Source organism: Cimex lectularius, unplaced genomic scaffold, assembly GCF_000648675.2.
Source record: "Cimex lectularius strain Harlan isolate CLEC.00 unplaced genomic scaffold, Clec_2.1 scaffold4, whole genome shotgun sequence".
In the NCBI taxonomy this organism is placed as follows: Eukaryota; Metazoa; Arthropoda; class Insecta; order Hemiptera; family Cimicidae; genus Cimex; species Cimex lectularius.
In genome coordinates this window covers 1563221-1696235 of record NW_019392723.1, presented here as the reverse complement: position 1 = coordinate 1696235, position 133015 = coordinate 1563221, and the positions used below count along the sequence as shown (strand labels likewise).

Sequence of the window (133015 nt, the reverse complement as noted above, 5' to 3'; positions counted from 1 at the left end):
TCGAGCTTTTAAGAAATACGACGCTATAATTATTGATTTAACAAAATTAAAAATTACAATTGCTCTATAAACAAAACCATTGTTCTTTTACAGAATGTACTGGTGGTAGAATTGATCTAATTTTATATAAATATATTCTGTATAGTTTTAGGGCTGGCAAACTATATTGGGCATTGCCTGCCCTCTCTTTCATAGTTGTCACTGCTTGTCTTTCTCAGGTTTTAAACCTACCTACCTGTTTCTCCAGCAAAGTATGATGTTTTATGATGGAACGGTACGTCATACACAATTATGATATAGTACACACGTAGTACTATTCGTGTGGAAGGGTATTTATTCTCTCTCTTTTCTTTATCCGACTGCTAGCCTCCCTGTACCCCAAGGCGTCATCAATTGTGGATAAAATAACACAAATAACAAATACACGAAACATAATCAACAACAAATCACACTACCCAAGAGTCACTCGATGTTCCTCGGGGTAATTGGCGATATACCCCTCCATTCACGCTAATATATTACATTCACACACCAGACTAAGTTCACCCTACCCCAGAGTACTCGATAGTCCTCGGGGTATGCTCCTCCATTCACATAAATAAATACATTCTTTCCAATACAATAACGTTCACACCCTGTATATTATTGTATGTATAATTTATTAGTCCATTGTTCATTCAATTTATTAGTTAAATAAGTCAAATTTATATTCTTTGGTTACGAAACCATTTTTAAATCTACAAAATATTAGTTGGTACGATGTTATACCGCCTGGTATATTTTTATAAATCACGATTTGCAACTAATTTTGGCCCCGGTTGTATAAACAACTAACTAGTGATTAATGCAGACCATGAGAGGCCCACTAATTTGACTTGCTAATGCTGATCTAACCTTTATGTTGTCTCCGAAGTTAAATCAGGTCAAATTGGACAAATTTAATTTTTTTCATATCCATTTAAAAATAAAAAACAGAAAATATACCACTTTGATTTATTTAGTTTTCTCCAATTATTGAATATAAATATTGGGTTGTCCGGAAAATAATGCAGGATTTTGGTATTAAACAAAAAAAAAGAAACTAGTTACTTTAAAGCAATGTTCTTTAATCAAAATAATTTCCCNAATGAGTAATCCTGTAAACGTAAACAGAATATTTTATATAGATTTTTTTTAATGAAAACTTAAAATCCTGCATTATTTTCCGGACAACCCGATACTTAATATTTTTTAAGTTTACCATTACCCACAACAAAAAACCAGAAGACGTTCGAATTTTTCAACTTCCTTCAGAAATTTCCTTATTAGAAAATCGCCATAAAAGATCTATTTTGTGTGCTTGTTGGAACAAATATATTTATTAGCGAGAACGTATGGGCCAGATTACTCTATCCCGATGTCGAGTACTTTCGGGCAGTGTGGATAATGGCTAGAGTGAATGTAATTTATTAGCGTGAATGGAAGGGTATTCTCTAGCAAAATATATTTTTGTTTATAGATGAATCGTAATTTCTAATTTTGTTAAATCAGTAATTATAGCGACATTTTCCAAAAAGACTACGAGTTGTACATTTTTGAGCCAATTTTGTTCTATTTTATGTTATTTGTTTACTTTATTTCCCTTGTTGCACATCACATTTGCTTGTTGCATTTTGTATCTTGTGGTTTCGAACAAAAATGTTAACGGCGAAAAAATTATTCTTGTGGAAAGTAGAAGTCTAATAGAAACTGCATTGAGTGTTAAATTTTTGATTAACACAAAAAGAAAAAACGCACTGACGTTCCTTTTTACAACAAAATATTACAGACGTTTAATAATTTCCAATGTTTCTTAAGTTTAGTCCACCCTTAGAATTGGTTAATGGAGTTTCATTTGGCTTTCCTCATAATCGCCGCCAAACTGGATTGTTATACAAAATCCGCTTTTCATCCCTCGTCACTAATCTTCTAAGAAATGGATCGTTATATTGGCGCTTGGAAAGCAAATCACAAACAGAAAAGCCGGTTCTTTCATTTCTGTCGTGCACCTGAATTTCGTAAGTTAAAAAAAAAATTGTATTGACCATAACAAATTACTAGCAACGCTACCTGGTACTTTTTTAAAGTAAAACACTTTGCGTCACGTCACGAAAGAAATATATGTCTTGAAGATTTTCCGTGAGCAAAACTACTAAAAGCAAACTGAAAAAGTAATTCCTGTCATTATAGGAGACCTTAACGTCCAACTATTCGTTGGGAATCACCCTCAGAATCTCTTTACAATACTTTTTTCATATTATTATCAATTAAAATTTCCTGTGCTTTATTTGATAAAGTTGAAAGTTAATTGAAAGTTATTTGATAAAAGCCTTGGAGGGGAGCTTCAAGGGTGGTACGAAGGATTCGGGATTGAAGAGTTTTTATTTGGTTTGGTTAGAACACATGGCTGCAGTACAGTCTAAGATGTGCCATGTAAAGTGCTGGTGTGTCTGTCAAGTAGCCATTTAATAATTTTTCTACTTGAAGTTTAGTTATGCTCGTTTAGGTCAGCTGCGTGGTTTCCAAGTCGTTTGTCAAGGTAATATCAATATAGCGGAGGGTAAGGGTTGTATATTGAGATTTATCGCCGTTAACCATGATCATCCACTGACGGGAGTTTGAGTATTTGGAGATGGGATTGAAGAGAGCGGGTTGCAAGTAGATAACACCAGGAGAAACGATTGCTGTATCTTCAACAAATGTATATAAAGTTTTAGTAGCAGGGGTGTATGATGGCCTTGAGAAGGAGCGGTGTTATGGATGGAGACGATGGTCGAAGTCCATGGAGTGATGTCGATGAGCCGGATGTCGAAGCAGCAGGAGTCGGTAGACTGGGTAGCAAGCGAAGGGACCGTGAAGGAGTGGGAGAGATGATGCTGTGAGTACCCTTATTTCTGTATATAGTGCTGATAGCTTGCTCTATTAACGAGAGTTGAGACCTCGTCGACGGTAATAAGCAGGCTGAGCACCTGCTTATATACAGAACTGTTGCAAGCTCATTGGCTGCAGCGTGGAAGGCGAGACCATGTTGAAGCAGTGGTGACATCTAATGGATAACTTGCTAACCACAGGTGGTTACCACATAGTTGTTTTGGGATGAAGTAGCATTGGAACATTAGCTAGAGTGGGTAAATGGAAGAGGTACTGAGGGTTACTCGAAAAAAGTGTCAGAGGCATAGGATTAGAATGAGGAAATATGAACAAAGAAGGGTGCCTTTGATCGTTAGTAATAATCCTTCTGACTAGACCCTATCAAAGGTTTAGGATCTAGAAAACGTGTGAGCATCCGAAAACGTCACTAATTCTTTGCTGCGACCATTTTGGACATACAAAGTGGTAAGGGATCCATCAGGTCATCCGATATTCAGCGTACTTATTTGACATATGTATTTGTACAGGCTACACATGAAATATTATTGAAAGGGAAAGGTTGAATGAGGAGATGTTTGGTGTACTGAGGAACATGATGCCTTGGAGTGGGATAGAAATGGCCGAAAGGTCCCAGCAAGGAGTTGAGGTTTTTCTTTTACCAGTTAATGTGCAAGAGACGTCAATGCATTTGGAAGCAGGCTTTTATTTAATTATTTTAAATTATTTTAATTATTTTGTTGGTTGCTGCTATAATGTTGTCAGTTGTTAGAGATTCGCTCTTTAGAGATAACGTGTTTCAAATTCTACCCAATTATTTTTTTATAAAAGTTAGTTTTAGTTACTAGCACACGAGTAAACCTGCTACCAACTAGCTATTCTTGGTATCATTAGTGACATTTTCAGTGGTGACTTGCTGAATTCTTTATTAAATGTAAGTTAATAATATTTATTTTTAATAAAATGCATTAATAAATAATTTGAATGAACGTGGTATATAAATGACTATATTTTTCGTTTCAACTTACAATTTTTCCATAATTAATAAACACGCCACGTTGCGTCACACTAGTAGAAATCCCTTGTAAAAATTTCAGTGATGTGGAGACAATCTTCAAATTTAATTAAATTTTCAGCGTATCACCAACTCTAGGAACTTTATGTTAAATTGTTAAAAAGTACTCAACTCCACATCTAGACTTAATGGGGGTTAACAGTTTATTATTGAATAATTCATTGACTGGTGGGGGGAGGGGAGGAGGAATACATCTTTAATCCGGCCGAATGTATCGCGATTACACCGTAGGAATTTCAACATAAAAGGCGTTTTACTCAGATCGCATCAGATTACAAACATCATCTGATAGATTTCTTTTGATTTCCTCCCGTTCTTCGGCTTTAGCCGAATGAATGGAAATCCTTTCGATCGATGGCTTCTTATACATTTTCTAACTATATATCTTTCTATATTTTCGGTCTCTCAGAGATCCGTTTTTTTGCTCCTATTAACCTTAATAATTAGGCTGTAAAGTGAACGAATCGCTCAAATGTTAAACGTTTTTATTTGGAATCTCTCTCTCTCGTTTTTTCTTTCTATCACTCCATCTCTCACTTTCTCTTTATTTCTCAATTCTTTCTCTTCTATCCCTCTCTCTTTCTCTGTCTTTCTTTCTTCCACTCTTTCGCTCTTCTTCTTTGTTTTTCTCTCTTCCTTTCTCATACTCTTTTCCTGGTTCACTCTTCTTTCTCGCTCTCTTTCTTTCACTCTTTCGCTCTTCTTCTTTCTTTTTCTGTCTCCCTTTCCCATTCTATCTTTCTTTTTCACTCTTCTCTCTCTCTCTCCCTCTCTTTCAAACTTCTATATTTTATTATATAAAGTTGATTTTCCCAAAACAAACATTTTAAATTTGACTGGCTCTCTCTCTATTTCTCTCTTTTCATTTTCTCTCTCTCTTACGCTCCTTTCTCTCTCTCTCTCTCTCTCTCTCTCTCTCTCTCTCTCTCTCTCTCTCAAATGTCCTTATTTTATTATATACAGTTGATTTCCCCGAAAAGGACAGTTTAAAATGTTTTTCAGTCCGGTCGAAAACTATAAGCGATTTCAAAATCTGGCTTATTTAAAGTGAAATCGAACGAAGAAAATTTATTTGATGGATATAATGAAAATTTATTTGGTTGATCCAATATTAAAATATTTCACGGACACGTGTCTTCATCGTTGATGAGTAGTTGGAAACCACTAGCTGCATATTTAGATATTTCTTTAAATTTCTATAAGTAAAATTTTGTTTCGAACATAGTTATAAAACAAAAGTTGAATATTACTTTGACGTAAAAAAGGTATAGAATGAACATTAAAAAATCCATTAGATTTCGTAGTCAATTAATTAATCTTTCTGTAAGGTATTGGTTGAGATAAAAAAATCAGTGTAACGAGCGGGATTCGAACCCACGACCTTCGGCTAAATACGCCGCTGCTCTATCACTTGAGCTATCGTGACTTCCATTAAAAAATATTGAGCTAGGTATCATAGATTTATACAATTAACATGACAAAATGATTAATATTGCTTTTCTCAACCATTTGGTGACATCTCGAAAAATTTCTTTCCGTATCATTATGCATGCGTGTATTGTATTAAGACAGTATCCCGTCGTTAAAACCAAATTTAATTTATGGTGTTTTGCCTTAAAGAGTATAGGAAGTACTGTTAGAGAAAGGATGTCTTTGTCCTTTTACCGAGGTCCATCAATTACGGTGTCCTTTGTGAACCTTTAGCACTTGACTGGGAAGAAGGCTTTGACTCACCCTCCTACAAACAGATTCCTTTCAATCTCAGACACACATCACCTTTGCTTTCTAAATAAACATTATGTACGTTGACCCCTCTTCATCCCTGGGCTAAATGGGAATTTACCAAATTTCAACCGAAAATTGGTTTTATTTTTTAATATTTAAATTTAGAACATCGCCTGTTAATTATTTTACAGTCAATTTTTTTTAAAATTTAAACTAGTGAATATATGAAAGATTTATCACATTATAAAAATTCTTGTACTTTCAGTACTAATAGTTTTATTATATATATTTTAAATTGCAAGACTACTCATTAATCAACTTTCCATTTATTTAAAACATTTTCCTCAATAATAGAAATAGACTCGCTTTCAGTATAATAAAAACATATAACATATTATTTTGATCTTTCTGTTTTATTTTAAAGGATTTTACAAGGGTAGGCTACGGACTTGTGATCGTCGATTTGAATGATTTTTTTTGGTGATACCAGGTCTAAAACTTTTAGATCCCATCTAATCCTATCTGCCAACATGTTCCAGGAGTCGAAAAAAATTAAGTTTTTACTTATTCAGAAATTTCTTTATTACTGGCACTCTCAACACGACACGCAAGAACGGCACAATTACACAGAAGACAAACACTTTGAGCCCTGAAGATGATCTCAATAAAGATCGAAACGTTGGCACGATAAAGAAAATGTTTTTCTGAAACCCACATCAGACCAGACCGCATCTCACGATTTCTGAATAATTATCGATTAACTAATCACCACAATTTATGTTTTTACGTTTTTCTACTTGGTTGTACATGTATTTCAAGGTTGTTATATACCAATTGATCCATTTTGAACAAAGCGTTCATGTGGCTGTTGGAAGTTTAGAGGATGTTTTAGTATGGGAAAATAGTTGATGAAAGATAATATAGAAAAGGGAATTGGGTAAAGGATGAAGTTGAAAGTTCGTCAAGATATATCAGAACAGATTTGCAACTTTATTATTTAAAATTATTATTATTATTGCAAAATTATTTTACCAATTTCATTGCTCGGAATTTCATGAGACGAATTTTATTTGTGAAAATAGGTGTCATTTCAATAAAAAAAAAAAAAAATAAATAAATAAACACAAATTCCATTTTCTGGTCCTAAAAATTAATTGTTAGAAGATGAGATGACGAACGTGTAGTTTGGTAATTTCCGATGATTTACGACTGTCTACCCTCCCTGTTTCGCCGTTGGCATTGCGGCTTCTCACATCCTCAGTGTTGCTGGATCTGTCGATTTTCCCAATATATGTTATAATTTATTTGACAAGCTTGTACATAAAACCGAAACGTCCCACAATTTTAGAGGTACTTTGTGCAGGTTAGACGTAGAAATGGCCATCTCCCTCCCCTCAATCTTACGTTGCTTTATGGGCAGTATGAAACGTTGATATCACTATTTACTGGAACATGGTATAAACATTACACAATTGTTAAAAAATTTCAAATTAAGAAAATAATCATTATTGTTTGTTTACATATTCCAATAACAACAACAACAACAACAAGCAATATTTCGAACTAACTGCTGCTTGTTCTTTATTATAATAATAATTATAATAATATAATTATTGTAATAACTATTATAATATATATGTATATTATATTACAATAAATATTATTTTAATAATTATAATAATTCCTTAAATTCACTAATTTCGTGGTCCGCTTGACCAATTAAACATTACAATTAATTAAGGTTTTTAGTTGAGATGAAAAAAAGTTAATGGCACGAGAGNTGATGTCCGAGTGGATCGAGGTCACGATAGCTCAGGTAGTAGAGCAGCGGCGTATCAAGCCGAAGGTCGTGGGTTCGAATCCCTCTCGTGCCATTAACTTTTTTTCATTTCAACTAAAAACCTTAATTAATTGTAATTATAATAATAATGAAAAGGGGCGTTGGTAGCCCCCTACAGGCATGCCATCACCAATACATAGGTCGATGCTCGCGATCAAACACTACACTTACAACATAAAATTCTCATCTGGAGGGGGATCTCCTGGCCTCTTTGGGTGTCCATGAACCGTCCTCCGGGTACCTAGTTCAGGCTGTCCAATCACCTCGTGTATAATGTTGCGGTGCCTAGTGCCAGCCTTCAAGACCATGGGGGTTACTCCCGTCACCGAAACATGTTTGACGCGGTACTACAACGTTAGAAGGAAATAAAGGGATTTTAACTCTACGTGCCCCTTTCTTCTTCACAACAGCAACAAGGAACACCTTGGAAACACATGCTCTATATCTCTAGCAGAGAGGGCAGATATGCATTGGTGTGACAGGGAAAGAGAAAGAAAAAATTGATGGCACTAAAGAAGCTTGCTGGACATGAGTTCGACCTTAGCCCTCACAAGTGGGTGAGCGGGTCGGCACCTGAGTTAACAGGAAATGTCGACAATGATCTCCTCATCTTTTAGAGGGAGACCAACTGCGCTGCTGGCAGATCTGTCCCCAAGACGCGGATCTACAAGTAGATCCCGGGTATGTTGGTGGTGCGATGTCTGCGGCCGTGCAAACGGAAAGAAGGGGAGGGCGTTCCGGGGCTTCAGAAGACATCTGACGGAGGGAAACCTTGTTAATTTTAAAGTAAAAAGGGCTAGGGAGAGACGAACCTTGCTCCAAACCATAAAGGATAGCATGGCGAAGTATGTGTCTGAAATGACTGGGAAGTATGGGACAAGTTCAGAGCTCTCTCTGGCAGATCAAAACCTCCGTCGGTGCCGATATTGACCACCTATCGTGGGAGTGTGACTGAAGCTTTGGAGGTGGCCGAAGAACTGACGCGGCACTTCGCCGCGGTGTCCAGTTCCGAAGCATATCCGATAGGACACGTTTTTGAAAAGTGAACAGCTCTGGCCGTGTTCTTGTACCTCGCAGAGGCGTATGATACAACGTTGAGACACGCGATACTCCGTGAATATCACAACGTCGGGCTAATAGGCACATTGCCACTATTTCTCCTGTGTTCCCTGGAGAACAAGTAGGTTCCAAGTCAGGCTGAAATCCGTGCTCTCCAGGGATCACATTCAGGGGAAGGGCATCTCTCAGAGATTGGCGATGAGTGTCGCTCTTTTCTTTGTGGTGGCACGAAGCGGCGAAAGCAGGCATGTCCTACCCTCCCGACCGGGCGATCAGGACCTCTGACTCTAAGCGAGTGGTAAAGAATATTATAAAAGAAAGATGGCGGCGCCTGTGGGCAAGTCGTCAGAGAGGCTATTGCCTGTCAAGAGCGCGACCTGTGGCCGTGCTGACCCCTCGAGAATCTGAGCCAGAAAAGAGGAATCGTCCTTACCCCATTGAGAATAGGTTATACGCCGTTGACCCGTCCTGGGCCAAAGCCCGCGCAAGTGCCTCTTAGGCAGAGCAAGGTTGCTCGATGTGTCTCACATAATAGAAGCTTGTCATGCCCTGGCTCCTTACAGAGAGCGTTAAGGTGTTCCGCCGGATTTAAGAATGGTTATCGGGCATGGTAGCGAGTTTCTGGGTCTCCTGTTCCGCTTTTTGGAGGATATGGTATTTTTGATTGGATATAGATGTTTTTATCTGTTTTGTTTGTGTGTGTATTTACTAGTGTGAGTGGCGAGGGGCGATGGTGAAATATAGCATTACTATCGCCCTTCCAGCATTGTGTTTGTTTGGGAGATAGTATAGGTGAACTTCCAGAGGTATAGACCCTAAGGTATTTCGGGATGAGAGTCCAATAATAAAAATACATAAGTAGCAATGTTGACTATAGCCTAGCTTTCAGGAGCAATTAATAATTATAATTAAAGATTAATACTTGCTTAATTATTAATTATTGCTAATTATTATTTTTATTTATCCATAAAATAATTAAAAAATTACACGTTTCCTAAGAAAAATTGAATGTATATATATTTGGCTCATTAATCGCCTAAGTTTGGCTGAGAAAGTGATAATCTTTAACGTCAAGGGACGCGGCATAGAAAATATCGCTGTAAGGACATGCCCTATTCATATTTCAAGAAGGAAGGCCGGTTAGGAAAGTCGGCTCACTTCCTTTCTTTGAATACTTCAAGTCAGTCGTTTGAAGTCTTGTTTACACCCGTGTCCGAGGTCTCCTTGCCCTAGATGGAAGTTTTCATTCGCTATTCTTAGGCGTAGATGAGATGGGCGGATCCCCCAAGGCGCCACCTACTTACTATTCCAAACGGGAGAGCTCAATGCATTCCTACTCTACTTCGGAATTAGGGGATGTATATATCTTCGACGGTTGTTCTTACTGTGCTATTAGAACACGCACACAATCTCTCTATATTTCTCTCTTGCTCTCATTTCCTCACCACCTGTCTTTCTCTCTGATAAGAAACTGGTTTCCACACACACAAAACATCTCGTTATTCTTTTTGTTTTTGACGTGATCTACTCAAATATTTTCTTCTTTCCTTTACTGACTCACTAATCACATTTCTGTCTTAAAATTTTGAAGTCCTCACTTTTAAATCTCATCCGGGAATTACCTTACGTTTCAAGATAGATTGCCATTAAAGGATCTGAATCGTTAGAAGAAATCATATATAGTAAAAACTATACAATTTTTAAAAGATTAAACCAACGCAAAATAGATATAAAAAATAAACTGGCACTCTCAACACGACACACAGTAATGACACATCAACATAGAAAACAAACTCTTTGAACCCTGAAGGTGATCTCAATAAAGATCGAAACGTTGGCACGATAAAGAAAAGGATCGCATCTCACGATCACCAAATAATCGTTAATAAAAAATAAAAGTGAAAAACTAGTTTGAGTTTATAAAAAACTGAACATAATATAAACTTTGATGATGTTAAAATCCTAGAAAAAGAAAAAAATGATAATAAGCTGATAGAGTTGGAAAATATTAAAATAAATATGATGGATGGTAATATAAATGTACAGCAAGACAAAAATAAAATTTGTAAACAATATAAAAATATGTTAATTTTGTACAAAAGTGGAAAAATGTACATGTAAATGTAAATAAATTTTTCATTAAGCATTTACCTTACCTTGAATGATTATGTACATATATGTAAATATATAAAACAACAAAACAGTTTTAGAAAGCAATAAATGTAAAAGTATGTAAATGAAAAAAGGAAAAATGCTGTAAAAAGAACATATATATTAAGTATATTAACAGTACACTAACGGTTAAAAGCAATATGTCATCGCTCAGTACAATAAGTATAACAATGAGAGACAATAGTATAAATAGATAAAAATGCTAAGGTTATGCGTTTCCAAAAAGAAAACGAGGTATCTCGTTTTTCTCATTATAGTAATTTAAAAGTTTTTATTAAAATTAATGTTATATAAATAATTTGTATAAAATATTCACATTGTTTTTTATTATGTAGACCGATGAGGGTAGGCTGATTCCCCCCGAAATCGATGTCAATAAAAAGAGAAATGAGTTTGATGGTTGAAATATAGAAAGTCAACAACCGTAAAAGAAGAGTAAAAAAAAAATTGGGCTCGTAAACCATGTGAGGTTGTCACACGACACTTACTTTTGTGTCCTACACGTGGAGAAAGTTGATTCGATTTGACTTGCTTGATTGAAGGGTTTCATTCCTTGGCCCTGTATAGAGAGCGTGTAGGAGTGACCGGTATGAGTAGTGTACTTAAGCATATGACATTTAGTCTTTGGATCCTCTGTTCCGATTGTTGGGGGAAATAGGGATCTTTTGTTGTATTTTTTCCGTTAAATTAACCCATTTTAACGTCAAATTAAACTTTTTTAACTTCAAATGAACCTTTTTCTAATTTCAAATTCACCCTCTTTAACTTCACATTGACCAATTTTAACTTCAAATTAACTTTTTTAATTTCATACGTAAGCAAGTAAAGTAAAACTGCAAATTTTGTTTTAAAATATGAAATAATTAAGCTTTTAGACGAACATAGGAAAATTAATTTCAATTAAAATTANATTAAATATTAATATAAAGAATTCTTCTTTTAATTTGAGTCTAAGAGGCCAATTATTTTATTTTTCCCCCTCACAAATGTACAGGAATTTTACTTTACATAAATATATAGCTTTTATCGTCAATTTAACCCTTTTTACCTTCAAATTAACCCTTCTAACTCTTTTCACCTCAACGGTTGACCAATGTCAGTTACGTATGTCTAAATGAAACAGAGACAACAGAGCATATCATCTGCAAACGCCCTGGATAAAAGGTTGTCTTACTTAGGAAAGACATTCTTAAACATTAACTTCAGAATTCTGTGCTTTACTAAAGAAAGGGAAATTTTCCAGGTAAAATACTATACGCAAAATTTTAATACAAAAGGGTATCTTTATGACTCCATAAACTTTTGTAAATTTGGTATGTCGCTTTGATGTTAACAACTCATGTGACGAACTAAACTTTGCATCTGCTTAGGTTAAAAAGGGCCAACTTCATTCCCGTTTCCTGCAATCAGCCTTTTAATTCCAGCCTAGGGCTAATGGTAGCAATTGAAGAAAAGTATCGGCCAATTGAAGGGGTCTTATTTTCCATGAGAATAACACCTCGTCCTCACGGTTAATTGGAGACAGGACAAACTTACAGTCGGGTCTTCCACTTCGCCCGATTAACCATAATCTTCGAGCAGTTTGATGTTTTCTAATAATGTGCGAATCCAGCAAGTTTTGGAAGGAAGGAGACTATTTTATATTTTACATACGTTCGGTTACATAAGTTCGGTCCCCAAAACCCCTACAGTTGACTCATAGAATCTCATAGAATAAGTTTTAAGATGTTGTTTGAATTAAGTGATTGTATTGTACAAGCAATAAAATGATGCGAGTTATAATTGAATCCGCGAGTTATTTACAAGTCGAGCATGTATCGTAATGTAATGCAGAATGGGGGTTCTATTCAATGGGATTTTCTTTGGGGCGGTAATTCAACTCGGTTTCATTGTTTACAACAAGCTTTCTTTTTGTGTATCGCTTGAAATTGATGTCCCCTTTTCTAATTATGCAGTGGCAATTCCCCGTGAATTTAGCTTTTATACGCTACCCCTAATCTCACACCTACAAATTATTAGGTACCACAGGAAATTTACAATACAAAAAAAAAGTTTGAACAATAATTGTTTTTAAAATGGCATTTGCAATTCTGTATGATAATTGAAATTTACTGTACAAAACGCAAAAAAGTCCTCTGCACAGTTGGTCATCAACTGGCCATAGATCGCCTCGCATCAGGACTTGTGATCGTACTCCGCAGTTTTTAAACGTATTTCACAGTTATTTCATACCGGTCGATTTTCTTTATTAAGTGTGGTGTTTAGTGACCGTTGGTTAATGATTATTTAAAGATCTTGAGATGCAGTCTGGTATACGTAGGTTTTAGAAAAACATTTTCTTTTTCGTGCCAACGTTTCGATCTTTATTGAGATCATCTTTTCAGGGCCTGGGATTTATAAATATTGTTTAAATTATACAAATACATGTAGGATGTGAAAAAATGAATTTATACAATGATAGAAATTTTAGACTCAATTAAAGTATTTTTACTCATTCAAAGTGTTTGTTTTCTGTGTAGATGTGTCATTATTATGTGTCGTGTTGGGAGTGCCAGTGAGATATTAATGTTTTTTGTTTATATACGTTGGATTTTGAAGGGGTGGAGAAGGAAGTCGGGATAGAAAAACATTTTTATTTGAGGAGTCGGCTTCTTTGAGGTGAAAGGAGCCGAAAATGGGAAAAAATGGGTAATGGTTCGGCCTGATTATCCTTTCAGTATTATATAGATGGGGATAATTAGGAAAAGTAAGCCAAATTGTTGATAAATAAGACTATGTAGGAATGTGTGTGTGTGTGTATGTGTGTGTGCTATTGATTTCTTTATTATCTTGGATAACAAAATAATATGTAGGACAGAACTATCTTTATGTTGACCTCGTAGGCTTGATAAACCTATCTACTATAAACTAGTTACACTCTTTGCTGCCCTCTATGGCTAGTTTTATTTTTATTTTTCACATAATTCAGATTGAAAGATGGTTGAGGTAGAGCCTAGAGCTATCTGGTGCTCATGGTTAAGCTCCTCTTCCGTACCATGTCCTTTAAGAGCTGTCTCTGTACCATAGGGACTTGAAGGTTCTTTAGAGCTGATTCGGTATCTGATAATAGTTTTACTCTTGAGTTGTTTGTTTTTTCACGTGCACACTATTCTTCAGCTTGAAAGATTGGTGTTCATAGTTATGCCATTTGATGGTCAGGACGTTACCATTTCCCATCTTTGAGCTGCCCGTATACCATAATGGTCTTTAGAGTTGCTTGATTGACTGATAAAATTAGTTGTACTCTTCATCAGAGGGCCCCTTTTTGCCCATACCATCGCTCATCATAGCCGTCTGTATATCATAAAGGCTTGAGAGATCCTTTAAAGCTGACTGGCTTGTCAAGTATTATTTGTACGCTTGAGATGTTTGTTCGCTGGTTTTTGTATTCTTTTTCAGTTAATTCGTTTTGAAAGATGATTGTGCTTGAGCCGAGGGCCATGTAGTGCTCATACGCTGGCCCCTTTATGCCCTTACCTGTACCATTGCTTATCGGGAGCTGTCTATACACCATAGAGGGTTGAAGATACTTCAGAGCAGCCTGACTTCAGTTGCACTTTTTAGATGTTTATTATTTCGTGTCCTCATGTTTCTATGGCCTATTCGGTTTAAAAGTTGGTTGTGTTAGAGCGAAGAGCCTTGTGGGAACTATCTTTTTGTCTATTTCCGTGCCATGTCCCATCTTTGCGCCATCTGTATATCATAAAACGTCAGGTTTTTCAATGTCTAGTATTTTTTCCTGATATGTCATATATTGTTTTGGCCATGTTAGTTATTTTCAGTTCAACAACTTCAGCAAAAATTTCTGGATGACCAGCAATAGATGAATGCTTTCTTGCCACTGTCGCATGAGCTCTCAGTTCTACCTCCATACTTTTGATAATACCATCATGGGTCGAATATCGTAAGGTCCGATCATGTCATATATGATTTTTTTTGGGGGGTCAAGTAAGGATTTCAACTTTATCTCCACTGAGAACTAGGTCTACTGTGGAACCCCTATGATTATGTCCTTTTCCAACAAAATTTTCTTCGTTGTGTATTCGCGCACTTCTCTTTGTATGAGAAATGTTTTATCGAAGGGTTGTGGTTCACATTGACATAGGATACGTGCCGATGTCTCCAGTTTCTCCTGATAGAGTCGTCTACCTTCTTTAGTGGTAATTTTAGTGGGCAGTAGACTCGTCAATTTTTGGGGGAGAGAGAGAGAGAGAGAGAGAGAGAGAGAGAGAGAAAGAGAGAGAGAGAGAGAGAGAGGAGAGAGAGAGAGAGACGTTCTCTCATATTCTTTTTTATCAATCCCTAAAAAAAGAGATGTACTGCTTGGAAGATTCTTAGGATCAGTACAATCCCAGTTTTAACATCGTAGTATAACACAGTATTTGGCATATTAATTTTATCTTTAGTGCCCTGTCGTGTCTTGAGGTGTTCATTCCACATTAACCTTTGGACTATTCTTAGGGTTGTAACTTCGGTTTTATTTATTGATTTAGCAGTATTACAACTGTAAGATTTGCTCCTTTTTCCAGGAGAACAGGATTGTTCCCTTGGGGTTAGACAGCTTTACTGGCTTTTTGCATTAGTTAGAACAAAATCTGGTCTGATCTCATAAGAGATCGTCCACAACCATTGACCTGATGATAGTCTACCTTAGTACATGCTCTATTTTATATTTTGTTAGAGCATGTTTTTTTAATCAATTTTATAGCCGATTGGAAGCCGCAGGTTCAATCAATTTGTACTATTCTGTCTCCATACCGATAAAGCTAAGTAGTGCAATTTCTTTATTACTTATTGATTGTTCTATTTTCAGCACAAAAGTATTTGGGGCCCTAGTAGATTTGACCTTCTTATGAGCATATTGTTCCATAAGGGTGATGTTCGTTTAGATTAATTTTCTAGAGAGAAATCAAGGTTATCTATACATCGTTCCGACACATGTATCCAAGAGGTTCCAACTATTAAACATTATGATTTCAACCTCAGCTTCCATTTGGTCATGTTCAATTTCCGATACGTCCAAGTTGACATATCCGTTTCTAAACGTTTAAATTGCATATTTTCATCACTGTGTGGTTTCTTTAATCGAGAAAGGCTTCAAATCATTTACAATCGCCGATAAAAATAATTAAATAATCGATTTCGTAGTTGGTAAATATCAAATCTGATTGAATCTAGTGTAAAATATTTCAGTAAATAATTCAAACAGTGGTTAGCTTTGATTGTGACAGTCGAAAGGCTGTTCGAAGTGGCGTGCTTGTAACATTTTTAGAAACCGCAATCAGATCACGATCGTTCCGATAAATCGTTCAATGTCAAGTCTAACTTTTAATTGTTTAGTAAACGAGTGTTTAGGAAGGAAATCGTTTTAATAAAATAACGGCTTATGTGATCCAAGATAACACTGTACTAGTTTTTAACCCTCTTTAATAAAAGAGTATTAAATAATACTCTCTTACATAATAAATAAAGTAGTGAAGATTAAGATTTTTCCCCTGGACCTAGACCGCCGCATAGAAAAATCTGTAACATTCTTTTCTCAATCCTGTCGTTCCATATCAATGAAGTGTACGTAATTTATTTTTACTGCCGCATCGGGTCGTAAATAGACAGATAAACTGAGGTATCCTGATCACGGTGCATTGTGTAATCCCGAATCAAATAATTCTGAGAGGATTACAATAGGATTTTCGTTCTCGTAGACTGTTTTAGAATATAAGTTTTTTTACATAGGTTTTACTAAAAACGCAATTTAAAATAAAATCCATCCATTCGGTTTTGGATCCCTCCACTCTGCTGACCAACAGGTCGGGTAGTTGACACAATCCTCTGCCCTAGAAAAAAAAAATGTTAATGCTCAGCAATTTGTTTAGATGTTACAGAGACATTTGACAGAATGTGGCACCCCGTTCTCATTTTCAAATTAAAATGTATTCTTCCTTACTCCTAATATCTCACCAGAAGTCCTTCCTCTCGGATCGCCGGTTCAAGGTGAGAATTGGCTCTGAATTTTCAGACATCAAGCCCACCAAGCCGGCGTTCCCAAAAGGAGTATCCTAAGATCAATTCTACACCGTCTACACCGCTGACATACCGATACACCCTAACACCCTCAAGAGGGTTAATGTATATAGGCTAGGTAGGAAATCTTTTTTCTAGTGAGTAAGATTAACTAGCAGCCGACTGTTCGAACATCCTGCTTAGCTGTGGTTCAGACGCTCGCAGTACTGGAAGAACTATCATCTTCTGACAAGCGATGTGCATGGATCATGAGAGACAGCCGCATCACTATTGGCATGGTGAGGAATGAAAACTGTCATTTGCCACTTATAGAAGTCGCCAGAAGAAAACTGTGTTTTTTATTTAAGGAATTGGGATGGACGATACATTTTGCTTGCGTTAAAGCACACACGGGTCTTGAGGGAAATGAGCGAGCTGATAAGCTTGCCGAGGAAGCCGCTTGCTCAACCTTCCTACCGATCAGGTTCAACAAAGTCCCATTGTCATTTCTTAAACGACACTTTAGACCCATGTACGATGCACATTGGAATGAAGAATAGCACAATTGTGACAAGGGCGTTACTACGAAACTTTTCTTTCCTACCACCTCCTTTGGAACACTACATCGAGTCATTTTCAAACTGACCTGCAAAATGACGCGTGAAATGATCATCAGCGGTCTCGATAGAATGAATGCTTATCTACATTTGTTTCAACGTAGAAGACAGCTCAACATGTCGATCCTCAAACAAACCACAAACTGTTGAACACATAAGCATGTGTTCAACGGTTTGGGGTTTGAGCAGAATTTTGCTCTGCACCCTGGTGGGTCAGGTATGGGTTTCCCTATTCAGGAAACCATACTTTAACCTTTGCGCACATATACGCTCAGCAACATAGAATTCCAAATCATACATATGTGAGTGATAGTGAGTGATCAGATATGGACTAATTTTAGCTAGCTTTGCAGTTTTGTGCGATGCCTTTTTGAACAAGAAAACACTGTTCTTACTCTACTTTCTACTTCAGCATGTATTGGGTTGTCCGGAAAATAATGCAGGATTTTAAGTTTTCATTAAAAAAAATCTATATAAAATATTCTGTTTACGTTTACAGGATTACTCATTTGTATGAATGTCAACACTTATTAATCCTCTTCCAAATGATATTGTTTGTTTACCTCTGTAGCATTCCGCTACTTGGAAATAATTCAGTCATCCTTATAATGTCAAAGCGAGAATTTCGTACGATTTTCTTTTACGAGTTTAAACTCGGCCGAAGCGGAGCCCAAACGGCTAGAAACATTAACCAAGTCTGGGGCGAGGGTTGTGTTAATGAGTGCACTGTGCAAAGGTGGTTTAAAAAATTTCGGGAGGGAGATTTCAGCCTTGAAGATGAAGAAGGTCGTGGAAGGCCTTCCTCTCTTAATGATGATGTTCTGCGATCAGTGGTGGAAGAAAACCCCAAAACAACTGTTCGAGAACTTGCAGAGCAACTCAAAGTCAGTAAAACGACCGTCGCTGACCACCTCAAGGCGATTGGAAAAGTGAAAAAACTCGAAAATTGGGTTCCACACTCATTAAACGATCGCCAAAAAAATCAGCGCTTTGATGTTTGTGCATCACTTCTTTGTCGAAACAAAAATGACCCATTTCTGGCCAGAATTGTTACATGTGACGAAAAGTGGATTCTGGACAGTGGCTCGACAAAGGAGAAGCTCCAATACATTTTCCAAAGCCCCCAACTCATCAAAAAAAGGTAATGGTTACGGTATGGTGGGCTTCATTTGGTTTAATACACTACAGCTTCTTAAATCCTGGCGAAACCATCAATGCTGAATCATACTGTAACCAAATTAATACCATGCATCAGAAATTGGCAGTAATGAAGCCCTCTTTGGTCAATCGGAAAGGGCCCATTTTGTTGCATGACAACGCTCGACCACATGTGTCACGTGTAACGTCACAAAAATTATTGGAGCTTGGCTATGAAACTTTGCCTCACCCACCCTACTCTCCGGACCTCTCGCCTACTGACTACCATTTTTTTAGACACCTGGACCACTACTTACAACACATAATATTCAAAAATCAAACGGAACTGGAAAATGCATTTATTGACTTTATCAATTCTAAAAATTCTGAATTCTACTCAGACGGAATTAATAAGTTACCAACACGTTGGGAGAAATGTATTGAGAGTATGGGAAATTATTTTGATTAAAGAACATTGCTTTAAAGTAACTAGTTTCTTTTTTTTTGTTTAATACCAAAATCCTGCATTATTTTCCGGACAACCCAATACAAAACAATATGTAAATGAAAAAGTTAGATAATATTAATGTTTTTATTAAGGCACTTTGTTTAGTTATTTAGTCACACGAGGCAATGCTTAGTCCAAAATAAAGCCCACCACTCATACACATCTCATAGAAATATCCAGAAAAAATCAATTTGAATTACTGATGTAATAAACATTGAAATCAATGTAATATATATGTAAAACATAACAAATAAAGTAACGTAATATAAATACATAACGTAACAAATTAAGCTTTTATTGTTTGTTTTTAATGGCTTTCAGCTGGTTGGAGGGCGAAACACTTATGATTAAGTACAATAAAAGATGTGAACAGTAATGATAAAGCAGTAGTTTTATTCTTTTGTTGAAAGTTGTGATAAAACATTTATAATCTAGTTGTTAAATTAGTGAATCCAAAGGTCTGGGTGCTATAAGTCCTTTTCTTTCTCGGGTCCGTTCGACTTTATGGAAGTTGCGAGTAAATGGATTTAAAAAGGTAACAGTTGAAAAAAAAGAAGAGTGATACCGCCCGTAGCCGGCCTGGTAGAGGTAAGGGCAATATGAGAATAATTTGTTGGGAGTTTGCACGTGATGACATACTGGTGATAAGGCGGTGTAGATAATAAGAGCAAGGTATAATCCTCTTAGTCTGCCTGGTTTCATTAGGGCGGGGATGGCTCATTGTCATTCCAGCTACGTCCTCTCTCTGGCCGATCGATCCCAGTCCCCAAATCAAACCACATCTTATACACAGAGGCAAACCACTGGACAAATCTTTTCTTCCTATAGCACACTTCACGTTCAAACGAGGCGAAGGTCTCTTAGCATGACCGTTTTAAACTGGGTCGTCGCGCGTTCACTCTGTTTAGCTAAAAAGGCGTTTATCTATTACGTCCGGGTCGAATCTTGTACCCGGTCTTGACGAATTATCTTTTACACGTTTTCGAAAGACCTTTTTCCCCTTTTAGGACGCTTTATGATTGTATTTAATTTTAAGTTAAGCAACTAACCTTTTAAAAAATCAAATGCAATAATATTTTATATTTATTGATTATTTGGAGATCGTTAGATGGGGTCTGGTGTGACGTAGGGTTTAGCAAACCATTTCTTTGTCGTGCCAACGTTTCGATCTTTATTGAGATCATCTTCAGGGCTCGAAATGTTAGTTTTCTGTGTAGATGTGTCATTAAGCACTCTCAACACGACACCCAGTAATAGCAATCAAGATGTTCTCAATAAAGATCGAAACGTTGGCACGATAAAGAAAATGTTTTTCTAAAACATCCGACACACCAGATCGCATATCACGATCTCCAAATAATCATTAACTAACGGTCACTAAACACCACACAAAAATATTTTATAGGTTGAATTAAACATAAATTTTCAGTTTAATTAAAGATCTATTTAGTACCACAAATTTGAAATAATTGAGACAGGTAGAACTAACTCATATGGATGTACACATAACACCAAATTCTAATGTTAATTTACAATTAGTTGTCTTTGTATGTTATTGTGGAATTTAACCAAGTTGTTGAAAGAAAACATAATTCTGTGTATAATAATGACTTGGATAAAGTAAGGTTTAACTCTCTAATAAAGCGAATTTCATTAAATTATCAAATACTATGACCAGAGACTATAATTAAATATTGGCATCGTAGGTATGTTCTTGTTAATACCGGTTTGGCATACAATTTTCTAAGAGAGGCATTTATTTTTTAAACTTCGATCATTATTGTAATGATAATTAATTATTATTGTAAGTATTAATTATTATTAGTATTTTTATATAAAAAAGTTGAAATTATCGAATGGATTAACTTAGTCTAGAGTCTTAATGAAAATCAACACCCTAGGAGAGGCGGGCAGAAGACTCAGCCAAGAAAATCTCGAATAAATTTACTAGAGATTATCGATCAGGCACTGTCTTGGTAAAAGCTGGATGAGACTGTGAATCTCTTCACCGCTTCTTTCCAGGAAGCTGTCTGGATGGAACAACTCGACTGTTCCTTCAAAACCACCCAACTTTCCAAACCCCTCCCATCACACATCGCTAACTTACTGCACCTACAACGCCAGGCCCGAGCCGCGTGGCAAAGATCAAGGCATCCTTCCGAACACCAGTCCTTTAATAAATTGACGGTTAAAAAAATATCCACCACAACACAGTCTTTGACTCATACCTATCCAACCTTACAACCTCTAATAAATCAATCTGGGCAGCCACGAGAAGAACCCCGAAATACCACCACATTCCATCTTTTCCCCTCCGTCGAGACATGGGCCAAGTCTGACGAAGAAAAAGCCGATACTTTTGATCTTCATTCAGACCCGACAATGTTTCGAACCGGATATTGATGAACACCTCTCGCTATGTCCATCTCTCCAAAAACAATCACTCTCGCTAAGATCAAATATATCCTGTTTAGTTTACCCAAACGCAAAGCTCCTGGTTTGATCTAATTACTTCCCAAATTCACCAACAACTCACTCAAAAAGCTATTGTATTCTTCACGTACCTCTACAATTATATATTCCGTACTACCCATTTCTCCTTATTTTGGAAATATTCCAACGACATCCTCTTCCTGAAACCTGGCAAGCCAGTCAAACCTCCTCATGTGTGCCTACATAATTCTAACATCCGAACTGCGAGTTGTCCAACAACATTTTACACTTTTTATAAATTCTAGTATGTATTATACGAAGAAAAATCTTAAGTATTTGGGACATAAAGGACACTAAGGATAAAGCGACACTACTCAGTGCAGTAGGATGAACTGGGTTTCTTCGGGAAAGGAATGAATGTCGATTTCATCCAGTCAGAAGGTATATGTCCCAGTCAGAGTCAGGTCCCAGTAGGGTATATGACATTCAACTATTGAATCAAAAGATCAATAGATCATCCTGACCATTCTGCTCTACCAGCAATTTAATAACATCTGCTTACGTGAACTTGGTCTGGCCCAATTACCCGCTTCTTCTGGCTCTTTATGGCATGGGTTGTTTCTCTTCGAATGATTTCTGGTTCACTCTCATTAATACAATGAATGGATGGGAAGAATATTTGTATTTTAAAATTCTATTAGTTGTTGTCAAGAGGAAGTCCTTTGCGGTCTATTTGAATTGCTGGTTATTGTAAAACTTTTTAGTTTATGTTAGGTCTGGGTCTGAACGCGTTTCGCCCTTGCGACATCTTCAGTGAGGTTGGTACTGGGTTCAACTTGTTCGTACGTGACTAATGTACTCATCAAATGGTCGATAAATTGGCCAAGGGAGTTCGATCAGGACACCTACCGACCCTGAACACTTTTGTGGCTTACCAAATTGCCAAAAACGTCCATACATTAGACAATTGGTTAAGAATAAATCCTCGGTGCAATGGAAATGTCAGAGAGTCATGCGAATAAGTTCATCAAATAAAAACTAACGGTAGAACAACTAAACCCAAGGACACGGTACGGCTAGAATCATACTTGGGCTGCGTGGATACTGCAGACTCTGTAGGTATTGGTATAGATGCAATAGATAGGTTAAAACGTCCACTCTGGTTCGCCTCGTCTCGCTGTTACCCCTTATGATGATATTGCTTTAGGACAACCATTCGTACAATTTTCCTCCAGCGGTTTACTTCTTCGTTCAATCTCCCTTCGAGATCTTAATATCAACCTACTCATGTAGTTTGTCAGAAATATTAATTGACCTACTGAACATAGATATAAGTTAATAATAAAACTGATAAACAGAAATGATTAAAAATATTGAGAAACTTGAAGAAAAACAAACAAGTAAACAATCAAATTCCAACTGTCTTTATTCTTACACTCTTTAACGTTACAATAAAAGATAAAGTGGGAAAAGGATAACACACATACACACGCACACACACACACACACACACACACACACACAGATGCTTACCTACTTGTGTAATTGTAACGCTGTTTCAATTGTACTGGAGATCCCACACCTCGAGCACGTTTACAGGAAAATCTAATTTGTAAGAACCGCTAGTAAAGGAATATCGATTCTAACGTGGTACATACATATTTCATAATGCGCACGATTTGTAATTTTCTGAATATTTACACTTTATACATCACTTACTGCATAGAATTTACTGCATTATGAATTGTCATATTCGACGGCCCAGGAAGGAATCCAAGGAATTAATACATGACAATTCTGCAAGAGGTTTTTTCAAGTACATGTTGTAAAATATTGTAAATATTACATTGAAATTTCTTTTCAACGTTTTATTTATAAGATAGTATACTAGAGCCAACCTTGAACACGTTTCCTAATACAATGCATGATAAAATGTTAACACTTCTGTTTAAACAATTTAAACCAATCAAAAAAGGCAATCCTGCGACATTATTTTAATAAAGCTGAAATGATTTGATATATTAATAATGAAGAAAGTCAGTAGATAAAAAACGTTACAGAAATCCAAGGAACTATTTTTCTCTGGAAGAAGACACAAATTGGTCGACGAAGGGGCAACAGCATTTTTTTACGTAGCGTTGACAGTACAAACAAAACAGTACAGGACATAGGGAACTTAACCTTTCCAAAAATTGGAAACTGACGAATCAAACAAATTTTGTTACAAGGCTCTTATAGTTATTTATTTAATTGTTATCTATTTATTAATTAAAATTATTCATTAATCAAATTATTTATGTATTATCTAATCTATTTATGTATTTTTTTTACTTGGGCTTGCGACATCTAGGTCATTTCAGCCCCATGTAGTTATTAGTTTGAGAATGTGTAATAATAGTTAGTCAAACAATTACGTTGTGTTCTGAAGTCTGTTGTACAAGAAAATTATTTTTTATTTAATCTTATTACAAGTGAATTGTTCAAACTTTTTGACTGTATAATTAGGCTAATTTAGTCATATTTGTAAACATATTTAAAATCCTCTGGCATTAGGAAGCATAATGGCTCTAGCCAATTTCCCTTGTATTTATTTTTTACTTTTGTATGTATAATATGTATTAAATAATCTCAAACTCAATCTCCAATTCTAAATAATTTACAATGGGAAGGATGTGCTATTACATACAGTTTATAAGCTTCTAAACTAGTATAAAGGTTCATGTAGGTCAGTGGATTAATTTCAGTTTTTTTTACGAGGGTTCGCAACAGCAGAGGTCATATAAACCCTCAGGGTGCCGGTGTTTTTGAAAAAAAGTCCATTTGTAAGTGGACATTTTTAAGTACGTCGGTATGTCGGGTTCGAATGCAGGGCTGCTGGATTCGAACCCGGGACCTTTACCTTATAGTGATGAGCGCCATGTCAACGCCTAAACAGTCACATCATATTTGTGATTTTCAACAAAAAATCAAAGGAAGGGACAAAATTTGAGTAAAACAGTTCATTTTTTGATTTTCCCAAAAATCTGGATTCAGGGGTTTTGGGTATGCAATAAACGAGTATCAACTTAGTTTCTTGACAAAAAAAAAAATTTTAGCTTAATTTTTGTAGTTGCTTGGCCATAAATTTAAGTATACCAATATCAACACTATACCTACGCTATAGTTTGATGCTGATAGGTTAATATATATTTTTAGGAAGAGACAAAAGCCGATATTTGTTTTATCCTGCATACTATTTTCTTAATCTAAGCTAAAAAAAATGTATAGCAAAGGCAGAAAAACCACATTTAATAAAAAAATTACTTAATTTCGCTAAAATATTTTTTCCTTCGTCTAGGGCCCTTCTTAGAAAGCTTAATCCATTTTAGAATATTTTAGGCCTATTATCACCAAAATATTATATTGTTGCTATAATATTATATTGTACATGCAATAATCACGTTTTTATAGAATATTAATTTCTTACCTGATGAGTGTATTGATCCCAATTGGCCTCATCCCTGATCGTTTTTTAATATATCATTAATAATATAAGATTTAATAATTTACATAAGTACATAATTAAATTTACATAATTTATATTTAATATATCATTAATACATTGAAGACTCTTCTCATATTTACTTAATTAAATACCCAAAATTGCCTTTAGCTTTGTTTAATAATGGCGAATAATTAGTTAGAAAAATTTCAACCTCCCTTCGCTTACATGCTGGTTCCTCAGAGAAGGATAGAGTAGGGGAAATATGGGAAAATTATAAGGGATGAAACATTTCTTTTCTTCCAGGTTACGACCCATCTGGGGTTGGTTCTGGAACCAGAGACGCCAACCGACTCTATTTGCTAATAGCGTTTTCTTTTTTATTTACGCTGAGTGTGACGTGATGTTCTTCCAATCAGATTTTACCGATGTGTATCCTGACATGAAATGCATTTTAAAGAGGGGGTGAATGTTTTATAGCTGATTATGGAACGACCACCCTTATTTTGAAAATTATTTTTCCGTTGAATGGCTACGTTTCAACTACAAGAGTAAATTTTATTTTTATTGTTCATTTAAAAAAGAAATCAGGATTATCTTATGAATGATCATATTTCCCTAACGGAAGTTGTTTTACCTAGTTTACATGTTTGTATTGACTTATAGCTCATAATCAACAGGTTATGAGATAAAGCTGCCTTAGTGCGGCCTCCCCCTGCTTATAACCTATAAGAAAACTCTGGAAGTGGAATAATAAAGGAGGTGAAAGCAAAAAAAAAAAAAAAAAAAAATAGTAAGGAAATTTTGTCCTTTTGCAAAAAAATAGGACGAGAATCAGAAACTAACAAGATTGATTAACGAAATGCGCGAACATACCGCCCACCAAAATTAGATTAAATTTCTGCATCTTGAATTGCATTACATTAGGAAGCGAGTGAAAATTGGAAGCGAAGGATACAAAATATGAAGCAAACTATGAGAAGTCGAAAATTGATCAGAATAACAGGCACAAGCAAGGGAAACAAGCCAAAAGGAGCACAGGAGCTATTACAAAATGGAAGCATAAGTAAACACGAAGCAGAAAACATAGGAAACCAGGACACATAAGACGCTGGAACGCATAAGAAGATGGAAAACAGAGGAAATGAGGACACATAAGAAGCTGGAATGCCTAGGAACCTGAAAAATAGATGAAGCAAGAATGCATAGGAAGCTGGAAAAACGAGAAAGCGAGGAAACAAAGGAAGCTGCAAAGCCAAGGAAGCGAGGAAGCCTAGCAAACTGGAAATCAGATGAAGCAAGGATTCATAGGAAGCTGGAAAATAGAGGAAGGCAGGAAGCATAGAAAGCTGGAAAACAAGTGAAGAAAGAATGCATAGGAAGCTGGAAAGCATTGGAAGCAAAGACGCATAGGAAACTCGAAAACGGACGAAACGAGGAAGTATAGAAAAGTGATTAAGCAATGTCGCAAAGGAAGATGGAAAACAACAGTACGAGGGTACATTGGAAGATGGAAATCCTCGGAAATGAGGAAAAGCGAAAGAATACTCAAATTTTTGACAGTATACCACTTTCTGTCGTCTTCGAGCTGTTCTGACGGTACTTTTTTGAAATTTGGCATGTTATCTTTTTATGCACAATGTTTCTTGATCCACTCTTTGCGGTTCGCGGACGCTGGAGGAGGTGCACCATTAACGCTTTGGTTGTCCCTTCTATTCTTTTCTCAGAGGCGCCGATCTACCCTCAGGATGGGGACTCCAGACAGGATGGTCTAACGACCTCTTGCCGGACTCGATCACTTTTGTGGAAAGGTCGTAAAATAAAATAAAACACTTCACAATTCAAATGCGATTTAATAAATAAAATTGGCACTCAGCAATGTCGCTGCAGAATATTTTATTTTATAATAGAATATAGAATATATAACATTTAAACATACACAAAACATGCGACCAGCCTGGGCTGTATTCAGCCGTAATTTGTTCTTTGTTTTTTTTTTTTACATATAATTATTATCCATAGTTATGATATATATGTAATAAAAATCTACATTTTGAGCAAGAACAAGGAATTCTGCCTAACATCTTCTAACATTAATACAACAATTATGGATACACCTTTAGGCCAGAAAAACTGGGTTTGGAGAATTTATCGAAGAGGGGTAACAATAACTACTTCTATTTCCATAGTGTAATAAATATCCGACTAATAAGTAAAATGTAGTACGATTTTGTTAAATAATTGAATTAATTAATTAAATGAAAATTTAAAGAATTTATGTAGGTGATTGTGGTGTATGTCACAGGGCTTCAAGAAAAAAAATGGGTTAAGGGATGAAACTAAGGGATTTTTTATTTTAGTGTTTATAAAACCATTTCGAAGCATAAATGTCTCTATAAGAAGCAACTTATAAGTTTAAATTAAAATTTGCTCCTTTTAATATCACCCTATTTTCTGTCTCTCTCTATTAATCTCAACGTTTTCTACATTACATTATACGTACAAAGCTAGCAACATTGATTACATTTCGATTTATTTAGTTTTTAAATTTATTTTCCTTAATGCCCAATTTTGATTGAACAAATTGATACAGCATTTTATTTTCAGATATAATATTTCACGAATTCTTTTTCCCTTTTTCAATCAAATCTGTTTTTCTTTCCGTCAGTCTCACCTATGATTAAACGCAATTTATTATTACAAAAAAGGCTTGTTGGAAAATCCTTTCTCGTCAAAGAGAAACGTAAACAATAGAACGTTTGCCTTTTAATAAAAACCTCTTGTTTTCATAATACGCGTTTATCGGATTGTCAGTGTTCTATAATTAAAAAGTCTACCCTGCGGCTTTGTAATCGTTATTTGCTTTCGTCTGTGCGAATCTCGTCTGCAAATAATATTAAAAAGAAAAAGTCGATCGTTATTATAATTAACGTTGCCATTTTTTTAAAAATAATTCGAACCGTTTCATCACGTTCGATCTCTAGTTGAACAAGTTTACCTGTTTACATTGCCTCACTTTTTCACTAATCGTCCGATTAAAGTGTTAATCCTATCTAAGCCCGATAGTTAATAAAGGGTCTCTTTCCTTTTTGAATTTCTAATTAGCATCTGATTTAACTTTAAAATGCAGATTAACTTTAACTAACTGGTTAAACATGGGAAATTAATTAAAAAATTCTGTCTAACTTTTGTTTCATTTTGACAAGGAATCCTACGTACGTGGGATCAACGATTTTCCTCGTGATACTACGTCGCAAAAAATTTGATACGCATCTGAGCTTTTTTCCCCAATGGGTCATAGGATTGTAGATTGTAGAGTCGATGGTTGTTCCACTATCGATAATGAGGTTCCGCGATGTTTAATCGACAGTGACAATCGATTTTTTTTAATCGATGCCCATCCTTACATAAGAGGTCATAAAAAATCATTTTAATATTAACAAAAATTCTGCCTTTTTTATGTATGCATTTTAAAGTTTTTAATTTTGCATATATAGTAATATTATATTATTCAATCTTCAAATGCAGGTAAAACAAAGGCAGAAAACTATATTTAAAAAAAATTACTTGAAATAATTTTTTATGATTCCCTATTGCCCGTTGGCAAGAAAAAATATAAACAATTTTATAAACAAAAGAAAAAATATAACAATTTTTATCATAGAATAATATGCAGGCTCGTATTAAATGATTTTTCATATAGAAAAGTTACAAAAACAAAGACTTTTCCAATAAAGTAGGTCAAAAAATGTATTCTTTTTAAGTACCTTTCTCCTTGTTTAAAATGCTAACCTAGGTTCCAAAAAGACGAAAAGAAAAAAATCACCGGGCGACCGAATTCTAGCTACCGGTTGAAATGCAACAATTTGTGACCAAGGAAAGAAACAAAGTAGGTCCAAGAAACAAAACTGTTGTTCTTTTTTTACACTCGAAAAACCTCTAAATACAAATTTTTCGAAGACTCAAAAAATAACATTTTCTCAAAATTTACGCCTGCCCAAAAAGCGTTCGATTTTGTGTAAAAATCACAAAACTGGTGATAACATTGAAACCAAACTACTGATCTAGATGTAACTCAACAGTAGTTTAGAACCTTATAAACTACACGTAACTTCACCAACTTGACATTCGTAAATTATTTAAAACTGGATAAAAAAATATAACGGTTGAGATGTTTTTATTGAATTCATCCTTGTTTTTCTCACTTAATATTACATAGAATCTAAACTTTATTGGCATTCGCAGAAAGTAGTAAAATTAAGCTTTCTAAAGGTTATAATAACGTGGACTTCGGATGACATTCCGAAGAGATGAAATTTTAATTGGAACAACTGACATCAGAGATAAACATCTCTGGCGTATCAAGACCAACAATGACGCGAAAAGTCACTTAGAAAATTAGGGTAAAATATTTTTTTTTTTAATAAAAAATGCTGATATTCGTTTTTCGCACCTCCAAAAAAACAACAAATTTTTGGAAAAATAAAAAAAACATATTTTTCTCAAATTGTATCTTCTAAAACCCTTTGATTTTGTAAAAATCACGGAAATGGTGATAACTTTGAAACTAATCTACTGATGCACATGGAACTTTATAATAAGTTAGAACCTTTTATCTACTCGTAATGTCATAAAGTTGACTTTCTTCAATCAATTAGAACTTACAAAGGGACGACCGGGTCGGTCGGCCACGGAATTGGACCAAACTTTTTTTAGTGATTCTACACTCCAAAAAATTGGAAACATATCCTCCACTTCTTGTGAATAGGCCCTGGTTTCGCCAACTGTTTTTTTGAAAGTTGAAATTTTTGCCTCTTTCATATTTTTATTTCGTCATTATTTTACTTGCTCAAATCAGCTATAAAAATATATTATTTTACAGCATTTTATGTAGATTGCAATAAAAATATATAATAAACGCTATCAACGCTTATCAATAACTAAAAAATTCTGAAAATTAAATAGTAAACAAGGTCATATTTTTTTTTCCTCGTGAAACTAATATGAAATTTCATTTTAGCACCTCTAGAGACCCCTAATTACAAATTTTTGTTTGAATTTATTTTATCGGTTTTTTACCCTAAAATTTTTCCCATTTTTAAGAATTCGTTCTATCAACATTTATCAATAACCAAAAGAATTCTAAATATCAAATTTCTTTCAAGAAAACTAGGTAATAATTTTTTTTCGAGAAACTAATATGAAATTTCATTTTAGCGCAGCTAGCCACCCCTAATTATAAATTTTTATTGGAATGTAAATTTATCGATTTTTTGAACCCTAAAATTTTTACGATTTTTAAGAAGTTGTTCAAGCGAAATTCTGTTGAATGGTTTTATAACGCTCGAAGCACAACAGAGGGGTCAAATCCAAGTTTTTACCATTATCTGACCAACTTTGCTTACAGAATGTTTGTTAAAATATGAAAAAATAAATAATAAAATAAGCTGTATTTTGTTGATCTAGCTTTACAAATCATACGAAATTGCAATATTCTGCGTCGTATTCGTCCAACTTTTTGTTTTCATGTTAAACCAATACTGAAATTAATATACCAAAAATGATTTGTTTTAATCTCTAAATAACGATTTATCCTCATTTAATTGCTACTAAAATTAGATTTTGAAAAAAGCTTCATAAAACCGATTAAGTCGTTTTATTAAGAATTACCTCAAGTATATTCATAACGAACAGGTAGTTATTGGAAAAATGGGAGTGTTTATGGAATTATTTAGTCTCACTTGTCAAAATATTAAAAAAACGGAAAATTTCAACTTTCGAAACTTTTTTGGAGAAACCAGGGCTTATCACAAAAAGTGGCGGATACTTGTTCGATATTTTGGGGTGTAGAATCTCCAAAAAAGTTTGGTCCAAATCCGTGACTGACCAACCTGGTCGTACCCTTGATAAAACATACAACATTGGACACGTTTTTATCAAGTTCATCCTTATTTTTACCGTTTATCCTAACACAAACATTGACATAAACCAAAAATAATGTAATTCTAACGGCTGTAATACCTTTTTTGGATAAAATTCAGTGAAATTTCAATTTTGTAAGTGGAACACCTCCGTACATCGGAGCAAAAAAAGCATACGGCTTCAGTCAGTTCAAAAATGTTTATTTTTTGTTTGCTATAAAAATTCTTATTTAAGAGCTTCGAAGGAGGCTTTAAACGAATCTTAATTGTTTTTTGCAAAAAATATCATTTTACACACATTTTTATGATTGTTAAGTTGAACACTGGGCATCGGGGGTTTATAGGGGGTTTAAATCGAATACATTTTTTTCACAAAGTATTTTTTTACAGTCTGCTTTACTGAAAGCGACTTTCTGCTTTTATTTTTTTACTTTAAATTTGATATAAATATATATATAATTTAAACCGATCCTGCATATTATTTTCTTGTGCTAGGTATAAAATAGATCGACTGATTATATAATAACCTTGAAATGTATGTACAACAAAGGCAGAAAATCATATAAAAGAAAATGTAAGTTACTTAGTTTTTTATCGAGTTGCAGTGCCCCTTGGCTTGAATCCTGATTTTTCTCACTTTTAGTTACAAAAATCAAAAGCTTGTTGACATCGGCCAAAAGTAGAAAGCTTCAGCTTTCCAACGGATGTAATATATACCTGGACATTGAATCAAATACTAATGAATTTTCGGACTGGAACACGGGACTTACCTCAGGATGAATTATATTAGCCCAAAAAGTCTATTTTTGTTTGGTTTAAAAATTCGTATTTAAGGGTAGTAAATGTTCCGTAATTATGTTGCTCAGAAATAAAATTTTCTGATCTACTTTCTGGAGTGCGACTTTAGGTTTACGTACCTTTTTGACTTTCTAATCAATCTAATCTCATTTAACATGACCCTTCATAGCAGTTTATTATGTTGGTTAAAGAACGAAATAAATAAACCATTTTATAATAATAATTGTAAAGAAATATTCGACTAGTTTGACTAAAAATGACATTGAAATCCGCTATCCCACGTAGCGCTTGTTAATGAAACCTCCAATGCTTTTCAAAATATCAAGTGTTGTTTTATTTGTTATTGCACTTTCAAAATTATTTTTTTAAACATTAATATATATAACACTTTATTTATTATAAAAAATATATATTTGTATAGTTTTATTTTCTAAGCAGGCTTGCTTTATAGAAGTTTATTTTACGTTCATCATCATAAGGAGCATCAATATAATGCCTATAACACATCAATATAATTCCTATAACAATCATTACAAGGGTATAATTTTCAATAAAATTATTTTTGGATTTTTTAAAATGCTATTTCCAATTCATAGTTTGCTCAAGTTTTTCTGGAAAATAAAAAAATAGAAGTTAAAGTAAACAAAAAGAATATAATAATATTTTTTGGGTTATTTTATTTTTTATTAATAGCGTAGGGCGTTTTGACTAAATGTTTTTTTGTGGGAACATGTTTCAAATTTTTTAAAGTCATTCTAAGAAATTAACCTATGGATATTTTTAGGTCAAATTATTTGGTAAATGATATAAATGAAAATACCGTATTGGAAATTTTCGTATCACATGTAAAATACTTTCTACTGTTTGATTTAAAAGCATTTTTTGGCAAAAAAACTTTAGATTTTATATATTTAGTAAACATTAAGGGCTGATTCGTACTCACCACACAAAGTAAAACAGCCTATTAAATATTTCGAACTTTAGTACTACACTCTGTGCCGTTAAAAATAACGCAAAACTACAAAAATACATCGGATTTGCGTGGTTTTTTTTAAAATATGTTAGCCCTGAATTCGCCCAAAGGGTGGATGTTGAAAGTGTTTAAATCTGTTTTAATGGCTTAGGTGTTTCCGATATGAATCATTTTTTTCATACCACGTCATACTATTTTACAATGCCTTTTTATTATTTGGATCGTGCATTCCATAGGCACATAAATTATATCCTAGGAAAAATCAACGTTCACTCAAATCAACTGCATAAAAGTATCGATTCAATTTTTTTAAATTCTTAAAAAAAATCATAAATAATATCCAAAAGCGTTTTTTTACAGAATGCCTATAGGAAAATCTGAACACTAAGGAAATTGACATTTACAAATTAAATCTCTTACATAAACGATGTATCAGATCGTTCAACATATTTTTTTAAAATTTAAACTCTTTAAACAATAACTTATAATTAAAAGGAATCGACGGTTGTAGAGTCAACTTATTTTTCCTCCTCTTCTTTAGCCTTTTATTACTCGCACTTTCGGCGTTAACTTTTCGTATTTTGTCGTCGCCATTCGCTTTGTATCCCCTTTTTATAATTATACTAACATATGAAATCTATAAAGCTGTACAAAATCTAGCTTTGGGTTATTAATTTTCTATTCTAATCATTGACCAAATATACCCCTGATCCCGAAGTGAAATCGTCAACCACTTCTCTGAGAACTACAATTCATGATCGTTTATTTTCTTTACTAAGTTTAGTATATACATATATAAAACAAATGATCACTAATTAAAAATATATATTTCCTATTTTTATTTTAATAACTTACATTTATAAATTTGCATTACAACACAGATCTGACTTCAGTCAAGTTTTCATTTTGAATAGATATTTTTGAAGTCAACCATCCAAAAATGTAATCACCAATTTTTTTTTTAATTTCCTGTTAAATTATTATATAAACCCATCTTCTTTGGATGCGTATACTTATTAGTCAATTATTGATTTATTCTTATTATGTTTTATTCTTTATCTCTTATTTACAATATGTGGTATCTATCATGTATAATATACTTTGGTATGACTAAACATTATAGATAATAACAGTATACCCTTTTTAGTTCTCACATAAAAAAGAAATAAATTGGCTCTAGAGCCGTTGATTTATGCGCTGTGTTTTATAATTGCCGACGTAAACAGAGTCAAGATGTCGAAGTGGATGAAAAAGGTAATCAAGACAACGATAGACAACTGCCTAAATTGGGCCACGTTCAAGCTAGCTGCACCTGTAAAACAATAAAAATCTTTTATTATATGAAAAGGGTTTATAACTTTTACAAATATATATATGTACGTTGGCTGAGTTATATGCAATGAAGGAATAAAATGCCTGATTACACCAACGAATGTTATACTTGGCCATGTATCAAGAGTACTGTTGATAGGTGGACCTCGCAGGATCTGGCTCGAGGGGTCAACCTCACCGGATTAAGAATAAGCTATGCGAGGTTGCCACTAAGACATTTACTTTTGGTGAAAGTAGAGGAGGGTTGCTAGATGTGTCCCACCTAGTTGAAAGGTGCACTTTCTTGGCTCCCCATAGAGAACGTATAAAATGCCACCCGATATGTTGTTTATATAGCGTGTGTTGAGAGTGATTTTATCTATTGGAGTGAATGTTTAGTGTGATCGAATATTATTGACTACCCCATCGACCCTCAATTAGGTTAGTTATATAATAGGGGGAGGAATATCGAGTACCCTTGAGTGAATGGTATGTAAATAAAAAAGAATGTATTTAAGAGGGAGTGAGAGTGTGAATGGGTTTTGGTATGGTCAGGAACTGATTTTGCTGAAATGACCTAGCTCTTGTCAGCTCCCGGAGCCCAACTTCAGTGGCTGGATGGCAAGAGCGCGGTGATTCTCGAGACCTGCCGTAATTTATTCTAAATTAGAAAAGCCGGAATTGTTTATCTGCGAGAAGTGATAGGCTGAACTCTGTATACGTTGTATGTAATCATTAATCAGAATATTATACTATTAATATGCTACAATAAATAATTTATGAAACAATACAATTTCTTTGGCCGCATGACTCCAAAACCTGGTGAGTAAAAATTATCTTAAAAACCAATGTTCGAAAGAATGGCAGAACCGCTGGACCACCAAGACGGATAACATGGAATTTATCGGTCGAATCATAGGCCATTGAGGAATGGTAAAAACAGAATTTATCATATTGAGTTGCGGGTAGGCCATACCAAGCTGACACGAGGGAATCTCCACTCCAAAGACAGACCACGGAGATGCAATTTATGTGGCACACAACTATGTGATTTTTTAAATTATTATTCTGTAAAACATATATTAACAGAGTGCGAGAAGCTAGCGCCGCAAAGAATAAGGTATGGCCTGACGGCAGACAAGAACTTTTAAAGTACAGTAGACGTTATAATAAGATATTGAGGGGGCTGAAATGACCTAGATGTCGGAAGCCCCAGCCACAAAAAAAAAGATATTGAGTACCTGAGGTGTATAAACGTATATCGTCGGAAGCCCTTTCATACGTTGATTGAAATAATATCTTTAATTTGAGCGATTGTATTTATTAGCGTGAACGTTGTAGTATGTTTCGATGTGTTTCTGATGAAATAACGAGTACCCAGACAGACTGAAATAGTCTAAGTTACTTGGTTTTATATTTACATGTAATAGAGTGTGTTTATGTTCCAGTAACTACCCAATAGTGTAAAATTTATTAGCGTGAACGTTGTAGTATGAGTGGGTGTGTTTGTGATGAAATATCGAGTATCCAGACATACAAACGTAGTCTAGGCTATTTTGTTTTATATGTGCAATATGATCGGGGTACTCCTTGGCGTAATATCAAAATCCCTGGTGACTACTCGATTGTATGAATGTAGATATTTGTGTGAGTGGTTAAGTGTGTATGGACATGGCTTGTAGGGCGTATCGAGTATCCTCAGACCTGTCGAACAAACTAGTTCAACTTAGGTTGGTGAATGCGAGATTTTTACTCTGTGTGAAGATATTTATTAGCGTGAATGAAGGGAGGGTGACAATACACCTGTACATAATTCTACTGTTGTATGGCTGATGTCTCAGCAGTATATCGAGAACTCTTGAGTCTACCATTTTTTTGGTCTAATATTAATAAAAAAGTTTAAGTAAAATCGATGATCTCACGTCCACCATCCTTATACGCCTGCACGTCATATCGTTCGGGCGTCACCTCACCTCTCCCTGCTTATAATCCTGACGTCGAGCCATCTGCCTACTGTCTTTTTAGATCAATGACAGGTTTCAAAGAAGTGTATTTCTAAAATGTAAAATTAGGATTGATTTTTTGTAACTTCAAAACAGCATTGTTGCATTGTTGAAGCAGGTTGAAAGTTAAATAAAACTCTTGGAAAATAATGGCTTGTATTTTGTGTAATAAAACCAAAGTGATTTATATTGATGCTGGAATAAAAGTTTTATTAAACAAGGAGTTTTATGACTATGAGATCATTGCGTACTTATGATGACCTGTCATTTCAGCCAATTACTTTACGCGATCCACCCAAAAGACTTTAGGATTTTTTCATAGTAAAAAATATTGCAATTGTATTGTTCACTATAATGATTGACCTTAATAACTTTGCATTTATTTGGAATATATTATAATATATACAGAATGTCCCAGATCTTGTGAAATATTAAATCAGACAAGCATAATATCTAAGAATTTATACTTTTTATTATTTTTAAAGTTTCAAGACTTTTTTTAAAATTTGTTATTAACAAACGTTATCGATCTTTGCAAATTTTATTCTGCTTTTTCAGATTAATTTTAATATGGGTGTTTAATAATAGCATGGGGTTTTTTCGCCTTGTTGCCTATAAAACGCGCACTTTTCTAAATCTCTCCAGGATAAAAGGAAAAACATTGAAAAAATATGATGTATTCTATTCAGAAAGGACAAGATTTATTGCGCGGTGAAAGTAATTAAGTCCTATAATCGGACAAAAAAACCTCCAACCCTGAGACATGAAATTTCCTATGGGTGAGGTTTTTGTCTTTACACCTCTAGCTTGTTTGTAACCTCGTTACTGTCAAGATTGTAAATAAATGAATACAATTATTAAAACTTATGTTTCGTTTAAAGTGTTTTATATATTAAATAGGATTAGTTTTATATTTATAAAGCTAGATGTATTATCTCTATTTGGCATTAAGACAAACATGATGAGACTTAAAAGCTTGTTTACTCATTTTCTTTCACTTTAACTATAATATTATATGAAGTGATGTGGGCCAAATAGGAGTACCAAAAGGAAGCGTCTTAAAGCCCTTGCACGCCCTTCTCGGCTTTTCTCCTTAATTGTAAGTTAAGAGATTTTAAAGAGGATTTGAATAGATTCACGGACTAAGGTTAAGTTGAAATTAAAAAAGGTTAGTTTGAAGTTAAAAATGGTTAATTTGAAATTAAAAAATGGTTAATTGAAAAAAAAGAGTATATTTGATAGGTACTAAAAAAGGGTAATTTGAAATTAAAAAGGGTTAATTAAAAAAAAGTATATTTGATAGGTACTAAAAAAGGGTAATTTGAAATTAAAAAGGGTTAATTAAAAAAAAGTTAATTTGATAGGTACTAAAAAAGTGTAATTTGAAATTAAAAAGGGTTAATTGAATAAAGAGTTAATTTGATATGTACTAAAAAATGGTAATTTGAAATTAAAAAGGGTTAATTTAAAAAAAGAGTAAATTTTATAGATACTAAAAAAGGGTGATTTGAAATTAAAAATTGTTAATAGAAAAAAAGAGAGTAAATTTGATTAGTCCTAAAAAAGGGGTAATTTGAAATTAAAAAGGGCTAATTGAAAAAAGAGTTAATTTGATATGTCCTAAAAAAGGGTAATTTGAAATTAAAAATTGTTAATTGAAAAAAAGAGAGTAAATTTGATTAGTCCTAAAAAAGGGGTAATTTGAAATTAAAAAAAGGTTAATTTGATAGATACTAAAAAAGATTAATTTGAAACTAACAAGGGTTAATTGAAAAAAAGAGTTAGTTTGGTATGCATTAAAAAGAGTTAATGTGAAATGAAAAAAGTGTTGACTTGAAACTAAAAAAGGTTAGTTTGACGAAACAATTTATGGCATATTATTTTTCGATAAGTTGGAATAAATATGTAAGTATAGTCCAATAATGAATTAAAAAAAGAAATTGTTTATTTTGTACTTCTGAGTCTTGTTGAATGTTGTTAAAGCCAGATGTTCTCATAAAATACAAAAATTTAAGTTTTCCAATTCTTTTACAAGAAGTGTATTTAATTAAAAAAAAATTACAATGCAACAAATCATGTAGGGTTCGTAGTTATATCTTTCTAGATGTAGGCGAGCTCATTTGAAATGTTTGAATTGAAAACCAACTCCTAGACATCACGAAGGAAAATAATGATCCTCGGGTCGTGTGCTATCTCGTATGAATTTTTCATAAGCCCTTGCCTCTCTTTTTACAGTAGTTTGTTTTATATATATTTTATTATATAAGATGACATTTGACATTGCATCATTTTGCTGGTACATAGTTAACCTCATGAAATGAAATTATGGCAATTTTATAGAGATTTTAAATGACATCCTTTGTTTTTATCAGAAAAATAATTTAATAAAACTTACTTATAATGCTCTCTTCAAAAGCCTTTTCCTTATGATCACGTTCTTTCTTGGATATTTTGTCCAGTGCGTTCATATTGGACTGAGTCTTGCCTTCTAAAAAATAACACAAAGGGAAATATGGGACATTATCGTGTGAAATATTTTTAAACAAATTTACTCTTATGGATAAGGGCCAATAGAAATTAAAAAGTTTGATTTGCTTAGGAAAGTTTGCATTCAAATACCATGACGTACCTTTGTTAAGCTTGACAACTGAAGTTTCAACAGTTTTGTTTTCTACTCCGTTAAACTCAATCTGTGTATCTGTAAGAAGAAAAAAAAACTTGAAATGAAAGGGATCAACCTGTTACATCCCACACTGAAAAGATACAATTTTTATATATTCATTATGTAAAGACAATTCATAAAAAAATTAAACCAACTTAAATTTAAAAAAATTAACAAGTAGGGAGTTAGGAATAAACGAAATGTGCGTTCTGTGATTACCTTTGTCAAATCCATCTTCTAAGGTGGTTTGTACGGTGCTGGTCATCAAAGCTGAAGCTTAGGAGAAACATAAAAATTAAAGTTGTGATAGAAACATGCAATCAAGAAGTGAAAAAAAGTGCTCATGAATTAGCAAATAGCGTGCGGCGGTTATACTGAGGAATCTTTTATTGGTGCATAGGCGGTGGTTTGGAAGGCCTTCCAAATTATAGAAAAAGAGTCATACCCATTTATATAGTAAATTAAATAGTATTTTATCACTCCACAATATAAAGATACCATTTTATCATTTTAACTTTTAATGTTGAAACAATCCAAGCTAAATTGAATTGTATATTTTAAGTTTAACCATAGAGAAATCAATAATAATTTATAACCATCTGTATTGACGTTATCTTTATAGAGTGAAATTTCCTTTAAAAAGTTTCCCACTGGTAAAGATATATTTTACTTACTAATTATACTTGCAAATTATTTTTGTGTAGGATGGACCAAATGTTGACAAGATAGGTGTTATCGATTTTCTATAAAGGATAATTATTTATAGACGGGTTTATAGCTCCCATAAATGTTGTAAAAAAGTCTCTGTACTGATTGAAATATAAATTATAAATAAATGTGCAAAATTTATTTATTAGCTTTTATTAGATTTATAGGTTGAATAAGTGAGTGTGGGTGTGTGGGTTTGCGGCGAAATGTAGAGGACACCACAGATCCACCAAAATAGGGTAGTTATTGTAACGCCTTGAATGAATGTATTTATTAGCGTGATAGGGTGCGCGCGCGTGCTTGTGTGAGTACACTATAGAGTTACTCCACAGACTTACCAAACTATGTTAGTTATTTTATTGTCCTGAATAAATGTATTTATTAGCGGGATAGGTTAAGTGAGTGTGTGTATGGTGTGGCGGAATGTAGAATAGACTGACCCACCAAACTACTTTCTGGAAAAGATAGTTCTACTCACAGTCTACTACTCACTCAAAATATAATAGAACTTAAAATAAAAATAAAATCATTTAAACCAACATTTGACTAGTTCTACGTGCTTCTTAAGCGTGCAATTTTGTGTATTCGACAACTAAGAATATATAAATTAAAAGTGCTGCATTTATTTTGAACTGTGCTTTTTCTTAATTTCAATCTTTTCAGAATAAATTGTATGAAATTTCTGAAAAAAAAGAAAAGTTTTCTTCAATTTAACACCCGGATCGTCCTGGCAATCAGGAATGTCGGAAAAGAAGGGAAAACAATAATACAAACTACGGTCATATTTCCATCACAGGTTCAATTAGTGTGACGTTTAATGCAAGTGCTTCGTAAATCACTGATCTTTGAAAGCCATCGAAGAAGATATCACATATAAAGCCGTGTCATGATTGATGTTTGGCAATTAACGGCCCGCAATCAACAATAAAGCAAATGATAAAAGCACTTATCCAGCAAATGATAATTGCAAAATTCTTTACCAATAAAAAAAACAAAAAGAATTATACTCAAAATACTTCAAACTCGTGTGTTTAATAAAGTGGTTTCAATTTTCATTATAAAAATAAGCGTATTTTTAAATTAGATTCATGTTAAAACAATATTGTAGATCAAAGATTCGATGATTTTTGACTTTCTCGGTAACAACACTGCAGAATGCTGCTTCTTCCCTTGCCACAAGAAATTAGGTATACGCTGTAAGTTGTACGCTAATGAAGACAGGATGTCACTTCCTTCCTTTCGGACCTAAACCCCATCGAACAAGAGATCACCTAAAGAGACGAAACAGGTCACCTCGTGGTTTCTGATAGGCTTGAGAAGGTGCGTATTTTGGAGGTCATTCATCCAATCATTGAGAGTGTGGCGAGAAGAGTGGAAGATGTCATTTCAACCGACCTACTCGCTAAGAAGCTCATTTTTCATTTTTTGTTACTTTTATTCTATAAATCCTAATACATAGACTAATTACAATCATTGTTACTCTTTGTGAATAGGTCGTGGGAATACAAATCAAAAATACTTCTAAATCGCGTGTTTAATAAAACAAATGACGTCTAGTTCTATGAGAATCGTACTTAGGAAGAGATCGGGGGGAAAGTTGTACCGGTCAGAATGGATGGTGCGGTTGGAAACATAGAAGCGAAGAAACATAGCATTGACAATGCATCTACGGATTTGAGTTTGGATTTTAGGGAGATTAGAAGGTTGAACACCATAGCGTATTTCAGTATAGCAGTTTAGATTTATTGTTTACTAATCTTTTGAGTAATCATTATCATTCAGTTCTGTCCTGTTGACTCCTGTCATCGTGTCAGATTTCGGTTGGAAGGAGGGTGAGGTTATAATGGTATGGAGGTTGAGTGTTGCGACGTAGAGTAGAGGTTATGTGATGTTCTAGGTGTGTCTGGAGGGATTAATGAGCTATAACGGCATTGTATACTGAGGGCAGTAACGGACCAAGTACGTTACGCTGAAGGACACCCAAAGGATACCCATGTATAAAGCAGAGTTGAGAGGATTCCACCCATTGACTCATATTCCTCTCGGCTAGGTAGGACCTAGCGATATGGAAGTAATGGCTAGGATGCATCTGATTTTCAAGAGCAAACCTGATTGCCAGATTCGAAATGCCTTTTTGAAGTCGAAGAAGACCGTGGAGCTGAATTCCTTCTTTTCAAGGTAGGTCAATGTCCACTATCGCGTCCGAGTTAAAGGATAGAATGGCATTTTATATGGAGTACAGTAACGGTCCGAGGATGCTACTGTGATGAACGTCAGTGCCTTCTACAAAGGAGAATATAACGGTCCGACTCATACTCTAAAGTACCTACCTGCAGAAAAAAGGAAGAGTGTACAAGGTAGCGATTGAGTTTCCAGAGCGAACCCAATGCCACATTCCATCGAATCTCTGCTCGACATCGACAAATACCGCTAAGCAGCCCTCACTCCTACTTCTCCAGGGAGGATGAGAGAATGTCTACAACACGATGGCACTGTTGAACAGTGCCTAAATTCAAACTGATAGTCCGAGATCATATTAAAATAATCAGCGGATAGTGCTGACGATGGGAAGGGATATCTAGCAGTACCTGACGTTTTTCCTGCCGTGAAGTCCTATACATCTTGGTCAAAAGAGAGTTAGAGGATCCGATACATACTCTGAAGTATCTGTTTGCTAGGTAGGACTGGATAAGAAGATATGTAGAGGCTAGGATGTCCTCGAGTTTCCAGAGTAAACTCAGGTGCCAGATTCGATGTCGACTTCGGCATCGAGAACAACTTCCGAGCAGCATTCTTTCTTCCAGAGATAAGGTGCAATAATATCCAAAACACGATTGACATACAGCGCTGCCACCAGCAAGTATGAGGTTCGTAGTGTCAGAATAAAAAGGGAGATCGTTGGTGTATACTCTATAAAACAACAAAACCAACTACCTAGGTGCCAGGATCGATCGAAACTTGTTTTACATCGACGAAGACCACTGAGCAACATTTCATTTTCACAAGAGAGAGAGAGAGAGAGAGAGAGAGAAAGAAAGAGAGAGAGAGAGGGAGAGAGAGAGAGAGAGAGAGAGAGAGAGATTGTGAGAGAGAGAGAGATAGAGAGAGAGCGAGAGAGTGAGAGAGTGGCAGTGTATACGGAGTACAAGAACGGTCTGACAACGCTACCTTGAGCGACGCCCGTGCCTTGTACCTGAAGTGTGATAGGATCCGATTCATACTCTCAAGCACTTGTAGATCAGAGGAAGTGTGTAGAGGGTAGGATGCCCCTAAGTTGAGGTCAAATTCAATGTGAATTACATTATCTAAAATTAAATACTAGATAATACATATATATCAGTCTAAAATATTAATTAACTTGCGATTTTTCCATTCTTAGCATTGCACGTGTTTCTCCCAGCTTAGCTGACACCAGCCTTAATTAATTTCGTTGATCTTAAATGGAATATCACGAAGGTTTCTAGTTTTCACATTTTCTGTGCAAAGCCAGAAAATAAGTTATTTCTCATTAAAAAATTATATATATATATATATATATATATTCATATTTGACCATATTTAAATTATACCATTAAAAAAATTTAAGCATAAAATGTAAGCATATTAAAAAAATGCCTGTATATTTGCGAATTTAGGTAAAAATATAATATAATTGGACTCTTATAAGACCACATGAAAATTAATTAAAATTGGAAATAAAATTAAATATAAAAATAAAATATTCATTTAATTTGAAATTTTTTCGAAATATAAAATGGGTTTTTATCTAAAATACCACATGAAAATTGAATTAAAATTAAAAGTTAGGTAAAAATAAATTTATAAACAAATCATTCTTCTAATAATTCGAGATATTTTAAAATATAAAATAATTGGTCTATAGAATAATTATTTTATGTTTAACAAAATCTCGAATAAACAAAAGAATCTTTGTTTGCATATTTAATGTGATATAATTTTTATTTTTTATCGGAAGTGCGGATTGAAGCCTGGCCATTTTCTGAGCTGTGGTAAGAAGAGGTCCACTAGCAGGGTGCCGAGCCCTGAGGTTATTGTCATTGAGCCTTCTTCTTACAGTCCAGGAAGAAATCGAAACATTTCGGACTTGTCTTACCAGATTTCTTATCTCATTTCCCATAATGCTGCGGTTTCGTAGAGCCTGATTACACATGAACCTATCGTCTCTCTTGTCTATAAACCTAGGTCCTGACCTGGTCTTCTAGTGTGAAGCCCTATTTTTATGAAACGCCGAAGAACCATTCCTACTGTATCAGTCTCCTGACAATTTCGAGCTGGCTGTATCCTTCCTCTAATAATGTTATGGCCCCCATACTCAATCGAATTACTGGGGCCATTGAATAGGAGTTAAGAATAAGAATAATAGCAAATGACATAAACAAAAGAAAAAGATTAACTAAAAGCGATCTTTTTAGACTTAGCAGAATGATAGGGCATAATGCTACTTTTTGTGCAAATGGGATTATTAGTAGAAAAGTAAATGAAGGAAGTGAACAAAGCATTATTTACTGTTTATTTTGAGTACGATAGCTCCTAATTACCTGTACCTAATGTGGAAAGATAATGGTTTTAATTTTAAAATAAAATAATTTGATTTGTGCCTTATATTTGTCCTTCGCTGTAGTTGTATTTAGGCGTGGTAAGAAATACACCCAATGAGGCAAACAAATTCTATAAGGCCTAACAAAGATCATTGTTAAACATTGGACGATAGGGCCTATGGAAATGGACAAGAGGGTAGGAATTCGTGAAATTCCAACACTAGTCACAGGGATAAAAACAAATAAGTAGTAAATGAAAAACATTCTGACAATTCTACTATGAAAAAAGAAAATTAGCTTTAGGTTCGATCAAACCTAGACATAACGTTTAGACAAATTGATGTCATATACATGTCCTTTTTAGATAGCCCGGCTGAATTTCTCTTGAACCAATGACGCTATAAAAAAAAGAAAATACGAGTTTAATATATTTAGTTTAAAAGGAGTTTGTCTTGTTTTGACGGATTTAAAATCCAATTGCACCATTATTTTCAGCGTAAAAAATCCTTTAAAATGATGTGTCAGAACGTATAGGGTCGTATTTGAAATTTTGAAGTTGAACTGGGCCAGGCAGCTTAAGTACAGAGCGTTTGTGGAGGGGAACGGCTAGATAAATAGCGTTGGAAGCGAATAGTGACCGGAAGGGAGAGCATTTGGAGCGGTTAGCGGCTGGATAAAGAGCGTTTGGAGAGGAGGGAGGCTGTAATGGAGAGCGTTTGGAACGGAGGGCAGCTTATGTAGAGTGCGTTTGGAGCGGCAAACGGCTGGAGTAAAGAGCGTTTAGAGCGGAGAGAGAGAGGCTGGAAGGGAGAGCGTTTAGAGCGAATAGTAACCGGAAGGGAGAGTGCTTGGAGCGTAGATTGGCAAACTGGGTTCAGTCGTTTGTCAAGTTTTACCATAGTGGTGGTAAAGTCAAAATTCAAAATAAAACGTCATTCGATTTGTTCAGAGCGGCTCACTAAGTAATGTGAGTTAACTCTTGATCAGCTCGCGAGACCTATTAGTAGTAGTACCTATTAGTAACGGGGTCCGAACCGTATTTGTAAAGTTAGCGGTCCTAGGTTCGAATCCGGGCTCAGCCCGTGGCTTTTTAATTGGGAATAATCGTTTTATATAATAATAGTAATATCCCAACCGGAAGTTGAACGCAGCCCTCCTGTATGGCAGGATTATTTTAAAATCCCCAGTTCTTCTCTGTAATGTTAAGAAATGCCAATCTTTGTAATTTTTTAAATTGAATGAGGTATTGTTCCTGATGGTATTGAGGATTTTTGGAAGAATGTGATAAAATTTCCTTTGACTACATTTAAATAATCATCTACAATATAACGAAAAGGGTGGAACTAGGAATAAAAAGCGGTTGATGACGGTTGAACACGGCAAATTTGGGCTAAATGTCGGATTCAAATTTCCAAAGAATTTCAACAAACAATTTCCTTCGGATTAATCTTTTACAAAGGCGGAGATATCAATTTCTATTAACTTCCGTAATCCTTCTAAAACAAAACGAATGGTTCCTTTTCTTTCCGTCCGATTGGTCAGGTAATCTAATTGGCGGTCGTGGGCTCGATTTGTACCATCTCACGGTCCCTTACTCCGTACACATTTCACCTGGGTTGAAATTTACATTTGGAAAAATTCAATATATTCTCTTTCTGTATGTTTTGATCAAATAGAGAAATATATTTGAAATTTCTACGTGTTAAATATTTTGTTCAGCGTTGTTAATCCACACATTAATAGTACATTTAATATAATAATAAAAACTACCTCATACACACATATGAGTGTATATGCCGGGTGTCAACTTACTAGTGTCACCCTTGCTAACACTGTATTTACACTGCCCCTGATGCGATGCTGAAATAGAAGCAGATTTTAAAGAGTTGCGATACGAAAATATTTATAGTTAACAGTACCGATAAGAAAAGGATCCTGTAAAATTTCAACTTGCCACGAAAAGTTGTCTCAAACTTAGTGAAACAACATTCTTGAATGTAGGGCAAAAGATCAACCAACAAGGCTTCGCCCAAGGCAACTAGACATCGTGGGTCACAATTAGGCGTATATACAGGACAATATGTAAAAGACTAATTTTATTTTTAATATAAATTTATATTTTTCTCTTCACAATAGAACTACACATAGAATGTGAGAAAGTTGGAGCTTCGACCAGATCGAATGAACCAGAAAGCATTCTTATCCATGGTTAAGACCAATGGCATCACCTTTCTTTGTGATATCGACTTTTACTCGCACGATATCGCATCGCATCACAGGCATTGTAAATTGACCCTGATATACATTTTTCTGATAACATTTAACAAATATTATCAACTTTAATGCACAATATAAATTGATTGGTCTGAATGATTGTAACGGTTTTTGACGGAACCTTCCAGTCGATAATTCTTTTCATACTGTCATTATATCAAATATAAATGTCACTTGGCACAGCCTTCTGACATTTAAAAAGTATTGCTTACCCCTGCACAATTCCGATATTTAAATGTTAATTATATGGAAAATGATGTAAAGGGGGAGGGGGATGAAATGATCTCTTACCGTAAAGCCTGATGGTACCGTCAGTTTCACCACGTGGATTCTTGGCGACACATTTGTAAGTCCCGAAGTCTTGTTGGTTAAGCTTCATTATGGTGAGGGTCATTTGGGTTTTGTAAGGGAGCTCCAGAGGTTTCGACTTGATGTTGTATTTCTTCCCTTCGTGGATCATCTGCCCGTCTTCCCTCGTCCAGTAATTGAGCGAATTGGGATGAGCCTCCGTGTAGCATTCCAATGTCACGTTGAAACCAAGCGGGGCACCTACCAACTGATGAGGAATCCATAGCATGGGAGGAACTGAAACAAATAACAAAATATTGTACATTTTGAATGGTTTGACTTCAAACTTCTGTGCAGGATTTTTAAAGAACAAGGCAAAAAAGGTTGATATGACAATTTCATTACATTAGGAACTGCGGTTTGATGAACTTTCCATAGATAAACTTAGGGGAAAATAAAAACAAAACTTATAGGACAAGAAGACCAAAATGATGGAAAATAATAAAACTACTACCTCCTTACATAATGTTATTGTGCTTTATATGTGTGATCTATATTGCACATATAGTTGACCAAATTAGCAATAAATGTCAATTCAGTCACTTATTAATTTAGCGACTTATGATTTTTTTTGGTCATCTGTGTATGAGTTGTAAGGTTAGAAAGTTGAAAACTCTGGAATTTATACAACCAAAAGGAATCACAAATACATGAAGTTATATAATTATGGGTTATCTGATAAGTGAAGATTGAGAAAATATTGGGTTGTCCGGAAAATAATGCAGGATTTTGGTATTAAACAAAAAAAAAGAAACTAGTTACTTTAAAGCAATGTTCTTTAATCAAATCCCATACTCTCAATACATTTCTCCCAACGTGTTGGTAACTTATTAATTCCGTCTGAGTAGAATTCAGAATTTTTAGAATTGATAAAGTCAATAAATGCATTTTCCAGTTCCGTTTGATTTTTGAATATTATGTGTTGTAAGTAGTGGTCCAGGTGTCTAAAAAAATGGTAGTCAGTAGGCGAGAGGTCCGGAGAGTAGGGTGGGTGAGGCAAAGTTTCATAGCCAAGCTCCAATAATTTTTGTGACGTTACACGTGACACATGTGGTCGAGCGTTGTCATGCAACAAAATGGGCCCTTTCCGATTGACCAAAGAGGGCTTCATTACTGCCAATTTCTGATGCATGGTATTAATTTGGTTACAGTATGATTCAGCATTGATGGTTTCGCCAGGATTTAAGAAGCTGTAGTGTATTAAACCAAATGAAGCCCACCATACCGTAACCATTACCTTTTTTTGATGAGTTGGGGGCTTTGGAGCTTCTCCTTTGTCGAGCCACTGTCCAGAACGTCTAGTGTTATCGTAGAGAATCCACTTTTCGTCACATGTAACAATTCTGGCCAGAAATGGGTCATTTTTGTTTCGACAAAGAAGTGATGCACAAACATCAAAGCGCTGATTTTTTGGCGATCGTTTAATGAGTGTGGAACCCAATTTTCGAGTTTTTTCACTTTTCCAATCGCCTTGAGGTGGTCAGCGACGGTCGTTTTACTGACTTTGAGTTGCTCTGCAAGTTCTCGAACAGTTGTTTTGGGGTTTTCTTCCACCACTGATCGCAGAACATCATCATTAAGAGAGGAAGGCCTTCCACGACCTTCTTCATCTTCAAGGCTGAAATCTCCCTCCCGAAATTTTTTAAACCACCTTTGCACAGTGCACTCATTAACACAACCCTCGCCCCAGACTTGGTTAATGTTTCTAGCCGTTTGGGCTCCGCTTCGGCCGAGTTTAAACTCGTAAAAGAAAATCGTACGAAATTCTCGCTTTGACATTATAAGGATGACTGAATTATTTCCAAGTAGCGGAATGCTACAGAGGTAAACAAACAATATCATTTGGAAGAGGATTAATAAGTGTTGACATTCATACAAATGAGTAATCCTGTAAACGTAAACAGAATATTTTATATAGATTTTTTTTAATGAAAACTTAAAATCCTGCATTATTTTCCGGACAACCCGATACATGATACATATTTAAAAATAATATTACACGTTGTTTGTTACATCTTAATATAATCCAAAGTTCTTAATTCCGCAACCTTCCAATTTATCACGCTGAATAAATCAACAGTAAATAACAATTCCGTTACCTCCGTTAATTTAGTCACCAGTGATCTATTTCGTCAGCTGTGAATAATTTGGAAGGTTACGGAATAGAGAACTCTCGATTTTGTTATGTAGTATGACATGTAATTTAATTATTCCTTTTAGGCGAGTATTTTGTATGTTTTTCAATCTTTATTATCATGAGGCCAATTATTATATAATCTTACCTACATACGTGTCATTCTTTTTAGAGTAACAAAATGACAAATTCTCATTTTCTTCACTCTACTTATTTTGTCAGCTATGTATAAGTTAAAAGATTACGCAATTTAGAATTATCGATTTTATACCATTAAAAAGAATCCCAAACACATGAGATTATATCATTACTAAATTTAAAAAAAATTGAGAAAATACGCGATACTTATCTAAAAAGCATAAGTGAATAAACTACACTTTTTTATGCATTCGTAACGTCTGAGGTCATGTCACCCCTTGGCGTATCGGTGGTTTTGAAAAAAAACAAACAAAAAAACATTTGTAGGTATGTCGGATTCTAATGCAGGGCCGCAGGATTCGAACGCGGGACCTTTACCTTACAGCGAGCGCCGTGTTAACGCTTTACAACTGAATAAAATTAAAAGTTCTCAATTCCGTAACCTTCCAGCTCAACACAGCTGACTAAATTAACACACGTGACTAGATTGTTATTTACATATGTATATACACTAAGAATAAGAAATGGAAAAATCAAAAATCAAAAAGAAGATGGAGATAAATCTTACACTGTACTATGGACGAAAACACACTTTAAAAATTGACAAGCCAAAAAAACAAATAATTTAAAAAGTCCGTTTTTCTATTCTCGACTTGAATGGTTTGAAGGGGGTGAGCGAGCGTTGAAGGGTGAGAGACTGACTGATAATTTTGACAAAGGGGAGTGAGGGAAGGTGAAACGGAAATAAGCGTTAAGAGTCGGGGGATGAGAAAAAGTGAAAAAAACATGAATGAAAAAGAAAGCTAGAGAGCTGTGGAGAGTGAGAGAGTATGAGAGAGAGAGAGAGAGAGAGAGAGAGAGAGAGAGAGAGAGAGAGAGANTGTGTGTGTGTGTGTGTGTGTGTGTGTGTGTGTGTGTGTGTGTGTGTGTGTGTGTGAGAGAGTGAGTGTGAGTGTGAGTGAGTGAGTGGGTGGGTGGGTGAAAGAGACCTTTTATTTGTACGAGTTTTCCAACAATACACCTCGAAGCCTTTGGATAAATTTTAGAATGAACGTCAAATTTCCTATTGGAATCCTCAAATTCCGCCTATTGGTCAAAACCTATCGAAGCTTTTCAGAATTGTTTTTTATAACTCCACCTTAACTATTTATTTGAAAAATACTCCGTTTCGAACAAAAGGAATGGAGGGCAATTCACTTAACGTAGGAGTGTGCTGGGAAAAAGCACAATAGCTTTTAAAAAATGCAAGCAATATGGGGATGAGGTGTCACTTTAATAAAGTCTCCATACTGATCGAACGGTTTTAAATTTAAATTTCTAAGAGGTTTTTCACCAAGCATTTATTTAATTATTACTGTAGAAAAGCTCTAAGTATTGCAGGTTAGAAAACAACCAAGGAAATTTTATGATATTCCCTTTTCATCATCAGGATTTTATTGAACTTTTGTGGACTTTTATTCTCAGATTATTTTTCTTACCCCTGAAGAGTACAAGAAAGCAGTTAAACTTTTAGATTTTTTAAAATTTATCGACCCTGTCAACCGTTAATGATCTACGTGTAGTATGGTCTTTCCATCCAGTAGTATTTTCAATCTGTTTTTCTGTTACAGATATGTTTTTTTAACTCTATGAACCATCCATCATACAATTCGAGGTGATCAGTCATAATATTTTTCTCTATATATCTTACTTGAAGCTAATCATCGACTAATGATGACGATTTGTCATGTAGCGTTTTAACTTTCAATGAACTAACGATTAAATGAGCTTAATAAGAACTGTGTTTATAATTTTTAATTATTATTAATTGGATATTTAACGAATATTTCTTGGAAAGAAGCGAAAGTTGTTGTATTCAGCCACCTATTAGTATGAAAAAACTCATTCCTTTTGTCGAGCTTTAGAGGAAGTTTCCTCAGTCTATGAAACATTGGACGAAGTCCTAAGAAACTGGGATCTTAAGTCTTGTCTAATCTTTTTGCTGAAACTAGGTCGAAAAATAATAGACTCGGGTTCGAGCAAATTGCGAATGGGTATTTTAAGTTTAAAAACGCTTCTTCCAGAACCAAAATTTGAGTAAATTGGCGCGGTCCACCACTATCGGGCCTCCCTAACGACAAGGGAAAAATATGAAAATATTAAATGGGATTTGCTGTATAAAACTTTACAAACACTAAAAGGATCTTCCAGTAAAGTAAGCAAAAAAGGTTTCTTTTTGAAATACAAAGGAAGGTTGCAAAGTAGGTTGAAATATTTTTTCTTTTTACGAAACAAAGTTAATATCCGTTTTTTGCTTTTAAAACCTTAGAAAAACCTAGTTTTGAAAAAAAATGTCCCCCTTTCGATTTTTGAAAATCAATAAAATCGATAGTTCTCAGTGCTGTAACCTTCCGACTCGAACACAGATGACGGAATAGGATCACAGGTGACTAAATTAATGTATGTAACTGAATTGTTACTTACTGTTGATTTAGTCATTCCTGATATGTTCCGTCATCTGTGCATGAGTTGGAAGGTCAGAGAGTTCAGAACTCTCAATTTTATAGCACTAAAAATAATTCCAATTATATGAGATTAAATAATATTTAGCTACATGACAATTAAAGATAGTGGAAATGTACGATACATTTTTGAACATACTACATTAAATTAAAAGTTGTTACATCTTAAAATCAAATTTCTCAAATCGTTTTACGTAACTGAAACGTAATAGAACTCTGTTTTATTGTATTGACAAAACCTTGTATACAACATATTTTGGAAAATAAAAAAAATGTTGTTTTCTTAAATTGAATATTGATGTTAGTATTTCATAACTCATATAAATCTGGCGGAATAGGATCACATGTGACTAATTAACTTACATTACATTATTGTTCTGCTTATTTTTATTAACAACTCAAATTTAAATAAAATAAACCATTAAACATGTATACATATATATTAAATCGCAATCGATAGAAGGAAAGTGTTATTTAAAGGTCTTCAACGTCGATGAAGCCGACTTGGCTTTGAACGTTTCGATTTTTATTTAGGTTCGTTAGGGAGAAACAGCCTGCGGGCTTGATTGGCATGAGCTAGATTAGAAACATGTCTTTTTCAATAAACCTGACCGTCTCGCCAAGTCAAGGTAGTGTCTATTTACAGTCGGCTACGGAACAATCCGATGTAAACATCGCCATGTCGTTCTAAAACTCATTTACAGAAAGATAAATCGGTTATTCCGATAGCTGGTTGTTTTTTTAAATAAAATATCTAACAGATCTAAACATGAATACGAAAGTCAAGCTTACGCTTAAGTAAAATAATTTCGGTCTTAAAAGTCTTCCTAGTTGTCGAAGTCTTGTGTTAATTTGTCTCTTAAGTCTTCTGTGCGGATTCCATGGTAGTCTGCTGTCTAGGTCAGTCCTAAGTACCTGACTTGAATGGAAATCGGTAGGTTCTTGTTAATGAACAGAAGAGACCAAGAATTTTTTAATGTAAATGTACACTGCCTATTTTCTCCTCATTCAGTCTTGTAATTTTTTGCACTACCGGTTTGTTGGACGTGGTATCATATGGCGAGGTGGTATTGAGGGTATTGGAATTTATAGAAAAGTGAACAGTGTAAATTTACAAAAGGATTGGGCCAACATTCTGCCTTTTGCGACGCCGGCTTGGATTGCTCTGAGAGTGTTCATTGCCGCCTCATTCTGAAGCAACGGTCAGTTCCATGATTCTTCTTGATTCTGTATCTGATTGTCTTCCTTCTCGTATGCAAGCTGACATCGAACTGTGGAAAAAGGTATATACGACGCTGTGTGTGGTGTGTGGTGGTGGAATGTGATTGAGGCTGTGTATGGTGGAGGTGAGCAGCCGTCAAACCCCATAAAGGTGAAGGGAGGGGGTGATGTGTTGGAGATGGTGGAGGCTGTGTGAGGTGATGTCATTTGTAAGGTGTGATGAGGTAGAGGTGAGTAGCCGTCAGACTCCCATGAACGTAGAAGGAGGGGGTGAACTGTTGGAGAATGGTGAAGGCTGTACGTGATGGAGGTGGTGTTGTGTAGTGGAATGTGGTGAAGGTGGTGTGTGGTGGAGGCTGTGTATGGTGGAGGTGAGCCCGTCAAACCCCATGAAAGTGGAGGGAGGAAGGTGATGTGTTGGAGATTGGTGGAGGCTGTGTGAGGTGATGTCATTTGTTAGGTGTGGTGTGGTAGGGGTGAGTAGCCGTCAGACCCCATGAAGTTGAGGGAGAGGTGGAAGCTGTGTGTGGTGGAATGAGGCAGTTTGATGGAGTGAGGTGGAGGCGGTGGCGAAGTGGCGGAGGCTGGCCCAGGACCGGCCATACAGGATAGTTCCTGGGTTCGAATACCGGTATAGACCATGGATTTTTAATTGTAAATAATATTGAAAAAGTACTGTTTTATCAAAGCTGGTTTGACCCCCTCGCCCACAAAAGGTTTCGACCTATAGCGGAAGTAATTCGGTCTACATATCTTCAGAATGATTAAACAGTGCCTTTGAATATCTGTTACAAATGATGAATATATTTTAGATTATTCTCATCACGAATTATACATAATGAATATATTATATGGCCTTTTAAGGGTAAAAACGGTGAATAATATATATCACGTTGTTAACAGTAATCGTGTAAGTTGAATATTCAAGGGATGGTCTTACAGATTCAAATCATTTTATAGGCTTCCGTTAATTATATCATCAAGGCTGTACGAATTTTAATTAATGTACTGAATTGATCATCTAAGCCGGCTGGGAAATAATTTTTATAATTACCTCTTTCAAAACGCATGGATGTCTTCAAAGGGTTATTTGTTCGATTAGAAGAAGAAAAATTGTTCCATCAACTCGCAACAACTCTAGAGAATTTTCCAAACATAAAATTTGAACATAAGGATTGTGTGGAAGAGAGAAAAGTTTGATATAGGAAGAAGAGTTGAATTCTCTTGATTACTGTCTCTACAGAAACAGTCAATGGTTTTGATTATGATTCCAGACCACGCTTAGACAACACATAATGAGTTTTTCTCGAGTCGAGTCACTTTCTCCACTGGCAAATTCTAAGTGACAAAATCATGGCTCATATTTTTGGTCAGGAGAGAGGAATGAGCGGAGTGTGAGAGCCCCTTTGGGATTGCGTAATAAACAGATAAATCATACCCGTTCTTTTCCCTACCCTGTCGTCGCGGGCTTCAAAAACAAAACCCAAATCCGGCGTTTTTCCCTTTTCAACTTTTGGCCGTTTTTAAAATCTTTGAATCGAAAATCATACTGGCAAAAAAATACAGAAATACTCTACGTACACTGTTTGAAATTTTTATGTAAGGAAGACATTTAACGAATTGACATATACAATGTGTGCAGTTTAGGGGATGAAAATTTTGGTCAACTCGGTGTACTTACTAACTTTATGCTTCTATAGCTATTTTCAAAGAAATTAAACATTTTTTTGCAAATTTCGAGGAAAATATTTATTGATAATTTTCCCAAAAAGCTCAAATCAGATGTTTTCCGGGCTGTGAAAAACTAATATCAACTTTGTTTTCGGCTAAAAAATAATAGTTTTCCCCACTTTGAAAAAAATACGAAATGAATAAATACCAACAATACGCTAAAATATATCAAGTATTCAAAGACTTTGAAACCATTTTTGTTGATGTTGGTAGATCCGAAGCCTACAGAAGTTTAAATAAAATCTGTGATACACCTTTATTCGAAAATATCTTGATCATTGCTTTTCCCGTAATTTCAAGTTAAACCTTTTTAACTTTTAATTGACCTTTTTCACTTCAAATCAAACTTTTCAACATGAAATTAACCATTTTTAACTGCAAATGAAATTTCGAAAACTTCAAATATACCTTTCCTTTACAGCAATAAAAAAGTAGGAAATGGTGTGAAATATAAGAATGTAAAGTAATTTTCTTGTATAAATGTAAATCCTTTTTAAAATACAAAATAATTAGGCTCTAAGACGGCGATATGAAAAGAAATTACAATCAATAATAATTAAGTAAAATTAAATATAAAACAAAATAATAATCTTTTAATTTGAGAATTTTATAAAAATATGAAATGGGTTGTTATATAAAGTACCAAATAAACATTGGTTACAATTAAAATTAAAAGTTATTAAAATTAAACATAAAAAATGGCTCTTCTATTAATTCGAGAATTTTTAAAATGCCAAAATAATAGATCTATAAAATTATTATTTAAAAAATCGAAAATGAACAGAAAGATCATTTCAAATTAAAAAAATGATCTTTTATTTGTGTATTTAATTTTAAATAATTTTTAATTTTAACTGAAATTTTAGAAGACCATATTTTTAAGAGCAAAATTATTTTAAATTACCAAATATTCTCAAACATACAGGTGTTTTAGATTATATGCTTATGTTTCGCACCATCTAAGTTTTCTAATTCCCGAAAGATCAATATGAAGTCCTTTTAATATGGGAATTAAAAAACAATAAAATAGATCCTTATCTACGATACTACATGAAAGTTAATTACGATTAAAATCAATATTTTAAAATTAAATATAAAAACAAATAATTTTTTATTAATTAGATATTTTTATAAATATAATAATAGACTAATATATGGACTAATTATTTTATATTTAAAAAATCAAATTAATAGAAAAATCATCTGTTTTTATGTTTAATTTTATACCATTTTATATGATCATAAAGGTTGAATCCTATATTTTTATATTTAATTTTATATAATTTTTTAATATTTGTTATAATTAATATGCTCTTCTAAAAGTCTTATTAGTTTATATAAAAAAATGACAAATATACAGGAATTTTACTTTTACACTCTCCTAACTTTTTTAATTCTTTACAGAACTGTTTAATTGAAAGTTAAAAAAATTAATAAGTAGAAAAACGTTTGTTTGAATTCAAAAAGTTAAATTGTAAATAAAACTTAAAGTTAAAAAGGTTTAATTTGAAGGAAAAAACTATTTATGTATAATACATGAGTTATACCTCAAATAGTCAATATCGTAAAATCTTTAATTTGGTAGTATGAAACAATTTAAATTTTTTATATTAAGCCTTTCAGACTTAAAAAAACCGTTTCTCAAAAGAAATACCCGCCTCTTTAGGCAAATTACACACGGAAGGATTATCAAAGACTCTTCTCCTGTCATTTATATGTATTTTTGCCTAAAGTATTAATCGATGAACTATACAAATTTCATTGATCAGTATGCATTTATAATTATGTAATAAAATAATGTGTTAAAAGCGTGATATAGACATACTTATACGTCAGGGAAAGGAAGACGTGCTTCTTGTTAAAATTTCCGTTTAGGAAGGCAACAACTTGAGGATCTCCTCATTTTCATGATCGCTTTAAACACTTTAAAGCAACGGCTCTTACCATTATGAAAATTCGGTGGTAGAAATAAATGCAAAACTGAAGGTGATATCGATTTTCAACTATTTTTGTCCAAGGGTGATTCATTTTCACTTTCCTCTACCCCGTCGCGGCATAATTGGATAAATATCTTTTAAAATCATTTAAAGATAATTTCTAGAATAAGAATTTTTCAATTTTTTTTAGCCTTTGCTTAATTGGATCGTCGTAAAATAGATTTTTTGGGTATATTTACCATTTTTAAATAATCGATATAAAAAGCAAGTCAAACTTACAATACTTCCGAAACCGTTATATACATGTGCCTTAAGAAAGGAGTTTTCTGGGTTCCAACCAGTTCTGGCATACATCTATCACTGGTACCCTGTCGGACCTTTACAACCTACTGCTCTCAAATCCAGACCAGTTATTCAGGCACACCTTACAACATAGCTTTACTTTCCGTTGCATCACTCTACCTCAAATGTACTATTACCTCACACCCTTCTTATTGAAAACCTCATTCACTACCTCGGGCTGGTTGTAGGCAAGCAACGCCCTGGATTCCCCATACAAGACTCAAAAGGATCCTACTCTCTTAAAACTCCTTGTCTGATACTTGTTCTATGTTGCCTACATGTACTTTAAAATTTGGGTTGGATCCTCTCAACTCTACTTTGTACAAGGCGCGGGCGTATCTCAGGGTAGCATCCTTGGCCTGGTAGTGTACTCAGTATATACTGCTGGAATCTATTCACATACCGACACCCCTAACATACGCTCCTGACACTGTCATTGTATCGTCCAACTCAGAGCACGTTTTAGCCTACCGAACCCTCCAGAATCATCAACATTCCATTGAACATTTGCTCAAAAATAGGTGATTAAAAAAACATCAGAAAATGTCAAACATAACCTTCACACTCTGTCGCCAACTTATTATAACCTCACCCCCTTCCGATAGAAATCGTCATCCTATATATCGGGCTGTTCCTCGACAATCCCATACGTGTCTCAAAGATACAGAACCTACCTCGTCCTTAAGTCTTACCTGGCCAACACTGGGTGAATGCAGTTACTCTGCTTAGTACAAGGAGTATCTCAGGGTAGCGTCCTTGGTCCCGTTACTCCATATACACTACTACCTAGGTATGTACTGAGGAAGAACTGAACCGACGATACCGATTACTTAAAATACTACTAAACAACAGATCTATTCCCTAGACAACAAAATACTCAAATACAATTCAATACTGAAACCAATATGGACGGCATAGGATCATGGGGTTCGATTAAACCTTCCAATTTCTGCAAAGTCCAGACCGTGATATCACGAATCCTTCGACATATTGTATATTCTCTGTGGAAGAAGAAATGCTGCTCGGGGATAATGCTCGAAGTCGAATAGGCATTCGATCAAGTCTGGCACACTTTCTCATCAAGTTCTGATTTGGTGATACAATATAGGTTGATTCTCTTCTTTTTTTGACGGGTTGATGCGGGGGTTCTACAGAGTATGCTGACGATATACATTCTTTTTCTGACACCGCGATCCATTTGCTGATAACACTACTATATAAAATCCATATCCCGTCAAAAAGAATCTAGACCTGCACTCATAGTACTGATGGTATTAAGTCCTTAGGAAAGGTACTCTATGAAATATTTAACAATCCCTTTTCCAGCAATTGATCTTTTTCTTTTATAAAAGCTCTTTATGAGGACTTGAGTTTGTCGATATACTCTTCAATAGCAATACAGAGTAAACGCCATTCAAAAGGGCCTGTAATTAAGCCCAGCTTGTAAGCAATCTTATGATAATTAATCTATCCTATTCAACGATTAGTTTGATCGTCAACGATCTACGGTTATATGATTTTCAATGAGGGTACTACATTCAACCCATGCCCCTTCATCATCGGCAATTAATGCATTTTTACTAACTAGAGTTATTACGTTACGGGGTCCGAGTCTGCCCAGGCATTTAACCCCTCGGGTCTTTGTCGCCCGCCCTGCGTAATATATAACTAGAGTTGTGGAATGTATTGAAGCATTCTTTTTCCATCGGAACAACATTGAAGGAAAAATAGAAATATTCTGTGAATAAAAGTTAATCACGCGCTTTTTTTTAACGTTTTACTATAACACATTTCTCGATTGGGATTATAAAAGGTGTTTTCTTTTTTTTGAACATGTAAATGTATGGATAAAAATTTAATTGATATTAGAAAAAAAAATGGACCGACATTTCTACCAACACTAATATGGTTTGACCCGTGCAACTAAAACTCATTAATTGAAGGTCATTATAGGAACAAAATTATTCTCCAGATTAGGACAATAAAGGCGCTAAAGAGATAAATACCAGCCGCATATGTATGTAAAGGGAAAGTAAACAAAACCACTCATAAATTCCTATTAAACATAATAAAAGATTATTTTCTGCATTGTACCGAGGAAAAGATACGTCGATTAATCTAAGTTAAGCTCTGCTTTGTTCCCACGAAGCTATTGTGATTTGAAATTACCAAGCATTAGGGAAATACCTGCAAAAACCTCCCACTTCTGGTTCTCAACCCTCCGCTCCCTCATTATCGGGCTTTAGAAACACTTGAGGGTTTGTCATTTACCTCATTGATTCTATTACCTCGACATGATTACTATTGCAATTTTCTTTAGAACAGTTTAGGATTTGATTTCTTTATTGAATGAACACACGTCAAACGCATACGTTTGATCAGCTGCATTGTGTAAATGTATTTTATCCATTGAATTTCATTCGAAATGTCTACTATATATTATAATTTGCTTTTCTTTATTAAACTATTTTCACTATATATTTATAGCCTTATTTTTCGAGCAGCAAAGGCGCGAAACTGTTAATTTTTTATATATTATTTTTTACTTGTAGCTTAACTTTATTTTACATATTACAAATGTGTTCGCAATACGTTTATTATTCACAACAGCTAATGCGGCGAACCAATGCTGGCACTCAGTGTGAAGGATTAAGGGACACGGTCTCGTAGCCACTGTCTATTAATGATGGAAATGTGTAGAAATGGCCAAGTAGTAGCGTTAGGTGTGAAATTATTGGAAACGGGAACGGATCATAAGTTGACAAACGGATTGAGGTCGTTGGGGTTAGTGAGGTTGGTGACGTAGTGAGGAGCTTTGACAATTTGTCTGAAAACTTTTGATTGGAAGGATTGGTTGCGCTGGATGTTAGGCGGCTTGGTAGAATCCCACAGAGTCATTCCGTATGTCCAAATGGTCACAATAAAGTTTGGTATAAGGTTAGATTAGTGTTTACGGCCAAGACGGATTTCGGTCCTAGTAGTCTTCGTAGTTGTCCAACCCTTGCGTTAAGTTGTCGTCTCTTAAGTCTTGTGTGGGGAATCCCATGTCAGTTTGTTGTCTATGTGAAGGTATGTGAATTGAATGGAATTCGGTATTTCTTTGTTGAAGTACAGTGAACGTACACTGAGTACATATTATTAAGTCTTGTCCTCCACTTTTTGCACCAGTCTTTGGTAAATTAAAGGTGTTCTTGGGTGTTCGAGATAGTTTAGGTAGGATTTGAGTTGGAGGACAAAATTGCGGTGTCGATGGAGATGAAGTTATTGGGGCATTGGGGTGTGCAGGTAGTATCGATGATATAAAGGATGGGACCAAGAATCCTCCGTATATCCAAAGCAGCGGTTGGTTAGTATGATTTCAAGATAAGATAATAAGAAGTTGGTAGGAATTGTTTAAGTTTATAAAGCATGCACGGTTGTCAGACCTGTGCTACATATAGGAACGCACCCAAACAATAATTTTTGTTCTTTAAGCAGAGGAGATAGTGTACAAACTCTGAAACCTTGTTGAATTGTAGAATGATGTGAACGTAAGCCGAATTGTTGAGAATTATTTTTTGAGCATCTAGGATGGGTGTTAATCGCTTTAAAAGGAGTCTTTCGAGAAACTTGGTCATTGCAGGAAGAAGGCTGATGGGTCTGTAGGAGGATATGTGGTTGAGAAGTTTGTGAGCTTTAGGAATGAGAATAACGGTGGAATATTTCCATAAGATAGGATAGTGAGTGGTTCGTAGGATGGCGTGATATCTTGTGGTTAAGAAAACTATAGCCTTTTGTGGTAGATTTCGAAGTATGGTGGAGGTGATTAGATCATGCCCAGGGGATTTTTGAATGTGGTACGTAACTTCAGAAAGAGTTAAAAGCGTGATGAAATTTGCGTTAAATGTGCTTGATAGAAAGACAGTTTATGTGGAGTAACGCACCGAGGACACCCTGAGAGACGTTTTGTACAAAAAAGAGTTAGAGCTTCCGATAGATTTTTCTGGTGTTGAGATTCATTCACCATGTTTTGAACAATTGTTCAAGGGAATGTAGGTGTGTCTGAAGGGTTCGGTGTACTATAACGTGGTCTGAGTTGGACGATACAATGGCTTTGTCATCAGGGTAGGTTAGGGGTGTCGAGAGCGTAGGATGCTATTGAATTTTCAGATTCAATTGAAAGATGTTCGACGACGAGGAACACCCCAGAGCAGCTTTCCATCAGCCATAGGACGATATGTTTAACAGTGTCTAAATCCAGATCTATGGCTCGGGAATTTATTGTAATATTCTACGGATAAAAGTACACTGACAGGCAAAAATGCCACCAAATTGATTTTTTTTTTCATTCTCTCGGTTAATGCAAATTCTGCCCTCAATTTGTCTCATTGTTTTTATCAATAAATATTTCTTTATGCTATGTTTTAAATTGGGAATATCAATTAGAGCTAAACACACACAATCCTCTATACAAAACAAGGACAAAGGATTTTTCAATGATTACTTTTTACGGAATTTAAAATCTTTATCCATTCTCATTTGAATTATGAAGCAGTAAACTATTTAGTTTCAAAAATGCCACTTAGTGCTGAGGATGTTGCGCGTGGTGTGGCACTTGATGATGGACGTTCCATCAGGTATGCGAGGTAGCAACTGGGTCCTACCATAGAAGGCCCAGTTCTGGACGCCCGAGGGTAAGATAACCAGATGTTTTTGACTCTGAGAATTTTGCGAAACCGGCACCTTACTGTTGTTCAAGCTATTCATCAGCTCCAGGAAGTCCGAGGTGTCCAAATTTCTGAACGCACTGCTCGAAGAAGATTAAATTAGTATGGACTGACGGCTTTTCGCCCCGTAAGAGGACCGGAATTGACCAGAACACACAGAGTTGCACGGTTCGCATTGCTCAAGAACACTGCCATTGGTCTTTGAACGATTGGTCTGCAGTACTTTTTACAAATGGGTGTAGATTTGCTATACGATCTCCAGATGGGCGTGAAAGATTGTGGAGAAAGCGAAATGAAAGGTAAGGAAGCTTGTAATTTTCCCCAACCTTTCCAAGGTTGCTCAGTGTTAGTGTCTGCGGGAATTTCAATGGAGAGTCGCACACAGTTGGTTGTTGTTTGACAGCCACTCGCTATGTGGATAAAATTTTGGAACATCATGCGTCGCCTATCCTTGATCAAATCAGCGACAATCCTATTCTAATGCACGATAATGCCCGTCCACATGTCGCTCGCACATACCTTCAACAGCATACCATCAGGGTCTTAGCCTGGCCAGCCGTTTTCCAGACTTGAACCATATCGAACATTTCTGGGATACCCTCAAAAGACGAATAAGAGCACGTCCATCACTTCCTGATACACTCCACGATCTCGAAAGGACTCTTTGTGAAGAATGGGCTAACCTCCAGCAAAGAGACATTTCCAGACTGATAGAAAGTAAATGAAAATGACTGGTTGAAATGTTAATTAAAAATCTAAAACAAAATTAAAACAAAAAATTAACTGTCCGCCTTTTTTTAAAATTTTTCATTTTCCTTAGCAATTCATTTATTTTTTTACTTTTTTAGACAAAGACTCGATTATTAAACTTTAAAAAACGTGAAACTTTGATTAATATATACAAATGTATACAAATCCAGGTTATATTACAAGTGGGTGAAATTTTTTGCCTGTCAGTATATTTGGTTAGGTTTTTTTTTCAAGAAGGTGACCAATAATTAGGAGTAAATTGATGGGCGTTAGCAATTTGGAAGGTGTTTGTTCGGCTTCGGTATTGGGTTGAAAACATACTCCAGTCCTCCTAATCAAAAAATCTACTTGACAAAAGATCCAAATTATTCCTTGACAACTCATCTATTCTACCATACTGAAACATATATGGACTGGCACATGCAGTGAACCTAAGGTGTTCAACCTACTTGCTTTTAAGGTATTATTTTTGCAAACCTTTCTTTTGAGTTTTTTTATTTTACTTGTTTCTTTGTGATTTTAAAACTTTTTATTATAGTGCTTCCAGGAAAAACGCATCGTACTGTTCATTTTCCCTTTTATGGCAACAAAATTTATCATGGAATATATAGATTTAAGTAAATTTCTGTAAACAAATATTACAAATCTACAGATAACTGAGTTGAATGTGACTGCTCTAAAGCATTAAATATGAAACATCCATTAGCACCCGCGTAAACAAACAGAAAAACCCCATTACTTACATTAAAATTGTATAAAAGTTTGGGGCGTAATCGCATACATTTTTAAGTAGTAAGAAAATGTTCCGTATGGTTCCAATATTTGGATATCATTGGTTCCGTGATCAATTGATGAGTCAATAAATAATTGCTATGACGTTTTACTGGCTGGATTTTATTTAAAAAAATGAAGTGTACAAGAATGAAGTTAATATTACATTTGAATAAATATGCGTAGCCACTCAATTACTTTGTGTACCGTAATTTTCTTTAACGAAACCAAATTTTTTTCTCTCCCTTCTTTACTTTTAAAAATTCATTCAAAAAATCATTTTGTGTGAAAATATGAATTCTTTCTTTAAACAACTTAAAAATATTCAATTAACTTTTTCCCATTAGACGATATATCGTTTACATCCTCAAATAAAAAAAATTAACTTTATTGAAAAATTTACGTCAATCTACGAAATCTTTCAAATAAAGGCTAATGGAAACACTGAGGTTTTTGTGATTTCAAGGGATTTACAGTATCTTTTTAACGGGACATTGCTCTTTTTTCCCTCAACTTTCGAAAGATTTTTCCCAAAACCGCCGTCCCCTCGCCGAGGATATCCGAGGGCAGCTCCGTCTTTCCTTTTGTCATTCATATTCATTTAAATCTGCCACGATTCGCCGCGAGACTTCCAAACCGTGCATAAAACTTGCATAATAACCGATTCTAATATACGAATTTGGTACTGCTCGTTGGACCCTCATAGTAGATTATTTATACGGTGTTTTCAAGTGGATCCATACAGAAATTATTGTTGAAATATAGGCAATTTGACGAATTTTATTATCATTATTAAGTCAATTCGTCATTTAACACCTTGGAAAGGAATTTTGTACTGCTCCTTATAATTTTTATGGTTACACAATCAATAGAATAAATAAATTCTAACTGTTTTTATCAAGAAACCAACTTGACATTCGTTTTTCGCAAAAAAAACCGCTTATTACAAATTTTTGAGAAAATTAAAAAATCAATTGTTTTCTTCAAATTTTTCGCTTCCAAAATTCTTTCGATTTCTGTCCGAAAATTACAAAAGTAGTAAAAACTTTGAAACGCCTTGGTTGAGCAACATGAAATTTTACATGTGTTTAGAAACTTATAATCTATTTTCAATTAATTAATATTTTTATGTAAGGCTTTGGTTGAAATGAAAAAGTTAGCGTCACGAGCGGGATTCGAACCCACGACCTTCGGCCCAATGCGCCGCCGATCTAATCACTTGATCTATCGTAACTTCGATCCACTCGGACACTAACTCCCCATCTAAACCTACCTTTCGAATTTTCCCTCCTTGTGGCCACGGGGAGCTGTTAGTGAAGTTATGCTTCGTTTTACTTATTAAATCCATTATATTTAGTGGTCTGATTGACCAAATTACTTCTTTCAAGTAATTAATATTTTTATTAAGGTTTTGATTGAAATGAAAAATGGCAAAAAGGAGGGAAAATTTGAAAGGTTGTAGGTTGTGATGGGGAGTTAGTGTCCGAGTGGATCGAAGTCAGGATAGCTCAAGTGGTTAGATCAGCGGCGTATTGAGCCGAAGGTCGTGGGTTCGAATCCCGCTCGTGAAGCTACCATTTTCATTTCAACCAAACCTTACATAAACATATTAATTAATTGAAAGAGTTAATTTGGTCAATCAGACCACTAAATATAATGGATTTATAATTTACACCTAACGGATCAAACATGATCTTCGTATATTATTTCGACCTGCAGATAAAGAATAAAACGTCTGGGATGTTTTAGCTGATTTCATTCTTATTTTTTCATTTTCATGACAAAAATTAAAGTTTTAAGTAAACTTCATTCATAATAGCGGTTGCCTTAACGTTAAATTTGATAAAATATAGAGTTAGTAATTTTTATGTGGAACAACCAGAAAAAAAACCGCTTTGGGTCAATCCGGCGAGTACGCAAAACGAATCCGAACCGGTTCATATCAAAGATCTGGTGATAATAATTATTGAATTTTTATTTTGAGGAATTCACTGAAGTGGTCTGATATAAGGAGTCGACTAAACCCGCAATACATGCTAGTGTTTTGTAAGTTTTCTCAGTTAAGCCGGGCATACACTTATCCGATGCTACGCCATGCGACGCTACCCGACGCCTTGCCACGTTTTGGTAGGGTGTGCACATCTATGCGACGTCGTGCGAACGTCACGTACAGTCACACAGCGTGTCTCACAAATCAGTATCACGATCGCAACGCCTTTTTTGTTCTTAATTCACTATTTTGAGCAAAACCATGTAATAAATCGTTAGTTAAATTTTATGAGCACAACCATGTAATAAATTGTTTGTTAAACTTAATTGTTTTAAATAAGGTTATTCCGGTGTTTTGATAAATTTTCTTCCCAACCATCATAAGTAAATAATTTTTATAAAAACTCATGAATTTTTGATCTCGTTTAATTTGTTTTATATTAAAATAAGTATGTTGTAATTAATATAACGACCAAATTACATATACATAGTTTGAAATAAACTACAAAAAATATGAGTCTCCTGTTCAGACGCTACCCGACGAAAATGGTTTACTTGTATGAGCAAAACTATGAAATTATATGAGCAAAACCGTGTAATAAGTTGTTAGTTAAATTTATTATATCAAATAATGGTATTCCGGTGTTTTGATCAATTTTCTACCAAACCATTAAAATTAATTTTTTTAAATAAACACTAATGAATTATTGATCTCGGTTTGTTTGGTTTATATTAACATAAGTTTGTTGTAATTAATATAAGGACAATAATACATGTAGTTTGAATAAAAACATGAGTGTCCGGTTCTTTTGTCTTCGACTGCACTCGATGCGACCCGACGAAAATCTGGACAGTGGGGATCGCAGAGCGTAGAGAAGGGTAGCGTTGCATAGCATCGGGCAGATGTGCACGGAGGTAATACAATCTTATGGAAAATTGGACTTTGGATTTGGGCCGGGTAGCATCGGGTAGCGTCGCATAGCGTTGCATCGGGTGTGTTCCCGGCTTTAAAGAAACTTCCAATAACCACATTTAACCAAGGGGACCCGGACAAAGTGTCGCGGGTATTATTTACAATGTTGGAGGAGGCGAAAGGGGGTAACCTAAAAGTGCCATTTTCTCCGTAACTACTGAATCATTTTTGTTGAAACTAGGTACACATGTTTCTCTACTATTAAACTGAAAATTAACAAGAGCTTTTTTTGAAATTTTTCGTCTGAAAAAATCTACTGCAAGAAAACTTTTGAACACATTTGTCTAATAATTATGAATTTCTTTATCCAAATATCATTGTTAGTTTTGGAAAAGCTCTTATAGAACTGTTTAAAGATCTTTTATGTTACCGCATAAAAAAATTGAAACGCACATCTTAAACGAGTTGGCAGATTTTGTCCCTGTTGTGTCAAAAAACCTTACTTTTCAGGGCGGCTGTTTTTCTGACGTAGTTCCCCAAAAGTGACGTTTCATCATTATTTCCTATAGATGCTACCACAATACCCTTTCGGAAAGGCAACTGTGCTTCCAATTAACAATTTTAAAATTTCTTGGATCACATTAACTAGAAAAGGTAATCTAAGCCAATAAAAAAATTTGGTTCAATTGACCCGCAACACCTAGTCCCCTTATCCAACTTAAATATAATAAATACTAAATTTTTTTCTCGGTTCCCAGTGGCCGATGGTAACAACGCTCGGACAAGTATAGGAAAGTTTTTGATCTAGTATCATCTGAAATGACGTGAGGGTTTGATTCGGAGGAAAGACCGAGCCCGTCACCATACTTCCATGATCAATAGATCTCAATCAGTGTGGATCCGGACCTCAATCCGATCGAACACTTATGGAACCATATTGGACGTTTTTTAAAAACCGATCCAGCATAATATCAAATATTTGAAAGTAGCATTTGAATTAGTGGTAACGAATTTCGTAAGAAATTAAAACAAATTATACAAATTTGTGCAGAAATTTAATGTGTATTGTGCTCTCTTTTTTGCGTTTGTTCTATTGCGAAAGCTACTTATTAATTTATCTTACATGTACATTCTGTAACTCAATTTTTATTTATATCTATCAGTCTGTTAGAAAATAATATTAACAACAAATTAAAATTTACTTACAGTCAACACTGAGTCGAATCCTTTTGCTCATTGATGGCGGCACGCCGTTGGACGCTATGCACAAATAGGCTCCCATGTCTAGCCTGCTGATTTTCGAAAGTTCCAACATTCCTCCTTCCCACTCGCTAACTGAAAAAGTAAGTTTTAATGTTTACAGTGTATTTAATAAAAATTAATAAAAGAAAATTCGCTATGATACTTGACATACATGAGAATCTTATAAAATATTTGTAAATGATTATTTGGAGGTCGTAAGATGCGGTCTTGTGTGGTGTAGATCTTCAAATAGTCATTAATTAACGGTCACTAAAAACTTCACGTATTTGTAAATGTTAGCAATATTTATTTAGAAATCGTGAGATGCGGTCTGGTGTGATGTAGGTTTTAGAAAAAATTTTTCTTTATCGTGCCAACGTTTCGATCATTATTGAGATCATCTTCAGGGCTCAACGTGTTTGTCTTCTGTGTAATTGTGCCATCCTTGCGTATCGTGTCGAGAGAGCACGATTTTATTTATGGTTTAATAATTATTAAGTAACACCTTGGGTGTTTTTTGTTTTTGTCCTCGTTACGAAGAAAGGGTTTTTTTTAACACTAACATACGATATTAAAGGAAAAAATATTGATTTACATGAAATAAAATTTTAAACTGCCAAGAAAATTGTTGAATGTTCTACGTTACACTTGATGTTATGTGTGTAACCAGACCGCATCTCTAGATTTCTAAATAAATATCGATTAACGGTCACTAATCACCACACAATGTTAACAATGTTTTTTCTGCTTTATTGAATTTCCCAGTGCTTTTTATATTAATTGTGACGACCTTTTTTAATTAATTTTAATTCCTCTATCATCTCAGTAATTGTTATCCAAACATTTTTAAATTTCTGCTTTCCTTTCTTTACTTCCATTATGAAGAAAAAGTGTTAAATATAAAGTTGTATTAAAACTATAATTAGTTTCTTCCATCCTCCGCTGTTTAATTAATTTTCTTTCTTAATATCTTATAAGTTTAGCAGAGATTTTTTTGCTAAGACTTTTACCTTTTTTTTGTGGCAGTTCAGTTTTATGAAATTTTATAGAAAAGTTGCTTGGTCCTGCAGGTGTATCTCAGGAACTATGACGCTAGTCTATTAGCCTTCTAGAATACCTCTACTCCCGTTTGTGCCATGTGACGCAGACAAGTGACAGTTTTTATTTCCTACTTTTCCCAGGGGATTCAGGCAATCTTTTCTCAGGATTATAGCCTAAGTTTAGGTTAGACTTTTTGGCTAAGCCTACCTTTTTGATAATCAGGCCCTTTTTCCGTTCCAGGTCCTCAACCCTTAAGCTAGTCTATCAGCCTTCTACGTTACACTTGATGTTATGTGTGTCTAGGGACCGAGACCAAGAGATAGTTCTGTACTACCTACTACTACTACCTCTCCCATGTAGTGCTGATCTTTTGATCAGTTAAAATACATCGCAATGCTCTGAACACTTTTTTTCCTCATATTAAGTGCCTAATGTCCGTTAGAAAGCCTAAGTTTAGAAAGGCTTAATTAGCCAAGTCTTTTGTCTGTCTTGGGATGTCGTTTCGTCAGGATTTTGTAACATGATCCATTCAACAATTTTCTTGGCAGTTTGAAATTTTATTTCATGTAAATCAATATTTTTTCCTTTAATATCGCACCTATGTTAGTGTTAAAAAACCCTTTTCTTCGTAACGAGGACAAAAACAAAAAACAACCAAGTTGTTAATTAATAATTATTAAACCATAAATAAAATTAATTGTATATTACGGCAAATTGCGGTTTATCGCTTTAACCATCCGACTACCACACCTGGTTTTTTTTTGTATCCCATTCAAGATGAAAAGGGACGAAACTTAATTTTCACGGCGGAGTCCGACGTTATTAGACACTGCTGAAGTGGAAGTAAAGCCGGGTTGTGGTGTTGATTAGTGTGAACAAAGCAAAACACGACTGCGGTTAACTTAACTACGCCTAAGCATCTTGCAAGAAGCCCCTCTTGTAAATTACATATAAATTATCTCTTATTTAGTCGAATATAAATGGGCGGGTTTTTATTACGATGATTAGAACTAATGTAACATTTGTTAAAAAATGGAAAAAATCATTAATCTTTTGCCCTTCAATGTCAATAAATTGACGCTTAAATTGAATTTTTAAAAGAGATTTGAAATTAAAGGTTAGTTGCAACTTGGAAAAAAGGATCTTCGTTGAGGTCACAACAGAACGCCAATTCTTTACGTTTTTGCAGAGCTTTCGACGATATATCGTCGTCATCAGGGCTTTAACTCGATGAGGGTTGAAATCTATCTTGAGAACAAGAAATTTCATTTATGATAAGATTATTTAAAATTAGCTGAAGCTCAGTATCTGTTGTTTTGAAGTTCGATGAGAAATTAAAGATGAGATGATGTATCGACCTGCTGGACATATACACTCTTATAATATTGTAATGAAAAATGTATAAACGTAGCAAGTAATTTTAAAAACTAACCTTTAAAGATGAGATGATGTATCGACCTGCTGTTGAACAACTTGGAAAAAAGGATCTTCGATGAGGTCACAACAGAAAGACAATTCTTTAAGTTTTTGCCGAACTTTCGACGATTAATAATCTTATCATAAATGCAGTTTCTTGTTCTCAGGATATATTTCAACACTCATCGAGTTAAAGCCCTGATGATGACGATATAATCGTCGAAAACTCGGTAAAAACTTAAAGAATTGTCGTTCTGTTGTGACGCCATCGAAAATGCTTTTTTCTAAGTTGTTCAACAGCAGGTCGATACATCATCTCATCTTTAAAGGTTAGTTTTTAAAATTACTTGCTACGTTTATACATTTTTCATTACAATATTATAAGAGTGTATAATATGTTGGAGGGAGGTTTCTTTGGCATTGCTTGAAGTATTTTGGACTGGACTAACTGGTTTCTTTGAAGGTTGGAACGCTTCGTTAGACCCCCACAGTCCGATTCCGTAATTAGTTTTGGTTTGTTTCCAATAGATTTTTAAGTAGTAGATGTATTATCCCGCATAGTGACGACATTGGTTATTGGGGGAAGAATAAATAAGGTTATACTGGAGGATGAAGATATCTGCAGGGATCTGGTTTCGTTTAGTTCTATCCTCCTGAGAGATAGCCCTGGAGGTTTTTGAAAGCCACATGGTCTGGGTTTGCTGAAGGACGATAGTTCATCTGCATATGTGCCCTCGAGGATAAATGGTATTTGAAGGTCTGTGTAGAGGGTTGGATAGTTATTGTCACTGCCCCCCCCCCATAAGTGATCCTCTTTCAATTTAGACAAGTTTTAACTTCACCTCATATGACATTAAAGCGTGGATGCCTGACTATCAGAGAAGCTAACGTCTTAGGGTGAATTCCAAACCTCTTTATTTTTCTGTCACTGTTTTTGGTATTATTTTAAACTGAAAAACCTGTATGTCTTTAGTCAGTCAGTCTTTGGATTTATTCCTATGACCCCCAGATTTTGTGAGCAGTATGAGCATCAGAAAGAATTGGCCTTAAAGGTCTTTTGCGTCTAATTACCAAGGACAAAGGTATTAAGTAATATTCTCTAACATTCTATTAAATTAATTAATGGTTTAATTAATGACCCCTCTTACCAGTGAGAGTTTTATTAATGTTGATCATTTGTCCGTCATCTCTTCTCCATTTAATAGTTGGCGGAGGCGATCCGTTAGCTGCGCACATAAGTGTTATATTGGAACCCTCTCTTGTAATTACATCCGAACTACTCAAAGCGTCTTCTATGTCCGGGGGCACTGGAACAACAACATTTAAAAAATTATAAAATAAACATAATTTTTAAATGGTGATGCTTAACAATTTCGACGTTTTTTTGTAACTTTTAACTTTACTTTTGGGCAAATTTCGATTGTTTTTTAAGTTATTTATGAGTCTTGTAATGTTTTAAGTAGATATTTCTGTTAAAGCCAAAAATAGTAACGGAAACATGTGGTAGCACCTACAAGTACCATTGTGGTTTCCACTTTCAATTGCAGCTAAAGCGTACATATTTTTCATTATTCATTAGGGTTCCCCTGCAGGAAGTATTAACTTATTATATAAAAATTATTTTAACCGACTTACCTCAATCGGTCGGTCAAAATTGTATTTTACAGCCCAACCACGAGTATGGTATGATTTGTGACCACTTAGCAAAGTAGGGTAAAATATATATATATATATAAAACATTGCTGATATTCGTTTTTTTCTCTCCACGAAACACCACCGCATACAAATGTTTGAGAAAAATGTTATCTCCAATTTTACGCGTAAAAATAATAAAAATAGTTCTAACTTTGAAATTAACCCACTGATCCATATAAAGCTTTATCATAGGTTAGGGGCTTATAAACTGCACGCAGTGACGTAAGCCTGGCTTTTGTAAATTATTTAGAACTGGAGATAAAATGTAAAAGGTTTCAAAGATTTTATTGTTTTCATCCTTACTTGTTACTTATAGTAACATAAAATCTAAACTTTATTGATATTTAAATTCACTAATTTCGTGGTCCGCTTGACCAATTAAATCATTACAATTAATTAAGGTTTTTAGTTGAGATGAAAAAAAGTTAATGGAACGAGAGGGATTCGAACCCACGACCTTCGGCTAGATACGCCGCTGCTCTACCACCTGAGCTATCGTGACATCGTGAGAGGTCACGATAGCTCGGGTGNGTGTGCTTCGAGCCTGAGCTTTTCCACTCCAACGAGTAGGAATTTCCTACTGGCTGAACGAGTAATTCAGCCAGCAAAGTCCTTTTACCACAGAGGCTTCTGGTTTTTCTTCTGCATCCGGCAACATCTTCACACGCTGCTGCCCCGAACCTGTATATGTGCGTCCAAAGCGCAGTGTCACACTTGTCCAAATATATTTCTAGTCTTAACAGTTTCTAATGCCAGTAATGAGATCGTAACTTTTCCAAGTAACTTCAGGAGAAGGAATATTTTGTCGGTATAGGCCATTACACCAACAGAAGACGTGTCCCGCTGTTTCTTCTTCTTCCTGGCAATATCTGCCCAGGCTAGTTGCTGCTTTAGTGTAAGCATAAGCCTCTGGCGTCTGCAGTATGTAGTCAGCAGTCCTGTTTAAATTTTAGTTTTAGGTTTAGTAGTTACGACGTTAGTTTTGAGATGCCATGAACTATTTCGCATAACACTGTCCTGGCATACAATCACATTGAACGGTGGATTTAGGGCGTTGGTGGCCGCTTCGTTTAGGCGTTGACTCGGCGACTCATCATTGTAAGGGTCTCCAACATATTTACAAATGGGACTTTTTCTATAAACTCAGGGGTTAATATGTCCTCTGTCTGATTGAACTGTTTTTGGCAATTTGGTATGCCGCAAAAAGTTGTAGGTAATTGACCTGCTTTCAGCAAAGAAAGCCTCAAAGAACGAAATTAAATGTCGTGATATTTCCTCCCGTGGTTTGCGGTGTGGGAAAAAAAATCAAAGGCTTATTAATCCGTTGTCTGATGGGTGTACGTTTTTGGCAAATTTGTATTCCAAAAGAAATTGGAATCAGTTTTCAGCAAATAGTACACTTTTGAAAAGAGGAGTTACATCTCAATTGAAAGATTTATGTCGACCTATTAGCGGATTTTCTTACTTCATACATCATTAATAGTTCATAGTACAATGAATTGTTGAATTTTGAAAACATTTGTTTCATCCCAACTGATCAAATGTATCTAGGGAATAAGTCACATAATGTCACATCATTATAATTATCACTCAAGTTTTGGAAATTTTCAAATAATGTTTTGTTTTTTAGCAATCACGAGATTAAATTACAATGCAAACTAATTAATAATAATAAAAGGGCACGGAAATAATAAAGTAGGGCGATATTTGACAACCGGTATTTTGGGAGTTTTCCAGTTTTATATGGAGTTTGAGAGACTTGAACGCCAGCCCCTTTCCTGAGTGCAAGGTGGAATTTCGGCCAGTGGGATAGGAGTCGCCCACTCCCTCGTGCTCTCCTGCCTTTCTCCTGCATATTTAAAAAAACACCCAGTGTTCAAGTCAAGTTTAGGTGTTTTGGCCAGTTTAATATTTTCATCGGATAAGATTTTCCATAAAAATAAAATTAAATGTAATAAAAAATAAATAAATATAATAAAATTCATTTATAATCTTCCATTTATCTAAAAAAAATTGCGTTATATTTAAACTTGGGTTTTAACTCGTTAAAACAACTCTCCAACAGACCTAGATCTTTCCTTAGAGAACTCGATATTTCCTGAATCATAGAAGAAAGCTATTCTGAAACCTCTAAATAAAATTCCTAATCCTACTTCTTCCAGTAGCCACGTTCTCTAACCCTCCTTATCCTATTGAAAAATGTTCGCAATGTCCTTCCGTCCTTTTCCAGGCATAAAAATCTTCACAGACATACAAACTGCTATCTACCAATGTAAAAATCACCGTTTTTGTCCTTCTCGAGTTTTCTTCCTTTGATGTCGCAGGTAATTCCTTTCTCCTTACTAAACATATATTTTCTTTACTGTAAAGCATTAGCCATATAGCCATCGAGTAACAGGGACCTCAGACAGATTGTAAGGCCAGCATACTCCCAGACGCATCAACTGAACAACTCCCACTTTTAGTTTAAGTCGGCAGTCATCATTAGGGGATCCAGCACAAACAGTTAAGAGTTACACGTCAAATTCAGGGAGAGGTTCTAAGTTACTGTCAGATAGATGACAGTCAGGTACCGTGACAACCGCCATCTGAGTTCGGAGGGTTAATTCAGCCAGATAAGTTCATCATCAGAACTCCAGCGACCCACAGCCTTCCAGATTTACAAGCCCGAAAACGTTCCGCCTGAGAAATAAAACTGATTGTGAGCCATGGGAGCAACCGCGGAAATCGTAAAATTTATTCAATTAAGACCTTTTTTCTCTTTTTAAACCTTTCTACATCTTTGAGGTGAAGAGTGTAGACCATATACCAAAACATATCCAGTATGTTTTGACTGAGCACAGTAAAAAAGAGTTTAGCCACAATTTTCTATATCAAAGGCAATCGTACGGTACTAAGGATAATACCTAAACAAAAAGTTGAACTGAAACACCCATACACTGACTATACAGGGATATAAAATGGTCATGGCTCTTTAATCCTCTAAACTGATCCTATAGAAAAAAAGCATTAGCTTTTTTGGTCAATTAACCATTTTTAACTGGTTTAAATTCAAATTAACATTTTTATGAACCAAGTAACCATGTTTAACTCAAACTATTTTTAATAACCAATTAATCTTGCTTAATTTTAAATTAAACTTTTTTAACTTCAAATTAACCTTTTCTATATAAAAAAGTTAAGGTTTAAAAGTTTAAAAAAATCTTAGGAGAAGGTATGTAAAGTAACTTACCTCTGCATTATTGATTTTTGGGTTTTGAAAATAAAATAATTGAGCTCTTAGAAAACCACATAAGAATAAATTACAATTAAAATCAAAAGTTATATAAAATTAAGTATAAAAATAAAAATCCAACTTTTAATTGGAGATATAGTGATTAAAATTAAATATAAAAACCAATGATTCTAATAATTATTAAATATTTTTAAAAATATAAAATAATTAGTCTATAAAATTGTTTAATTTAATAATAATAGTGATATTAATCAAGGCAGAATTCTTGCGAATTTTAAATAACTATTCCAATTATAAAGTTTTTTATACCGAAGGGTCTAAAAATGAAATTGGTGTAGGGTGTGGGATATTTGCTGATGAGTATAACTTCAGCTGGTCTCTATCGAATGAGGCTNTTTATATTTAATTTTATATAATTTTAAATTTTAATTGTAATTAATTTTCATATGCTCCTATAAGAGCTCAATTATATTGTATTTTAAAAATTTACAATAGTACAGGAATTTTATTTTACATAATTATATTTCACACTTAGGTTTTTGATTGCTCCCCAGCAAGCAACAAAAAAAAGATTAATTTAAAGTTAAAAATGATTAATTTGACTAAAATAAGGTTAATTTGAAGTCAAAACGGGAAAAATTGTAGCAAGAAATGTCAATGATGAATTTGAATTTAAAAAATGGTTAGTTTAAAGTAAAGTATGGTCGATATGAAGTTAAAAAGGGGTAAATTGAAGTGAAAAAATTTAATTTGAAGTTAAAAAAAGCCTAATTTTAACATAAAAAATTGTTAATTTGAAGTTAAAAAAGCCTAATTATAACATAAAAAATTGTTAATTTGAAGTTAAAAAAGGTTAATTTAAAGTTAAAAAAGGTTAATTTGACGGTAAAAAGGAACACTGACTTAAACAAAAAACTTCCTCCTATCGATGGACTTGAACTCCAACCTATACCGCAATCCTGCCAATCCAAAGTATTCCATACAATATTTAATACTAACAATAAGACTTGTTAATTTTAAGATAGGATAAGATTCAGGTCGACCCAAGGTTAAAAGAGCTTGGTCTATTTGCCACCTCACGTCTATGTCTAAACCATCCCCTATGTAGTTAGACCTTGCCGAATCCACACGAAATTATATTCTCAAGTTGACCCATTAATAATCTATTACATCTTTCTTCGAAATCTGCTAGACTGATTCAGCGTCGTCCTTGCGATCAGTTAGCTGTATAATGATGGAGTCACAGGTATGAGAGACAACATTTTTTACTCTCACAGTTATTTACCATTTGACCCCATTAAAAGTTTTAGTTATGTTATAAGGAAAGAAGGAAGAAACTTAAAAAAAATGCGACACTATTATCGAGTATCCTTGAAAATTTCACATAACAACAACATTTGGGATGTCGGTGGAAGCAACAGTTTTAGCGTTAAAATGGCGGCCATCACTGAAATGTAAAGGTCCCGGGTTCGAAACTAGCAGCTCAGCTAACCCGTCATATTAACATTTTTTTTTCAAATATACCGGCATTTAGTGGGTTGATAAGACCTCATAAAAATCTAATTAAAAAATTTTCTGTATGGTTTTGTAAAAAAAAAAAAAAATAAAATGGTCGGATTGATCGGTTTAAAATTAATCCGGTGTAAATCATTTCCTAAATTGCTCCATGTTGGTTCACGTTAATTCGAGAAATCAACAAGCAGCAAAAGTTAAAAATAGAACTTGGCTAAATTGTTCATTAGACACTGAGATAGGTCTCACCCGATGCTTAACCCCCAGGGCGAAAACAACTATAATAAGATTAACTGCAACATGGAATCTATTTATTATTTATGTTTAACCGCACTTTCTAAAACGGGGTATCAGATTGATAGAAAACATGAAAATTTCACATTCCTTCGTCGAAGAGCTTTTCCTATGAAAAAAACATTAACGATGTCTATAGACAAAAAACAATCGGAAAATGTTAAAAATTACAACCCCTTAAAACCGAGAATAGAGATGTCTTTCCTTTTTTGACAAAGTAACGTTTTACCCATGGGGAATACAGCAGCTGCCCTAAAGAACATCGGAAAGCTCTGTATCTAACATACCTCCAAGCGAGAAAAACTGGGCGGAAAAAACAAAAAGAGAAATAAGTCTTTTTGACCCAATGGTTATCATATTTTTTTTTTAATTTAAACTATAAAAAGTTGACGAATCGTTTCCATTCTAGCTTATTAAAGGATCCTCCTTACAAAATCATTCTTCTTAACGAACTACAATACCGTTAATTTTGTATATTCTATCAGGTAAGTATTTTATCGTACTTCCAAGTGAGAATATCAGGATGGAAAAAAAGAGAAATAAAATATTATTTTGACCTAAGGTTTTTTATTAATGTAAATAAATCACAAATATTATATTTAATTATATAACTTTTAATTTTAACTGTAAAATGTAATGTGGTATTTTAGATAAGAAACATATTTATATTTGCTTAAAATTCTCAAATGAATTTCTGTTTAAATAAAAAGATATATCCTTAATTTTTATTATTTGGTGATCATTAGGTGCGGTCTGGTGTGATGTAGGTTTTAGAAAAACATTTTCTTTATCATGCAAACGTTTCGATCTTTATTATGAGATCATCTTCAGGCCGTAGGATTTATGAACATTGTTTAAATTTTACAAATACCTGTAGGTTGTGAAAAAAATGTGAATTTATACAATGCTAGAAAATTTTAGATTAAAAAAATGAATTTATACATTGCTAGAAAATTTTTTAGATAAAAAAATGAATTTATGCAATGTTAGAAAATTTTAGATTCAATGCAAGTATTTGTACTCACTCAAAGTGTTCCCGTGTAGTTGTGTCATACTTCTGTGTCGTGTTGAGAGTGTCAGTGCGATATTGCTGTTTTATGTTTATATATATTGGATTTTGAAGGGGTGGGGAGGGAAGTCGGGAATAGAAAGACATTTTTATGTGAGGAGTTGGCTTCTTTGAGTTGAAAGGAGCCGACTGAGCCGACAATAGGAAAAAATGGGTAATTGTTCGTCCCAGTTATCCTTTCAGGATTATATAGACTGGGATAATTAGGGAGAGGAAAGCCAAATTGTGGTAGAATTGGACTATGTAAAAATAATTGATGTGTGGAATGTGATGATTGTTTTATACGTTTTGTGTGATGTGATGATGTATGTTATTGATATTGAATTTTATTAATGATATTAGCGTAGCTGCGACTGAGTTTACATGTGTCTGTTCTGTAATTGATGCTGTGTTTATCCCTGTTGATGTAAACCATTTCTAAAAAGTTACGTTTGTGTTTGTTTTGTTCTGTGTGTAATATTTTTGAATTGTTTAAGTCGAAATTGTGTTTATATTCAAAATGGTGGGTAGCCAATGGTGTAGGATTTTGTTTGGGATTTTTGCAGTCATAGATATGTTGCTTTACTCTCTTATCCAGATATTGGGATGTAATACCGATGTAAGTTGCCGGACAATGTAAACCATTGATTTTATAAATTCCGTCAGAATTGTTTGTTACTGGTGTGGGATCTTTAATTTATTTAATTCATTAATTTTTGACATCCTACATGTATTTGTAAAATTTAAACAATGTTTATAAATTATAGGCCCTGAAGATGATCTCAATAAAGATCGAAACGTTGGCACGATAAAGAAAATGTTTTTCTAATCCTATGTCACACCAGACCTGTGGTCAGGACCTCACGATCTCCAAATAATCATTGGCTAACGGTCACTAAACACCACACACGTAATTTTTATGATTGATTTTATATAACATAATTTTAAATGTAATTGATATCAATGTGGTATTTTAGATAAGAAACTATTTTTTTAATTTTCAAATTAAAAGAAGGATCATTTACTTTTATATTTAATTTTATATAATTTTTAATTCTAATGAATTTTCATACGCTCGTTTAAGAGTGTTTTATATTAAAAAAAAGTAAGGTTTTTTTGGTTCATAATTGGATTTTTTATCGAATCGAACTTATCAGTCAGAGCGAACGATTAGTAATTGTACAAGTCTATTGTCGTATTGTGGAAAACTTTGGAAATCAAATTGTTTCCCTTTGTTTGAATAGGTTGTGCTAATAAATCGTTAACTGAAGTTCCATTGATACTTTAAGTGACTACAGTATCTGAATCAGTTTGGACTTAAAATAATTCCAACGATCTGGTCAAAATTTATTAGCTTACATTGTATATTCTACACAGAAAACAAACACTTTGAGTGTGTGCAAATACTTTGATTGAGTCTAAAATTTCTAGCATTGTATATATTCATTTTTTTCACATCCTACATGTATTTGTATAATTTAAAGAATGTTTATAAATCCCAGGCCCTGAAGAAGATCTCAATAAAGATCGAAACGTTTGCACGATGAAGAAAATGTTTCTCTAAAACCTACGTCACACCAGACCGCATCTCACGATTGCCAAATAATCATTTTACCAATTTTTGAACACGAGATCTGAAAGTTAAGTCAATGTGACGGATTGGCTTCGAACCCACGGTCCTCCGACTTGTACCCCGGCGCTCTAAACTCCTGAGCCACCGTGACTATGATTCCCGAGACATCGACTTTTCTATCGCAACACATTGTTTTTGCAATTCCCTTTTTTGTCCATATCGTGACATCATATAGATCATATAGTTCAATCATGTAAATCAGACGGGATTCAAAACATATAAAATATTGCTTATTTATCGAGTTCCGTTCTATTCTGTAATTACTAATTTTTGAATATGAGATTTGAGAAAAAAGTCATTGCTAAGGATGGGATTCGAACCCCCGTTCTTCGGAACCACACCTCGACGATCTAACCTCCTGATCCACCTGATCCTTAACACATAGTATTTGTGCGGTTTTAACTAACTGCAAGTCTCAATTTTGAAATTTTGCTGGGCGAAATGTTTAATCTAGTAATTCATTTCTGTATGATCCTCTTCAAATTGTGTTGCTCTCTTACGTTTCTCCAGTTTTTGTTCATCTTATTTTCCAGTGTCCACCAGAATATGGTCTGTGTCATCCTCTTTTGCTTGCGTTGCTTTCGCTTGTTTGAAACCATTTAGTTCAATTTTTTATAAAAATAAAATTTTATTCAAATTTTAGTAGGCGGTATGTTCAAATTAGCTTTATTAAAAGAACACTATTCAAGTAAATAAAACAGTTGATTAGATTACAATATGGGAATACTGAAATAATTTGGTAAACTCCATTTGTTTTGGTTCCAATGAATAATTAAGACCGTAAGGTGTTTGATTTACACAGATGCGTCCCCATCGTAGCCTAATGAACAATCAACTTCGATGCTAACATGTCATTTATTATTGTGGTTAATTGAATTAGGAAACAGGTGTTGTATGGTGTTGTATATCGGATGATAATATGTCATTCTAATATGGAACGAGAAGAGATCCGACCGATACATCACTAGGATCGCACTTGTAACGAATATTTTATAAGGGCGTTTGTGATTGAGGCTGGTTTCCTGTTGTGAAGGCCTGTCGTTACCATCCTTTTTGGTTTACGCGGAAATAAACCGTGATTTGGTTAAACTGACCGCGAGGAATTGTAATTTTCATGATTAATCTCAGTTGCTTCATCAATGTGCTTTTTTCAATAAAACTGAGAGGTTGATTTAGTTTAATTACCGATTCTTAATGCGTACTTTAAATTTATTAAAAAAATAAGGTTTAATTAATTAATCTTTATGAAAGGTATTGGTTGAGATAAAAAAGTTAGTGTCACGAGCAGGATTCGAACCCACGACCTTCGGTTTGAGATGGGAAGTTGGTGTCCGAGTGGACCGAAGTCACGATAGCTCAAGTGGTAGGGCAGCGGCGTATTTAGCCGAAGGTCGCGGGTTCGAATTCCGCTCGTGACACTGACTTTTTTATCTCAACCTACCTTTCATAACGATTAATTAATGGGAAAGAAGTTATTTGTTCAATCGGACCACGAACTCTAATGAATTTGGTAAGGTTTAATGTTGTAGGTTAAAGGTAATTTGGCCCTTGCGCATCACTCCAACTTCAGTTTATTGTGTAATTTCCCTTATTATCTAGAGCCCTTCGTTACAAGATACCAAAGATTTGTCAAAGGCTGCAGTATATCCTTTGTGCATAGGCTTTTCCTCTCCTAGGATAACAAATCTCAACCTGCATAGGTTTGTTCCTTGTTCTTTTCGACAATATCCGCACAGGTTGCTTGTGCTCCGAGTCTTTGTGCCTCTAGAATTGCAGTGTCCTAGTATTATTTTCGTCTTAACAGGTTTTAGGTTTAGTAATTCGGTAGTTAGTTTCTGCGATAGTCCTTCAGCCATTGCTATTCCTTTCTTCAACGGCTTTTTTTATGCTCTGTGTCTATATGCCTTCAGAATCTGGTGTCCTACTATCATTTTAGTCCTACCATGTCCGAAGTTTAGCCGTTTTATTATTAATTTCTGAGATGGTTCTTCAGGTTTTACCTCCAACAAAATAAGGAATCTTTATCTCTGTAAATAACCGTACCAACATAAACCGTGTTCTGCTCTTTCTTCTTTCTCTTTTTCTTACACCTGACAATATCTGCTTTTCTCTGCTGGCACGTAGTCCGTCTATCTTTCTGATCCTAGTTTAATAGGTTTTAGGCTTAATACTTTTAATTAACTTTTTCGCATGCTGCTGTCCTGGATGGAACCAAGAACTTATTCTTAACGCATTGATTGATTTGGTATGTCACAAAAGAGTTCAGTAAATAAATGTCCTCATCAAACATTCCTCGACCAAATTCTACATTCTTGTTGCCGCTCTGCCCTGTATGTGATGATTTCCAAATGAGGGTAATTTTGCTATTATTCTTAATATCTGACAATAACTGGACGTAATCCCTAACGGCTCTGAATTTTTCTACCGCTGAGTTGCTTCTAGACTGGAAAGTTTCTGGCTTATTGTAATTTTCCTAGTTCCTTAGTTCAGTTCGATTGACTCGGTCCTTACTTTAAAATGTTTCTGTTTTATTGTACATTTCCTAGTTGCTTAGTTCAATTCAATTTGACTCTATCCTTCTCTTAAGGGGATTCTGGCTTAGTGTACTCCTCCATGTGCCTTAGTTCAGTTCGATTGAATCAATTCTTACTTTAAGAAATTTCTGGCTTATTATAATTTTCCTAGTTACTTATATCAGTTCAATTAACTCTATCCTTCTCTTAAGGAGTTTCTGGTTTACTGTACTTTTCCTAGTTCCTTAGTGCAGTTCAATTGGCTCGATCCTTACTTTACGATGTTTCTGGTATTTTTCCTATTTGCATACTTAGTTCAATTCGATTGTCTCTATCCTTCTCTTAAGGGGTTTCTGTCTTACCTTTTCCATGTGCCTTAGTTCAGTTCGATAAACTCGATCTTTCACATGTGTTCTTTATGACTTATTGCATTTTTCCTAGATTTTTAGTTTAGTTAAATTGACTCGATCCTTCTCTTCAGGAGGTTTTGGCTTATTGTACTTTTCCTAGTTTCTTAGTCAGTTTAACCGACTCAATCCTTCTCTTAATGACTGTATGGCTTCTGTATTTCCTATTTTGTCGATTGATTTGTTCGAAATCAATATGGCAGAGGAGAAGGTTCCTATGTCCACTTTTGCAACATTTACAAAAATAGATGCTCTCTCAGGGGCCAAACGGAGTGGACGGACCAGAATGTTCTGTAAAATATTTTTTTTCTGATTGGAAAAACTACGAACAATCAACTTTATATAAGAACCACGATTTACCATCATATATTATATTGGGAATTGAAGTTGAATGTGTATTGTAAGCCTAGTCATAAGGAGGAATATGAAGAAATACGAGGGTTACAAAATATAGTATTAAAAATTTATATATACTTGAACTTAAAACAAGAAAGCGAAAACAAATTTAAACTTTAAACTTATTATTTATGTTGGGAAAAATGCGTTTGGTATTTTAAAGAAGGTGATGTTCTTACGGGGATAAGTCACACAGACAAACGCGCCAAAACTGAAAAAATGAGAGAAAAGATGGGACATTTTTCATTTCAAAAATCTGAATAGGAAACGAGGGCTGATATTGTTATAAGGGAATGTGATAAGGGTGACAAAAGAAGATACATTAAGACGCTTGTTATTGAGTAGGTAAGAAGACATTGTTCCTGTAAGACCTGATAAATCAGCAGTTTAGAAAACGAGTCACGTACGACATTAGTGATGGACAAGCATGCACGACGTCGAGGGAAACCTCCCTACACACTTTATACATATTAACAGAATGCCTAATAAATTTGGTAGATGTGATTAGAGGATAAATCTATAACATTGTGTACTCGACGTTGAATTAATTAAGAGAACCGCCTACGACGGAATTACCGTTCTAGCCTCCCCCTACGAAATTTTCCAGGCGGACTTTTATTCCCCTCATGCACTGTTTCACTTTACCTTGGCCAAATGTCATCCATTATCATCCTCTTTAATATTATCTTTTTTCGTCAATTTTAAGTCCCGTATTGAAGGTTTATTTTAATCATTTTATGAACTTGGCTAAAGAGGTGGAATAAAATTACAAAACATAATTCAAGTCTTGTACTTTTTTTAAACATAATACAAGATTTGTATAATTAAAAGCGTTCAGTTGATATATTTAACCGCGTATGGGTGGGAATATTGAGTTTATATGTGGGTGGTGTTACACGTTTTTTTATTTTTCATTCTCACTCTGGTTTTTATTTATTATACAGCAAACAATTCTATCAATATAGTCATATATGTAATTATTTGGGAAATATAACCCAAGAACACTAATTTTCAATTTATTGGAAAAACATGCATCTAAGGGTAACAATAATAGTAATAATGATTATTTGGACATCGTGAGATGCTGTCTGGTGTGACGTAGGTTTAGAGAAACATTTTCATTACCGTGACAACGATCTTTATTGACATCATCTTCAGGGCCTGGGGTTTATAAACATTGTTCAAATTTTACAAATGTGGATGTGAAAAAAATGAATTTATGCAATGTTAGAAAATTTTAGATTCAATCAAAGTATTTGTACTCACTCAAAGTGTTTGTTTCCCGTGTAGATGTGTCATACTTCTGTGTCGTGTTGAGAGTGTCAGTGCGATATTGCTGTTTTATGTTTATATATATTGGATTTTGAAGGGGTGGGGAGGGAAGTCGGGAATAGAAAGACATTTTTATGTGAGGAGTTGGCTTCTTTGAGTTGAAAGGAGCCGACTGAGCCGACAATAGGAAAAAATGGGTAATTGTTCGTCCTAGTTATCCTTTCAGGATTATATAGACTGGGATAATTAGGGAGAGGAAAGCCAAATTGTGGTAGAATTAGACTATGTAAAAATATTTGATGTTTGGAATGTGATGATTGTTTTATACATTTTGTGTGATGTGATGATGATGTATGTTATTGATATTGAATTTGATTAATGATATTAGCGTAGCTGCGACTGAGTTTACACGTGTCTGTTCTGTAAATGTTAGAAAAATGAATTTATACAATATGGCTTAAATTATACAAATGTATAATGTAAGATGTGAAAAGGAATTAATGTAATGTACACAATATAGAAGTTTTAGGTTTAATCGAAGTTTTTGTACTCATTCAAAGTGTGTTTTCTGTGCAGATGTGTCATTGTTGTGTATCGTGTTGAGTGTTAGTTAGATATTGTTTTTTATTTTGTTATATATGTTGTTTTATTTTTATTTATATATGTTTGATTTTGAAGATGTGAAGAAGAAAGTAGGGATAGAAATCCATTTTTCTACTAGGAGTCGGCTTCTTTGAGATGAAAGGGGCCGACAATGGGAAAAAAGGGGTAATGGTTTTATGTTCGGACCTGTTTATCCCGTCAGGGTTATTATAGACTGGGATTATTATGGAAAGGAGAGATAAATTGTTGAAATTAGACTATGTAGAATTATTTGATGTGTGGAGTGCAATGATCGTTATATATGAACCATTTCTAAAAAGTTACTTTTATATTTGTTTCCTTCTGTTTTTAATATTTTTGGATTGTTGAAATCGAAGTTGTGTTGTAGTTCAAAATGGTGAGTAGCGAGTGATTTAGGATTTCGTATCGGTTTTTTGCAATCATAAATATGTTATTTTACCCTCTTATCCAGGTATTGGTATGTAATTCCGAAGTAAGTTGCCGGACAAATCGGACAAATTATACAATTGATTTTGTAAATTACATCAGACGGCTTTGNTATACTTAATAACCTTATAGAAATCCCTAAAAAGATACCAGATACATCAGATTTATTTGTAACTATTGTGGGATTTTTAATTTTGGAAAAAAGAGTATGAATTGTACATAACGTTTACTGTTGATTCTAGATGATTTTTATGTTGTTTATACGTTGTTCTAACGTTCAATAAAACAGTTATTTTGAAAGTAAAAAGGGTAAATATGAAATTAAACAGGATTAATTTAAAATTAAAAAGAGTTAATTTGAAGTTATGAAAAGGTTAATATAAAAAAAGGATAATTTGAAATTAAAAAGGAATGGTTCGAAATTAAAAAGGTTAATTTGGAAAAAACTACGAGAAACCAATATTTATATTTTTTTAAACCTCTAATTTATTAGTAGAACATTAATTTGTTTTTATACCAATTACTTTTAATTTGGATCATGATCAATTTACTTGCGGTTTTAAGTTTTTATTGTAAAAAAGGTTATTTTGATGTAAAAAGGGTAAATATGAAATTAAAAAGGTTTTATTGGAGTTAAAAAGGGTTAATTTGAAGTTAAATGGAGTTAATTTAAAATGAAAAAAGGTTAATTTGAAGTGAAAAAGGGTTAATTAGGCGGAAAAACGCTATTATTATTATTAACTTATGTTCCCTTCAATAATTTTTTTATTACGGGCTTATTAGGAAAAATTCCAAGAATCGTGAACCCCAGTATAGTGAGATAAGAATAGAAGCTTAATTATTTCAAATAGCAAGGTACTCTTCAATATATATTGTCTGAAGTGTTGTTTTACACTGGATTCAATGGCTTAAAATGTTTTAAATAAAACGATATTCATTCATTGGCTCATTCTGATGTTTCATTACGTATAGTATAAAAAAATTAATAGGAAAAGTTTCATAAAAAAAAAGATTTTTTAACAAAACGAATACGATAAAGCTTGTACTGTCTGCCACTATTTACGTTTGTCACTTTCCAAAATTGTTTTAAATTTTAAATATGTTTCGTGACATGATATTTATACAAATATAAAAAAATACTACATATAAATTTGAATATACAATTTTAGACGCCATAAAATAAAAAAAAAGATAAACATCCAACATGTTGAATGATTAATTGATTTAAAAACAAAAAAAATAAATATTGATTGAGGGAAAGTAATTTTTCATTACAAATAGCCAACTGGGCCGCAATGTCCAATTAATTATAAAAGTAAAGTAAATAATTTTTTTTACACGGACCTACAACCGTGAAATTAAATTATTCCTTTTTATTTTTAAGGGGAATACATGTAGCAATACTTTTTTTATAAACCTGGGATAGCACCTATCGTTACACGCCAATTGATACGAATTTCTTCAGATTTCTCTTGCGTATTATTAAGTTATTAAATATAACTTTTGTTACATTGTGGAGAGTAGCATTCCACTATAACATGAAGTTTTATTTTTTTCGGCTGGAAGATAACTATTGTATACACGAGACCTTCAGTACAAAGACAAACTCGGTTTCGACGTTTGATTAAACATCAATAAAGCCGGGAGGTATATCTAAAACGAAATCCTAATTTAATTACAGTCAGACAAAGGGTCATTCGAGTGTGTATATCAATATAAATAAACATTTTTCTACAAAAGCTAAATGTCAAGAGTACTTTTATTTTTTGTCCAATAAACATCAAGAGTGACTAGAAGTTGTGGAATTTATGGTATTTGGTCAGGATTGTATCATATCATAAATGGTATGCAGGTAAAATGGTGCATTTTTAATATATTATCTGTTTTTATAATCCTATAAAATCACGATCCCTAACCAACCTAAAAGAACATTACGTACTTTTTAAAAATATTTCTACCTGCCTTTTGTTTGCATGTACTGCAAGGTTATTCTATTTCAGTCGATTTTTTAAAACTTAAGATGAGAAAATAAAAAACAAGAATATATTACATGAGATTAAAACGTCATATTAACATTTTTAATTTTAAATCAACATTTTCTTATTTAAAATTAAACCTTTTTAATTTCAAATGAACCCATTTGAACTTCAATTACCTTTTGTAATTTCAAGTGAACCCAGTTAAGATCAAATTAACCTTTTTTAACCCCAAATTAAACTTTTTTAATTTTCAACTTGCCTATCATTAACTTCAAATTAACACTTTTTCATTTCAAGTCAACGTTTTTTTACGGCAATAAAAATTTAAAAGATAGTATAAAATATAAGCATGCAAAAAAATTCCTGTATATTTGCAAATTTTAAAAAATAATAAATTTATAGAACAAACATATAATATTTTAAAAAAATTCGAGTTAATAGAAGAATTTTTATTTTGTGTAATTTTCAATTTTAATTGAAATTACTCGTCCCATGATATTTCAGAAAAGAACCAATTTATATTATTTAAAAATTTCCAAATTAAGAGATGAATCCTTAAGAATTTTAATTGTAATTAATATTTATATGGTCTTCTAAAGTTAAGTTGGGCGCACACTAGGTAGCTTCCAGAAGTCTGCCGACTTCTCCAGCTCGGCTCCGCGCGGCTCCGCACTATCGGCCTAGTGTGCGCCCATCTTAAGAGCGCAATTATTTTGCAATAAAAAATCGAAAATATACAGGAATTTTACTTTACGTAAGGCTCTTTTATTCCTGTAAAGAAAGGGTTGATTTGAAATTAAACTGGGTTAATTTGAAATTAACAAGTTCGAATTGTAATGAAAAAGGATTAATTTGAAATGAAAAATGGCTGATTTGAAAATATAAAGGGGATAATTTGACATTAAAAATGGTCAATTTTATAATAAAAAAAGTTTAATTGAAATTCAAATAGTTTAATTTGACGGAATAAAACTATAAAAACGATAAGTAGCTATCAGTTATAAACGGTTCAAAAAATTTTATTTTTGAGAAAAAAATTGGATTCATTTTAAACCCCGTTGAAATTGTTTAAACACGAATTTTTATAGGAACAAAATAATAGAAATTTTGGGCTGGATTGAGACAATTTTTTTCTTTGATGTCCCATGTTCCATTTGAAAATTCATATTTCATCGAGAATTGACTGAAATGCAATGTTATTACAACCGTTAGAACGGTTAATGTTTTTATTTTATCGTATTTTAACCAAGGTTACAAATTATGTCATTATAAGTGAGAGAAACAAGGATGAAATAAAAAATAATTAATTCTCCGATTCTAATTTACTTACAGTGACTTAGTTTTTGGTTTTGAAGTAGGTTGAATTTTTTGTTTAGCCCAAAATAAAGTTGATAGTTTCGGCGAATACCGAAACACTCGCGAATACAAACTTTGGGAAAATGAAAAAATAATTTTTTCTCAATATTTTCATTTTCCAAAATCCTTTGGTTATCGTCGCAAATCACAAAAACGACGATAATGTTAAAATGACTCCACATTATAATTATTCCATTTGTATTAGAAGGAATTGCCTGGAGTGTTCTGATTTAAAGAGTAGACTAACCCGCAAGACATCCTAGTGTTTCATAAGTGTTGGTCTTTCTCGCCGTTAAACCAACAAAAAAAACTAATTATATAATCCTAATGACATGTCTTTTGACGAACATTGTTATAGAATAATACAATTAATAAGCCATTAAATTAAGAAAAACACTTTAAAAGTTGCATCCATCTTATGGGATTTCTTGACAGTTGAGAATTCATTGCAATATTATGATAAGATGTAGTAAACGATGAATTTCCTGTGACGGAGGAAAGTGGTTTCTGAGATTAGGCTGAACCGCTCGACATTACCGGTTGTTTAAGATGGTTTGCGATGTCACGACAACACGTCCCCAATGAACCGTTGCACATCAGTAGAATCGGTTGACTTCCATTAAAAACACAAAACCCAGGTTTATTCGCGTTTTCATAAAAAGAGGATCGCATTGAATTACTATATGGGGAAAGAGCAATATTGGTAAACGGAACCGAAAGGAGTTAAAAGATAAATATCGAACTTTCCTTGGTCTTTCCGGCACTCGCCAAATATAAATCAAAATAATTACTTACATGAAGACACACTTCGCCTCCCTCCAATAATTTCACCTCTTCTACCCACTCATAATGCCACTACGGCACAAATTATTTTCCAATATGAGGAAAAGTACGGTTTGAATGATGAGTTTTTGTTCTGACAAAAAAAGCTTTTTACGTTAGGTTGTATTGTGTTTTTTTAAATATACATGTATAGAGAATTTACAGGAGCCATATCAGGTAACACTATGAACATTAATCTTTACTCAATCTCATATATAATATATCATTTCTCATTCACACGTTCAAGAAAAAAGCTCAGCTTAATGGCTAAATAATGAAATATTAGGTGACAGCAGGACCCATGGATATTTCTTGGGTTTCTCGATGTGGTTCGTTTTGATATGGTCTGGAACGAAAGCATAGATTATAAAGTAAGGATTAAACCTTTTCCTTGAATCTTATATAACTGAACACGCTTTCAGAATGTGGTACAACGAATACCGACCGATGCAAGCCGGCGGCCCACAAGGGTTCTTGGACCCACCCTGATTACCATTTTCACTGCTCATATCCCGGCACATGCCAACAACATCAATACCACCTATGTAGATGGCACTGCAATATCTTCTAAACAAAATCTTATCCAATCGATCTCAAATATCCAAGTACGCCTTTAGTTGCTCAAAGACTGGTGCAAAAAGTTGAGGACGAGAATGAGGAAAAATGTACACAACGTACATTTACATTGACAAGCCAGTCTTACCTTCCATTGTATATGAAGAACAAGCACCGACTTCCACTCAAGTCAGATACTTAGGAATGAATTTAATATCTAGACAGCAGACTGTGAAATCCTTACACAATACCTAACAGACCACAACCTAAAAAAAAAACATTCTTTTGATTCCAGGCCAAGCCTTTTAGTCAGAAATACGAACAAAGAGATCAGGAGGCACCAAAATACTCTACTTGCAAATTTGTTATTGTTATTTATTAAAGAAACAGATACCTTTCCTACGGTGTTGATGGAAACCATTTATAATCTTATGGGAAAGGACCATACTCTTCAGAAATCTGGGGATAACGTAATTTGTGCTTTCCTGGCCGGCCAACGACGCGCCCCCCATCGCCGCCGAAATCCTTACGAGAGGATAAGATAGTAAGGAGCTGAATGTGATTACTTATCGCCGGCAGAAGAATGATGGATCATATCGAAAGTTGACACGTCATGTATTCATAAATTTTGCAGTGTATGTCACTGCATCCTGACATAAGCAGTGTTTCATGGTTGTGGGGACATTCCAACGTTGATAGAGCCTGTAGCATATTTCTCGCTGTGCCACACATTTTGTCCAGCGGCAAGATGTGGCAAATTTCATCTACCTCGTCGCAAAAATAATATTTTGAGAAAGGTCTTTGGATTATCACATAGAACGAGCTGTATATGCCAAGACTGGTTCTCCATCGCGATATGGAATTGTATGTAGCTTAACTTTTCCAACTCCAGCCTCAAAAGAGCAGGTTTTTTATACAGGCAGTCAGATATCAAGCAGAAACAAGCCGGTGTCCCACATCTTACTTACTATTTACACTGCTGATTCTCCACCATTATCATTGCAATTCTGTCTTCTAACCTGAATCCTATCCAAGCATCCTCCAACGTTCAAGAACATCTTGGGTTATCACATAGTCTGGTTCAAGAAATGGAGGTCAAAACTGAGTGAACAGTGTACATTTATATAACAGAACAGTCTTTACCTCTACTTTATATCAACAAGGAGCTCAGTTATTAACCAATAGAACCTGGCGTACCACAAGGGTGCCGACTAGGTCCCATCTTGTTTATTATTTGCACTGCCGATTCATCATTATCATTGCAATTCTGTGTTCCTGCACGAATTCTATTCAAGCAACCTCCAATATACAAGAAACTTGAGTTTATCAAAACCTGGTGAAAGAAGTGGAGACTGAATGGGGAAAACGGTAACACATTTATAATGAAAAAAGCGTTTAGAACCGAAATCAGTCTTGACACTCAAAACAGGAATTGTTGGGTTCCTATAAGCCATCCAATATTCGCCCCATCCTGTCCTTCCAGTCAAAAGTCCTCAGACAAATTGTCAAATCTCCTTACTACGTCATCAACCTCTCTGCCTACAAAGACCACAAGGCTTCTTTTATCAACGAACTGACGACGCTTCCAAAAGTTTCACACCGAATTTTCGATCCATACCCTAAGTGCTCGAGCATTATCTACACTGTATCATCCTGAGACCTGGTCGTTCCTTAACCCATCATATTGAAATCGTTGGCAGGTTTCTTTTACCCTGTATCCTCAGGGTGCTGTGCTTGCCATCGCTGTTTTTACCGTAAGAAAAAAATCATATAAACACAAATTTTCGTATCTATTCTTATATGTACAGGCTACAAATAAATTATTTATTTGAAAAAAAATTTAAAAACTCATGCTTTCTTAATCTAAAACTTTATCGTGACTTAGAAAAGACTTATATCCCAAGTTTTTTGGTTGTGACATCATTTGATTTTTGCAACTATCAAAAATTGATATTCATTTATTTGACGGCTGAACCGTGGGAAGGAGAATAATAAATTGGACGAGGGATTGAGAAATCCCACTTGCGTTGATCACTTTTCTCATATCTGCCCATTATAAGCAGAAGAGATCGAAGCGACGTCAAATCTCCTGGTACAACTCAATTTTAATACACCAATGGACTGTAATAAAAATTATTTTCGAGTCAGAACTGTTTTATCGGCTCATTCCCTCTTTCCACCAGAAAATAGTAGTAGAACTTTGCCAGAGAAAGACCTCTGGCCCATTTATATGACTCCCTCTAGCCGGCTATTAGCCACTTTTAATCAGCATAATGCTATCCTTAAAAATTAATAAGAACTGTTAATACTATTTGAGAGTATCCCAGATTTTTCCAACAATTTTTGTATTGTTGGTTCGCTTTGTGGGACCGAGCTTTTTCCTGGAGCGAAATGACATAACTGAGGGTTTGTGTGAGTCTCTTGTTTCGATAAATAGGACTTAATTTGCTTCAGAAGTGTCTTGTAGAAACGATCATAATGGAAATTGACAAGAAGGATCCATTCATTTTATTGACAATTTCTCCTGCTATCAGTCGTGCTTTTTCCTTGCCGGAACGGCCTTGTTCGTCTATTACGTATTACCTATTTTGCTGAGTGTAGTAGATCCCAAGCCTCAACACAAGTCACTACGCGATCAACAAAAGACTTTCAAAAAATGAAAGATTGCGCGAACAAGAAACGATAGTTCTTCCCATACGTTCAAACATCAGCTGACTAGTGCATTACTAAAACAGTCAGCTTGAACATTTTTATTAGTGATCATTCAGAAATCGTGAGATGCGGTCTGGTGTGATGTAGGTTTCAGAAAAACATTTTCTTTATCGTGCGAAAGTTTCGATCTTTATTGCGTACGCAGAAAACAAACACTTTGAGTGAGTAGAAATACTTTGATTGAATATAAAAAAAATATATTTTTTTTTGCATTGTATATATTCACTTTTTCCACATCCTACATGTATTTGTTAAATTTAAACAATCCCAGGCTCTGAAGATGATCTCAATAAAGATCGAAACGTTGGCACGATAAAGAAAATGTATTTCTGAAACCTACATCACACCAGACCGCATCTCACGATTTCTGAATGATCATTGACTAACGGTCACTAATCACCACGCATTTTGATTAGTAAAACTTCCAATTACAATTACTTTGTATTACTATTTTAATTATTTTATTAAACCACCATTATTTCACAACCTTTTTTTTACAAATTACTGGGACCGTCTATTTTCGCCGGTTTGTTGAAAATCAGAGAATCGATCAGTTCAGTATATAACAACATTACCGAAAATTCATCTTGAAGTTCGTCGTGCTGGATCGCTTTCACAAACCATCGCTATCTCTACAAAATCGTAAAAAGCCTGGCCATACTTATTTTCAAGGGCACGTTTCTGGCCTGGATTTTTTTTACACAACCAGCTCTCAACCAGTTAGTGGTTTTCTTTCTCGAAAAATATTCTAAAACCAAACCAAAAATTGATTTAGGATTCTTACTTTTCGACTTAAATAAAATAATGAAATATTTATTCGTCAACATCATTGGCCACTAAGTGAAAATTATATTTGGCAGCCAGGTATGGGACCAAACTATGTAGCAAAATAGGTTAAAATATTTTTTGAGAGAAAAAAAAAACAAGTTTATATTCGCTTTTTGCATCCTAAAAATCCTCTGAATACAAACGTAGTAAAATCAAAAAATTAAAAATGACGATAATATTAAAACGATTCCACTGATCTACACAAAACTTTACAAAGCTTTTGAACTTAATAAACTACACGTGATGGCGGAAAGTTTTTCTCCGTCCAAAAATTAAAACGTTTCACGATATTTTGTTCAGTTTATAATTATTTTCATCTTTTCACTGATACTGATGTAAAATTTAAACATTATTGATGTTGCCTGAAATTATGGAAAATATACTTTCTAATAGTTACATTGAATTTGAACAGAATCAAGAATAGTAATGAATTATCAAGTGGAACACGGGATATCAGAGAAACAAATTGCACATATTCCGATCCAGCTTAAAAATGTACATTTGTTGTTCGCTTGTTTTCCTAAAAAATTTGTATTCACGGGCATTAAAACGAATAAAAATGGATTTTGTCAAAAACAATTTTTTTGGTCATTTTACTGAAAGCGTCTTTTCGTATGTNAAACTTTTTCTGATCCAAATTTCCAAAATTTTATCAACGTATTTATATCCCTGATGTCATCAATTAACGCGTATTGGGTTACAAAACTTTTGGAGTAATAAATATCTGTATTTTTTGTCGTGTTTTCTCTCATGAAAATTTTATTATTGATCTTAATTGTATGGTAAAAAGTTGATTGTAATTCTACTGGCATGACAAAATTCTTTGTTTAATTTTTTTTTCCATAGCAAGGATAAAATTGGCCTTGGGTTTTTATTTGTTTGAAAAAAAAAATCATCGCCCTTTTTGAAAACGTGAACCGCGTTTATGTAATTACACGACGTTCATTTCAAGGGGGTGAAAAAAGCCCAACGTAAAATATGAGGGACATGGGATATAAGGGCTGTGACTCAACTTCTTAAATCGTCGAGCTTTGTAGCCGACGAATTAGATTAGGCACATCGACAAGGCTGGAAAGTTTAGTTTTTGAATTTTCGACCTTTTTCACGGTTTTCTCGCCTCGCGCACGCACCCGCCGATTTCATTTGCATATGAATGAGTTCAGGCATACCAATTTTAGAACTCAGATAAAAAATACTCAACGGAAAAAGCATACAAATGATGAAAAAAGAGATTCTACGCTGTATCCTTTGTTCCGAAATATAAATAAGACATTTTTTTCCCGGCGACACATAACTAAATTGTTATTATTTACGTTGTAATTGCCATTAATACTGCATAGAACGTACAAACCAAAGTGAAAAGTGACTTTTGCTTAAATATAACTGAAATGAAAAAAAAAGAAAATACATAAACCAATAAATTAGAATTAGATATAAATTAGAAAGAAAATCTGATAGAATATTTTTATAGTTAAGAGTACACGAAGAATTGGTACATTGGTAAGTTAAAACAACCGAGGAAAAACATCTTGTTATAAACGGGGAATTTCAGTGCACTCATAAATTTGTTCTGTTGAAAATGAGTTGGTGCAGATTATATCAGATATACATCTCAAAGCTACAGTATCTGATCCAAATTTCTGGTGTTTTATGTCTGAAGATAAATATCCGAATGTAAGGCAAATCGCCCTTCAACTGACGGCATTTTTTGGGTCAACTTACTTGTGCGAGTCTGCATTTTCTGAAATGAAGATAATTAAGTCAAAATATCGCAATCGACTAACTGACGATCATATGTCATCATGCTTGCGATTAGCACTCAGTGGTTACGTACCATCTTATGAAAAGTATGCTGAGGACATGCAGTGCCACGCTTCAACATCCAAAGCCACTCCTTAGTTAAGTTTAACACCATATGTAACTCTTTTGTTTTGTAACAACCAATAAACTCGCAATTTTGAATAACTATGAGTTTTTTCATTGATATTGTAGAGAAGAACCTAACTAAACCTAACCCAAACCTTGACTAAAATAATGTACCTATATTGTGCAGAAAGCTAATATCTATATATGCTACGGTACACCCTACCTAGGTAGGTAGGGTGTATCGTGTATGTACGACAACCCTGCATCACACACACTTGCAGCCTCTCAGAGTCGATCGTAAGTAGTCTAAAAATATTGAGGTAGATCGCCAGCAGTTCAAGTTTGAGCACCCCTGGTTTAGGCGTTGACACAGCGCTCATCAGCTCATCACTGGAAGGTAAAGTTCCCGGGTTCGTATCTAACGGCCCTGCAATTGAACCCTACATACTTAAAAAATCTTTTGGTACCTATTTTTCAAAAACACCGGCTCCCTGAGTGTTTATATGACCTCTACTGTTGCGAACCCTCGTAAAAAAAAGTATTCATGTCTGTACATTTTTGAATTGCAATGTGGTATGTTTTAACAGTGAGATTTCATTTATTAATAACTAAGTACATAGTGGATTGAAATAAAATACAACAGGCAGACGATAAATCTGGCCGGAAAATTGCAATTCTAGCTGTTCTTCAGGTCACTTTGGTATAACTCGTAATGGGCTATTAGGATAGAATCTTTCAGTCACCCCCCTGGCGGGTTAGAAATGAGAACTCCAGTATCCAATAAAACGTGGGGCGAGACCTCCAAACCTTCAAAGAAAACTTACACCTAACCATCACTACCCTAAACACATAATCAACAGAATAATCAACAATTACACCTCAACACTAACAACATCTACTCTTACTAATAATACCACGTCAAATCTATAAAGTACAGACAAAACAATATACAAATCCATGTCATTCATTCACGGCCCATCACATAAATTAAACACTTTTCACTCTTCTGATAACATTAAAATAGCCTTTAAAAACAATTCACACACTTTTATCCAAAATTAAAGATCCCACACCAGTAACTATAAGTCTGACGTAATTTACAAAAACAATTGTTTAAATTGTCCGGCAACTTTCATCGGTATTACATACCAATATATGGATAAGAGAGAAAGCAACATATCTATGACTGCAAAAAACCCAAACAAAATCCTACAGCACTGGCTACCCACCATTTTGAACACCAACACACTTCGAGTTCAACAATCCAAAAATATTACACACAGACCAAAACAAAAATAAACGTAACTTTTTAGAAACGGGTTACATCATAGATAAGCACAGCCTCAATTACAGAACAGACTCATGTAAACTCAGTCGCAGCTACGCTAATATCATTAATCAAATTCAATATCGATAACATACATATATCCTCACCAAATCACACAAAACATATAAAACAGTACAATCAACATTTCTACATTGTCTAATTTTTCAACAATTTAGCTTTCCTTTCCCTAATTATCCCTACATATATAATCCTGAAAGGATAATCAGGCCGAACCATTACCCATTTTTCCCATTGTCGGCTTCTTTCACCTCAAAGAAGTCGACTCCTCATATAAAAATATTTTTCTATCCGGACTTCCTTCTCCACCTCTTCAAAATCCAACGTATATATACATAAAACATCAATATCTCATTAGCACTCTCAACACAACACCCAATAATGACACATCTACACAGAAAACCAACATTAAGTGAGTACAAATACTTTAATTGAGTCAAAAATGTCTAGCATTGTATAAATTCACTTTTTTCACATCCTACATGTATTTGTATAATTTAAAGAATGTTTATAAATCCCAGGACCTGAAAATGATCTCAGTAAAGATCCAAACGTTGGCACGATAAAGAAAATGTTTTTATAAAACCTACGTCACACCAGACTGCATCTCACGATCTCCAAATAATCATTAACTAACGGTCACTAAACACCACACACATACTTACACCAAAGTTTATTCGAGAAGTCTTTATTAGAGAAACAAAAACATAATATTTATAATTATTTTGTGGCATAAGAAAGAGAGGATTTTTTCCCTCAAATCTGTTTGCCTTCCGAATGCCTCCGATGTTTTACCAAAACCAAAAAAATAACTTTGAACGACTCCACCGATTCACTTGAAATTTTGTATACCTGTTTAAAGCTCTTAAACAAACAAAAGTACAAGAAATGATTAATTCATCAGTGTCGAAGATACACCATGATCACTTTTAGAAACCATCGCTATTCCAAAAAAATTGTGGGGAACGATTTTGAATTCGCTTTTTCAAAACATTTTGTTTTGGCCCACTTCACTGAAAGCAACTTTTTCGTAACGATTTATATACCTAGTCTTATCTGATAAGATTCTTAATATTATTTTTGATCATAAATACAAATAAAGAATGTAATCATTTATAATAACCCACATATGTTTCGCGGTCATAATTAACCATATTAATTATTTCAATTAATTTTTTTAAAATCTAATGTCTTGATTGAAACTGAAGGACACGATAGTTCAAGTAGAGCAGCAGCGTGGGTTCGAATCCCGCTCGTAACACTAACTTATTCATCCAATCAAGACCTTAGGTAAAAACAATAATTAATTCATAAAAACCTTGAAGTACCTACACACCAAAGACAGAAAATCATATTGCAATTGTAAATACTTAAATTATTTTTTCCTCGGCACCTAGGGTCCGTTGGCAAGAATTTTGGGACACGTGTCACCTACTATCACCGTAAAAAGGTTTCAAGGGAAGCTGTGATCCCACTTTGATAGTTCTCTCTTGTAAATATCGGTTAAAAGATTTTTTTTTATCAAGAAACCAATCTGACATCCGTTTTTTCCTCCAAAAACCCTTGAATACAAACGTTTGAAAAAATTATACTATTTTTCTTCAAAATTTTCACCCTCTTTTACTTAAATATACCTGCAAGGATTTATATCCCAATCAACCTCAATAAATGGCAGAAATCTGGCACCTTTTAACAATTTAGAACGGGAGGTAAAAAATAAAATGTTAGAGTAGGTTCTGTCGATTTTATCCTTGTTTTTGTAACTTATAATCACATAAAGTCTAAACTTTGTTGACATCAGCTGAAAGAACAACAATCCATCTTTCTAAAAGTTGCCTTCACGTTGAATTTGTACAAAATTCAACTGAATTATACATTTTTATATCGAACAACAGAATACATGAGAAAAAGTCTAATTCTATTTATTATTTATTCTATTTATCAAAATTTATTTTTTTAAATAATAATAATTTTTTTTAAGGCCAGAGGCGACGGCGGGAATTGAACCCACGGCCGCGGGGTCTACGAGCCGAGAGTCTCTCACCCTAACCACTCGGCTACCGCGGCCCCCTAAATTTTTTTTTACCAACTTTTCTTGAGGCGTAAAAAAAATCATCTGATATGTAAAATAACAACTCTGAAATGCATGCACAATAAATACCGAAAACCTTATTATATATAAAAAAAATTTAGTCTTGTAGGGCTTGTTGGGAAGAATGTTCGGAACGTGTGTAATATTTTTCGACCTAGTATCATTCAACAAAAGTTTCATTGAAATCTGCGATACCTCGTAAGTAGACTCGCCTTGTCAGTAGTTCGTTTTGTAAGTAAGTCTCGACGAATATAAGTTCTTCTTCAATAACGAGACGAGATAAATTTAGATCGAAAACCCGAATTGTTTGAATGGTAATGAAATGGATCATAATCCATAACCATGGTAGAAACTATGACAATATATATCTAAACTCTAATAACATATTGAGATTTGAAGTAGTTGAACTATCTGAAATACTTGGACTAATAGAGAGGGGTTTCTGGTCGTCTGGAAGGGGGATGAACAAAGAGGGTAACAAACGGCCACAACTTGCCATTGCACCCTCATATTAATTCTATGAATCAAAGTCTGAATGGAAGTCCTCTCTCCACCTCCAAACAGCCAAATTACAAACTTCCCTAACCTGATTTCAAACAATGGCTATTATTTGACTTTTTCCACACGTCTTTCCCGGCAACTCAACCAATTTGAATTGGCGAAACGTTTGTATTGTTGAAAGGAATTCCCTCAGTTATGACTTCCCCTTGTTACAGCTTCATTGTTTATCTTCCTTTAGCAGAAAAATGTTTTATTAGCTAATTTGTTTTTCATCGTCTCTAACCCTCCGACTCTTTTTTCCATTCTCTTTGGGCAAAATTAGATTATTCAATTTGTATTCCTTGGACCTTTTCTTGCGAGGAAAACTCGAGTCACTTAGGATACTTAACTATGTAAAAGAAAGAAAAGGAAAATGTTATATTTGTTCACTGACCTTTGAGTAACATTTTTCCATTTCTCGGTCGAAAAACGTTTTTTCTTACAATCTAATAACAATTGAAAATACTTCAAATATTGTAGCAGATGCTTAAGAGTTCAGTACACAACTACCTTACATTTTTTGAACTCCAAATTTATCATTTTATGGGTAAGGAATCCTGATATTGTACTGACGATTGAGAAGAAATATTAACTATCAACGAATACAAATATCTTGAGACAGCAAGGCTCTCTTTTGTTTAACTATTAGAGGAAAGGTAATTGGCAAATATAGAGATAATTTTGTTTGGATGAAGGCGTTTGGCGAGAATCATTTTTTGGAATGTCAAGGTGACAATATTCAGGGCGGTCATCCGAGCTTTTTTGAGCTTACATGGGGAGACTATAGACGTGGAATCACTGTTTCAATGAATCCTTAACCTTTTTTTATAGGTACAACAAAATTATACGTAAGTCCGAGCGTGCTTGCCAATGGACTCTAGGAGCCGAGAATTTTTTTAAAAAACTATTTACATTTTTTTCAATATGGCTTTCTGCCTTGTTGTGCATGTATTTCAGTGTTATTACATATGAGTAGATTTTTTATTTTTCCTTAGGATAAGAAAATAATATGCAGGAACAGAAATATATGTATTTCAAAAGTTACAAAAATCGTAAGTCACCAGTACAGTAGGCCGAAAAAATATTTTTTGCAAACTGAACAAACAACATCCATGCATTTAATACCCAGGAGACGTCCCGGACCACGTTTTCCCGAATTCCAAATGAAATTGCCCATCATAAAAATCAAAATAATCGAGGTTTCGAATAGAGCGTTGGATAGCTCATAAAATGTTGACGTTTTTAGCTGGTTTGATATTTTTCAAAATCTCAAGTAAATGAGCTTCTATTTAAATAAATTGATCCAAAAGTACCATTTCGCAAATTTCGTGACGTTTGTGCAGTTATTTTGTATGTACATTTTTAGAAAAAAATAAATTAACCTAAAACGAAGTTTCGAGCTAAATCTAAAAATGGTTACTCGGAGATCGTGAGATGGGTCTGTTGTGACGTAGGTTTTAGAAAAACATCATCTTTATCCTGCAACGTTTCGAGCATTATTGAGATCATCTTCAGGCCTGGGATTTATAGCATTGTTTAAATCTGACAAATAATGTAGGATGTGGAAAAAAATGAATTTAAGCAATACTAGAAAATTTTAGATAAAAAAAATGAATTCATACAATGCTAGAAAATTTTAGATTAAAAAATAATAAATTTATACATTGCTAGAAAATTGTAGATTAAAACATAATAAATTTATACATTGCTAGAAAATTGTAGATTAAAGTATAGCATTGTATAAATTCATTATTTTTAATCTTCAATTTTCTTCATTGTATAAATTTATTATTTTTTTAATCTAAAATTTTCTAGTATTGTATAAATTCATCATTTTTTGCCCCACATCCGACATGTATTTGTAAAATTTAAACAATGTTTATATATACTAGACCCTGAGGATGATCTCAATAAAGATCGAAACGTTGGCGCGATAAAGACAATGATTTTCTAAACCCACATCATACCAGACCGCATCTCACGATGTCGGATTAATCATTGACTAACCGCCACCAAACACTACAAATTTCTAAAAATGGAGTCGAAAGTTGGGAAAAGTTACGTTAGAGTAAAGAAAATTCAGGTTTTATGTAAAGAAACTTGTTTTTATTAAATAAACACTAAAAAATCGTAAATTTTGAACGGATTGAGATAAAATCGTCAGGTTTACGGCCTTCTACTCCACTTTAGATGTACTGTCACAGAAATTTTTTTAACACAAGCTGACCACCCCTGCATATAAGAAGGCTTGCTATTTTTTTCGCTGAGGATAAGAAGATAATATAAAGGATCTAATCAAATGAGACTAGATACATAAAAAGAAAATACCCTATCAGTAAAATAGACCAAAAAATTTGTTTTTGAAAAGATCAATTAGGTTGTTATGGTTTATGCAGGCATTTCTACGGAAGTTCGTACAACCTGTTCTACATTGAGGGGTTCCCTAACAGCCGCGCCGTACATTGATACTCTTCTAATTGGCGACGATTTTATTTTTAATAAAAAATACTCCATGCTGAATCGAATATTTTCTTCAATTAATTAATCGTTTTAATTAAGGTTTTGGTTGAGATAAAAAGAATTTATTTGGACCACGAAACCGAATAGATTTTCTTCAATGTTTCCATTTTTAGTAAAATTGTTTTTACTCTGTTTAATTTTTTATTACTTAGCGATAACTTATATTTTTCTTTAAAAATGTCCAATAAACAACGATTATAAATATTTACTAAAATAAACTACTGTTTTACCTTTCAGTTCATATACACATCTAAAAATACTAAACCTAAGTCAATAAATGAGTTATGTTTAGGACTTGACTATAAAAAATGTTTTAAAGACATCGTCAGATTGATGGAGTTACCATTAAGAGTTGGTTATAGAAAAAGAAATCTGAAGGAACGTCCCTTAAAAATATATTTTACCTTGATTTCCATGATTTTTTAGATATCAATGGTTTCTGAAACGCATCCTGAATTCATCGACATGGCTCATTTCATTGGGTTCTGTACACTATTCTACACAAACCAGGGAGAATAGATGGACCATGTTTAAATCGTTACATGTATTTTATAAAGCTTTGAACACGTGTAAAATTTCATCGATAAAGTCGTTTCTAGGGGCGTCGGTGGCCGCAACGGTTTAGGCGATGACAACGGCGCTCAACACTGTAATGTAAAGGTCCCGGGTTCGAATCCAGCGGCCCTGCAATCGAACCCGGCATACTTACAAAAGTCGTTTCTAAGTTATCTATTTTCGTGTTTTTTGTAATAAAAATCAGGGGCAATTTGAGTGAAAAAATATTTTTTGATCTTATTAAAATTTGTATCTATGGGTTTTTTTGTGGTGTAGAAAATAATTATCAACTTTGTGTCTTGATAAACAAGTTATTTGAATCTAATTACCACGGTATTTTATTTGGCCTATTTTACTTTTTTGTTTTTGTTATTTTTTATACATATAATGTAGATTTTTCAATTTGAGTCTACAGTGGCTAGGCTTAAACGTCAAACCGCGTGATGAACACAACTTTCATTCCCTTTGCCTGATACTTAATAAATTCCTAAATGCAGCACTTCAACTTTATGATATTGTTCAATTAATTAATCATTATGAAAAGTATTGGTTGAGATTAAAAAGCCAGTGTCACGAGCGGGATTCGAACCCACGACCTTCGGCCAAATACGCCACTTGAGCTATCGTGACTTCTAGCCACTCGGTCACCATTTCATTTGTCGCCGAGAATCGAATAGATTACACGACATTTGAAAAATGGCAAAAAGGAGGGCAAATTCGAAAGGTTGTAGGTTAAAATGGGAAGTTAGTGTCCGAGGGGACCGAAATCACGATAGCGCAAGTGGTAGAGCAGCGTCGTATTTAGCCGAAGGTCGTGGGTTCGAATCCCGCTCGTGACGGAGACTTTTTTTTCTCTCAACCAATACCTGTCATAAAGATTATTTAATTGAAAAAAGTTAATTGATCAATCGGACTACGAACCCTAATGGATTTAATATTGTTCAATATTTTTTCTTTCTTTCTTCTTTCATACCCTGGTCGTAAAATTTCTATTAACGTTTCCTAGCATTGGTTTCATACAATGCCTTGTATTTGTACTTTTTAACTAACTTATAAAAACTGTGTTGTGAGATAGGAAATGTGCTTTTTATAATAATTAAAAAGTAATTATTTGATAAAACCAACTTACAGCATTCTAAGGACATCAACTCATTTTTTACATTAGGCTTTTTTCCCGTTTCCTGAAAGAAAATCAGCGAGTTTCACACTGGAAATTGGCATTTTATGTGTAATAATAAAAAGGGAGATGCTAGGACAACATATTTATCATATAAATTTTTCAGTTCAGACCTTTAATTGTAGTTACCTACAGAACTGATCTGACATTTAGCGTAAAAAAATTCACAATGTTTGAATTCAAAGTGCTACGGTATCAACGAATTGTAAAAGTTTATGTGAACCCATGTCAAGACATTTAATCCTGTGTTTTGGAATAATTGTTTTTAACTTACCGACAACATTTAGGTATCCGAGTTGAGTTTTGGCGGTGGCGGTGTTGATCTGGCACATGTACGTTCCGCCGTCTTCCTCCCTGACATCTGCGATATGAAGGTTCCATGTTTTGTGATTCTCGTGAGACACAGTGATCCGCGGGTTTCTCGTTATCACGTGAGAATGAACTGCCAAAATTGCCGACTGCTCAAAGTGCATCCAAGCAACCTGAAAAAAAGAAGAATAAAATGAATTTGAATTTTCATATATAGATATAAATTAAGTTTTAGTTCAGTTTTAGCTGTTGCGTTTGTATTTGTTTCGATATCAAAGAATTACATAAACCAAACGCAACGAATTTCCGGAATCGGAAGATCAACTGAACTGAGCATCAGTTTACCTAAGTCCGAACCGGAAAAACAAACTCTAGCTGCAGCTCGGCTTTCAGTACATTTTAATCTTCTTAGGTCAATACAGGCTGAGATTACCTATCATTTTTCTTAAATGCGATAGGATGATCAAAAAGATTAATTGAACTGTATACCAACTAGCAACCGTTGAATCCAGATCAGTAAAAAAAAAAAAAAAAAAAAAAACGTAGCCACACCTCTGTATTCTTTTGACTTTATCCGTTTTTTCCGTCCTCAGTTCAGTTAGTCGTTCAGTTTGTTCTTCGATTCCTTTTAAGTGACAGATAAACTGAACATTTCTCGCGCCATTTAGAGTCTGTCGCATCAGATATTTACCCCTTATTTCAAATAGACAAAAGCTCTAATCAGGGATTTTATGTTAAAAGGGCCGAGACTTTTGTTTTATGTTTTGAGATGAGCCAACGGCGTCAACCGATAAAACTTAAAACAACAATTTTAACCTGAATGCGTTTATGCACAGCTAAGAATCAAGGGCGTGAAATTAAAACGTAATGAAACACGATTCAGACGCGGGGTTAAGAAAGGCAGCGGACGTTGGGCTGGGGGTCTCACAAAGTTGAAGGTATTTGCGCTGGATCAGATTACCTGTAATCTGATCGGAGACTAGAGTGAGATTATGAGAGCTATCCGTCTTTTAAATATTAGATAGATAGATAGAGATACTTTTATTTACATTAGTACGCTGTATAATAGAAAGAAAATCAAAAGTATTACACGTGATTATTTGAAGATCGTGAGATGCGGTCTGGTGTGATGATGGTTTGAAAAAAACATTTTCTTTATCGTGCCAACGTTTGGATCTTTATTGAGATCATCTTCAGGGCTCAAAGTGTTTGTTTTCTGTGAAGATGTGTCATTCGTGTGTTGTGTTGACAGTGCCCCATTGGGCCCACAATTACACAGAAGACAATAAAACAAAAAAAATTAAAAATACCAAAAATTAATGCAAACCTAATGTTAATATTTATAGAAGAATAGCACAAAAAACCAAACATAATAAGTCTTAACATAAAAAAATACCCCTATAACATAGAATTGACCTAAAACTCANTTTATTTATTTTATGTGCTCCAACGTAGGAAAAAAGTGAAAAAAAAATCAATTACAAAATGTACAACACCCTAGTTTTACATTTTAAGCAATTTTTCGTTTTATGTATAAATTTGATACGAACCGTAAATGATTATTGGTTGTCATATCTCGAAATTCTACGCTTGGTATAATTTATTAATAAATGTGTGGTGATTAGTGACCATTAGTCGATAATTATTCCGAAATCGTGAGATGCGGTCTGGTGTGATGAAAGTTTCAGAAAAACATTTTCTTTATCGTGCCAACGTTTCGATCTTTATTGAGATCATCCTCAGGGCTCAAAGTGTTTGTCTTCTGTGTAATTGTGGGCCCAATGGGGCACTCTCAACACGACACGCAAGAATGGCTTAAGAAGACAAACGACAAAAGAAGACTTTGAGTCCTGATGATAATCTCAATAAAGATCGAAACGTTGGCACGATAAAGAAAATGTTTTTCTAAAACCTACGTCACACCAGATCGAATCTCACGATCTCCAAATAATCATTAACTAATGTTCACTAAACACCATATGTATTAAACATGGTTTAATACCGTCTGTCGGATGATGGTTGCAAGAAAAGAATAAAATAAAGTTCAATTTTGGTTCAGTTTTTGTATATATGTGTATAGGAGGAATTTAATATTTTTTATATATTCAGGAATAGTTCAGGAAATCATTTTCTGAAATAAGTTTGTTTAAATTAAAGAAATCTAGATCCCGGGAAGAAAGGTTTAAATAAACCGGAAGCACGTACAATTGGGTGACGACTGTATGTACATAAATCATAACGGTACCAGAAGCATTAGTAAAATCAATATTGTGACCCATAATATTCCTCTTGAAAGTATATAGAGGACCACCTTTAGTTCTCCCAAAGTTAGAACTTTTTTGTCCTGGTAGCCACTTTGAATTATAATTCTTAAAAAGTCTCACAAATTCTTGGAATTGTATCCGTAATGAATGTTTCTAATTCAATGAAAATAACAAAGAATTTTAAAATTTTTAAATATAATAAGTTACTAAATTTAGAACCAAGAACATTAAAATTGTAGCACATTATATTAAGAGAATTAGAACTTATATATTTTTACTGAATTAATGCCTGGCGACAGACTGGAACAGAATCTCAGAAATCAGCCTCGCCAGCGTTCGGATCCATTGCAGAAGAATTTGACAACAAAGTTTGAACAGTGATCGAAAAGTTACTATTTACAAGTTCATTAAGGATTAATACACCGTTTTTAGCACCCCATTTCAAACCAGACCACCTGAAGGTGTGATTCTCAAATTTCAAGCTGTCCGCAATGATGATAGACTTCCTGAGGGCAAGGTGTTTTGTTCTGTTCCGCCTCATACAAATGGGAGGTCATGTACGTAGAAACCTGTTCCTTTGAGGGCCTTTCAATTTTTTAAAAGGACCTTCCTTGATTCGACTCCCAATGCGGTAAGAATGGATATTATTCGGTTCCAGTTCCACAGAGATCAACTGCCTGCAGAAGTCAACAATGTAAATCGCCGGGTCATTTCTTGTCTTGAGTTGAAGACTTTTCCCGGTAAACAATAGAAAAGGGCGGTTTTCCTAGCCTAGGCAATACTCAGTCTATTCGGCTGAAGTGGTCGCCATCCTGAAAGCTCTAGAGTACGCACCAGTCCTAGAGTCGCGTAAAATATGTATTCTAACGGATAGACCGAACACAGTAAAGCAGCTAAAGGACTTCTCCGTCAACAATAAATTCGAATTTATCCTTGTCGAGGTTGTAAGGACTCTATGAATTGCACTCGTTCGGCATAACGAGACGATAGATAAACTGGCGAAGTCCGCCCCGGGAGACTTCCCCCTGGACGTACCCATCTCAGCAAGCGACTACAAAAACAATACAAATAAAAAAACTTGCAAAAAACTGGCAAACGGCTTATCTTGCATCTTCTGTGGGAAAATCTTACACCTGCCTATTCCCCATCCTAAGAAGGAAACCGTGTTTGCAGAAACGGGTGTTAGAAAGGGTAAAGCCTTCGTCTCCACAATGTTGCGTCTCCGTACTGGACATAGCCATATGTGGCGCCTATCTGCACAAGATTGGGTGTAGGGTTTTCCCAAAATGTGAACCCTGCGCCGAACTAGAAGATGTCAACCACATTATGACGAGCTGCAAAAAATTCGAACTGCAGAGAGGAGATATGCTTCAAGCTTTGGAAGGATATCACCCTTCAATCTGGGGACTCTCTTAAGAACAGGAAGTACAGCAATCTATAGAATTATGTATGACTTCATATGCAAGAGTCAAATTTCATTATAATGTTACCTGTTCCAATTTTAGCCTTTTGTTTTGTACGCTTTGTTCCTTTCAGGAGATTCCGGCGGCGGCAGGTGCGTGGCTTGGGAGCCGTCGAGGCTTATTCAGTCTCTGACCAACTGGCTTTGTCTAAGGTCATAAAAAAATCCTTTAAATAACAAATTGTGTTAAAACGTAATGAAACACGATTCAGACGCGGGGTTAAGATGGCAGCGGACGTCGGGTCGGGGGTCTCACAACGTTTAAGGTATATTGCGCTGGATCGGTAATCTGTTCGGAGTCTAGAGTGAGATTATGAGAGCTATCCGTCTTTTAAGTATTCTCCCATTATATGGGGAGGCTGTATTAAACATGGCCAAATGAAAACTCTCTTCTCTCATTACGCGGTGCCGGCTGCGTCTAATGGCTCCCAACACCCTTCAACCACAAATATCAATATATATAAAATTACAAAGATGCGAACGTGTGAGCTTTTCACTGCAATAATAATCATAAATATTGAATAGACAAGGTAAGCTGCTATTGTATTTCGGTTGTAATCATCAGGGCAATTAAAAAAAGTAAAAAAATATAGAAAAAAATATTAGATGTTTTTATTTTATTTATACTGATTTTTTTGAAACCGTGAGATGCGGTCTGGTGTGATTTGGGTTTAGAAAACTATTTTCTTTGTCGTGCAAACGTTTCGATCTTTCCAATTAATTATTCTTTTCATCTGAGGTTGATATGTTGTTTGAGAAGGTTGTTTGGTTGAGAGAAAAATTATTATATATCCGTTATATTTCGTGGTCTGATTGACCAAATAACTTCTTTCAATTAATTAAACTTTTTATGTAAGCTATTGGTTGAAACGAAAATTTTAAAAATTTGTTTTAACCAATACCTTACATAAAAAGATTAATTAATTGAAAGAAGTTATTTGGATAATCAGACAAAGAAATATAATGGATTACATAAAAAATAGATAGACATTTTATGTTTAATCAACGTTTCATTTCAACCGAGACCTTACATAAAAATAATAATTGATTGAAAGAAGTAATTTGGCCAATTAGACTACTGAACATAATGGATTTAATCAAAGTATTTCTACTCACTCAAAGTGTGTGTTTTCTATGTAGATGTGTCGTTTTGAGAGTGCCAGTGAGATATCGTTTTTGGTTTATCGATGTTGGATTTTGAAGGAGTGGGGAAGGAAGTAAGGATATAATTCAATTTTTCTACGAGGAGTCGACTTTTTGAGGTGAAAGGTGCCGACAATAGGAAAAAATGGGTAATGGTTCGGCCTGATTATCCTTTCAGGATTATATAGACGGGGATAATTAGGGAAAGGAGAGATAAATTGTTGAAGAATTAGACAATGTAGAATTGTTTGATGGGTGGAGTGTAATGATCGTTTTATATGTTGTATTATATGTTTTGTGTATTGTGATGATAATACATGTATGTTATGGATATTGAATTTGATTAACGATATTAGCGTAGCTGCGACTGGGTTTACACGTGTCTGTTTTGTAATTGATGCTGTGTTTATCTCTGTTGATCTAGACAGTTAAGTTTTTGTTTGTTTTGCTCTGTGTGTAATGTTTTTTGATTGTTGAAGTCGAAAAGCCACTGCTGTAGAATTTTGCAAGGGTTTTTTTCAATCGTAGATAGGTTGCTTTACTCTCTTATCCAGTCATTAGGATGTAATACCGATGTATGTTTCCGGACAATTTATACAATTGATTTTGTAAATTACATCAGACTTATTTGTTACTGGTGTGGGATCATTAACTTTGGAGAAAAGAAAATGAATAGTTTTGTAGCTTTTGAAGGCTATTTTGAAGATATCAGTGATTAATTTGTGTGATAGCCCATGAACGAATGGCATGGATATGTATGTTGGTTTGTCTGTGTTGGATAAAAATGATGTAGTGTTATTAGTAATTCTTTTCAATTAATTAATCTTTAGTTAAGGTTTTGGTTGAGATAAAAAAGTCAGTGTCACAAGCGGGATTCGAACCCACGACCTTCGGTTAAATACGCAGCTGCTCTACCACTTGAGCTATCGTGACTTCGATCCACTCGGACACCAACTTCCCATCTCAACCCCACCTTTTGAATTTTCCCTCCTTTTTGCCGTTTTTCAAATGAACCAACCAAATCCTTAATTAAAAATTAATTAATTGAAAAGAATTTATTTGGTAAAGCGGGCGACGAAACCTAATAAATGTTATTAGTAATAGTACATTGTGTTGGTGTTGAGTTGTAGTTGTTGATTATTCCATTAATTACGTGTTTAGGGTAGTGATTGTTATGTAGGATAAGTTTGTATATCTTTCTGTTCTTGTGGTGAAAAGATTCATGGCTAATGATAAATACCACACATTTATTTATGTTGCAATATTCCCCCAATGTTTATTTACGATGAAATATTTTGTATATTCGTGATTCGTCTGTCCGATTGTTAGTTTTTCCGAGTTGAACCATTGATTAATCCGTTTATAAAAGGTTTACGTTTCAAATTAAAACGTTTTCACATCAAATGCCCTATATGGTATTTGTTTCATTTTTACATTAAATTTAACGCCATTCATTGATTTTTCCACTTTAGAGTTTTTTTGTTTACGTTTCCGTATCCACTACGATGTTAAATTTACAACCGTTATTGTTGGATCAATATACAGCCCTTTTGATAGCCGAGGTTCAAAGGGATTACACGTAAAATAAAGCTATTATGACTATTCCTATATAGCAAATTGGTTATTTTTATTTTTTATTTGCATCATCAAGTCCAAACATGAGTCCCACAATAGGACATGTATGTTTCCACTTGGGGGTCGCAATATCTTATCCAATGACGTTCTTTAATGTGCGCACCTGGCACATAGGCTTTATCAAACGCTTAGTTTCGCAAGTTAGGAGCGACTGACCTCCGCTCACGGTAGATAATGTGAATACCGTAAGGTTCGGTGTAGAAGCCACCACATGCACAGAATAATCAGACAGAAATTCCGATTTTTCCCTCTTACCTCGTCCGAAGGGGTGGGCCAACATTGTGCACTTAATCGTGTGTAAAGGGATACCCAAAAGGGCTGAAATGCATCAGTCGGTCTCCCGACGCGCTCCCTAGATAGAGACGACAAATCTATCTCCCTGAGTGTAGGGGCCTAGCCAGCGTGGAAATTACCGAATTGCTGCGGCCGAGGTTTCGTTTAAAGTAGAATTTCTAACCACCCCCTAGAGGAACCTGCCTTTCGCAAAGGACACCCATGGGGGCACCAACGAACAACAGGCTCTTCTGTAAGTACCCGCCAGGGGTCTCACCTACGGCCAGTGACGAATCCATTCCCACATCGCACACTACTGGGCATGGAACTGAAGACTCTGTGCTATCCCGTCGTACAGATGGTTGTGCACCCTCCCCCGTCTATGTAGACAAGATCTGGTACCCTAACCCACGTGTGCCGCTGATCTAGCACCCGCCATCCGCGGCCAGCTCGCAAGCCAACAACTCCCTTAACGCATTTCGAGGGACTGGGTAGGCGTAGTCTTTGCATCCTTGCACGCTATACGTTCCCTTCGTCCTATCTTCCAAGTTCACGCGGATGGTGCTTAAGGAGATCATGCGCGCCAGGACACACGAATACAGCTTGTCCTTTAGAGAGTGCTTCACGTTCTCACCATTATTTTGTGCCTGGAAATCCCCCTTGCAACCAAGGGTTGGGAAGGGTTTGCTGGATCCTCCGTGGTGCACCCACTGCACATTCCCGGGAATTGGATTGAGAGAAAAGGACATGTCGAGGCCCAGGCTCACTTTTGCAAGATACACCCAAGCCTCTAACACGATCTACCTTTCAATGTTACCGTTGTCCTTAATCATTAAGGTACGGCTCCTTTGAGGGATAGCATATGGTACAGCGAGCGCCTAGAAGAGGTCACCAATGGAATGCTGTTATGTTTACTGATGTGATGAGTCGTGTTTTTGTCGGTATAGTGATAGCAGGCGTGGAAGAGTCTACCGAGAACAGGGGATGGGTACAATGCCCCAGTTCGTGCTCCCTTAGCGCAGTTTGGAGGAGGCGGTGAAATGGTCTGAGCTGTAAATAAAAAATTAAACTACATATTTACATATAAAGTAATTTTAGAGATAGTTTTCGAGGCCAAATTAATCATTTTTAACTTCAAATTAACCTGTTTTAACTTATAATTAACCCTTTTTAACTTCAAAACTAACCCGTGTTAACTTTAAATGAGCTCTTTTTTATTTAAAATTAAGTCTTTTTAACTTTTAATTACCCTTTTTAACTTCAAATTAACAATTTTAACTTTAAAATAATGAAATGCAGTGCCATATTCTAAAATATAATTCTAAATTTTCCCCTAACAGCCGAAATGATGTTCCATGTACGTGAACGGATTGTTACCAAATTATCAGCTAATCATTACAGGCGGCTCTCTTGTAAATGGAAAACGTGGTTGTGCTTTTTTGACCCAAAAAATAATCGACAACAACAATACGCTGTCACAAATTTTTGTCAATATTCACGGCTGAAGTTGTTGCGATATTAAATTCATTGGAATATTGTGCGAACATAGATATCGAAAAAGGCTATCTTACATTATGGTTATTTGTGTGGGGATTAGTGACCGTTAATCGATAATTATTCACCAACTCGAAATTTACGGTAAGCAAAAAGTGGGAATACCTCATAATTGATGTCATTAACTCATCAATAAAAAATAAAAAGTAGCCCTATGTTGTGTGATTCACTCAGAAGATACGCTGGCGAAGAACGCAAAGACAGCTAGCGATTTGTGATATATCCAACGTCACAAAGGAGATTATAAAAGTTATGCCAATCACCATAAACATTTGGCAATCAGCCTATAAGGCGTCGGAAGTGGGTAATTACTAAAAACTCTCTTCCCCGCTTTAAAAATAACATGTAGTTAGAAGAAGATGATAAAGCAAAAGAGATTTTATGTTACTACAACCCGGCTTAGGACCGGGAAAGGAAAGGGAAAGGTGGGGGCTATCTTCACAAAGTAAACCTCCAACCTCAAATTGTATGACATGAGATCTGCGACACATTATGCTGCTATGCAAAGAACACATGACCCAGAGGGAGAGGATGTAACAAGCATTCGCAAAGTCTTCAACAGAGCATCCATTTAACTACTTACTATGTTTTTTTTGTTTTTTTGTTTTAATTTTGCTCGTAGACAGAGGGACCTCGACGGTGACAAACTATTTAATTTAAATTTCACCTAATCAACTTTACTCCAAAAGAACTTGTCCGTTAACATAAAAAAACCATAACTACGATCAAAGAATCTAGCCAAAAAAGCACATAATAGTCAAAATATTCTGTGAAATGGATAAAAATAGTTGTCTTTCTCAAATAATTCAGCAGCAGTGCCCTGATGATGCGACTATATGTCGCGAAAGCTCGGCGAATTGTTTGCATGAGTTTGTAACTTCATTCAAGACCATAAAACTGACTCTCTCCAACATTAGATTTGTAAGATGTTACAAAAACCTAAAGACGCTATGAGTAAAGTAGGTTTTAAAAAATTTGTTTTAATGGACTAGTTCTTTTGGAGTAAAGTTGATTAGTTTAAATTTAAATTAAATAGTTTTTCTCCGTCGAGGTCCCTCTGTCTACGAGCAAATTTAGAAAAAAAAACCATAACTACGATCGAAGAATCTAGCCAAAAAGAACATAATGGTCCAAATGTTCTGTGAAATGGATAAAAATATTTGTCTTTTTCAAATATGTAACACATAATTCAGCAGCATTGCCCCGATGGAGCGACTATATGTCGCGAAACCACGGCGAATTGTTTGCATAAGTTTGTAACTTCATTCAAGACCATAAACCTTATCCTCTTCAACATTGAAAAAAAACTGGTCGATCCTCTCCATAACATTACAAATCTAACCTTACCAAATACAATTTTGTATATTATTTTCTCTTTTTTAGATATAAAAACAAATCAACTGGTAATAATCTTGAATTCTCTTTTTTAGATATAAAAACAAATCAACTGGTAATTATCTTGAAACATATGCTCAACTCATCTTTCCTTATTCTTTTTCCTTCTTATGAATCACCTTTTTTTTCTCACTTATAATGGAGACAAATCAAAATATTGTTCACATAGCCTCAAATTCCACATTCCAACGATTGTAATACCATTAAATTTGGAAAACATCCAGAGTAGTTATGATTTTTTTCCTTTCTAACTATGCCGATATGTGTTATAGCCTGATTTACATAAACATGTGTGCGTAGATTTCATCTAATCCTCTTCAAATATTTTAATAAAGAAAAACCGTGTCCGAACAAAAACCGGCATCCGTATTTACAAACCCGGTATTGAAATTGTTGTTAAACATGTAAAGCTGGTGGTTATACAGAGCCGTTTCATAACCAAAAGATCGACCATAACTAACTTGATGAATTATTCAGATTTGCCCTGCATAAGTCACAAGGCCTAACACCAACAGGTTGATGCAATATACATGGAATCCGTTGAATGTTTCTCTAAAACTAATCACTCTTTGTTTTTTACTTGTATCAAATAAAATATAATCAATGTTAAATTTTTATTTAAAAAAAAAATTACTATTAAAACGAGCGCTTTTTTATTTTCATCGCTTTAACCTCAAATTCAAATTCAAAAGCACTCATAAAAAAATTTACATAAGAAAATTATTTCATTGTAAATATATTAAAACTCAGGATAAACAGTTCCATTCTGATTAATAAAATTGGAATAAGTAAATAAATTATTTATACTATGTACAACTTAACTTTGTTTCTGCTCACGTTTTACATAGATATTGCGTTTTGTGTATATTTTTTGTGTATTGCGCGAGTGAATGTATTTATTAGCGAGAATGTGTAGTGTGGAATTCTATTATGGTCACTGCTTTATTACAAGTTTTTTGTAAGTTGAACATAAATTATTTCTGCTAAAAGTCTATAGTAACAAACTCTTTTTTTAAATATTAAAGGGCTAAAGACCAACGTAGTGAGGTTATCATTGAGGTATTATTGTATATAGTACTTGATAGATATCTCGTCTTTTGTTTCTTTTTTGCATATATTGCGAGTGAATGTGTTTATTAGCGTGAATGTGTAGTGTGGAATATTAAGTACCCATCTACTTGAATTCTATTTTGGTCACTGCTTCACGCCAGTTAGCAATCATTAATGAATTATTTGTGTAGCACTTAATATATATCGAGTCGTTAGTTTCTCTTTTTTTGTACATTGTGCGAATGAATGTATTTATTAGCGTAAATGTGTAGTGGAATGTTGAGTACCCATCGACCATCAATTCTATTATAGTCACTACTTCACTTCAATTTTTTTTTTTCAATTAAAGAAAAATGAGCATAAAGACTTTTGTAACAACCATTTTTTAAGGACTAACGGGTTAAAGATCAACGTAATTGATTTTAATATTTGAAACATACCACATGCTGCAGGAGGACGACTGATTGGAGTGACGACTTTGCTTGACTGTCGTCAGGTAAATTTTTAATCAAACGTCCACGGGAATGAGGCAACAACTCGGCAAGCTGGTATTAATTGATATTGGCATAAATGGATTTCCGCCGTGGGCAAATGATACTAACGGGAGGATTTGGGAATGTCAATTATTATGAGTCGACGTTGGAAGTGGGGGAACAGTTTGGCCCATTGCTCATTCGTATGACATCGAAACGCGGAGAGGTATCCCAATTAGTAAGGATAATTGTCGGCATACCTCAACCAGACCTCGGAAACACTTTAAATTTTCATTAAGTCCCGCTTGCCTTCCAAAACATTTCCAAACGAATTCTCCGATAGACTAGTGTTAATTATTAACACAAGTTAATTATTTTCTTTATAAACGAATTTTGCTGAGTGACTGCGCTTAATTGGGGCTAAATTGTAAATGTTTTCCGTTTAATTAATTATATTACTATTTTTCATTGGCCAAATTTTAGAAGAATGAAACGAGTAGAAAATAGGCATTTTTTTTCTAGGTGTCCTCTCGAACTTTCCCCGGCCTATTTATCGGCCTAATCGTTACCAACCTGCCATATATGCTCTGATATCTAAAGAAGAGTAATTTTGTTGTTGTTTTTAATGACTGACAAGACTTGACGCAATCTCAATCAGCTATGGACTACTACCGATGAGTTACTTTTTGTGCCTCCCAGCTGTAAATGGATTTCTTTTGCTGGCAAAACCCAGCATTTGGATCCATTTAAAACAGTATCCAGTAGCCATAATATCCTCCTAAAAGACAATGGCATATTGCCCAAGACTTCTAGTCTTTTATTTTCATAGATACCTATACTCAGTCTACCATATATAGTCGGTATTAATTGAGAACCCTTTGTGTCAGTCTGTTCTAGGGAGTATTTTGATTTGAACTTGTGTACAAATTCTGAATTTTGTGATCACAGAGTGAACAGGTAGAATAATAATGAATAGTAGTGCAATAGGTATGGTCCTTGATGGAAAAAATGGTTAGTGATTATTTGGAGATCGTGAGATGCGGTCGAGTGGGACGTATGTTTAGAAAAACATTTTCTTTATCGTGCCAACGTTTCGATCTTTATTGAGATCATCTTCAGGGCCTGGGATTGATAAACATTATTTCAATTATACAAATACATGTAGGATGCGAACAAAATGAATGTACACAATGATAGAAATTTTAGATTCAATCAAAGTATTTGTATTCACTCAAAGTGTTTGTTTTCTGTGGTACACTCGTACCACACACTGTGGTAGGTCTCCAATTAATCATTAATTAACGGTCACTAAATACCCCAATGGTTAGTGACGAGTTAGGGTTGAGGCATGTGTTATTGTCAGGGAAGGGTTTGAGTTAGGGTTTAGGACGGGTCAGATAGGGTTAGATTAGAGATATATAGGGTGAGCGGTAAGGTAGGGTTAGGGTTAAGATTTAGAATAGAGCAAAGGTTAGGGTAAGGATTACGGCTGATGTTAGGGACGGGATGGGATTAGGTAAGGTTAGGTAAATGAGTTAGGATTAAGGGCGGTCATGTAGAACACAGTAGATTTAGGGTTAACCCTTTATGTCACAGTTGTATAAGAGCAAGACATTGCAAGATTAGCAATTTGGTTAAAAGGTTAGCGGAATCATGGAAATATAGATAGAGAGTTTAGATTGGGGCCAAATAAATTATTGTTGCCAATAGACGGGCAGAAACAGAAAAACGCAACACTGCGCCCGTCGTAATGTCACAGGATTTTCTGCTAACCTTAAACAAAATTTTTCAAGTTGTTTATTGCTCTGAAGCAACTTCGGTCAAGACAGGTTAAGAACGGTAAGACAGGATAGGTTAATAGTAGGGCCGAGTTAAGTTAGGTTAGGCAGGGCTAAGGTAAAAGATGAGCTAGTTAGGTTATGCAGAGGGTTGATGTTTAGGTTAGAGTCGGTTTAGGAACAGTTTACGTTAGGTCACGTTGAGGATTAGGGTTATTGTGTAGGTTAGGACGTTATTGATTTAGGGACGGTTAGGGTCAGGGTTGGAGTTGTGCTGCTGTGTTAGAGTGTTCAAGGTAAGGTTAGTTTAGACAGTTTTAGGGTTAGTGACGGTTAGGTATTATTAGGGTTTAGATTATTGTAAAGGTTAAGGTTAGGATTACAGATGAGGATAGGGTTGGGATGAGGATTAGAGTTAGGTTATGTAGAGTATAGTTAGTGTTATGATTAGGGTAAGAGCTAGTGACTTGTTACAAACCCGTGAAGCAGATAATATACAAGTGCGAAGCAATGATTCATTACAAAATTATACATTCATGCTTTTTGTAAATTGACGGGTTCATTAAGACGTAAAACTTACGAATAATTCACCTAATTTAAAAAAGCATTTTGCATAATATAATTCTAATCATGCCGCTATATTATTATTGGTATATGAGCAGTGATATAATTTATTTTTTACCTTGTACGAGCCAAGATTCTTCACTGAGCACGATATCCTTACTGGGCGCCCGGCCGGAACCGTGATGTTCTCCATAACGCCGAGAAATTCCGGCTCGTTTTGATCGACTAAAAAAAGGAAAAAGGGCAAATTAAAATTAAGTCAAATAAAATAAAAATAAAAAATAATGTAAGATAGGATAAGAGCAGTTAACATCAATCTTTGAAGTTTGTTTTGTGCTTCTGATACCCTTATGCTCAAAGGGATCAAACTAATAGCGACCGCAGACTCTCAGTAAAGCTTTCTTTATAAAAATCTCCGTTAATAACGGCTTTACTCAAAAGGGATAATGGAGAAAATGGTTTAGTTCCACCTTTTCGATCTCAACCAATTACAATTTATTGGGTTTAACTACAATTACATTTTACACGTCACAATACTAAATTATTTTGAAACAAAGCTATTCATTGCTTTTTATTTATAGTAAATCTTAGTTTTATAGATATAATTTGTGTTTATTTATGAGTGATTTTATTAACTAACTATTATAATAAGCAATGACAGCGTTGACTGTGAAAAGTACGGTGGACTTGATTGAATATGTTGGTTATGCGGGCTGTTAGAGTGAAAGTTTAGCAATCTACCTGAAAAGATAGGTTTTTAATACCAACAAAATGTTATTATGATTCTTAATAATTGTTATATATAGGAAATTTATCTTGTTATTGTTTTCAATTTCCATACTTATAACGAAGAATTTTGGCCCACAGCCACAATAAAACAAAAAAATTAAAAATACCAAAAACGAATGCAAACCTAATGTTAATATTTATAGAAGAATAGCACAAAAAACCAACCATAATAAGTCTTAACATTATATATAATATNCGTTAATCGATAATTATTCCGAAATCGTGAGATGCGGTCTGGTGTGATGTAGGTTTCAGAAAAACATTTTCTTTATCGTGCCAACGTTTCGATCTTTATTGAGATCATCCTCAAGACAAACACTTTGAGCCCTGAGGATGATCTCAATAAAGATCGAAACGTTAGCACGATAAAGAAAATGTTTTTCTGAAACCTACATTACACCAGACCGCATCTCACGATTTCGGAAAAAATTTATTAATAAATGTAATTTTAATTATTTACCTATTCCTTTGGTAATTGTAGTTTTATTATGATTGTATTTTTGTTAGAAATGGTGAAGATGGGTTTTATACCCCGCAACACCAATCTCTAAATAAATTCAACACCTCGAAATAGCTGGTTTCTTTTTCATATATAACTTCTTCCTCCAAAAATAGAAAAAATATAATAAATACTGCTCGCTCCCTATATGGAGCCAAACATTGATATTCTTCAATTAACTTCAATTAACTAACTGTTTTGGTAGAAATGAGACAACCTGGCATGGCCTATTCTTCATCGGGTGAGGATGAACCATTATTCTTCGAATCAGATCTTCCGAGGCAATCTATCGACTGATCTCTTGAAACATGTGCTGCCGTTTCCTTAATTAATTTTTTAAAATGTTTTAATTGAATTTTTAGTGTTAGAAGACTGGTTCGAAATAGTTAATTTTTGAATCTGGGATGTGCATCCTTTTTTTTCTTATACCACGGACCCAGGCAACTACCACCATTTGATAGAGATGCTCCCAAACAAAGTATATATCCAAGAAGAGCACGACCTGTCGTGAGGTAAGAGTCAATGGGACTTTTCCATTAGTTATAAACAAAGTTGTTCATTTATATCATCCTGACTAACAATAGGTTGCAAAATAATCGCGCAGGGTTTTCAGAAGTGCAAACCCCAGTGCTCGAAAATAAATTTAATCAATTACATTTGACCAGTTTTGTTTGTATTATACACTTCCCCTTTTTCCAGGTAGAATTTGTTATTTTTCCATGTTTCCCAAATGCGGTTTTGGCGGCTGCCCAGAAAATCAATGTGCCTCCCTTTAAACGGATCGAGACGATTGGCCGGGATGAGAGAAAAACCTTACGAGACGAATGAAACATTCCAAAGATAATAAACTAATTTTAGCTAATTATGTGATGAGACGTCACGACTGAAGTTGGACAAACCTTCGATCTCAGATTTTTTTCTGACATCTTGTTGTCAGACTGGACGATTTTGTTTGTTCACGATGTGTTTTTTTTCGCTGCAACTTAGATCACGGTTATCACTTTTTGACAACAGTTCGCTTAATATCTTGCGAGAATAGCTCGGTGGTAGATCATAATCTTCCTAAGGATGGGGTGATCTTCCTAAGTGAGCTCGATCTTTCCCGAGCCGAGCTGGAATGCCTTTAAGGATTCTGTGTCACGAAAATTTAACTATCGTAAAGTTATCACATCAGCTCTGATTCCTTCAATACCACCCTGGCGAAAAAAAACCCAAACAGCTCAACCGAGCCTAAGCGAAGCCTAGTGCCAGCGGGAGTACACCGAGAGAGAAGAGTTCACGGGCATCTAGGGCATTGGCCGGAGTCATTACAACCGTACTCGAACCCAACCCATCTGGTGGTCACTTTCCGGCATTGCGATTTTGCCCTTATGCTTCCGCTCAGGACGCTGTAGCTGTAGCTTATCATGCAGTAGCAATAGATGGTTTTTCGCCAACCAGTTCGGCGTACACCGACGCAAGCCAGGTTCATTCATTGCTATCACAGTATTTCCCAGACCCGGCATATTGCTGATGATGGCCCTAGAGAAAGGAAAAGAAGTTTTGCTCTTCGTCATACGTCATCTAATGATTACCCAATTAATGTACTCATTAGACCTTTTCTATTAACATAGAATTCCTTATTTCCCCATTGGGTTGCTTTAACTAGCTCTTGTTTATTCCAAAAAATAAATTTGGCTTTCTCATTGTCTGATATACCCTCATGACCTGAGACCAACCTTAGATTTTGACTATTTGTAGATAGCAGTTTTTTCAGGATATAAGCTTGAAGAGCCTTTAGAGTTACCTGTCTGTTTGATAGTATTAACTGGTGTCTAGAAATGTTCGTTATTTGTCGTGCGCATGTCTGTATGTCTTTGAAAGATGGTTGAGGTAGAGCTGAGGGCTAAATACAATCGCTGTTTGAATATCCGTTAGTGCTGCCTGACCACACGATCGGATTTAGCTGCGCTTTTGAGAAGTTTGTTCATTAATATTTATTTTGTTTCCCATGTAAATTGGTTTGATATGGTTGTGCCGAAAGGCGTGTGGTGCTCATACGTAAGACCCTTTGTGCCCATTCCATTACCATTTCCTATTTTAGAGCCGTATTCATACTTTAGATGGTGGAGCTGATAGTCATATGGTGTTCTTGGTTAAGCTGCTTTATAGTCATTCCCTTACCAATTCCCATCGTTAGACAGTCTGTATTCAATAGATAAGATCCTTTAGAGCTGCCTTGCTGTTAGTATTAGTTGAAAGTTCAGTGTAACAGTTTTCTTTTAGACATACTTGATTATTATATTATTATTGTTGTACCCTTAGGACAGAGGTTAAATTCGATTCAGTAGTATTTATTAAACAAATGAAGAACTAAACTTTTAAAAGGTATGAACATAAACTCATTACAACGACTTTTATATGTATGTTCTTAGCGTAAGGTTTATAATTGAGGAAAATTCGGCAACTAGAAACAACGTACAAAGATAAAAGGCCGACCTTGCGGACAGATGTCTCCCCTCTGGGCTTTCTATTTTAAATGTAAATGCGAATCACGAGTAGATCTTAAAATTAGCCGTTATGGTTATAGCAGGAGGAATTTGTTTACGTTTTATAAACACGTGCTTCTCTTAAATAATATCATTTTTCAAATATACGTGTTATTTTAACAACTGTTTATTTAAAACTCCCCGATTCTTGTATTAATTAAGAAAAAATATATTGACTTTTAAATAGTAACAACTACCTAGGGGTTTATCCCCCAAAACCTCGAGGAATGTCGAGTACTCTAGGACAGTGCGCATTATATGTGCTTGTGTATGTAATTTATTAGCGTGAATGGAAGAGTTTATCCCCAATTACTCAGAGGAATATCGAGTACTCTGAGTAGTGAAAATGAATGTGTTAATGATGTTTGTAGATCGACCTGCAGATAATCAATGTAGACTTCAAATCTTCTTTAAGGTCTTTACTAGGTGAAAGAAAGACAAAAGTGTTGGGATCACCAAGCTTTCGGCAACATTATGTTTGACCAAGCCGTCATGCTGAGCACCAATAAAAACGTAATGTACTTCTGTGCCCAAAACACCATGTCTTTTTATTTCCCCATTAAGGTTTAAGTAAGATATTTCAATTTTTGTGCAATTTGTTTTTCATGTTTTTAATTGTTGTTTTTTTATATGATAATAAAACAGACCCTGAAGATGACAGTATAAAAATTGTCGAAAGCTCGGCGAAAACCGAAAGGAAGTTTTCCTCTGTGTTGACCTCTTCCGTAGATCCTCCGAAAAAACTTCACGTTTCCAGCAGGTCGATAATCCAGCTCATCGTTACATATATATAAATTATTATTGTTGTCAATTGTTAATGTTATATGCGAATAATTACTCACTACTTTACATAGATGTCTTGCTCACCATGTATAACTGAATGCTGGCCATGTGCTTCATAACCTAAGCCAAAGCACTTTTACATTTGATTTTTTCCGATGTAAATTTTTTGCCCTTCTCTCTTGGGAAAGTATGCATTATTGTTTTAATTGTGATTGTTGAATTTATATTAATTATGTATATTTTTTCTTAATAAATAGGCCCTGATGATGGCAACAAAATGTTGCAGAAAGCTTGGTGATCCCAACACTTTTGTCTTTCTTTCACCTAATAAAGACCTTAAAGAAGATTTGAACTCTACATTGAATGTGTTAATGCAATTTATTAGGGTGAATTGAGAGGCATATCTGTAAGTACCCCAAGGAATATGGATTACTCTGGGGCAGTGTGAACGAAGTCTGGTGTGTGAATGTAATTTATTAGCGTGAATAGACGGGCATATCCCCAAGCATCCCGAGGAATGTCGAGTACTCTAGGGCAGTGTGAACAAAGTCTGGTGCGTGAGTGTAATTTATTAGCGTGAATTGAGGAGACTATCTCTAGGTACCACAAGGAATATCGATTACTCTGGGGCAGTGTGAACGATGTCTGGTGTGTGAGTGCAATTTATTATCGTGAATGGACGGGCATGCCCCCAGTTACCCCGAGGAATATCGAGTACTCTGGGATTGTGGGCGCGTAGTCTGGTGGGTGAATGTAATTTATTAGAGTAAAGAGAGGGGCATATCCCCATTTAACCCGAATAATTTCGAGTACTCTGGGGTGGTGTGAGACTATCAATTTTTTATCCCGTTTCTTTGTTATATTATTTTATACACATTTAACGAGATCCTGAGGTACAGAGACGCTAACAATAGGATAAAGAAAGGAGAGAGTTGGTTACCGATATCATCTATTATCTTCACTAGGATGGAGAAATAGTAGAAGAAATGTGTAGGTTTAAAACGCGAGAAAAAGAAGAAATGAAATGAAAAGCTAAGAAAGAGAGGGCTGGTGATGACAAATCTAGTTCACCAGCACTAAAACTACAAAAAATTCTCTTTGTCGAGTCCCACGTTCTTCGTATATTAGATAGGATAAAGAAAAGGTTACAGTTTTCTGAAAATATAACATCCATACAAACGCACAAGCCAGAAACACTTCTGCCGGAAACTCAAGAACTTTTTACCAAATGCTCGTTTAATACGATTAGTAAAGAAACAAATTACAAATATAATCTTCATTGGAGGTAGGGAGAGTGAGAGAAAGAGCGAGCTGAGAGGATTTATATTGATTTGTGTCAGACGAGTATTTCCCCGATTCAAAAGCATCTTTAAAGACTTTGCCCGTCAATTTAGGTTGATCATTATGTTAGTCGAATTTGAAACACTCATACTCGCCTAGAGCATTAATCAAATTAGTTTTCTTTCCCCGACATTAATATTCTACATTTCCAAATTTAAAGCAGTTTAGAAGCATAAACTAGTCACCATGTCCTCTTTCAAAGGAGTGCCGATGAGTTGAGAATTAAAAATATTAAATTAAACAAATAAATGTATGTGAGACCAAGTACCAGATTAAATAAGTATTGACTTTTGTACAACTCTATCCAGTTTTTCCCAGAAATTATTATTTAAAACGAAACATTTCAATAAAAATATTGTACAAAGCGATGAAAAAAAAATTATCGCTGATGATTGATTTACAAAACCAATACGATTTTATTTGGAAGACCAGATACGAATTGATGTGAAACTTTTGCCAGATATAACTAAGGTAAATTGATCTACTACTACAGATTAATATTATTTCTGTATTGTTGTTTTGGAATCAGGGATGTGGTCCAAGAATGATAATTGTTCCTATATTCTCTCACTTCTAACCTTATTAACAACTAAAATAAAAAATGGAAAAAATAGAACCCAGAGGAAGGCATAATAAATGGCGAAAGCATATAATAATTGTCATTATTCGACCACTCCTTGATCTCAAAATATGATATCACACAGATGGTCGATCATCACACCTGAGACTATTTTTATATTTTCAATGAATTCTTAAATGTTTAATAATTAATTAATGTTGCATACATTTTTTAGACTTTGCTATTTTAAAGTGTTTAAAAAATTATAACAAGTCTAGCATTATTGTTTTAATTATTTGTAATCTGAAAAAGATCTAAAAATAATTTGAAAGGACGATTTTTTATAGTTATTTTTCTACAGAAACTTTTAACTAGGTATACTCGTTATAAAGTATCTATTATTCGTTAAAAAATAATTTCAACAACTAAGCTAATTTAAAAGTTAGCTAAACTATTAAATAATCAACAAAACTAAACGATATTGCTCAAGTTTGGTCGGTTCTGTTGCTCGTGGTCCGCTTGTCTAGCTGTTTTGGTTTTTCAGGTTCACCATCTCCATTAAATTATATTTTAAGCTATTAATTAAAAGAATAGTATATTGTTATCACTCACGAAGAAATAATTCCAAAATTTTAAAAAAAATTAAAAGTTGGTCAAAATCTTATATAAAATTTAAACGATATTGCCAAATTTTGGTCAGTTGTGCCATGGTCTGCCAAATCTCGTTGTTTTGGTCGGTCAATTCGAGATACTATTGTTAAAATTAATATTTGGTAGCCACACAATAATGATTGTAGGTTCGTTGTTTCGTTCTGTAAATTGGAATTTATATTTTGGTATTTTTCGATCATCTTGGTCCGCTTCCCATCGCTGTTTTTATATGTCGACATGCTTAGCACCCATCTAATTAAACTGTACTAGCTTAAAGAATAAACATTTTTCACTATATATGAACAATTAAAAAGAAGTTTGAATTTAATTATTTTTAACAATATCATCTTGAATTGACAGACCAAAACAAAGAGATTTGGCAGACCGGGATGATCAGGACTGACCTAACTTTAGCAATATATTTTAATAGCTTAACATATTTAATATATTAATTTGTAGTGTTTTGAACCTGTTGTCATGTAAAAACACCGTGGATCAGCGGACCAGGATGATCGAAAATGGCCGATTTCTAATCCTTATTTTTCCTCGTTAACTACGAAAATATGCAAACAAAATATATTTGACAGTAAATGATTCGATACTGTTTAAACTCTTCAATGCAGTTCATGAACATCCATTAAGGATGATTGAAAATACATTTTGTGTGGTTTCAATTTTCACCGGCACTATTCTATAAGGAAAAACCGTCATTCGGTAAATTTTGTACTTAATTTAAATGCAAGGATTAAAATCTTATTAACCTCATAGAAGTATCGTGTTTGACAATATTAAGGGTTCACGATGTTTGTAAGATGTTAACAGGTGTTAATCGCATAGAGAAATGTCCAGTGAAATCGTGAAAGCACCTTTCTTTTCTTAGCATGTTAAACGTTAATTTTTCCTCAATAATGCGCTTGGCGATTGGTAGAACCAAAAATAAAGCTATAACAGTCGTTAAAGGCTTGTTGTTGTTTGTTTTGTGTTAAATTGGAAGATACCAGAAGTTAATAAAAAAGGAAAATTAATCAACTCTTTCATTCAAAATGCTATCTATGCACTCGAAAAGTATACCAAATGACACGCTACATTTTGTGCCGACATACCTAACTTGTATCCTAACGGCTAACAGTCTACTTACTACTTTATATGATAGGTGGATGTATCTACTATGAATACAGTATAAGGTCAGCAAAAGAAATGTATTGGTCTGATTTAATTAATGCGTATTTAAGAATAAAAATACGGGTAAACGAAAAACAGCTGTTAAATTCATTGCTGCTATGTTGGTTATCTACGTCCTAAAAGCTAGCAATGTGATGACACCGCTATTCCATACGGCTTAACATCTAACATTGACCTTACCCTGTTAGATCAAGCAATGTTAACTAGCCGATTCTGACAAGTCTCCGTCATCATTTTTCTCGATCTAACACGACCTAACAGAGTTAACACAAAGATCGTGAATACCCCCATTATGTGTTTTTTGTTAACGGTTTATCCTTCATTCAGATTTACAGTAGTAAATAAATTCACTAATTTCGTGGTCCGCTTGACCAATTAATATATTACATCCTCCAATCATGGCACGAGCGGGATTCGAACCCACGATCTTCGGCTTTATACGCCACTGCTCTACCACTTGACTTATCGTGACCTCGATCCACTCGGACACCAACTTCCCATCTCAACCGCACCTTTTGAATTTTCCCTCCTTTTTGCCATTTTTCAATTCGACCCGCTCGTGCCATTGACTTTTTTATCTCAACTAAAAACCTTAATTAATTGTAATGTAGCAAATAAATGTAATAATTACATCCATTATATTTCGTGGTCCGATTAACCAAATAACTTCTTTCAATTAATTAATCTTTATGTAAGGTATTGTTTGAAATGGCAACGTTAGTGTCACGAGCGGGATTCGAACCCGCGTCCTTCGTCTAAATACGCCGCTGCTCTACCACTTGAACTATAGTGACTTCCATCCACTCGGACACCAACTGTCCATCTGGTTGCGTGTACGGTCAAACGATCATGCGCGGCAATCATAACGGCGGGTGTGTCATCAGTCTCACATATGGACTGGTAAACAGGATCCCTTCCGTAAGGTTGGAGGATGGAGCCGGATCAACTGAACTACGGGCGCAAGCATCTTTCCAGCCCAAATGCTTGCAATTGCGGTTTGGATTCGTAGTGATACGTGGTGAGACCCCTGGCGGGTACTCGGAGAGAGAGACGGCTATCTGTTGTTCTGGTAATCGGAGCACATACACTGGGTAGCCGCACTCATCTGGGGGTGGTTGGCATTTCCACTTAAAACCAAAGCCGTCGTCGGAACGCTCCGGAAGTCCCTACGCTAGGGGACCCCTCCACTCGGGGGAGATAGAGTCGCCTTCTCTATCTACGGGAGTACGGCGGAAGTTCGGATCGAATTCTTTCGGCCCTCGAAACAAGCGCTGTGCGGCACACGGTCAGATGCATTGTTTGGCTGACCCACCCCCTCGGACGGGGCAAGTGGGGAAGATAGCCGTTTGGGTCCCTAGGGGCCTGGACGGTTTGTCTAAACCAAGCTCGCGAGCATGCCACTAACCGCCCATGAGCAGAGGTGCGTCGCCTCCCACCTTGAGAAACAAACGTCTGATAAGGCCTTGTGCCAGGTGCGGACGATAAAGGGAACGTCTTCACGTCTTTCTCAGGACGATGCGACCCCAAAAGGGAACTTCATGTACATCTGGTTGAAGTGAATCGAAGTCATGATAGGATTTTTCGTCTTTTTGCCATTTTTCAATTGTCGTGGAGCCGTTAGTGTAGTGATACTTCTTTTACTTATTAAATATTAATCCATTTATATTTTAGTGGTCAATTGACCAAGTTACTTCTTTCAATTAATTATTCGTTTTATGTAAGGTCTTGGTTGAGATAAAAATTTCGGTGTTGCGAGTGGGTTTTTTATCTTAACCAAGACCTTAGATAAAACGAATAATTAATTGAAAGAAGTAACTTGGTCAATTGACCACTAAAATATAAATGGATTAATATTTAATAAGTAAAAGAAGTATCACTACACTAACAGCTCACACGACATTTGAAAAATGGCAAAAAGAGAAAAAATCCGACCGGTTGTAAGTTGAGATGGGGAGTTAGTGTCCGAGAGGATCGAAGTCATAGCTGAAGTGGTAGAGCAGCGGCTTATTTAGCCGAAGGTCGTGGGTTCGAATATCGGTCGTGACATTAACTTTTTCATTGCAACCAATACCTTACGTAAAGATTAATTAATTGAAAGACGTTGTTTGGTCAATCGGACCACGAAATATAATGGATTTAATATAAAGAATATCTTCATTAAAGCTCTCCGTCTCTCCGTGGCCATTTCATTCGTCGCCGAACATGTCGTGGGTTCGAATCCCACTCGTGACACTAATTTTTTCATTTCAACCAATACCTTACATAAAGTGAAATAATTACTTTTTCTGCTTTTACTAGGGGCAATTTGAGTCGCTCAGTTGGTAAATTACCCTATCGAAAAGAACCGGATTTGTTTTTATGGTAATTACATTGTCCATCCCTGGCCATTATTGGCGTCAGTGGTTTTTGTCGTACGGCTTATTGTCTCGGTGTCGAACGCCCTGCAATGGGGGACCCAAAGGGTTAATTAACGGGGCAGAGGGTGGGTCTTCAAGTTAAGCGACGAATACAGTGCCCTTGAGTTCGGCTCACATGCCATTGTTCCACCGGTCACAAGGGGAGTGGAAACAGTTCGATAAATGTAAAGAACACGCCTGCCAGTACAATTATACTGGCTCACTTGAATTAATTAAGGTTTTACAGAGTTAATTAAATAAAGGGGAAACTGTTAAAATGTGTAGAATTTTGGGTGATTTTTTTTTCAAATTGAGATTACGCTATAATTGATATACTACTGTACAACAGTCACTTGTAAAATTGTAACGGCAGACTAAAAAGATAAACTATTAAATCAAGGAAAATATATTCGAAGAATTTCAACAAGTTATGTGAGGAACAAGTCGGAAATAAGGGGGCGATTTGAATAATCTTATTTCTCTGGTTGTTATGCTACCTCTTTCGCGGGGGGGGGGAACAATGTAACGGTTGGGATAATACAGCAATGGGGAGTGATAGGTTTCAGATTGGCACCCAACTAATCCAAGGCTCGAATCAGTTTTGGGTTTGGCTCATTCAATGAGTTATCTATATCTCGTTATTTTACTAAATGCAGTTTAGCTTAATAGGAGGACAATTTTGTTGTTTTATTTAGTGGTAGGGCCGTTTTTTTATTTGGTTTAGTAACTTCATTGGTCAACACCAGCCTCTCATTCTTAACTTTTCATTTACTGTATTTTCTTATCTTTCTCGCGTTTTAAACCTACTAATTTTTTTTACTGTTTCTCGAGCCATGTTATGATGTTTTATGATATAACGGTAACAAACTCTCGCTTTTCTTTATCTTGTTAGCCGTTTTGTGTCACAGAACCTAGGCAATTGTGGATAAAATAACACAAATATACAGAAACACGGAAACTAGATAAAGATTCAATCTCTGATCATTCAAACTACCGCAGAACACTCGATATTCCTCGGGGTTTCCCAAGTACCCCGGTACTTGGGAATTTGCTTCTTCATTCACGCTAATAAATTACATTCCTATACCAAACTTCATTCACGCTACCCCAAAGTATTCAAAAATCTTCTGGCTAAATGGGGATATGCCCCTCAATTTACGGTGATAAATTACGTCCACACATTCATTCATACAACCCCAGAGTACTCGATATTCCTCGGGGTACTTGGGGATTTGCCCATCTTGGCAAACAAGGCACTCGGTCAAGCTGGCCTGAGCGTGCCAACACCTGGAAAACGAAACACACGAATACTTCAGTTGTGCGTGCCTAAAGAAAATAAGCCGGAGGACCTTTTGGAATATCTCTCTACAAATGATAGCCTGGATTGGGCTTGGGAAATGGCGAATCAGGCGTCACCTGCTACAATTGTCAGCTGTATGGGCATGTGGCGGCGGCATGTCCTAAAAAACCGGTCTGTGGCATTTACGCTGACGCCCAAAATACACGACAATGCAAGCGCGAAACGACCAAATGTGTCCATTGCCACCGGACAGGCAAAAATAGCAACCATTACACAGGGTCCCAGCAATGTGAGGCCCATGCACGAGCCATAGCTAGAGCCTGGTATGCTACAGATCAAGGGGAAACAGCGGGCACTAGTGCGGTCCAAAAAAGCCCAACTGATCAGAGCAAGCAAACTGTAGACCTTGGGGCTATGAACGCAGACATCGCAGAGGGCACTACACTATTGGCTGAGCAATGGCTGACTCAAGCCGCCCAATACAAGAACTGAACTTGCCCAGATCAATTGCCATCGGTCTGAGGAGGTCGTTAGTCAAGTGCCTACCTTGGCCCACCAGCAGGAAGTTCATATCCTGCTTGTCCAAGAGCCGTGGAGACGAGGAATCGATAAAGCCAAGGGGCTGGCGATCGCTCGAGCTAAGGCGAGTAGGATTGCGGTAGATTGGCTAACTGACCCATGGACGGAAGAAGAAGTGACCGATGCAATTAGTGACCTGAGGACGGGCCTTGAGCCCGGTGTCGACCGTGTGGAGGCGGCACTTGTCAAGATGTGTGCTGACGTGGTGGCACAGTACTCAGGTACTCACAGTACACTCAGTTCGATTGCTTGAGAGCAGGGTACTTTCCCTCGGCGTGGAAGAAGGCGCTAGTCTGTGCATTCCTGAAGACCGGCAGAACTCCCTTCTGTCGGTCTTGGGAAAATCGCTTGAGCACTTTTTCTGGCAAGACTCCGATGTGCCCTTCATCCGGGCTTGCACCCGGGACAGTACGGTGGCATGCCGGTGTGTGGCACAACCCATGCTATCCGTTCGAGTGCCGATCGTGTGTCGACCTCCATATACGTGGTCGGGGTATTTTTTGACGGGCGGAAGGCCTTCGACCGCATGTGGTGGCCGGCTGTCTTGAACAGCCTTATTGATCGCTGTATCGGCAACGACTTGTGCAACTTCGTGGGTAACTACGGACCGGACTGTTACAGGGCGGGCGAGATGGGGATACCGCAAGGCTCCGTGCTCAGTCCGTTCCTGTGGGCCGTCCTTTTTGACGAGGTCCTGAGAGAGCTGGAGAGCGCGGGTCTCAATGCGATTGCTTACGTGGATAGAGGGTCGTACGACGGTGGCTGTCCTGAGCGGGTGGTGTAAGAAGTCAAACTGCATTTGGCTCCTGAAAAGACTGAGCTAATGATGCTCAAGGGATCGCTCAATATGCGGTCGCCACCCGTGATTCGAATCGATGGGCAAACCATCAAAGCGCCAACCGTCCTCACCTACGGTACAAAATATATACAGAGTGTCAACTGACGAGTGTAACTGTCTCGATATTATTGTAAACGATTTAATGACAAATAGATAGGAACGATTGAAGTGGTCTTTCATATAATCAAATGCACTTCCCTGGATACAAGATTGATTTTATTTGGATCTTTTCTCAAAATCCAGAGCGATATCCTATCTGGAATTTTTAGGTGGACTATTTTGGTAAACATTTTCAAAGGTCTATTGTAACTGTTTATCCAGCAGGGTAAATGATAAATCCGTTATGGACTGTTCCTTCAACTTGATGGCGAGGAGGGGGACTTCGGCCCTGAGACAATGATAAACTCGATTTATAAATTGATAGAACCGAAGCCTTTGGTAAGGCGCCCGATGAAAAGGGCAAGTCAAACGGAAGTAAGTATGAAATCGATAATTAGTTCATCTCATTATCAAAATCAAAGTGACAAACGAAATTATGACCCATTGTTTTACGTTTTCAATATTAAATAAAATAAAATTCCGAGTTCTAACAGCCTTTACTCGCATCAATTAAGCTGAAACAATTCCTTGCTTTTTTATTTGAAATTTTACATGGAATGGACATGAATTTATACAGCGCGTACTATTCAATTTTATATTCAATAAAAAAGCTAGGGTCAATTACTAAAATTATACCGGGAATAAATAAAAAAAGAGTGTTTTATTCCAAGAAAAATGTTTCCTGCGAGTTTTCCTCTTGGGGTCTGCAGAGTAAGGAAGACGTTTCCGATCCTTTCTATCTATCTTCATACAAAGGCGTAAAAAACGTGAAATAAAATCATGCGATTGTAATCTTTGAATATTTGAAAATTAATTACATCCTGAATCGACTACCACATGTTCGTCCAGGGTGACTCAACAGCCACAATACACAAAATAAAACAAAGAAAGACTCTAACAGCCAATTCGCATAAAAACGAGTTCGGGAGGAACTTCAGGCGGACAAGATTCTGAGCCCTCTAACTTAGCCCTTTCAGGACAGCTCTTTCTTCCCAAGTGAAGTACTGACTTAAAGACAGTCGCATATTGCCCAAGACTTATAAGCTAATCATGGTTTGTTTCCGCAGACTAAGGGGATCAATCTTTGCCGGACACCCCGGCAGGGCTACATGTAATTGTCCATGTAAAATATTGTGTCTTTTGAATTTATAATCAAACAATTTTTGTTTTTGTGGTCAATTGACCAAGTTACTTCTTTAAATTAATTATTCTTTTTATGTAAGGTCTTGGTTGAGATAAAAAAAATCAGTGTCACGAGCGGGATTCGAACCCACGATCTTCGGCTAAATACTCCGGAGGCATATGTACTCGGAGCAGCAGGAACGAATATATATAGATATTGCAAGGAAGAAGGGCAACCTTTGGAATATTTCTTTTGATGGTATACAGACTCATTCTAACTTCTGGTAGAGGAAAAACCAAAAACGACATTAACAAGAAAATAATGGCCATCTACTCGGACAGCCAGATGGCACTAAAATTTCTTTCTTTATTACTCATATTTCTTTATTTTTTATAATTATATTTATGGAATCAATCAGGGATAGGGTGATAGCCTAATTTTCAAACCGAGCCTTTTTTCAATAAATGCGGGTAAATTTGGAGTTCATTTCCTTTTATTTTTATAATGCTTTTGTATTTTTTTTATTTTTGTGTTGGTCAGATCAAGAAGTATGATTTGCCATCCGTAATTCATAAATATGTTTCACATAATTTTTCTCCAATAATACTTCCCTTTGTTTCTTCTCCTTCTGAAAAGCAACATAACACCCTTATTTGAGATGCAAAGCCAAAAAAACGATCTTTATACATTTCATAAATGTGGTGGCGTCGGGGAGAAAAAAAGTCCTTTTTAAAGTTAGTAAAGCATAGCCTTTTGTTTACTTTAAATAAACGAGGTTTGACGAGTGACTTTTGTATGGACCAAGGGTTTGTGGGTCTGGTGGAGGGTTGGGATGAGACAAAAGCCGGAATCAAAATTCAAGCTGAAAGTAAAATATCGAATAACGGAAAAAATATCCCGACGACGTTTATCCAAAAAGAAAAAAGGGCGGGAAAATGTCACGTATTAAGCTCAATGTCCGTGATTCAAAAAATAATCTTGCGCATTCATTCACTGACGTGTCCTTAATTAGATGATTTTTCCTTTGTTGTCAATATTCAAAAATAAAATAAATTAATATTTGCCATTTCATTACTGATGTGTAAGAATCAAATTTTCCCCCGGTATTTGGCAGTTGTTCTGTGAACAAATGCCTTTAAAGCTTTTAAAATGATTACAAAAGAAACTCAATGAATCATCTTCGTTGACCAAATAAAAACAGTGTTCAACAGTGCCATGCGTTGCATCCTCCTTGAAGAAGAAATGTTGCTCACAGGCCTTTATCTATGTCGAACTCGAGGAAACCATAAGCATACTAGCCTCTACACACTTCTTCATGCTCACGTCCTACCTGGCTGATACCTTAGACTTTGGGTCTGGTCTTCTCAACTCTCCTTCGTACAAGACGTGTCTCTCAGCCTAACATAAACCTCCCCCTCCGTTACATCACCCTCCAATCGCTTATGACATCACAACCTTCCTAACGAAAACGCTATCCGCCAACAAATGTATGTCAAGAAGTCTAGAAGCTGGAATGTTGCTTGGAGGTCGACCAGGCTTTCGATCAAGTCTGGCATCTAAGTTTTTCTGGAAACTCAAGGTACTTCTACACAATTCCTCATCCGTAAGTCTGACCTGGCTAAAACATTAGAGTTTGGGTTGGATCCTTTTCTTCTCTTTTGTACAAGATGTTGGCGTCCCTCAG

The 133015-nt window shown here is 35.0% G+C and overlaps 1 protein-coding gene across 1 annotated transcript; it reads right to left on the bottom strand.

Annotated features, from left to right (window-relative positions):
* Positions 1-33538: 33538 nt before the first annotated feature.
* LOC106671105 (peroxidasin-like protein) lies at positions 33539-130070 on the bottom strand. Its single transcript, XM_024226712.1, has 10 exons — positions 129536-130070; positions 116783-116889; positions 103039-103246; positions 70510-70668; positions 66869-66997; positions 46473-46766; positions 38860-38916; positions 38608-38676; positions 38374-38466; positions 33539-33976 (listed from the first exon to the last, which is right to left on the bottom strand). The coding sequence occupies exons 1-10, from the start codon at positions 130068-130070 to the stop codon at positions 33855-33857; spliced, it is 1773 nt and encodes a 590-aa protein (XP_024082480.1). The 3' UTR covers positions 33539-33854.
* Between the last annotated feature and the right edge of the window lie 2945 nt (positions 130071-133015).

Coding starts and splice junctions, on each gene's coding strand:
- LOC106671105 (XM_024226712.1), bottom strand. CDS start 130,070: ATGCAGTTTGACTTCTTACACCACCCGCTCAGGACAGCCACCGTCGTA. Junction 38,917..46,472: donor CGGTACCATCAGGCTTTACG/GTAAGAGATCAT, acceptor GTTTCTCCTAAG/CTTCAGCTTTGATGACCAGC. Junction 33,977..38,373: donor TTTTGAAGAGAGCATTATAA/GTAAGTTTTATT, acceptor ATTGTTTTACAG/GTGCAGCTAGCTTGAACGTG.